The 144,179-nt window shown below is 35.8% G+C and overlaps 3 protein-coding genes across 5 annotated transcripts; all 3 read right to left on the bottom strand.

The window, feature by feature from the left end:
- Positions 1–34,571: 34,571 nt before the first annotated feature.
- On the bottom strand, positions 34,572–37,314 carry LOC149830301 (uncharacterized). Its single transcript, XM_090016425.1, has 2 exons — positions 36,519–37,314; positions 34,572–34,994 (listed from the first exon to the last, which is right to left on the bottom strand). Exons 1-2 carry the CDS (start codon positions 37,203–37,205, stop codon positions 34,836–34,838), a joined length of 846 nt encoding a protein of 281 aa, XP_089872551.1. The 5' UTR covers positions 37,206–37,314; the 3' UTR covers positions 34,572–34,835.
- A 17,624-nt stretch (positions 37,315–54,938) lies between these two features.
- Positions 54,939–78,391, bottom strand: LOC149830300 (Ribosomal protein S5 domain 2-like superfamily protein). The gene is made up of 9 exons (XM_090015777.1): positions 78,290–78,391; positions 75,701–75,851; positions 75,466–75,579; positions 75,278–75,378; positions 74,382–74,402; positions 73,295–73,367; positions 73,139–73,206; positions 64,890–65,022; positions 54,939–55,274 (listed from the first exon to the last, which is right to left on the bottom strand). Exons 2-9 carry the CDS (start codon positions 75,804–75,806, stop codon positions 55,156–55,158), a joined length of 735 nt encoding a protein of 244 aa, XP_089871903.1. The 5' UTR covers positions 75,807–75,851; positions 78,290–78,391; the 3' UTR covers positions 54,939–55,155.
- Positions 78,392–91,456: 13,065 nt separating this feature from the next.
- Positions 91,457–126,258, bottom strand: LOC149830299 (uncharacterized). Of its 3 annotated transcripts, XR_016433654.1 has the most exons (13): positions 126,009–126,253; positions 125,569–125,911; positions 122,275–122,464; positions 122,134–122,183; positions 120,923–121,015; positions 120,719–120,807; positions 109,631–109,709; positions 109,303–109,385; positions 102,782–102,860; positions 102,000–102,684; positions 94,797–95,406; positions 93,706–94,011; positions 91,457–91,682 (listed from the first exon to the last, which is right to left on the bottom strand). XR_016433654.1 is itself a non-coding variant. In XM_090015776.1 (12 exons), exons 1-12 carry the CDS (start codon positions 126,038–126,040, stop codon positions 91,658–91,660), a joined length of 2,358 nt encoding a protein of 785 aa, XP_089871902.1. In that variant the 5' UTR covers positions 126,041–126,253; the 3' UTR covers positions 91,457–91,657. The 3 variants fall into 3 exon arrangements, 2 of the variants coding, with proteins under 2 accessions (XP_089871902.1, XP_089871901.1); XM_090015776.1 differs by lacking the exon at positions 93,706–94,011; XM_090015775.1 differs by lacking the exon at positions 91,457–91,682 and having other exon boundaries at positions 93,479–94,011; positions 126,009–126,258.
- Between the last annotated feature and the right edge of the window lie 17,921 nt (positions 126,259–144,179).

Below are 144,179 nucleotides of genomic sequence, written 5' to 3'. Positions count from 1 at the left end.
ACACAAGTACAGTGTATGTGGTGAGGTTGGCTATAACAGATGAAAACACTCATAAAAATATGTATAAGTATTTTATGTTTTCGAAAAATATTTAGCTAGTAGTTTTTAATGAATTGCTTCTTTGTAATTTATATAGTGTATTGCTCCAATGTCTTATGTTTGCTGTGTATATCTTGTTAATCAAAATATTAGAGATATGGTATGATAACATTATTTATTCAATAATGTAATTATTTTTCTTTAGTACTTGTTAGGTTAAATGTGGTATTGTAGATTCATTTTTTTGCATGGGGGTTTGACAAATGAACTCGTAATCACTTTACACATGTTTGTTAACTCAATTTGTACATGTATATGTCCTTGACTTGGTATATAATTATGGATTATTTGTCATAATGTACATGCAATACTTAGGCTTAGGCAAAGAATTAAATTTTATACAAGTATATTATATATCATGTTTTATTTTGTTTTGTTTTTTATGTAAGTTATTGTTAGTTATTTACTAATAATAATTTGTCATAATGATGTATCTTACATGAAGCGTATGATAAAATTATATAAACATGAGAGGAAGAAGGTTCATGTGTAGTGGCTCAAAGAGAGAGTTGAGAGGGAGGAAGAGAAGGCATTGAATGATGAGGTGTCAGATGGCTAGGCGAAGTTAGTTGAACTCTAGACAATTCTAAGGAGCATACATTAATGGTTATGTATCTATTTTGATAATAAAAACATGGATGTAATTTTAATTGAATGAACAATAGCGCAGATGTTATTTAAACATAAAGTTCATTCATGGTTGTATTTAAAAACTTAGTTATAATTTTGCATGTTAGATTGACAGAATTTGTGGTTGTTCTATTATATTTATGGATGAATTTTAGTTGTAAATTTCAAAAGTTTTGTTTGATGTAAAATTTAAAGCAAAAATATTGCATATTTGATGAAATTTCACACATAAATATGAAATTCTCAAATTTTGAAGAAAATTCACATATATATGTGCGAATTTGCATAGGAAACTTTGTACATGAGGAAATTTGCTTATGTGCGAATTTGTATAAGAAATTCACATATTTAGTCAACAAATGCATATTTAGGGGAAAATTCACATGTTTCGTATACATGTAATATGTTTTATATATGTGTGAATTCAACATACTTTTATGAAATTCACATATATGGAGAAAATTCGCTTATTTTGAAAGAAACTTGAATGTATATGTGTGCATTTTTCATTATTTTGTGAATGTGAAGTTTCTCATACATTGCATTCATTTCATTCTTTCACAAAATAAAATTGCCCATACACTGCATTTATTTAATTCTTTCATAAAATAAATGTGTTCATACATTGCATTCATTCTATTCTTTTACAAAATAAAATCACTCATACATTGCATTCATGTCATTCTTTCACAAAATAAAGTCGCTTGTACATTGCATTTATTTCATTCTTTCACAAGAATGTTGTTTATCACTGCCTCTTTGATAGAAAGAAAATAGAGTATGTGCAGAGGCACTTTCATCTCTTAGGCCTCAAGAATAATGCATATTATCGCATCTTTGATGGAGAGAAAACACAATATACCATCATTGATTATACACACTGTTTTGTTTTTCTAATTCTTCCTATCTCGCCCATACCATGTGATCGAACACTAATTGTGAGATACATCAACTTTTTATTGATAGAGAGAAAATATACTATACCATCGATTCTATATCATCATCATCCAACATATCTATCTGGCTATCACAGTTCACTAAAACCACAAACTCCTCATCGATTCTATATCATCATTGTTCATGTTCTCTATAATGAGAACGAGTTTTCACATGATCAATTGCAATACTCATGAACAACTTGCATACTTTTCATTTCCTATCATGCCCTTACCATAAGATGCACTTACAGAAAAAACTCATTGTCAATGGTTTTTCACTGATGCTTGGCCCTGAGAAAATGACCATAATTTTTTAGTAGTTGGAGACCATAAAACCCTAGTTTATGTGAAACCTTAGATTTGCTTTTATACTATACTCGTATAAAAATGTCATTTTTAATGCTTGCGGAATTCTCAAGCTGAAAAAGAATTTTAGGAACTTCACAAATATTTCAGGAATTTTGCAACCATTAATGTGAAACTCTTGACGAAAATCGTACTCTAATCATCTATATATCTATATATATATTTGCATGCTAAAACAAAATTTTATATTGTTTAAAGTCAACAAGTGAAAGTTCATGAATATCACAATTTTTTTATGAATTTTGTATCAAAAGTAAACTTTCATAACAACCAACGTGAAACTCTTGACGAAATTCACACTATAATCGCCTATATATATATATATATATATATATATATATATATATATATATATATATATATATATATATATATATATATATATATATTTGCACGCTAAAATAGAATTTCACATCGCTATAAGTCAACAACAAGCAAAAGCCTATCAATTCTGCAAAGTTTTTATGAATTTCGCATCGAAAGACAAACTTTTGCAGCCACTAACCTGAAACTCTTGACGAAATTCGTAATGGATTTTTGCACAGTATCGTGATATTTGTACTATTTATATGAAATTCATGATTTCTATCAAAATATTGTGCAAATTTTATTTTTAGTGAGATTTAGCGAGATGGGAGAGCGTTGCAACGTAACACACAAAAATAGGGAGACATTCATGCATGTTAAGGGTAAATGATCCTAAAAAAGTTGAAAACCCACAAAATTGAGCATGGAAAAGATTTCAAAATTTGTGGGGCATTGGAAAAAACACATCAAATTTGTCATACACTACAATCATTTTTCGAATTTATTTTCTTACCCTTAAGCTTTAACAAGTGTATAGATCACAAAAGTTCACAAATTTCATTTTCAATACTTTCAGCAAGGGAAGAGGATATGTCAAAAAATTTGTACCATTTTCAAATATAAAAATAATAATAAAGGCCCATCAAGGTACCATGCATGGGAAGCAAGGTTCCAACGGTCAAACTAGATAACTTGCATCCTGCTAGGCTATTGGGTTGGATCTCTAAGACCCGCCAAGTTGTGCTTGGACTCGGGTTCCTTGTTCCCAACCAAGATCTAAATCTAAGTCTCACTTTTTTTTAGGCAAGCTGCAGCAGGACCCTTGTGTGATACAACCCTGAGACCCTCGGTCGGTTATGATAGTAGAACCTAATTATCCAGCTATCTCATTTGACCCTCGACTATTTTCTTATTTATTTTTTTACTAGGCCAGGAAAGACACTTAGGCGTTGGTAAAATCCTTGAGGCCTCTCTACCCATTGGGAAGTTTCCCTAGCTTTGACGTTGTAGCAAAGGATGCCTCTTGTGGGTTTCGAACAGTGGTTGTCATATGTTATGTGTTGCCCTTAGCTAGAAGGGCACAGCCCTATGGGAGCACAAAAAAAAGACTGGCATTCATTTGGGGATACCCTTGTTGGATCAGTATCCTGACTAGGATTGGTAACAACCACCTTTACTCATTCAACTCAGTAAGTGTTGCTGCAGTTTTATATGAATCTGGACCAAGCTGGAGTGATGGACTCGGTAAGAAATTGGCTTACATTTTTTTTTCTTTTTAATATGAAAGTAGGGTTTTTTATGTTTACTCGAAGAAACCGCTCCGCCCCTGCCCCCGGAACAGACCTAGCCGTGCTGGCTCTGCCTGCCATATTTACAGTCACAGGGGTTTAGCTCCCGTGAGATTCGAATCTGAGACCCATTCTACCATTCAGCTTACATGCATGTTTAAGTAAGAAAGCTCCCGCTTAATCACAAACAGGCAATACACAGAGAAAAGGGGGAGAGAAGAGAGAAAATCTAGACCACCAGACTTCCAATGTGGGACTATATCAATGGCTCATACCTACATGAATGACCCTCCTGTGGTATCCCATGTGGTGCGCGGGGTCTTGTGCCAAGCTGAAGACCCAGGTTCGAATCCCTCTGTCGCATGGAGCGTAAGATATATCTGGTAAGGGTCTGCACTAACCCCAGCTTGCCTTTCAAAAAAAACAAATAATGATTTACGCCCTCTCTTAATGCAAGAAAATAAATGCCTTTATGTTCTTTCTCTTAGACTTCTTTTGCAATAAAAACCTAATGCTATCATCTAATAATATAGTGACCGCTAGGATTAGAACCTTAGACCTTCTGGTCACTTTTAGCGTCCTCCTTCACACCCTCTTTTGCCGGGGCAGACGTTGATGCGCCACTGCTGTCGGCCGTAGCCACCGACTTTGGCAATGCACCACCACTGTCGGCCATAGCCACCGGCTTCGGTGTTGGTGCTGAAGGGACCCCGCTGTCAATGCAGCTCCCGCATTTGCTCTCCACCCACCCTTCGATATCGCTGCTTCCAGCCAAATGTCGGCCACCGCAAAACCGGGCGACGATTCCGGCGAGGACTCCAGCAATGGTGATAGCTGCCAAGACCACAACCATGGTCTCTATGGAGCCATTCACTGCATGGCTGGTGGTTGGTGCTGGTGGCGGAGATTGCACCACCTCTAGCAGTGGTGGTGCTTCTATAGTCTTCACTATACTAGCGAACATAGTAAAATCCAAAAGGTGAATGTTGGTAAAAAAGAAAATGAAGGGAGAGGGAAGGAATGAGCCTGTGTAGGAGAGAGGGGTGAAGAAAAATATACAACGACAATATGCTACCCTAGCTAGCCCTTTATTAATCATTATTTTCTAGTGTTTTTTTTTTTGGCAAATTGGTCCCTCCCTTGTAGCCGATTTACGAAATAGTCCATGCCTTATGCTATTTTGCAAATCAGTCAGTCATTGAAGTTAACCGACGTTAGTTTTCTACGGTCGTTTAATGGGCGGACAGATTGACAGTTTTGCCCATACATGAGGACCAATTTACAAAATGTATTAACAACTATTTGGTAAGGGCATTTTGGTCACCAGCTAAACATGGTCAAACTAACAACTATTTGAAAAAGGACCGATTTGCAATAAAGATGAGAAAGGTGAATACCCATTTGTAAAATGACAAAAGGCATGACTATTTTGCAAAAAGATTATAAGGCAGGGACCAATTTGAAAAAAAAAAAACTTATTATTTATTATGTGTTTTTACCATAGTTACCAAGAAACAAAAACGTATGAAAAAAGCCTGTTACAAAATTATTATGGATAAGGTTATGCATGTGAAAAAACGAGAAGACAACACAATATGAAGTGGGGTATAAGCAAATAAGAAGCAACGATATAAAACTGACATGCAAGTTTATTATAAAAATATTTTATTTTTTTAATATAAAACATAAAAAGGTGACAAAAAACAGAGAAATTAAAACGTTAAGGAAGCCAAAGGAAATCAGTTTGAGAAAAGAGAAAGAAGCGGGTTTCTCACCAAAGAGAATAAAGTTTTTCATATTTTGAAAGTGAGTTTTCCAAAGCTTTTCTTCTTTTGAGAAAGCGAGGAGTCGCTTCCCCCAACCAGCTTTCTTATATGTAGCAAGAAACTTCAGGCAACTGTGGTTTTTAATCTACAGTGACTGGTTATTTTTGTCTGGTGTTTACATATTTACCATCATTTGGATGATTGTGAGATTCTTCTTCTTCTTTTTTATATTACTGGTGGACCATTTAATCGGGTTTGAACCTTGCCTCATGGATGATGGTACGGATCTCTCCCTCGTTTTACGGTATCTTAACTTCGGTATTATCGTTTTGTGGTGTGTGGACTGACTCCTGTTTTGTCCGGTGCACCACCACATCGTCGTTATTGAGAGCGAGAGAATCTCTCCCCCCTCTTTTTCCCTTTCTGAAGGTCTAAGCTGTCAGCAGACTCAGCACAGTGTCGACAGTCACAACAGTACCTTGATTGATCATCTACCATTACTGCGTTCCAAAATATGAGTTTGTGTGATACTGGTCTTGCGTTCCGTCTTGCTTGTTAGCTACGTCTCATGGTACGTTGTAACGTCTGTTTTTAGTGAGAAATTACACAGAAATGCCGTGTATATCAGGTGCTTTTAGTTGTGGTCTTGTAACATAGAAAAAAGAAAAATTATACACTTATTTCATGTTTATAAAGTTTTATGAATAACTCACTCACCAATAGAGATCAAACTATTTTGTGGTCATATAGCTGGCGAGACGAGCCAACGAGCAGCTTGTTTAGTTTAAAATTTAAATGAGTCTAACCCCAATACATAACGTTTATCTTGGCTTGACTCATGAGTGCTCGTATAGATTATATATATGGAAAATGACAGTACTATATGGCAAAAATGGCGTGTTTTAAAAAATATCCCGTAATTTACCAAATCTGCATAATGGACAATCTCGCAAGTTATCAATTTTTTTTACGCTTTTATCCATTGTATGTGTGAATTTTCAATTTTCGCAAGTCATGATGTTAAAAGTTATGCTCCCACAAAACTCATCAACAAAATCACATTTAATTAAGGTTGTGATATTCCAAAAAGATTAAGAAATTTCAAAACACTTATAAAACACACAACGAATATCGTAAGACACATTGTGAAATTACTTTAAGCGTTGTGGAAGTTCTTACCTTGTGAAATTTTGAAAGAGTATTCCATAAAGTATTGTGCAATTCCTTTGGTTTGCAAAATTCTATCCCATATAAATAACGCTTTGTTTCTCAACATCTTTTTTGCATCTGAACGCCTTTTTTTGTAACCCTAGATTTTCTTATGGTCTTCAATCCTTTTAGCGATCTTCCAATGACATTTAGGTGAATATTTTGACAACCGACGACTTTGCAAAAATCTCTCATATTCGGCGATTCATCGTCAATGGTTCACAGGCGGTGGAAAACCTCGAATTTTGGTCCCCCTTTGACAAATATTATGGTGAATCGATTATGAATATTCTGATAAAAACCATCAACAATAAATTCATCAGCACCCCTCAACCGAGTTCTTTTCCGGTAAAGTTACAAGCAGCTAAATTTTTTAGTGAATAATTTTCTATTGTTTTTTCGATACAAACCTTTTTTTTAAATTGGTTATGTGTCAGTTATGCCCTCAGTTGACTTGTTTTTTCATGTATATTATCTAGTTTAATCAGTTTATTTCAAAAAAAAAATAGTGTGTAGAACATTGTATGAGTTTCCTCAATTTTTTTGGTTTTTGTAAGTATATTAATCAGTTTACTATTGTTATCGTAGGAATTTTTATTACGAGATGACACCAAGTAAGAAGAGAAAAAATACACATTTTACACCTACCATCATAAATAAGAAAATAAAAAGGCATAATGAGTCGATCGAGCTCCAAGGCTTTGACTGTTACATGGTGTTTTATGAGACTTATCTTGACATGTACAATAGGCTTGATACTCTCATAGAGAGAAATCCTCCCCCATAACAAAAAAATTGGCTATCAGATCTTGTCCACCAAAAATATAGCCTTCACGATTTTTAACGTAGAAATTTGCGCTCATCCAAGCACTTGTATGCACTTCCAGCATATCAGTTGTTAAAATTTTTACATTGGCCCACAAGTTCTACTAATTCTGCAAAGTTGATATTATGGTCAGATATGTATCTCTCATCCCAAAAGCATCAAAGGAGGGAGAGGGAGACTTATTGGTGAAGAAGTATAAGTCATTACCTCACAATGAGGTTGTTGCCAACCTCGATACATGGCATAAATAAGATGAAAAATGAGGCCACTTGCAGTGGTAGATGGAGGCAGATTTTCATGGTCTTTGAATTGAGTGAGAGTAGTCACCTAGATCTAGAGGAGAGTGGGGATGAGGTTAGGGCAATTGTGAAGGGTCCTCAAGCAAAAGATGTGAGGCAATTGTGAAGGGTCCTCAGGAAATTGTGGAGGGTCCTTAGGCAGAAGATAAGAGCAATGTTGGGGTACATATTGCACAGGAGGTTCTCCTCCCCCTCCTTTAATGAGAGTGCATGTTTTGAGTACGATGCTGTAATAGCAAACAATGTCTGGTGCCGATGGACAAGTACTTTTTTACATTTATTTTATATATAATTGTCACTTGATGTCAGATCATTCATTAAAAAAAATGAATTTTTATATTACATATACGTAAATCAACAGTATATCACCACAAGTTATAGTTGTTCAGTACCACAATAAACACACACACACACACACACACACACACATATATATATATATATATATGCATTCATGTGTTTATTTGTGTGTTTGTGTACTTGCATTTTAATCATTAAAAAAGTTATAATTACTGAATATCTATATATGAGTACAATAGCCACATTAGCCTCCACCACCCCGCATGCATCAGTTCTACTGATACAAAGCACACTCATGGTTTTTAGCACTAACGTAGTCCCGCAAGGATTTATTAGATCGATGAATACTAAAAAAAAATTGAAGATCACCCCATGGAACATCGATCATAATCTCATAGATTCTATTGTGCACTTTTGGAGTTCGTCTTCAAACACATTCATCTTTAGAGAACAATTGCATTGAAAGATATGACACAAATCATTAGATTGAAGTGTCATGAGAAGCCAGTGACTGAACATCGATGGGAAGAATCTAAGGATTTTGGTTGTGTCCTCATAGATGTGGATGATGAGGCATGGAATGGTGTTAGGGTCAAGTTATCATGGTTGAGGAACCACTATGACCCACATTGAGTTGTGGTGAGAAGTTGGTGTCGACTTTTGGAGGAAAGGAAGAAAAGAATATGCAAAATGACATTAGAGTATTCTTGCTCTATTTTCTGTTGTATACTTATTCATCGACTCATGTGGGAAGATGATCCATAGATCATACTTGAAATTATTGCAACTATTGACTTTCATTGATGAATATGCACAGGGAGATGTTCTTGCACACATGTATGCAAGTTTGTCTGAGTGCATGACTTGCAGCAGGCATTTTAGTTTTGTTAGAGGTATTCTTTCTTTCATGTTTCCTATTTGATATTTCTTTGCATTCATTATCTATAAATTATTATTTTGGTACTAATTCGTGTATTGATCCTTACAGGTTTGGATATGGGAGCACATATCCATCGAAAGACCCTTGAGATGTAATCATTTCTCTGAATTTTCATGTGTTGCAATGTAGAGACAAACACATGACATTGAGGATAAAAATGATCGAAAAGGGTTGGGTCCTAATATCAATACGACATCTTGCATAGAACAATTACAGAACATCTTTGAAGCACGTGTAAATTTATTCATTCTTTTATTGGAGGTGTTTATTCTTTTGTTGGAAGTATTCATGATGTTTGTTACATTTTAGGTAACATGGTGCCCTTACGTAAACATGGTAGATGAGGACCGTGAGGATATGGTTGTGCATAAGAGAGATCTCTCAAGGAGTGACATTTGGTTGCACAACATGAACAAAGTTGAGCAACAACTAGCAAACTGAGTGGTTCAACAGTTTGGCTTTGTTCAGCGAATACCTTGTTGCTTTTAAGTAGTTATTAAAACAATCTATGGCATAATGAAGAATAAGAAAAAGGATTACCCAACTTTGATTAAATATGAACTGAAAGACTGGTACGATAATGGGGAAGACATCAATAAGGAATTTATGGCAGATGTACATAGGGATGAAGAGGGAGATAAGGTCCACATCAAAGAGGAAGTTGAGGCTAAACAAGTGCTATTGGGGTGGATATAAAAATAGTCTGTTTAACGGAAGAAGTTGCCAAGCTGAAAGAGATGCTTAACTCTCGAGGTGTTCTTATCTCTAATTTGCAAAATTACATCAAGGAGTTTGTAAAGCGATGAATTTTGTGGTGTATATCATTAAACTTTATACATTATTGAAATTTGTTATGTACATTAATTGGACTTTGTATATTATTGAATTTTGTTATATACATTAATTAAACTTTGTGTGTGTGTGAGGTGATGAAGTTGTTTATGAATAAATTATGTATATAATAGGGAATAAAGTTATTTGACTCTTGTTTTTCGAAGAAGATGAATTGTGTATATAAAAGAGAATAAAGTTGGTGTGATTTTTGTTTTTTGTTTGATATGTATTGTTTATGTAACAATTAATTATTTTTTTTCAGTCACTTCAATTCTGTATATAACTAAGAATGAACTTGTGTTTGCAACTGATAACTTTTTGAACATGCGAAATTTTTTTCTTACTTAAATAGAATGAACAAAAATTTGCATGAACCTTATTGGAGGTATTCATTCTTTTGTTAGAAATTCAAATATACCTTATGAAATCCAACTAGGATTGGTTTAGAATGACATTTATTGCATGGGTGAATGACATGAAATCCTAGCATGATTGTATTAGATTGTCGTTCAATGCATAAATGAATGGCATCAGAGTGACCCCTAAAGGTAATCCATAAAGAGTACCCTTGACCTAAACTTGCACATGGTTGACAGGGCAATAAAATCAAATTGAAAATACCCTAGCCAACTACAATTCATTATATACACAGTTCATTCTCATAAACAAATCAATCACCTAATTACATATTCATAGTCAAATACATAATACCTAAATAGGTAAATACATAGTACCTTGTTCATATTCATAATCAATACATAATACTCTATCCATATTCATAGTCTAAAATCTACATAGCCAGCCAAGGTCCTTATTATATATACAACCATCAGTAAACAATACTTATGATTGCCTAGAACTCATGTCATCTCTCATTGCCATCCAACACCTCATTGTTCGATGTTGTCTCTACATCATCAAGCTCAAGGGCATCCTCTGACTTAGACTCTTCATCACCTTTCATTATCGTAAGCTCAACCCTCTTTTTCTTCTACTCCTCATGGACGATCTTTCTTTCACGTTTATAGAACTTTATCAATCGACGTCTAACGGTAGTTAAAACAGCCTAAAAAAAGGTTATTCAGTAAACGTGTGACAAATATTATAAAGAGAAAAATATATATGATTAGCAATATGGTGTACCTGTGTGAAATTTAATAGTTTGCCTAATCATATTGCATATACAAAAAAACATATATTCCACAATCATACCTATAACATTCATATATCAAGTGTACAAACATATACAAAATGAATTAATAAACATGTAGAAAAGTAATTATCAATTTGATTGCTTAAGAATGTATTGCACAATAGTGATCGACCATTTTGTATAAATATCGTAGTTAATCCATCCATTAAAAAAATAAACCTGTGACACAACATTAAACTAAATGTGTACTTGAACAAAAGAAGCACAATATTGAATATGTAATAACATTACGTATCATATCTACGATGTTACTATCATCAAGTTCTATAGTCCCCATTAAATTGTACAACTTTAACTCCTTCACTTTCATATTCAACTCCTAAGGAACTCAGTGATAATTGCCCCAATTAAAAAGAATTAAGATCTGCAATATAAATCAATTTTAAGGTAGTTATGTAGTTCAAATTTTATGTTATATAAGTATATACCTTATCACATTCACAGAATGGATATGACATACAATCAAGATTCAAGTATGTATATGACCCATCTTGATATAGGGGAGTTTCAAGCATTTGTTGTGAATTTCAATGTTTACTTAATTATTTTTATTAGAAAAAAGAAAACAAGAGAAATGTTGCTTTATAAACTCACAGAGAAGTATGAGGTCATATAAATGGTTTTTGGCATGTTGTGTCCTTCTGTCATTTTTTTGTTGTAAAAACTACTAAGTATGAATCTTTCTAGATGCATCATCAAATAAGTAAATACACTCATGTTATTTTTAAAAGAAGTCACATACTATCAGAATAAACAAACATACATAAACAAAACTTGTAGTATACTTATATTTTTTATAGTGAATGATATAAGGTTTTATCTATGGCATTGCTCCAACCGAACTAAGCACTAGGGATATCGTTTTGTGCAGAAGCACTAATGTATATTAGCACATTAGTACTAAGCTCGCAAAAGAAACAACCAAGACTAAGAACCCTTTATCAAAAATAGAAATACAACGAAAAACATTTATTTTGGTTTTGATTAGAATTTTGGGTGGATTACATGTACTTACAGCACAACATGAGATTGAATCTAATTCTCGGATTGAATATGAATCCAAAATGTAACAGAGACACTATAATTTATGAATCAACTTAATTCATTTATCAATCAAATAAATTATTTGTAAATAATTTCAAAACAATTAACAAGTCTTTATATTTAAGACTAATCTTGGATCTAGATAGTTGGTTCTTGGCACCACCCGCAGCATCCCACCATCGCTCCAACTTATCTACTCATTACCTAAATGGTTATGATATATGGGTGAGACTCATCGAGTCTCAGTAGAAACACAATAATAATGCAAGTATGCATAAAATCAAGCATACATGATAACATACATTCATTTAGAATATTTTTAATGCAATTATCATATCATAATGCATTCCAATGAACAACTATAATAATTAAATTCATGCAGTCAGCTAGACAAGTATAATAATCAAATCTATGCAGCATATTTTAAAACTTAAACATGTCCATGGTTAAGCATTCACATTATTAGGGCATGTTTTCAATACATGTTTAACACAAATAAATGTGCTCCAATGTAAGACTTTTGTTTCTCTTGCAATGTATCCCTGTGAATACTCACAGGATGAAGTGTCAAAACAGAGAACTCATTTAAGGGTTTATTATGCTATATATTTTAATGACCCGAGTGCTTCATTGAATTGGTCTCAATGTGGGTGATCTGTGATTGATAAAAAATCTCACTAGTAGCAGCAACATAAAACATGATGCATCCTAAACTTTTATAGAAGACATAAACCTACTACCTAGGACACATTAGTAGTCCAGCCCCCTAACTCTGAGGACTAGTGACCAAGTAAGACACCTAGCTCACACAAAAACAAACATAATAGTCAAACAAAGTTTTGTACCACTTACCCTATATAACGTAAGCTCGAGTTTAAATGGGTTATTAGGTATTTTCATTAAAGGCTTCATCGCATTTTATCACATATGTCATTTATCATTCAATACTTCATGGCTCAATAGACCAAGTACCGCTTCAGGATAACTTTCCACATTGTCTTTCATGACATGCGCATCATACTACTCATTCATGGTAGTTATAGATTTTTATTAGCACATTCATGTTGATAACTCATTTAGTATGCTCTGGTGCCTTTAAACCAGTCGAGCATTTATATCTAAGGTATGTTTATGTTATGTGTGCATATGTATTTTTTCATAGCTTGGTGCACCTTTATCATGTCATTGGTTCTTTTCAACCACTTGTTCGTTCATGAGCGATCCCGTATACATGCATATTTTTCATGCCTTATAGCACATTATCATCACATGCCACACAGCATATTCATACACTTATGACACCACAATGGTTCTTTTAAATCACGAGCTCATTCATGAGCATTTAAATGTGCATACATGTTTTTGATGTCTTATAATACATTATAACATCATGTTGCATATCAAAATATCATGTTGCATATCAAAATATCATGTTGCATACCAAAACATCATGTCACATATTATAACTTTATGACAGAAATTTACAGCATAATATTCAAAAGGTGTTAACAAATAATGACACATTCACACAACCTAAATAGGCTCACATACTATACATCAGTATATCATGTGTTCATCTGGTTCACTTTTGAAACCATGTCATGTTCATCTGGTTCACCTTTGGAACCATAACATGCATTCAAATACGATTCCCCAATTCGGTACTGTTAGCACAAAATTTATCTATCATTGTAAATTTTGTCATAAATCATCCAGAATAATTTAGGCTTTGGGATTTTCATAGAAGATTGTCATATATATTACATGCATACTGGAAAAAACTTATAACTTATCTCATTACCGAACAAGAATTAAAAATTTTATAATCACAAATTGTTTTTTGTTCATGGATAAGTCATGTCCAATTTTGTCTTTTCAATATAAAATCAGCCATAAATCATATAGAACGAATTAAATATTGGGGTTTTTATAGTAGGTGGCTTGATATATCTGATTCAAGCTCACAAAAACCCAAACTTAAATTTGATTCTGATAGAGAGCTACAAATTATGTAGTATTTGTTGTTTCTATTATGTGATAGAACAAGTTTCAAAAAATCATAGATTCTAGAGCAACTTCCCTACTTTTCATTTCCAAACTGTGAAGAATCAACCTCCAAGATTTCGACCATATGTTCTTTCATATGCAAACTAACATACCTTAAATCTCAGCTATAGATTCTGAGCATTCAGAGAGTTATAATTTTTATAAAGTTTTTTTGTCTCCAAAAAATCTATGTCAAGAAAGGATTCTTATGTCGACTTGCAGAGAGCATATCTCCTAAACCACGACTCATCTGAGACCGAGATTTGGATTGAGATTGCCTCCATATGTTTGGAATATTCTCATAATTTTATAAGATTTACGAGTTCATGATTTTAAAGAACCGAATTTATCTTTAGGACAGACGAGATCAAAATACATAAAACAACATACAGTTTTCAAGAAACAAACAAGAACTTCATGCTTTTCAACAAAAACATCAAAAACTACATTCAATGATTTTGATCCTTTAAGAACACATCAAATTCATGCATATAAACATTTAAGCATATTGTAAATACATGAATATAACACATCATGAATCAAATACAAAATTTACCATTTATATATAAGAGAACATGTTTTTCTCAAAATCGGCTTTTGAAAAAGAATTTTTGGTTTTTAAAACCTCCATACACAAAACCATATCAATATCTAGGTGAATCTAGGTTGATATATATGTTGATACTCATCCAAGGATCATCCTAAGGCATGCCCATGTATCTAGCCCTATATACATGTATAAAGTTATGATGTACCTACCTCAAAGCATCGAATCTATCAAAAAAGCTCTTCTGAATTTGTATTTTTCAATGGCTTTCTCTTGCGTATGTACCACCAATGTTGTAACCACACCAGCCTTCACAACAATCTTCTCCAAGGTGAGGCGTGAGGGAGTAAGAAAGAAGATGGAGAGAGAGAGAGAGAAGCAGAGGATATAAGAAATTAGAAAGCACAAAGGAAACTAGAGAGAGGGGCATATGGAAGGAGGGAGGTAACTTCTCTTTTTATAACTTCCATGTGAGGTTTCATAATGTTATAAGGCAACTCCACTAAGTCTTATCAACTTTGAATTTTATGTGAATTTTCATTTAAATTTGCATATCATTTTATGAATCCTATCTTGTTAGGATTCCTATATAATGAGACAAATACGCACATTAGCTAACTAGGTCTTTTAATGAATAAGAAAACTAATTAGCTAGGTTGACTTAGATTAAGTGGAGAATTTAGGAAAGTAGGATGGGATGTCCCCCCCCCACCCCCTCTTATGGGACAAGTTTCCATAATTTAATCCAAATTGACTCCAAATTAAATTCATATCGAAATTCACTCCAAATTGAAATTAAAACTCATATTGAAATTAAATCTCAAATTAAAATTTTAAATTGAAATTCAACTTAAAATTAAAATTAAATCCCAAAATAAAATTCAAACCCAAATCTAAATTCAAGTTAAATCCAAATTCAAACCAAATTTGAGACATAAAATTCCATCTTTATTCATTAAATAATTATAAAAAAAATTCAAGTGTTACATCTTTTTTCCTTAAAAAAATTTATTCTTGAAATTTGATACAAAGACTACTCGAACAAATTGAGGTATTTCTTCTTCATGCTAGCCTCAGGCTCCCATGTACACTTCTCGATACCATGATGTTACTAGCACACCTTGACAATAAAAATGATCTTCGATCTCAACATTTATTATTTTTTGTCCATAATCTTTACTAGCTTCTCCTCCTTAGTCAAGTCTTCCTGAATATCTACATCCTCATATTTAATGATATGAGACGGATTGTGGATATACTTTCTCAACATAAATACATGGAAGACAATGTAAATCAATGTAAATACATGAAACACTGATTCACCAATCTATTCCAAGATTTTAAAAGGACCGACAAATCTGAGACTTAATTTTTCCTTTTTTTCTAAATCAAAACACACTCTTAATAACATATACCTTGATAAAGACAAAATTTCCCACACAAAAGTGAGTTTTCTGCATCGTTGGTCCGCATAGATCTTCTATCGACTCTGAGTCGTATGCAGCCTATCCTGTATCATCTGCACCTATTGGGTATAATATTGCAGTACCATTCATGAATCCAGAGTTCACTCACTAATTTCATCCCAATACATGGGTGATTGACAAGGCCTTTCATATAGAGCCTCATAAGGAGCCATTTCAATGCTAGTGTGATAATTGGTATTATAAGCAAATTTGGCAAGTACCACGTGCATGTCCCAATCTCCCTTCCAATCCAAAACACATGCTTGTACCATATCCTCTAGAGTTTGTATTGTTTTTTTTTACTGGCCATCGATTTAAGGATGGAAGGTCATACTAAATTTCAAATTTGTACTCAAGGCTTGTTGCAATTGTCCCCAAAACTGAGAGGTAAAATGAGGATCACGGCCAGATATGATCAAGACTAGTACTTCATTCAGTCAAATTATCTTTCGAACATACCGGTCGTCTAGACTCTCAAAAAATTGACTGATCGTGGTTGACTAGACTCTCAAATAGGCTGGAAGTGTGTCAATTTTGTGAGTTTGTTGACTATAACCCAGATAGCATCATGTTGTTGATGGGTTTTGGATAAACCCATTATAAAATCTATGGTAATGTCCTCTCATTTTCATTGTGGGATCTCTATTTACTGCAACATTTTATCAAGACTCTGATGTTTAATCTTGATTTACTTGCAAGTTATGCATTTTGAGATATACCTCACGACTTTTTATTGCACATCAATCCACTAATACTTTTGTTGCAACTCCTTAAACATTTTAGTACTCTCTAGATGAGTAGTATACTTGGTCGTGTGAGCCTCATCTAGTAGTTCTTCCCTCAACTTAGGGTTATTAGGCACCCAAAGTTGCTCTTTCATCCAAATACTCTCATCCACTTTGAGCCGAAAAGAGATATTTATATGTTCAGTGAGTGCCTTTAGCTTCTCACACTGAGGGTCCTCCTTTTGTTCAGCTATTATCTTGGTAATGATTTCAGGTTAAACGGTCAAACTGGATAATCTGATAGCCCCATGCTCATCAACAAAGGGCTTCCAATCAATGAAATCTTTCAATAATTTTCATCATTTTCCCAATAGACTGGTCAAAGTACCATCAACCTTGTGGCTAAGAGCGTCCACTACCACATTAGTCTTATCTAGATGATAAGAAATGGTAAATTCATAGTTCTTTATAAATTCCAACTACCATCTTTACTGCATATTCAGCTCCTTTTGTGAGAGGTACTTTAGGCTCTTATGATCAATAAACACGTTGAATTGTTCTTCATACAAGTCGGCATATCTTCAGTGCAAACACCATTGCAGCCAATTTCAGGTCATGGGTCAGGTAATTTTGCTCATGAATCTTCAATTGTCAAGATGCATAGGTGATAACCTTACCATGTTGCATCAAGACACATCTCAGACCTATACTTAAGGTATCACAATAAACCACAAACCACCTCGATCAGATGGTAAAGCCAGTACAAGGGCAGTCATGGGCTTCTCCTTCAACATCTGAAAGTTTTTTTGCACTTATCATTCTACTCAAATTTGACTCCCTTCCTTAGGAGCTTAGTCATCGGCAAGACAATTCATGAAGTCATGTATGAATCATTGATCATAGTCTACCAGACTGAGGAAACTCTTAATGTCCTCAACATTCTTTGGTTGTTAATAATTCAACACAGCTTTCACCTTTGCAGGATCCACGGATACTCCATCCTTCAAGATCACATGACACAAAAATATGACCTCGAGTCAAAACTCATATTTTGAGAACTTAGCAAATAGTTGATGTTCTCTAAGAGATCCCAATACCATCTTCAAGTGACCCTGATGTTGCTCTATGCTCTTTGAATACACCAAGATGTCATCTATGAAGACAATCACAGATGAGTTCAGATATGGCTAGAATACATGGTTCTTCAAGTCTATAAACGTTGCTAGTGCATTAGTGAGTCTGAAATGCATCACTACGAACTCATAATACTCATATCTAGTTCGAATTACCATATTTGGGATGTCATGTTCCTTGATTATGTGTTAATGGTACTCAGATCTAAGGTCAATCTTTAAGAATACCTTAGCCTTCTAACGTTAATCAAGTGTATCTTTAATACGGAGCAAGAGTACTTATTCCTAATGGTGACCTGGTTGAGCATCCTATAATCGATGTACATTCTCATCAAACCATATTTCTTCTTCACAAACAATATCGACGCTCCCTAGGATACACTCGGTTGAATAAATCTTCACTCCATCAGTTCTTACAACTGCTTCTTTAGCTTATTGAGCTCCGTCAGTACCATACTATAGGGTGTCTTGTAAATGGGTGCAGTTTCAAGCATGAGTTTAATATCAAACTCCACTTCATAAAGTAGAGGGAGTCCAAACAAATCCTTTGAGAATACATCTAGGAATTCATGAATGATCTCCAACTCTTTAATCGGCATAGGCATAGGCTTGACATGGGTTATACTGACCAAAAAAATAGTGCATCCTTTCTTCAAACATTTCTAAGCCTTTAGTGCGAAAATGACTCTATCTCTGAGGACGGGTTTAGAAATCCTAAATTTCATCTTCGAAACACTTGATCGAGACAATACAACTTTTTCTTTCCGACACAAGACATCATCATAATGCTCAAATAACTATTCTATGCCCAATATGAGTGGATTTATATTTGTGCTTGTGCACATTGTACTCTCGGTTTCCACTTGTTTCATTACAATATGGACCCACACATCATTAAGGTCAGTTGAGTTGATACTAGTCTATGTTCCTCTTTCTCTTCACTTCTCATGTTGGTGTTCTTGTGTGTTCCTCTTACATTGGAATGCAATTCCTGTATAGGCTAAAAGATTTGATGGAGAAGTATGTTCTTTATCCACCTTTTATTGATTTTTCATGATCTTCTTAGTTCTCTTTTTAGGAAGTGTTTTTAGGGGACTGACTTGAACCCTAGACCGAAGATGGCATCTCTTTTTTCATGTAAATAACAAGAATGAAAAAATGATAAAAAAATAAGCAGATTGGCTCCCCCCCCCCCCCCACTTCCCTCTCTCTAAATAGATGGATGTCCCAACAAATGTGTTGGCTAAAACATTGACCCTTTATATCTCATTAAAAGTTTCTTTTTGTAAATAGATGGATGGCCCTGCAAATATATTGGCTGAAACGCTGACCCCTTATATTTTGTCAAAAGAATAACATATCTCCACTTAAGTGAAGTGTTCCACTCTTACTTTTGCTTTAAGCAGGCACCTATGATCTAAAGTAGGTAGGTACATTTCTACCAAGGTTATGCCAGACTTCTTTCTGTAAATAGATGGATATCCAAGTAAATATATTGGCTAAAACCATAGTCATAAATATCGTATATTGAATTTATTGTAAAAGAAATGTGATATTTTCTTTAAATGAATTTTTGTTGATATAAATGCATTATATTTATATCACCACTTGAATTGAAGATCTCGCATATTTATCACATTTTTTTAAATCCTGTTAAATACACTACCACAACTAAAAGACAAAAGCATAAAAACAAAACAAGAGAAAGGTTCTTTCCTTGCATTCTCTCTCTTTTTTTTTCAAGTCATAAATTAAATGCTAGTGTAGTGGAACATTCCCTTTGATATGGACCTAATTCCATTGAAATGGGAATGTGCCAAAGCCTCTCTTTTTCTCTTTCTTAAAATATACATTTTTTTTATTTTTCCAAAATTACAAAAAAAAAACTCATGTTTTGAAAATATCCCAAGATATTCCTTTGCCAAGAATATCCTGAGAATGAGATTTGTGACTTGCTAACACATTCCCTTATATTTTTTCTAAGTGAATTGTTCCACTCCTGCGCTTACTTTAAGCAGGTGCTAACTTTTCTGCCAAGGCTAATAATGTCTGACTACTACCTCATTAACATGGTTTTCACTTCATTCAAGATCTGTGATTATCTTATATTTAGAACAAATATGTGAATTCATTTGAAGTTAAAAATATTTTTGTTTTATCTAAAAAAATATTAAACAAGCCCTTTTCCAAAATTATGTTGTTTAAGGTATTTGTAATATTCTGACATCATTTTTGGTAGTTGCAGTTGGTTTTGTATGTTTGTCATTATGTCCTAGTTTAGTATTGTAGTATCCTATTTTTTGGCAGGACTTTGTCAATAATGAGGGGACTAGCAGTCTATCCATAGGCCATATGCAGATCATTTTTTTGTTTGAAAGGCAAGCTGGGGTTAGGCAGACCCCTACCAATTATTATTCAACATACCATTTGTTGGAATAAAAAATAGTATCATGATATAAATCAGATTTTCATATAACATGATATGCAAATAAAACATTTGATTCAAATCGTAACAGAGTTCAAGCATGTGATATTTGGTTTTAAACCAAAATCCACACGAAGGCAACAAATCAAACGTATGCACAAAAGAGAATAAGAACAATATCACAATCATGTAAATATTCTGTAGCAGGCTATAGCATATAAAAATACTCCCCTTAGAGAAGATTCGCCCCCACATACGGTGCAAAAAGGGTCTAACGTTCTTCCCCCAGGATACAATAGCCTCGGCGATCTGATTCGGTGCACTTTGATGATAGATCACCCTTCAAAGACAACCTCAGTGAACAATTGTTGCAGAACTCCTCTTTTCGGGAAACACCCACAGAGAAGCAAAAGCGAGTAGGGAGAGATAAAAACTCAGAGTCACTTGCGTCTGTATGTGTCTATGTAACCACAGCCCTCTAGTCACGTTTTATAACCTCTGAACGGGTACTAAAACGTGGAAGAGACCAATAACCAATTATGAAGTAACGTGACCCATTAACGAAACGATCTGTTATTCATTTCTCTTTTCTCATTATTTAATCCAAATAAAAACAATAAATGCGAGACAAAAAGAATATTGGACTTAGAATGGATATGGCCCTAAAGAGCCAATTACCCGAACCTGAGTCGGTCTCGAACTCGAACCCAAAATGCATGGCAGGGCAAGGCGGGTGAGGGCGCACGCCCGCGCGTGTGTGGTAGGCATCTCATCCCCTTATTCTTTGAAACAAGTGATAGAATCTCCATGTAGGTTATAAACCTCACAACCTTTTTGAGATTCTTCAATATGGGACTATTCCACATCATCAAAGTCCAAAAGTACTTCATAAAGAAGTAGTCCCCATGTTTTCTCCTTTGAATTAACTCCTTATCTCTTCTTACATTCAACATCCCCCACAAATTCAAAGAATGAAAACAGGAGGAGTAATCTGCAGTAGGACATATCATGCTTTCAGTAATGATACCTTCTGGTTTGAACCACTACCTTAGTTGGCTAACTTTACCCCCACAGGAACGAAGTGAACTAAAGTCTTGAACTTGAACCTTTGGTGTAGGAGTATCCATTAGCAACAACATGATAAAGGTTCTGGTTGTAATTTTTAAAGGTGGAGCGTTAATGGCCATGCGTCTGAATCTTGTTTCATGAGTCACTTTAAGAATAACTTAATTCCTTAAACTGCGGTCACACTCACATACGTGGGCTTTTCCAAAGATGCACTGCTAACATCTTGCCTAGAAGACTTTGAACCCATTCAGAGTTTTCACTCTTTCTTTACTGGAAACTACAGCACCTTTCCAGAGTAATCAAGAGAAAAGACACATATACATAGCATCACATTAAGAAGGTGCTATCCAATTCACCCTACGGCTTGTTATTACCACATTGAACCTACTTTATGGGATCTCCACTCAGATAGATTGGGTTGTCACTGTAGATGAACTACTGATGGGTTTTAGTCTCATCTCCTCTCTGGATTTCAGGACTAATGACTTATCTAGTCATTTCGTTTATGGATCAGTTGTGTTCTCTTTGGATCCAACATAGTCAACAGCAACCACTAACTGCGACACCAGTTTTCTTACAGATTTCATTCTGACTTGGATGTGTCTTCTCTATTTTTTATTATATTTTGTGCTTTTGATCTTTGTTATTATGGCCATATTATCACAATGCACAGATATTGCAGGAATTAGTTTGCTCATTAAAGGAAGTTTCTCTAGAAGTCTCATTAACCATTCAGTTTCCATTCCTGTAATATCTAAAGCACAGAGCTCAACATCAAAAGTAGATCGTGACAAGATGGTCTGCTTTACTGATCTCCAAGCGACTGCGCTGCCACCCAAGATAAATATATACCTATTACGGCATAACTCCCAGAGCTCATGGCTATTCAGCTCGCATCACTATATCTTTCAAGAATAGAAGGGAATCTCATATAACGCAAACTCAAGAAAATAGTTCCTTTCAGGTACCTAAGTACCCTGTCCAATGCCTTCCAATGAGTGTGATTTGGACAACTTGTGCATCTACTTAATTTTGTCATAGAGAACGAAATATCTGGTCTCGTGCAATTAATTTGCAAGATACATCAAACTTCCAATAATTTGATAATACCTTAATTGAGACACAGGAACACCAGTCGTATTTTTATAAAGAGGAGTAGAAGGGTCATATGGAGTTCTTATAGGTCTTTCTTTGTCATAGCCAAATGTTTGAAGTACTTTCTCAACAAAGTAAGATTGAAAAATAGTTATTTCATCACCTGAATGAGTCAGCTTTAAGCCTAAGATCACATTTGCAATTCTTATATCCTTCATATCAAATTTACTACTAAGAAACGACTTCATCTCATTTACAATTCCTATATTGGAACCAAACAATAGAATATCATATGCATACATGCATAAAATGATACATGCATCACTTTTAACTTTGTAATAAACACATTTAGCAGATTCATTGACAACAAAGTCAAATGATAAAATAACGTTATCAAATTTCTCATGTCATTGTTTAGGAGCTTGTTTTAATCCATATAATGACTTAACAAGTCTACAAACTTTATTTTCATTACCAAGAGCGACAAAACCCTCAGGTTGATCCATATAGATCTTTTCTTCAAGATCGCCATGCAAAAATACAGTCTTCACATACATTTGATGAACTGAGAGATCATAAATGGATGCCAGTGCAATAAGCACCCTAATTGTAGTCATCCATGTAACTGGAGAATAGGTGTCAAAATAATTTATTCCTTCCTTTTATTTGAACCCCTTGGCAACCAGTCTAACCTTATACTTATCAAAGGATTCATTTGGTTTTAACTTCTTAAAGATCCATTTGCACCCAATAGTGAAGCTACCACGAGAGAGGGCAACCAGTTCCCAAGTGTCATTAGAGACAATGGAGTCCATTTCACTCTTTATGGCTTCTTTTCAATGCCTTACTTTAAGTGAAGCCATTGCATCTCGAAAAGTGGGAGGATCATCCTTGATCAAGTAAGTGATATAATCACTTCTCAAATCCTTGGTTATTTGTGGTCTCTTGCTCCTTCTTGATTCAACCATTTCCTCAAACTCATTTGGTCTAAAGTGGGAACAAGATGGCTCAACCCCCACATCTTTCATCATTTCTACCTGTTCGAGAATGGAACCAGAAGTTGAAGGTACATTTAAAGAAGAAAGATTCTGAGGTACACCAACTTTCATGGAAAATACATCCTCAAAGAATCTAACTTCTCGAAGCTCAACAATAGAGTTTTCATCTATGCCAAATATCTCAGACTCAATTACTAAGAACTTATAGGCATAGTTGTTCTCTACATAACCCAGAAAGACAACATCTACGGTTTTAGGACCCAGCATTTTCATGTAGTGCTCTCGGACAAGTACCTTTGCAAGGCACCCCCACACTTTGAGGTATTTTATACTAGATTTCTTATTTCTTCAGAGTTCAAATGGGCTAATATTCTTATGCTTCTGAGAAACTCTATTCAGAATATGGCAGGCCGTATTTATAGCATCCTCCCACATATAGGTAGGTAATCCAGAACTCCCAAGTAGAAAATTTATCATGACAGTTAGTATTTTATTCATTCTTTCTGCATCCCATTAGATTGAGGAGAATATGGAGTGGTAAACTCATGAACTATGCCAACGGATTGACAATATTCATTAAGTTTGTCAAACGTATATTCTTCTCCTCTATCAGACCTCAATCTTTTAAGTTTTCTATCAGTTTGTGTTTCTACTTCATTCTTAAAAATAAAAAACTTATCAAAAGCTTCATCTTTTGATTTTAGTATATACATATAGCAGTATTTAGTGTCATCATCTATAAAAGTGATAAAGTACTTTTTATGATTTCTAATTAATACTCTATTAAACCCATAGATATTTGTGTGCACGAGATCCAATATTTTAGAATCTCTAACAATCGTATGGAATGGTTTCCTATATTGTTTTGCTTGCACACACATTTCACACTTTTTAGTTTTATCTATGGAATATTCAGGAATCATCTTTAAGTTCATCATGTGTTTTATAGAATTGAAATTCACATGACCCAATCTATTATGCCACAAATAAGATGATTTTGTATTATAAGCAACATTAGACAATGAATCAAAAGAAATATCATTCTTTAATTTATTATTGCAAACATATTCAACACGAGGTTTAAACAAACCATCATCTAAATACCCCTTGCCAATAAATATTCTAGAATATAAAATAACAACTTTATTACATTTAAAATTAAACTCATAACCCTCTCTAACTAGACATGAACCACTTAAAATATTCCTTCTAACTACATGCACATGGTGCACTCTATGTAAAGATAGAACTCGTCCTGAAAGAAACTTTAGGTCCACGCGTCCAATCTCCAATACCTTTGCAGCCGTGGAGTTGCCCATAGTCACGGATCTGCCTTCAACAGCCTGGTAGGAGACAAAAATAAACTTATCAGCACAAACATGCACATTAGCCCCAGTATCAACCAGCCACTCAGTTGGCTCATAAAGATGATAGATTTGAGGGTTAACAGAAACATACCAAGCACTGGTCCCAACGACCTCAGTCACCATATTGACTTGAGGTGTACCATTTGTGGTCTCATGAGCCTTGGCCTTCTTGGAAAGACATTCCTTGGCTCAGTGCCCAACCTGTCTACAGTTCCAGCAAGGTTTGTTCTTTGCCTTTTCCTAGATTTTGGCCTTAAGTTTAAATTGGTTTTTCATTGCAGGTTTCACTTTTTGGTTCTTGCCTTTAAAAGATATGGTCATCATATTCACTTTAGGCTGTTTAGTTGGCATCACAACCTGTTTTTTACTCTTATGCTCTTCCTCAATGGCTATGGCTACCATAAGATCATCCAGGGAGATCTTTTTTCTACGGTGCTTGAGAGACATGCCAAAGTCTACTCAAGAATTAAGAAATTTTTTTATGATGGTCATCACTTGAAACTTCTCAGAAAGTTTTATATCAGCCTCAGCCAAACTATGAAGCAATAATAGAAACTCATGTACTTGTTCAGTGACCGGCTTGCCCTCAATCATCTGATATTTTAAAAACTTGGCAACCGAGTACTTCTCAAGACCTTGGTCTTCGGTATTGTACTTTTTGTCAATTTGATTCTATAAGCCTTTAGCAGTGGTAGAAGATGAATTGTTTATATCAAACAAGGTGTTGGACAAAGCCAACAGAATACAACCACGACATATACCATCCTTTTTTTCTACTCTACAGCCGCATTAACAGCGGCGGGATCAGGATCAGGATCAGAATACGCAGGGCATTCAAACTCTAGAACAGATAACAAGCCTATAGTCGTGAACCAGATTTTCATGTGTTATTAGCAACGCTTGAAATTCTGACTGGCAAAATTTTCAGGCATATCAGACATGTCTACTTTCGATATAAAACTGGATGAAATCAACACACTCATAATCTTCTCTAAGATTGTTGGAATCAAAAACAGTATCTGGATATAAATTAGATTTTTATATAACATGATATGCAAATAAAACATTTGATTCAAATCATAACAGGTTTCAAGCATGTCATATTTAATTTTAAACAAAAATCCAGACGAAGGCAACAAATCAAACGAATGCACGAAACAGAATAAGAACAACAGCACAATCATGTTAGTATTCTGTAACAAGCTAAGGCATATAAAAATACTCTTCTTAAAAAAGATTCGCCCTCATATATGGTGCAAAAAGGGTCTGGCATCCTTCCCCTAGGATACAATAGCCTCGGTGATCTAAGTCGGTGCACTCCAATGATAGATTGGCCTTCGAAGACAACCTCAACGAACGACTGCTGCAGAACTCCCGTTTTCATGAAACACCCACAGAGAAGCAAAAGAGAGCAGGGAGAGAAAAAAAACCCAGTCACTTGCGTCTGTATGTGTCTATGTAACCGCAGCCTTCTAGCCACGTTTTATAACCCCTCAACGGGTACTAAAATGTAGAAGAGACATGTTACCATTTATGAAGTAACGTGACCCATTAACGGAATGATCTGTTATCCATTTCTCGTTTCTCATTATTTAATCCAAATAAAAACAATAAATGTGGGACAAAAAGAATATTGGACTTAGAATGGATATGGACCTAAAGGGCCAATTACCCGAACCTGAACTAGCACAGCGCGGCGCGGTGGGGCGGGTGTGCACGCGCGCGCGTGTGTGGTAGGCATCCCATTTTCTTGTTCTTTAGAACAAGTGATAGAATCTCCATGTAGGTTATAAACCCCACAACCTTTTTGAGGTTCTTCAATATGGGACTATTCCACATCATCAAAGTCCAAAAGTACTCCATAAAAGAGTGGTCCCCAAATTATTTTCTTCTTTGAATTAACTCCTCATCTCTTCTTACATCCAACACCATTTCTCCTACCGGTTATTATTCAACGTACCATATATATATATATATATATATATATATATATATATATATATATATATATATATATATATATATACCAATGCCCAAAAGAATGTTTTAACAAATGGAATACTCTTGGACGAGGTCATTTTGGTATTTTTGTGTTTGTGATTATTCTTCTATTAATGTATTGAGAATTGCTATCGGTTTTCAGGTTACAGTAGTCATTTTGAGCATCTTGTGTCTGCTGATTTTGTCATCAACTCATGGATTCATTGGCATCTGTATTGGGCTGACAATTCACTTGACCCTTCGAATGTTTGCTGGATTATGGAGGTTCATCAATACAACTCTCTCTCTCTCTATCTATCTATCTATATATATATATATATATATATAACAGTTCTTCAATCTTATGAAAGCAAATAAGCTTAAGAATATTAGTGACTTTGGTGTAGGATCGGGACATCAAGGGAACCTTGGAGCTTTTGGAGTTGATTGCCCTTTGTTCAAAATTGAAATTTGTATATGCAGTTACACATTGAGTAGTGATATAGCGACCAGCCTTGGAGCTTAAAATCAAGTCTGGATTGTTGTGTTGCCTCATGTTGGGGATTAACAAGATTAATGAAGCAGGCTTTTGGAGAAGAAAAGGAAAAAAAATAATAACAAAACAAAAGGCTGTGCTTCTTACCTGGATATAAATTCATAATTTTGGAGGATCCTTTGCGGTAAGTTGGCGGGAGGGTCATCCCTCTTACCCATAAGGTGGGGTTTGGTGTGTTAGCCCCGAGGCAAATATTTTTTAGGGTAGTTATATAATTTTACTCTAGACTCATTGTTGTATTCAGCAACACTAACAGACTCCATATAAAATTCGTAGACTCTTCATATTTAAGGAAGCATCCACCTCTGTATTATGTATCTCAATCAATAAAGAATAAGGCTCACGGCAATCGTGGGCATAGGTAATTCTCTCCGAACTACGGAAAATCTTTGCTTTCATGTGGCTGTTTTTTCTCCATTTGTTTTTTCGTGCTTGTTTCTTCGATCCACCATTGGTAGGTCGCCCCTGTATGGAGATCTTTTTTAAGCCTAGGATTGTGATTCTTACTGTTCAATGCAGCCACTACTAAATATTTTCCATTCAGAACCAGGAATTGGCTTGTGGAAACGCAAGGCAGACACTGCATTGCGGCATTGTAAGGTTTGCCATGAGAAATGCTGAATCTTTCTTGGTGATCTTCACTAACATGGATTTGATATACCAGAAAATGTTGCACACACTGGATGTCCAAATCTTTTTTTTTCAGTGTAGGAAATTAGCATGTTTCTCTCAGGGTCATCATGTGTAGCTTCTGGCTATGTACATTCTATTATTCTTGAATTATAGCCCAGCGGAAGTAATGTAATTGGGCATGGGATTGTTGTAATGAATTCGAACATGTTATTTGTTATGTCAGTTTCTACGACTTCAGCCTCAAATAGCCTAGAATCTTTGGCTTTTGAGAAAAGGGTTCAATATTTTTATCTTGAAATGACTTGTATCTTCCCAAATTATCCTAGTCTCACTAATGCTTCCTGCTGGAAGTAACCTCTGGTCTCATGTTTTCCAGAAATTCTCGAGAATTCAGTCTCATTTAGTAGTTTTGAGCGGCTAATGGAGTATTATTCCGGTCTCAAACTTTTTCATTCATATTTGTGATAAAAAATGATTAATTTGTACAATTAATGATGGGTTGAGCAAAAAATGATGTTACTAGTTTCTTGCAAGAAGCATTTTCATTTTGGCCATTTGATGTAATATAGTCCTTTTTCATGTATATCCTTTATCATTAGCATTAAAGCAAGCTATTCCTTAATAACTAAAAGGCTGCATAGCTCTTAAAAGCTTCTTTCTGTTTCCCAACTTGCCATGCTTTCTGCATGCAGACTGTTTAAGTCGTTTCTTGAGGAGACTCTTGAAGCAATTCTGGACTCCATTTTGGATTCACTGATTCTCGAACCGCCATCTGCATGTGAGACTGATACTTTCGCCGACGTCCATAGATTGATGCCCACTCCATACAAACTAACGGAAGATGAGATTGTGTGATTGAATGGCAGATTGTATACTGAAACATTGGTATGAAAATGCAATTCACGTGTTTCCTTCATCTACTTGAAATGTAAAAGTGCCCTTGGAAGGTGGCCAAGCATCAACCTCAGAACGATTTTTCTGTTTTTTTTTTCATGCATTTGGAGATAAGAGAATTCATGAATCTGTAACCTGTATTATCGATTTTGCCAACATAAATTCAAGTGGCACTCTTAAACGTGCTTCTTATGCTTTTTTTGCCTGCTCTATGGGGCGTGCAGGACGCCAGCAATGGCCAAATAAGAAAGTTTATCATTGGATTAGGTACTCTTTCAGCATCTAGGGCTGTCAATGTGTCGGGTTTGCACGGGATACCCGACCTAACACGAACCAGAATGTTTGGGTGTGGTAAAAAATACCTGACCTAACGCGAACCGAAAATCTCATTTAGCACCTATCATTTCCCACCTACCCACCACTCGGAGAGAAAAATAGGTAGGTGCAAAATTGATTCGTGCTATTTATATATAAAGAGAAAGAGAAAAAAAATGGGTCTGTGCTATAGCTGCACAAGCCTTAGGTGTGCAGCTACCAGCGGGATTCTGCTGGATGTCCATCACTAGCCTTGATGAATGGCCAGGGCCAAAACACACAAAACTGCAGTGGGCTTTTCTGAGAAAGTATGACGCCTTAAGCGAGTCATAACAGGTGACAGTTGGTCGCGTAAGGCCTAGAGAGATGAGAATAAATTAAGATTGTTCAGGATAAAGAGTTTGTTAGAGCTAGTGAAAGCGACAAACGATGATCTGATCATGATTAAATGCAGAGACCCTGTTCTAGGAACGAAAACAAGCTTGTTGTGTGGTAGTTCACAGCTTACGATCAAATAAATCGTCATGTTGCGTTTGACAGTTGCACTGCTTACTTGTTTTAATATTGTTTACCTGTTTAACTGCATATATGCTTTAAACTGCTTGGCATACTGAATTAAATGTACTTAATTCAGTTTTATGTAGTCTCTCTTGTGCACCTACTAGTTTTTCGCGAAACTAACTCATTCTATGAGTACAGGTGATGATTAGGTACACCACGGGCGATGGCTTCAAGATTTTCTCTTCCTGCTCTTAGCTCGCGTCTTTGATGTTTTGGGGTTTTGTAATGGATATTCTTTGGGATATTCGAATTTTGTACTATTTGAGAACTTCTTTTAATGAAAGTGGTTTTTCCAAGTATTTTGCAAGTAACATAGATTATGAGTTTTGGTTCTTTTAGCTAATGTGCCCAAAGTTGTCAGCTTGCCTTTCTAAATTTAACAAAAGAATAGTCTTCCGCTGATTTCACAAGCAAACTCTGAAAGGAAAGTGATTTTCTTCTAGTCTCTTGCCTGTTTTCTAAAAGGTTTGCAAGTTTGAAATTTTGGGCCGTTACAGATTGGTATGAGAGCCAGGTTCCTTGCGAGGTATCCATCTCCTTAGACGATGATGTATTGCCAAGCTCTTGACTTAACTCTTGTCGCAAGAGAGAGAGCGGTAAATGTCTTTGCATCCTCCACGAGGATACCTTTATAGCATGTGCAATGAGCGAAAACCTAAGCGTCATCTGCAATAGCAAGGCAGTAACAAAACATTTGCAAAAGCAAGAACCTGGGCGCAAAGCGCGACGGCAAAGTAAAGACTTGACAGAAAGTGAAGGACAAGGATCGCGAAACTGCGTCTTTGAGTTAAATGTGTACTCGTATAAATATATATTTGTATATATATTTATTTAATAATCCTTTTTAGTTAATTAAACTCAATTCAATTATCCAAGTCCTCTGTGCAATCTTCTCCTATCTTGGGGAGTTGCGAGCTTGCTGGTGTTTGCGGATGTAAGCGATGGATGGCTCGAGACGCGAAGCGCGAGCGAGATCCGTCATACGAGCTGCAAAAGCGACGATCTTAGCAAGCTAATACCAAAAACAGAAGGTTGGGGGCACTGCCACTAACCTAACGCGAAGGAAATAGAGGCTATGGCATTGTGCTCTTGCACACTTGTTATAGCACAAGAAGCAGGGGCAGGGGCTGCTGACCTGCTGTCAGCAAACTACGAGGAGGCAGGGGGCTGCACCCCAACCTGACGAAGGCAATGAGGGAGGCCGAGGCATCACCCTGCTTGCTAGAAGAGCAAAGAGACAAGGGACCAAGCCCCTACCCTTTAGCACAAAGGGGGAGGCAGGAGGCTTCGCCCCTGCCTGCCGAATACGCAAAGAGGCAGGGGCTTGGCCCCTACCTGTCGAACACTTAAACAAGCAGGGGGCGAAGCCCCTGCCTGACCCCTGAGAAGAGGGAGCAGGGAGGGGACTTGACCCCTCCCCTGAACAACGGTGGTGCAGGGAGAGGCTCGGCCCCCACCCCTGCCGTAAAAGAGAGCAAGGAGGGGCTCAGCCCCTCCTGCGTACTACAAAGGCAAGGAGCAGGGAGGGGAGCTAGACCCCCTCCCCTTCCAAAAAAGAAGCAGGGAGGGGTTGGGCCCCTCCCCTGCTAAAGGTGGTGCAGGGAGGAGGTTCAACCCCTCACCTGATCGCAGGGAGCACAGGGAGGGCTCGGCCCCTCCCTGTGCCAAAAGGGAGACGTAGGGAGGGGGACCGACCCCTCCCCCGCCAGATACGGCACGCAGGGAGGTGGCAGAAGCTCGACCCCTATCCACCTAATCGAGAAAAAGAGAGGGAGACGGCGAGAAGGGGTGCTCGGCACCACCCTCCTGGTAGACCCAGAGAGAGAGGCAAGGGGGGGGGGAGTCCCCTTGCCGACGAGAGGCGACGACTCCCCCTGTCGACCAGAAGCGACGATAGGGGCTCCCCCCCCCCCCCTGTCGATCGACCCCTCACGGAGAAGAAAAAGAGGAGGTAGAAAGAAAAGAAAAGGAGAAGTTGGTAAGTACCTGGAGGTCATCGGCGTTGATGACGGAGGGAACGAAGGCAGTCGACGGCAACGAAGGGGGTCTCCAGCGAGCCGACGAGAGAGAGTCGGGGGGCGAGAGCAGAGAGATGGGAGTCAGAGGAGGCTGAGAGAGCGAGAGGGGAAAAAAGGGGAGCGACGATGGTCGATGCGTGGGGGAGGGGCTCGTTAATTGTCCCTCCCCCTGCGTGTTTTATCTTTAAAACACGCAGGCGGTAGGCAGTGAGACGGTGCCCGACCGCCTCTCTTTTTGGATCTGGGTCGGGTCCAAATCTGGATCCGACCCTAGTCCAACAATAATTTTTTTTTTTCTTGAGGGTTTTACATCCTACCTTCCTTAAAAATAATTTTGTTCGCGAAATTTCTATTACATTCGTTGGTCAAAATATAAGTCAGGGTATTTAAAAAATCCATCATGAATCCCCACTATTCTGACCATTCGTCAGCAGAATCTTCGTTCGAGTTACTTACCGTCCTTGAAGTAACATAAAGAATACCAAAGATCAAAAATTTCATGAAGCTCAAGATAGAAGCCAAAAACATCCGTACTATTCATGTGTAACATGAGTAGTTTACAAAAACCCAGCAATGTTGGTACATAAGCGGAACGTGTCAAGTCATTTAGCTTAATGATGCAAAAATACAACGACAAAGCAAGAGAAAATGTATACTCACAACGCGATGCGAATACTCAATGGTCAAGAATCCTTTCTTCTCTTAGCTCGCATTTTTTACTTTTAATTGTTAAAGGTCTCAGCAAAAACTGGGTCCTTTAGTGACGATCAAAAACTTGTCCTAAAGGCTTAGTTTTCGCTGTGGCCTTTAGTGACAGTTTTTTTACATGCTAAAGCCAAAAAAGCATAAAACTGCATGTTTTTGCACATTTTTTCGAGTTTTCCTTTTGTGGCCCTCCATTACGACTGTGATGGAAGGCCAATATGGTTGCCAAGGCTGCTGCGAACCAAAAGGTTGTGCAGTCGCCATATATATATATATATATATATATATATATATATATATATATATATATATATATATATATATACTAAATGAAACATGCTAAATGGGTTTTTCAGCTCTTTTGATATTTTTTTCGCAGTTCCAGCCCCATAAATGTGTTGGGCATGGTCAATTTATGAGGAATTCACACCTGGATCATGTGTTTTCCATAAAAAAAATGAAATTTGGAGCTTTGAAAATTTACAAAGATTTTAGACCATTGATTTTTTGAACATTATAAAAACCCACCCATGTCAAAATCCAACACTTCAAGAGTTGATCCCTATAAAATCAAGTACATAGATCACAACTGCACGGTCAGAATTTAAAAATAAAACAAAAAAAAACCTGAAAAACTCATTTAGCTTTTATATATATATATATATATATATATATATATATATATATATATATATATATATATATATATATATATATATATATTGAAAATAAACCACTTGACTAACCAATGGGGGCTTTGCTTGTCTGGTAGGAGCAGCTAGTGCACAACCTTGTGTTGGGATGTTGCAAGTTCAAATCCCAATGGTATAGTTGTATAACTTGCAGGGGTCTACCTAACCCCAGCTTGCCTTTCAAGAAAAAAAGAAACCATTTGAATGATATAGATTCAGGTTTGAGATAGAACCCAAATCCATTAATTAGTGATTTGGGCAGGTTTGGGTACACCCTAATTCGTTGGATAGCTTTTACCGGGTGTGTGGTGCTTTTAACTAGTGGGCTCCATCAGGACTTGAGTGTTGGTGACACCGCCCAGGGTTTACCTAGAATGGGAGCGAGCTGGTTTAAGTGACCTGTTTTTTGACAAGGATTCTTCCTCATCAAAATCTCTCTCTAGGATGGCATTGGCCAACGTAGTTTACTTACAGTTCTTTGTATGCGTATGAATGCAATACGTTTTAAATTCTGAGGGTGCAAAACATAACTCTAATAACGTCTACATCTGTGATCACTGTTTGCTTCTAGTGTGCAAAATAAAAGGATAGTCACGTCCAGATAAGAACGATGGTCCTACCCATAACAGTTCAGATCGAGAAAAAAATACTTGAAAGTACATTTTTAGTGGGTTCCAACCCCCTTCTAAAAACGATAGTCTCGTCTACTTGAATTTATGTAATTTGATACATACACAATTATACCTCCACGAAACACCCCAGATTAAAAGCAATGATAAATGGTGTTTGAGGACCAACGGATAGTCACATACCGAGAAAGTGCACTTGCTGACCGACAAAACATTGTGCAAAATGAGACTAGGCCTAAGCACAAATGAACTCCAACAACTTCCCCCACACCACATATACAACACACTCAAGATCCTTCCTGCAAAATTTGACACAAAACTACAAACTAAAACAACAATTCCAAATACAAACCATGTACTTAAGAACATGGTGATTAACAACTGCCAAAGATTGCAAATTGAATGCGTTCATATCTCATGGCCATGGGTTTAGCTCATCCTTGAAATGTAATGATCCCAGGAAAAAAACTGACAGAACGATCAATAATGCACCTAGACCAGCAAAAGCCTAATAGACGACCAAAACATTTCCTAGTAATAGCTCTCTCTCAATACCTAATAAAAATTCCAGAGAACAAAAACCCTCGTCAATTTGACCAACATATTATATCTAATAGAAGACAAGATTTCAACTGCGAACTGTCTAAGTAGCAATTCAACAATTCAATACGAAAAGGCAGCATATATAAGCCACAATTTTGCCAGTTCAGAAAACCAGGATACATCACCATGATTCCCAAAGAAACCTTAAAACAAAATATAACAATAAAAGCATTATGAACCAGGGTTTATAGAAATACCAAAACTCGACACAAAAATAGTTCAAAAAGGAGAGGAAAAAGATTAAAGAAAAACTCAAGTTCTGTTCTTGGCAAGCATAGTTGTACTACTCATTTAAGCAAAAACCTTAACCTATAAGAACTTCAAGCAACATCCTTCTCGACATCCTCAAGAATGATTGCCTTGGTTGGCTTGGATAACAAGTCTGTGTACTCCTGGAATGGAGATTTTGTGAAGCGGGTCTCTCGCCAGAAATCAGGAGTGAGGAAGCCATATGTTTTCAATAGACAGTCAAAAGTTGCCTGCATAGCAATAAAGATGAATAATGAAAGTCCCAAAGCTCATAATTGCTAAGGTTGAAAAAACCAAAACTCAAAAAATAAAGGTGAAAAAATGAAAATATAGATGTTTCAAGATCTGCAGAACTCATGAAAAGTTCAAGCTAGATCTTCCCAGTAAAGAACCAACACACATCAAGCCTTTCTTTATCAAGAAAGAGGATTCATAAGAACGAAATTAAGACTCTGTTTGAGAGCCACAGTTGGGAGCGGTGACGGGATTCACCAAATCTCATGTGTCGCCATTGATTGGAGTCACTGTTTTGGGAAGGGAGACGGAGATGGGTGTGGCATTGGGAGGGGAGATGATGTTATAAATGGGTGGATTTCAAAAATATCCTCATGAGGATGTTGTTGCCAAATCCACCGATTTCGCTGTCATCACCGCTCCCAACAGCAGCTCCCAAACAGAGAGCCTAATTCATTTTATGTGCTCAACAACATTTCCTACCATTTAACCATATATACAAACTGTCACTTGGATAGCACAGAATGCAGAAGCAAGGATGTGAACAAGGCTATTCCACAAACCAGGTCATAATGGCTCGACTTTACTAGTTTATATAGGTGCAGCCGATCAAACATGAGAAATAGACAAGCAGAAGTCTCATTGATCAGTGATCACATATCACAATTGGCTGCATATCTTCAAATTTGTCATGCATGCATACCGCTTGCATGTTCATAACCAAGTAATCATAAAAATAAACCAAATATCACTAAAAAGAAAAACGAAAATATAATGATACCTCCCAGTCCGACACATTCCACAATGGTCTTAATACTAAACAAGCAGCAAAAGATTAGTTCTAACAAGACAAAGTATACTACATGCAACAAAATGCATAACCAACAAATGAAAAGAATAGAACCAAGTGGCACACTGTCACGTAGCGAAGATCCTTCTTTTCCAACAGAAAACACGTTTACATAACCAATCACGTCCAAAAAAAAGTGAGAAACAGCATAAATACAACACTATACATATGATAAAGCATGGGTTTTAAAGATACTTGATTGGGCTCAGAAAATTTTTCTTCTGTCTACAGACTATCTTTTAAGCTTAGATACCCAAATTAATACATAATTTATTGTCATAAACCAACAAGAAAGCAAAAGTATAATTACAGTCTGCTACCCATTAAACAGAAAAAAAAGACAACTATAAATTTTCACGCAGTAGACAAAAAGGCTACAATCAAAATAATAAAGCTAAAGAAAACGCCCTACAAACAGCTAACGCTCTATACAAAAACCTACGAAATTCCTTATATCCACGGATTATCTTTTAGTAAAAATAAAAAAATATACAATCATAAGACCGAAAAACATTGGAAAAAAAAGGCTCCTATCTCCTCCATTATAAAATAATGAAAACTAAAAAAGGAACCAAACTTCTAAGAATCGCTTCACAACAAACAACTGAATGCGATATATATTCAAGAGAAACGCGTAATTAAAGGGGAAACAAGAGCAAATCCTCGTTACCTTGACAAAGTTGCCGAGGGTCTTGGTGGAGCCGCGGGACGAGGTGAAGACGTCCTCGATCCCGGCGAACTGCAGCACTTTCTTGGGCACGCGGGCGGCGACGATCCCGGACCCCCTGGGTGCGGGCACAAGTCTGACGGTGACGGAGCCGCACTTGCCCGTGACCTTGCAGGGGACGGTGTGGGGCTTGCCGATCTTGTTCCCCCAATAGCCCCTGCGGACGGGGATGACGGAGAGCTTGGCGAGGATGATGGAGCCGCGGATGGCGGTGGCGACCTCCTTGCTGCACTTGACGCCAAGACCGACGTGGCCGTTGCCGTCGCCGACCACGACGAAGGCCTTGAAGCGGGTGCGCTGGCCGGCGCGGGTCTGCTTCTGGACGGGCATGATCTTCATGACCTCGTCCTTGAGCTGGGGGCCGAGGAGGGTCTCCACAATCTGGTGCTCCTTCACGGGGAGCGAATGCAGGTAGATCTGCTCCAGAGTCCGGATGCGCCCCTCCTTCACCAGCCGACCGAGCTTCGTCACCGGCACCCACTTCTCCTCCTCGTCGCGGCGCGGCCCGCGGCGTCCTCCGCCCCTTCCGCCGCGCCCGCGGTCGCCTCCACGCCCGCGGTCGCCGCCGCGCCCGCCGCCCCGGCCGAAGCCGCGACCGAACCCGCCCCTCTCGCCACCCCTCTCTGCCATCTCCGGCGTCGGATTCCCGTCGGTTGGCGCTAAGAAAAGAAAGCAAAGCAAGCAAGAAAGAAGAAGAGAGAGAATGAAAATGTATCAAAACCCTAGGGTTTCTCTCCTAAAAGGGATGGGGATGATTTGCTGCTTAAATAACGGATTTGCCCCCTCTCTCTCCCTTTGTGGTGCCGGTTTCTCATCTATTTCTACGGCTTTTTCGGGATAGACCTTCGGGTATGGACCCGTTGGCTTCGAGTGCAAATCGGGTCTTTTGTATATAACCGATTCCTGCGTTCTATTAAATCATAACGTATGTCACAAAAGATATGGATATTGAATTCAAAGAGTAGGGCGTAGCTGCCTACTTCGATTTCGTGCCCAAAAGTAGGGGTGGCAAAATCTGACACGACCCACCAACCCCCTTCTTAGCCGGGTTCGGGTTTGGCTTAAACGGGTTCATGTAGTAAATGGGTCGACCCACCTAACCCGTTTATTAAACGGGTCGGGTTCGTGTTAGGGGTATGCCAACCCGTTTAATAAACGGGTTAGGCGGGTGGGTCAACCCTTTTATACGAACCCGTCAACCTGCAACCCGTTTATATATATATATATATATATATATATATATATATATATATATATATATATATGTTATTAACTTATCTAACTCTAACTCCTAACTTTACAAGCTGCAGCTGCAGAGCCTGAGACCTCTCCCGTTGTTTTCGCTGAGCCCTGATTGAAGCCTGCTCCTCTTCCTCTCTCTCTCTCCTCACATTTCTCTCGTCTTCCTCTCCTCGAGATGGATGAGAACCAGTTGTCTCCTTCCTCAGAAAACCCTAACCCTAAGAAGTTCATTCATCGATCCCTCAGTGGGGGGAGAATCTTTTCTCGAATCTTTACCACATATGCAAAAATTTTGTCTACATTTATCACGATTTTCAATCAGCCTTATGCTTATTGATTTTGTTGGTTTCTCGCTCAATTTGAGATGGAATTAACCAAAGTTTTTGTGGTTTTGGGTGCCGATTGTTGATCAAAGATAGGGTTTTCTCTTGCAGTTGCTGATATCCTGTTATGGAAGTGACGAAACGTCTGCGTTGCGGTCCTCGTGGCGGCTTCGGCTTTCTGGCTGCTCTTTGACAGAGCCGCATACAGCTTCTTGTCATTCGTCGTGAACGTTCTGCTTCTTCTCGTTTCGATCCTCTTCTTCTGGGCGAAATATGTTGCACTTCTCAACAGGTGGAGGTTTTCTTCTTTTCTGTTTCTCTTTTTGGATTTGGATTTCTTCTTTTATTTTGAATGGGAATTGGACTCTTTGTTCTATCCAAACCCCTTATGCCTCTTCCGAAATTTGAATTATCGGAAGATCGGGTCTATGTTATCGGGTCGACCCGTTTAATAAACGGGTCGCTGTGTCGTGTAATTGGGTCGTGTCGACCTGACCCATTTATTAAACGGGTTAATCGTGTCTTGTCGGGTTACCCGTTTAATAAATGGGTCAGGTTCGTGTTTGCCACAGTCGGCCCGTTTAATAAATGGGTCAGGTTCTTGTTGAGATATGCTGACCCGCCAACCCGCATCTCAGGCGGGAGGCGGGTTCGGGTTGGGCTTAAACTAACCCGTTTAATAAACGGGTCGACCCACCTAACCCATTTATTAAACGGGTTGGGTTCGTGTTAGGGGTATGCCAACCCGCCAACCCGGCTGACCCGTTTAATAAACAGGTTAGGCGGGCAGGTCAACCCATCAACCCGACCCGCCAACCCGTTTATTAAATAGGTTGGCGGGTCGTGTCAGGTTACCCTTTTAATAAACGGGTCAGGTTCGTGTTGGCCACAGTCGACCCATTTAATAAACGGGTCGGGTTCGGGTTGAGGTATGCTGACCCACCAACCCGCTGGGTCGACCTGCCAAACCCGACCCGATTGCCACCCCTACTAACAACTCGCTTGCGGTAGCCCCCTATCTTTGGTAGGCACCTACTCCCCACTCTTGAATTCAACTGTGAATCTCATTCGGTAACTATGGGATGCCACACGTATATTAAGGCTGTGTTTGGGAGCAGGGCACTGGAGGAGGTGGGATGATGCTAGAGACATGAGTCCTAGGGGATTTGAAAGTTGTTTGGATGAAGGGATTGGAGGGAACCGTCAAGATCGGATATGAATCCGCCAACTCCAAATCCCTTGAAACCTCACATTTCAACTCCTCCTATACAGAGGAGGTATTTAGAAGGATTCCGGTAGGTCACCGAATTTTCGATGATTCAAAATATCACCTCAGTAATTCTTTTATTTATTACGTCTTCTCTCATCCGCAGTTTCCTCCATCTTTCTCCTCCAAAAGTCTTCTCAAGGTTATCGTCCTTTCTTTCTGAAACTGAAGAAAAGGAAAGAGATAACTTGTGAAAAGCTTGTTTTTGCTGCTGTTCGAGAAGAATCGTTATTTTTTTTATGCTCTTTGTGAATTTGTTTTTATGTTATTCTGGTGTGTGTCTGTAATTCTATAAGTGATTATTTTGTTGTTGTTTTCATGTTTTATTTTCATAATCATTAGGCCTTGACTGTTTATCGAGTTCAGATGGTGATGTCCTTTGTAACCCATTTGGGATCTTGTGAGGTGGTGAGTCCAAAATAGTGATGTCCATTGTAACCCATTTGGGATCTCGTGTGGTGGTAAATCATTCAATTTGCTTATTGTGAACCATAGTGACAAAAGTTTAAAACCGCAAAATCTTGGCAGTCTAAAAACTCGGGAGATTTTGAAAATTTTCATAAATCTCGCATTTTTTTGGCAAAATCTTGAGAATAAAAAATATAAAAAAATATTTTTTATAACAAAATATAAATAAAACATATTTAAAAATAAAATTCTTGTGGGTTTTCATGATAAATATCTTTTAAAAATATAAATATCATAATATTTGTCACAGTTTGAAAATCTCGTGAGAAATTGCCATTTTAAACTTTCAGGCAAGTTCTCGCGATATATTGGTGATGTTTTTAATAAATATCACGATATTTGTCATAGAGTTGTGAACATGACATTTTTGACATGAGTAAATCATTGTATGGATGTTCAAATATTATTGCCTACCATTGAAGGAGGAGGACCCAAGGAGATCTTATTGCCTACCATTCTTTTTTACTCGGTGACATGGCTTCAAAACCGTTCATTGGGTTGTAGACTTTTCCAAACATGATGAGGAATCAAGAAGAGTTGAAAACCTAATTCCTCGAAGGAGTTATTTATGCTTGCAATCGTATAGACAGTCTACAGCTCTTTTGAAATCTATTTCTATTGAAGTCTGGAATTTGTACTTAACTTACTAATTCCTCAAAACACTGGTTCCCAAACAAAGCCTAAAGCTCTCTTTCGGAGGTAGGTAAAGATGAAAGTGGAGATGGTATTTAATGGTGTAATTAATACTACCAACCTCCATAGTAGGGGTGGCAAAACCTGACAAGACCCGCCAACCCGCCTCTTAGGCGCCTTCGGGTTTGGAAAAAACGAACCCGTTTAATAAACGGGTCGACCTACCTAACCCGTTTATTAAACGGGTCGGGTTCGTGTTAGGGGTATGCCAACCCACCTGACCCGTTTAATAAACGGGTTAGGCTGGTGGGTCAACCCGCCAACCCGCAAACTTGTCTGCCAACCCGTCAACCCACCAACCCGACCCGTCAACCCACCAACCCGACCCGCCAACCTGACCCACGAACCTGAGAACCCGTTTACCCGACCCAACCCATTTATTAAATGAGTTGGCGGGTCGTGTTGGGTTACCCGTTTATTAAACGGGCCGGGTTCGTGTTTGCCACAGCTGACCCGTTTAATAAACGGGTCGGGTTCGGGTTGAGGTATGCTGACACGCCAACCCGCCAACCCGACCCGATTGCCACCCCTACTCCATAGGTATTTGGGAACCCTGTTTTGAGAGATGAGGCTGGTGTTGAAAGTGGAGAAGATTTATTTACAACTAACTACATTCTCACAAAGATGCTGACAACTCCAACCTCGTCTCCATTTTCATCACCACTCCTTGACCCTCTCTTTTTCTCACCAACACTAGCTCCCAATCATAAAGCATGTTTGGGAGTCTTGAAGTTAATAAGAAAAGATGGTTTCCATGTGTTGCCAACGCATGGCTTTGTGGAGGCCAACTCTGTGTTGTTTGGGGAGCTCATCCACAGGTGTCAAATGGTTTTAACATTTCCATGAATTGGTTTTGGCTCCCAAAGAAAATTGCTTTTTTAGAATCAAAGATGTAAACAAATTTAACTATTTTCCATGTCTTAAAAATGAAAAAAAAAATTGTTTCATTTTACACTCTTTAAAATGAGGTGCGGTGGAGAGTAAATATAACTGCCCACATTGGCTTCAATTATTTTTCAAACAATGTTTAGGAGTGTATAGCTTGTGAGTAAGCTCGACCTGAAATGAGGATTCGAAACAATTAAACCCAAACCGAACTGATTGTAGTATATACCATAGATCAGGTCGGATCCAAAACTTAGATCTGTTTAAAAAAAAAGCAAGCCGGTTTTCTTAGCATGAAAATTTGGGGTACGGTATGGCAAAATTGACATGTTTCTCATAATTTTTGAAATTCGCCCCATGCCCAAATTTGCAAATGTCTAACTTTTTTAGGACCTTTTACCCTTGGCACGAGTGAACATCCTGAGGTTTGCACGATATGTCGGTATGCTCTTCAGGTATCACAAACTCTCACTAAAATGTAGATTCACGCTTTTTTTGGTGGACCTCACGAAGTTCTCATAACCAAATCTGTGAACCTCACATAATTGAAACATGCATAACTTTGTCAGTGACATACTAAATTTGCATATATAGTACAACATTCGCAAGATACTGTGTGAACCTCCTTTAAGTAATTGATCATCAAGGAGATCCGCAAATATGTGATGATCTACGTATATAACATGTGAATTTATATAAAGTTTGCACTCTGAAACGACCATAACAAATAAGGTACTAAATTCGCATATATAGTACGATATTCATGAGACCGTATGAACCTCTTTTCAGTAATTGAACCTCAAGGAGATTCACTAATATGTGTGATTTGTGCATATAACAAATTTGTCTTATATGTTTGCAATATGTTTATAGAATAACCAATTTGAATATATACATTTATTAATTTGTCATACACACACATATGTGTATGTGTGTGTGAAATATATTTTTAGGATAACTAATTTAAATATTATAATTTATTGATTAGTTTGTCATGTATGTGCAAAACATATTTTTAGGATAACTAGATTGAATCTTGCAATGCACTTGTTAAAATGTTATATTTGTGTATGTAATTTAATAATTAATTTGATTAATTTCAACAAAATAAATTGTGATTGCAAGATCCACAATGAGAAAGATTCAGAGGATCCAACAAGCTGCACTGATTCTACTGGTTTCAAGCACACAAGTAGTTCCTAAAACTAATGGAAAAAGCGAAAGTATTGTTATAGGTATGTTTGTCATATTGTACATGCAGTACTTTGGCAGAAACACAAAATTAAACTTCACGCGAGTATATATTTATATGCGAAAAATAATCATATTGTACGACTAATTTGACATGTTTTCTTAAATGCCTCATAATTTTCGTTATTCTCCCCATGTCCAAAATTGCAAATATCTAGTTTTAAAAAGTCCTTCTTACCCTTCACACCTAAAAACTTCTTAAATATATGTAAATTTTCTCTTAAATATATGATTATTTTATGCAAAATAGTCTTTATTCTCAAATTTGCATTTCTCTAAACCAATGTTAAAAACTTACATTTTTATAGTCATTGAAAAGCTCATATTCAAGCCTATAACTTTTCTTTTTTGAGTCAGAACTGAAAACCCCTCTAAGGTTTTTGTTTCTTATTTCCAAAATTAGAATAGAAGCATACTTTGCATACTAGAACAAGTATGACTATGCCTTTTTTGTCTGTTCTATGCTATTTTTTTGCTACTTGCACTAAAAATCGAGAAAAATAGAAAAAATAAAAAAATAGATCAAGACGTTAGCTTTCCAATGCCACCAAGACCACCTTGATCTGATGAGCGATTGGGGAGAAACTTTATCTTGAAGATAGATTGTTCGGTTATTTCAGTCTGCAGAGCATGCTTCTATTCTGGTTTTAGAACTCAAAAATGGAAACCTTAGATAGGTTATCGGCTCTGACTCAAAACATAAAAATTATAGGCACATGTCTCAGCTTTCGATTATAAAAATGCAGGTTTTTGACATCAGATGAGAGAGATATGGATATGAGAACAGAGACTGTTCTACAAAAATATATATATGTGATTTTCCTATTATATATGCGATTTTTCTCCTAAATATATGTAATTTTCTTCCTATATATATGATTTTTCTCCAAAATCTATATGATTTTTCTATAAAATATATTTTATTTTCCTTCTAAATATGTGATTTTTCTCCTGAATATATGTGATTTTCCTCACATATATGCAATTTTCTCTTAAATATTTGCAGAATCCCTCCTATATATGTGATTTTCCTCCTAAACATGTGATTTCCTCTTAAATACATGCAATTTTTTTTAGGCATATACGAACTTAGTCAGATATTTGTGGAGTTTCAAGGTTTGAGTTTAACAGGATGTTCTCACTTATTTTTATGCAAGCTTCCTCATTTTATGCATATATTTTGTGTGAACTTTCTCATTCTCATGTATAATTTATACGGACTTCATTATCCTCGTATATATTTTATGTGAACTTCCCCATTATCACTGAAAATCAAAATAGAAGCATGCTCTGCATACAGAAACATGCACAATTGTGCTTTTTTGTCAATTTTATGCTATTTTCAGCTACATGTGTTGAAAATCGGTAAAAAAAAAAAATTATAGAAGGATGTTAGCTTTTCAATGCCACCAGGATCACCTTGATCTGATGAGCGGTTGGGGAGAAACTCCATCTGGAAGATATATTGTTAAATTGTTTCAGTCTACAGAGAATGCTTCTATTGTAGTTTTGGAGCTAAAAAATGAAAACCCTAGAGGGGGTTTTGGCTTTTACTTAAAATAGAAAAGTTATAGGCATATGTCTAAGCTTTCTAACAACTATAAAAATGCAAATTTTGATGTCAGAGCGAAGGGATACAGACCTGAGAACAGAGACTGTTCTTCAAAAAATATATATGTGATTTTTGCATATATTCTCTATAATTTTCTCTTAAATATATGCAGAGTTCCTCCTATATATATGTGAATTCCAACTAAATATATGACATTTCCTCTTATATATGTGATTTTTCTCCTAAACATGCGATTTTCTCATAAATATATATGATTTTTCAACTATATATCCGATTTTTCTCTTAAATATATGCAATTTTTTTGCCAAATATGTGATTTGTCTTCTAAATATATATGATTTTCATGAATTAAAAATCATATATATAGGAGAAACTCCACATAAATTTAGGAAAAAATCACATGTATATAAACAACTCCACATATATTTAAGAAAAATCATAAAAAATATATATGAAAATTACATGCTTAGGAGAAAATTCACATATATAGGACAAACTCTACATATATTTAAGAGAAAATCATATATACAATTTATGCAAAACAATCTATGTTCTCAGGTTGCTATCTCTCTATTATAACGTCAAAAATATATGTTTTTATAGTCGTTAGAAAGCTGAGACACAAGTCCATAACTTTTCTGTTTTGAGTTAAAGTCAAAAAACCCTCTAGTGTTCCTATTTTTGAGCTCCAAAACCAGAATAGAAGCATGTTCTGCATACTAGAACAACCAAGCAATTTATCTTTCAGATGACGTTTCTCCCTAACCGCTCATCAGTTCAAGATGATCTTGGTGGCGCTGAAAAGCTAATGTCCTGATCTATCTGACTTTTTTCTATTTTTTCTTCTTTCAACGCATATGGCTGAAAATAGCATAGAACAGACAAAAAATATGCAGTCGCGCCTGTTTCAGTCTGCAGAGAATGCTTCTATTTTGGTTTTGAAATACAGAAATGAAAACACTAGAGGGTTTTTCGGTTTTAACTCAAAACAAAAAAGTGGTAGGCCTATGCCTCAACTTTCGAACAAATATAAAAACACAAGTTTTCAACGTTGGATCATAGAGATACAAATCTGCAAACATATATAGTTTTATAAAAAATAGTTACATATTTGAGAGAAAATTTGCATATGTTTAGGAAATTATGTGTGGAGGGTAAAAAGAACTTTTTAAAACTAGATATTTAAGATTTTGGACATAGGGAGAATAGCAAAAATTATAAGGTATTTCTAAAATTGCATCATATTATCGTACAGTATGATTATTTTCTATATTTATATGTCCTGATTTATTATGTTTTTAGATGTAAATTATACTTGTCTGCTAATAACCATTTTTTCATAATGATGTAGTAGACTACAGGAATCGTATGATCAAATTCTATAATTGCACCAAAGAATACAACTTTAAAAGTTGTCAAATAGAAACCTGAAGAGCAGGCAAAGAACAAAAAAGGACTACAACATAACTCAAAAGGTCCAAAGGCCAAATAAAAGGTAGAGGATAAGGAAACATCAGACAATGAGGTGTTGAATGTCAAGATATCAGAAGCTGAGTTGTAGACAATTTTGAAATTATATGTTGATTACTATTGTAAAATATTAAATATACTTTAAATATTCAATGTAAACAATTTTGTAAATGTACTTTAAATATTCGATGTTCTAAAATATGTTTTGTAAGTTCTAGATATTCTTTTAACAAATTTTGTATGTTTCACTTCATTTCAGGTTTAATGTTCTATAATAAGGACATGAAAAAAATATTAAAAAAAATCAACATATTTAGAAAAAAAAATATAATTAAGAGAAAATCATATATTTAAATAAAAATCACATATTTAAGAGTAAAATCATATATTTATGAAAAAAAACACCTAATTAGGAGAAAAATGCATATTTGGAAGGAAAATCACATATTTATCGCAAAAGCATATATTTAAAAGCAACCTCACATATATTTAGGATGAAATCACATAATTAATAGAAAAATCACATATTTAAGAGAAAAATCACATATTTAGGATAGAATCATATATTTAAGAGAAAATTCATATATTGTGGATGAAATCACATATTTAAAAAGAACATCACATATTTAGGATAAAATCATATATTTGAAAGGAAAATCATAAATTTAAGAAAAAATCACATATTTAAGACAAAATCACATATTTAGGAGAGAAATAACATATAAAGGGGAAAAATTGCATATTTTGGATGAAATCACATATTAAGGAGAAACGTCATATTTATATGGTGAAATCCATATTTAAGAAGAAATCACATATTTTTGTTGAAATCGCATATTTAGAAGGAACTTCACATATTTAGGAGAGAATTGCATAATTAAGAAGAAATCACATATTTTTTGTTTGTGAAAGTCCCTATCTTTTGCATATATTGGTCATTGTTCGCAAAATTATTTTACGAACTTTCTCATCCTTGCAAATCTTGGTTATTTCTCGCATACCTCCTTGTGCAAAATTGGTTAACTTTAGCCATAGTGTGTGAAGTTAAGTGTAACATTCAAATTTACAGTGGGTAGCATTCACATTTATAGGTATATACATAATTTACCTGTAACATTCAAATTCACTTGTAATGTTCAAATTTTTATTGGGTAACATTCAAATTTATAGTATATACAAAATTCATGTGTAACATTCAAAGTTACATGTAATATTAACATTTGCATTAAGTAATATTAAAATTTATATTAAGTAATATTCAAATTTATAGGTATATACACAATTCACCTGTAACTTTTAAATTCACCTATAATATTAAAATTTTCATCGAGTAACATTCAAATTTACAATAGATACACAATTCACCTATAACATTTAAATTCACCTATAATATTCAAATTTACAGCATATACAAAAAGGTGAAAACTAATGATGAAATGTTAATTTACCTCTAACATTCAAATTCACCTATAATATTTAAATTTACTTCGAGTAACATTCAAATTTATAGTTATATACACAATTCATCTGTAACATAATTCACAAAACTATATACATTCATTAACAATTCAAAGTTAATATGTTATATTCAAACTAAGTATATACATTTCAAACTAATTAAACATACATTCAAACTAGTTAAACTATTAAACAAAAAGTCAATTATAATTGTATTTATAATTATTTATAAAACATTATTTACTTAATTATAATTATTTACAAAACATTGCTTACTTAATTACAATGATTTACAAAACAATAAAAAAATAGAAGTTACGGTTGTGGTTGTGTCAGGTGCACTCATAACTCCTCGATGATCTTATTATTTTTAGCGATAAGGTCAGCTTAAGTATGTATAATGGACTCCTTGGTTAAAACAATTCTTTTGGCATACAGTTTTCAGCCAATGCAAGAGTTTTTTAACCTTACACTCCACTTGCAGTCCTTCTATGCTTCATACTCTTTGCCCCAAGTTTCTTCTCCTCCTCAATGTCCCTCCTTGTGGAGAGACTACTTGCAAAATACAGGTTGTCAACAACTACATCCTTGTCATTGTAGGCATGACAAGTTGATGTCTTTGTCATTGTTGCACAAGTCTTCAAGTTTGGACTGAAACATCGTGAGGTAATCCTTCCTTCGATCATTTATTGTGCCTAAGATAGTTCTGCTAACTGTGTGAGGGCGACAAGGTGGTTGCTGAAAAAACTCAAATTGATGGACCACTCAGTTGGCCATTTGGTACTCAACTTCATTCAGTTGTTCAACCAAATGTCCTTCATCGCGATGTCCTTCACTTGCACAACCACATCCTCATTCTCTTCATTCTTTGTGTCTTCATGGGGGCACCACTTTACCTATATAATGAAGTTTCATTCATAGTTAATCCTATATTGTATTATTTATAAAAACATAGAAAATTGTTTCAAGAATACTTACATGTGTCTTGATCAGTCTGCACAATGATGCAGTGCAATGGACCCTTCCCATGTGAAGACCAAATGCTCTTCGATCATTCTTTTCCTCTTCGTTGCATGATTGACACTACATTGCAACACATGAAAATTTAGGAAGATAGTCATGTCTTATGAGTCTTTTAATAGATAGGTGCTCATATATCCAAACCTATAAGAATTAACACAGATTAATATATAGTATATTACATCAACAATGTTAAATAATGTTTGAATATAAATCAAAAGTTTAAGTACAATGAATGAATAAATAGTTTTAACAACACCATGTCGAAGATGTTTTTCTTCAACATCTCACGGTACTCAAACTTGAATATAGGTGTAGAAGTGAGGCTACTCATCATAAGTATTCATCGACGTGATCTAGGTCTTTCAACAGTTGAATAAATGATTCATGGATTGACTTTCCCCCAGTGTCAATGAATACACATGTAATAAAAAAGTAGAGCAAGAATTCTCTTACCTCGTCTACCCTAGTATCATCCTTCCCTTCAATACACAGTACCTTCCTTTTCATTATTTTCACCTTGCTGAGATCATAATAATTCTTCAACCATGATAACTTGAGCCTTTCACCTTTGAACATATCATCATTCACTTGTAAATAAACACCTAAAGTGCGCTTGAAATCTCCCCATCAATGTGCATTCACTAGCTGTCCATAGCACTTAAGTCTGGTGATTCCTGCCATGTCCTCCAATGTGATGGTCGTCTTAATATCTTTGAACTAGAATATGTTGGTTGTCAAATTTCAGACTATATAGCATCCTCTAAGAGACTGTGATTGATGTTCCATGGTGTAATCTTCAAGAATTTTCAAAAATATGTCTGCAATAATATGTACACGTATGAATTGAGTTAATAAACATATGTAATGTAATTACTCATTTTCTTGTTGAGAAATACCCTCCATCGAACATGTCATCCAATTAGCATAATTGTCGTAACCAAACCACCCTACAAAAAAATAAACTTGTAACACAACATTCAACCAACCGAGTATCAGAAAGCAATAAGCACATTATTGAATAAATAATATTATCGTATTAGTACTCTGATGTTCTTATCTGCATTTATTGTTGATCCCATGAAATTGTACAACTTGAACTCCCTCGTATTCATATTTATTTCTCAAACAACCTAGTGTTGGTTGCCCTAGTTGACAGAAATTAAAATATGTAGCATAAATCGATTTTAAGGTTGTTGCGCACATAAAAAATTATGTTCTGCAAGTATGTAAAGTTATCCAATGAATATTTTGTCAGATTTAAAGAAATGATACAACAATCTGTTAGCCTCAAAAACATCCACGAGCTCCATTGGCCATCCCTTTAGTTTTGATGATTTGTTGCTAACGGTTAATGTTTACCAGTTAGGTTTTATTAGTTGGTAGAAAACAACAGAAATATTGCTTTTGAAACTTATAGAGAAATACAGGATAAGGTAAATAGTTATAAAAAGTTTCTATCTTATTGCCATGTGTACTTGGAAGGCACTTTTTCTACTACAAGGTTGTCCAATGATTCATCACATGTATGTAAGCTTTCATACTTCTTGACTTGAAAGAATGTTATTCTGCACCTTTGTGCAATGGATCTTATAGAAGCAATCAACCATAGCCTATAGGTTTTTTCTCATGCACACTATAGCGACTATTATTACAGCTCTTCATAAATTTTGCTTTATAGTTATTCTTGATCATATGATCTTTCAAAAACTGAAGACAGTGCTAAAAATCATTAAACATTTTGCCAAAAATAATTTTTGTCTCGTTTGATCTTGTTGTTAGCCACTGAAAATGTTTATAATCATTCATTTTTTGTTACGCAAGTCGTCATACAACTGAGATGTCTCTGCTTCAATGATTTTCAATTGCTCTTCATTGTATGAGAATTCATTGGTTGAGAACAAATTCAACCACGTCTCATTTGTGTAAAAACGTAAAACAGTTATATTGCCCAACAAATGCTCATATAGTTTATACAACATACCAAGAGTTTGACTTCTCAATTGTTATTTGTGTATAATTTTAATCTGCCATTATTTATACCATGTCATCAGTGTTTTGGTCTTCTCATATCGTTTATGAATACGACTCAACAAATATGGTATAGTCATCATCATTGATATCATTTGATTGTCCACTATCTACATCATCGTTGATACCATTAATTGATTATTTTGTTGCACAAACTAAATCAAAATTTATCATATTTATTTCTTCTTTTATTTTTATGCATACAATATTCTTGCATTTTAAACTTTCAAGATTAACTATAAAAATACAAAGTCTAACTTGTACCTAGCTTTGTCATTTTACCCAGAAGGCTAGATGTCATCCACATTACTGTGATGAAAATCACTGGCACTAGTTTGTCCACGTGGTTCCACATCCTTCGCAGTGATCCTCTGATCATGTAAACATCATTTTTTTGTGAAAGTTTTTCATTGCATGCATGTCGAACATCTATATCCTTAGTTGGTTCAAGCACTGCAAGCCCTATACGTGCATGAACTTATTGTTTGGAACATCAATATCGTTCACTATTTGGGACAGTTAGATATTCGTCAAAAGACTGAGCTCGATCGATGATGCCTGAGATAGATGAATGTTCTCCATAGGATTTCTATCATTTCATTCATCAACAGATTCTTGACATCACTTTCAACTGTTTGTTTAACTTTGTAAGCAACAACTCCTTGTTCACCTTTGTGAGGAACTAAGTAAACGTTATCACTAAATAACATTGATTCTACATCATCATCGTTCAAGATATTTATCCATATATTTTGGTTATTTAATTTTGAAGAACTATACTAGAGGATTGTTGACTCTTTCAAATATCTGATTTTACAAGATATCAATACTATAAATTTATTATATTACTATTTTTTAAGACCACTATAGATTTTCAAGAAGGGTGATTATAGTTACAGTAGTATAGTTTAACCCTTTTAGATGTCATCATTAACTGCCTACACCAACCACACAATATATCATTCATTTAATGAAAAAAGCATAAGAAAAAAGGTCATTAATATACACTTCATACATTTAATTAATAAAATTATCTCTAACCAGTCTCAAAACCATCTACCCAGAATAAACCCTAAACCCAATTCAATGTTTATGTACAGTCACCCATATCCTCATTATACCAAAAAAAAACACTGAATATTAACTAAAGAAAAAGCAAGCAAATATGAATCATCTACAACACAAACAAATATATATATGAAAAAAACCTAAACATAGTAAACCCCAAATAGTAAATCCTATGGCAAATATTAAATATAACACAAAGAAACATACAAAAAGCATTCACAGCAACAACCAAATACAAATACACATGGTGCTATTAAATGCTCGTATCTATAAAAAAAAATATGCGCATATATATATATATAGTTTGTATGAAACTCACCTTTCGACCTAACCGGTGAAGTCGATGAGAAAGATACCACAATCTCATCGAAATACAGCAAAAAAATTCATGAGAATCACTACATGGGGAGAGGAAAAATGTTAAGGGTTTTAGAGAGAAAAGCAATGTTGTCAATATCGATGTGTATCGATTTGTATCAGGCGATACGTATCATATTGGTAGAAAATTGATATGATACTAACCTGAATTTTTTAATAAATGTAAAGAATTCTTATAATTAATTTGTTTTACTATTTTTTAATATTATTTTAATAGTTTTAACACGTGTCATGTTCTGATTAATACAAAATATTTTTTAATTATTTTTTAGCCAATTCGAAATGATTTACTTGAGAATAGGTATCAGCTGATTCACCTAAATTGTTGGTCAAACGATTCAGGGTCGATACCCGTACTGACAACATTAGAGAAAAAGGTTAGGGTTTTTTTCTAGAAAAAAAACAAAATAAAAAGAAACAAAATAAACAAAAATGACTTTATATATAATTCAACAAGCATGCAAATATACAAAAAATCATATGCCTAAAATTTGTACATATCACCACATATTTGTGAATTTTCTTGAAAATAAATCACTAAAAGGAGGTTCTTATAGTATCTCGCGAATGTCATACTATATGTGTGAATTTAGTAAGGTATTTGCAAAGTTACGCAAGTTTTAAGGTTCGCAAATTTGGTTATACGAACTTCGCTACATGTTTATATGCACAGATCGCCACATATTTGCATATCTCCTTGAAGATCAGTTACTGAAATAAAGTTTGCACGGTATCTCAATAATGTCATACCATACATGTGAATTTAGTAAGGTATTTGCAAAATTATGCATGTTTCATATGTAAAGTTCATAAATTTGGTTATACAAATTTTGTGAGGTTCGCAAAAAAATGTGTGAATCTACATTTTAGTGAGAGTTTGCAATACAAAGAGAGTATAGTGATATATCATGTGAACATCAAAAGGTTCACTCATGTGAAGGGTAAAAACATCCTAAAAAGTTGGACATTTGCAAATTTGGACAAGGGGCAGATTTCAAAAATTGTGGGGCATTTTACGAAAATGTGTCATTTTTGCTTTACTATACGATCACTTTCCATTTGAATTTTATGTATATATCAATGAAGGTGGATCATTACATTGCACATTTTACTGTGCCACAGAACCTGATCGACCCTCCAACTTTAGTTGGGTTCCACAACTGAAATAACCTGATCGACCCTCTGTCTTCCGTTGGGCCTCACAACTGAAAGGCTATACCTTGGAGATGGAGGGCAGTCAAGTGCAGCAGCATACTCAAAGTATGCAATGTGATTGCACTTGATCTGTCATTTATATCATATGGAAAGCAGGGCAGGTTTGGGCTGAATTATGCTCAAGCTCAAAAAATGTGGGGCCCAGTTTGCCATGAACAGGCCAAGTTTTAGCGTTGTAGGTAGGAGTAAAACTCCAATTCAGCACCAACCGGTGTTCCACGTGATTAGTGGGAGCTGTTAGTGCACGTCCCCTTGTGGGATGTTGCAGGTTCAAAACGCAATGGTACGTTGAATAACTAGCGGGGGTCTGCCTAACCCCTGCTTTCCAAAAAAAACTCCAATTCAGTAGAATCCAGCATGACCCATTTGCTAGTCAGGTTTAAAGGACCCTGACTGACCCATTTGGAACCCAACCTGATAAGACCCAGGCCAAGCTCAAACAAGCAAGTTGAGTCAAGCTTTTGGCGGGCTGAGCCTGAGTTGGGCTTGTTGGGTCCGTATGTGCCTCAGTTAGGACCGGTTGGACAAGCCCGATGTCCACCGCTATTGATGTCCATAATCAGAAACGTCAACAAGCCAGATTTGGGTCAGATATCCAATTGAATCTGAGTGGATCTGGTAAAGAAAACAGCATCCAATTAATAATCGGCTTCGCACTCAGTTCAGATTTTTGCATCTAGACCCTAATCTAATCACATGTAAAGTGATCCACTTGGGCTACAGTTCAGATTTTCACATCTACACCCTAATCTAACAAGTCAACTTTGGGCTGCATTATGCTCAAGCTCGAAAAATGTGGGGCCCAGCTTGGCCTGACCAGGCTAAGTTTTAGCGTTGTAGGCAGGAGTAAAACTCCAATTCAGTAGAATCCAGCATGGACCCATTTGCTAGTCAGGTTTAAAGGGCTCTACCTGACCCATTTGGAACCCAGCCTGATAATATTCGGGCCAAGCTCAAACAAGCTAGTTGAGTCAGGCTTTTGGCGGGCTGAGTCTGGGTTGGGTTTGTTGGGTCCTAATGTGCCTCAGTTAGGACCGGTTGGAGAAGCCCGATGTTCACCGCTATTGATGACCATAATCAGAAACGTCAACAAGTCAGATTTGGGTCAGATATCCAATTGAATATGAGTGGATCTGGTAAAGAAAACAGCATCCAATTAATAATCGGATTCGCACTCAGTTCAGATTTTTGCATCTAGACCCTAATCTAATCACATGTAAAGTGCATGTAGGTACAAATGCCTCCTTTTTTTAATTGTTTTTTGATGAAACTAACCTTACAGATGTGATCTACATGTTTTCTTAGTGAGAACCAACTTGTAGATCGTCTAATTAGGAATAGTAGGTAAGGTTTAGGTAAGGTTTTATAAGGCTTCAAAGTTCAGCAGCCTACAATGTAAAATATTTTCGCAGGTCATAAAATCATGTTTTTCATCGAAAAAAACACAATTGAAAAGCTGATTCCAACCATTCTGGTCATGCTGAATCCATCTATGAGGTTCGATTGCATCAAAACAACCTGCGCCATAATCCAGAGGCAAATGTACATACAAAAGTTTGTAATAATTCATTACCCTAAAATATAAATAGCTAATTGGGTCCGGATTTGTTAGCAACTATTTTCATCTTATCTAAATCACACTAGGTCATAAGGCCTGTAACTATACCAAATCCAACTCATTTACATCCCTACCCATAATATTTAGACCGTCAAGGATCTGGACCAATCCACACTAGTTTTTATTCAAGCCATTATGTAACTGACCTGATTTACATTTACCTTGAACCTGACCCACAATGCTTGACGCAAAATGTACCTGAGCCGATACAATACACATTCCGATAGTCGACTTGGATCTAAAACAAACAGTGGAGTCATAACTGACCAAATTTGGATCATATCAAGTTCAGTGTTGCACCTATTATTCAAACCCGATATAAAGACGGGTATGGTGAAATATGCACAATCCAGCCACTTATGATGATTATAACAGACCAAATTTGGATCCAGAAATGAATGGCTATAATAAGACCCACAAAGGCACTATAATATCATACTGTAAAACTTTTGAGCTCAAAGATTAACAGTATTGACAACTCTGTTTGTTGTTAGAGAAGGAGAAAGTGTGATTCATCAACACATAGTACACATCAAATCAATGACATTATCGTATTTATAAAGAATTGACCAACAAAATCCCAATAATTTTATGCACATCTATAACAACGTACCAGATTCTTAAGATGCTTTTGAAGGATCAGAAGGAATCTGCGATTGTTCCAAAGCCTTCCGCAAGAATTCTGAGATCTTGGAGGTTGCAGCTTGGCCTCTTTGTAGGCAGTTGAAATAATTCTCCACTACAATATTAAATTAAAGTCAAATGAGAACATGAATGAAAAAATAAGAACCATAAATGGAGTGAAGTGCAAACATGGTGATTGTCAATAAAGGATAGCTCCATGGAAGAGACCGATTCCAAACCTATGTAAAAAGAGATCCAAAGAGAAAAGTTGTTTTTACTTGACAGTTACTCTTGAAATGCAGGAGAAAATGACCAAAGCACTATAAGATCTTTTGAAGCCACCAAAATTTGAGAATGACAACTGCATGGTTTACCCATCCTACAGAGTATCGAATCTTACTATTTTCTATGACAATTGTATGGTTTGCCCATTATTGTACACGCAGGAGAATCAAATCTTGCTATTTCCTTTTCAAAGCTCTCAGTAGCATTGCCTCCCAGAAATGTGGGAAGATCTCCTTACCTCCAGTCATAATGGTTGTTAGCTTGGTAGAAACCTTTGTTTGCATTCAAAAGAATCTAGGCTTTTTTTCAGAACTAGAATTTCTGTCAAAACACTCAAACAAATTGCATACTTCTCAGTACCCACATCTGTGTACAGTTGGTCGAGAATGAAACTCAAGGCGAGTTATCTAGGTTTAACGAAATGGCACAACACTTCAGTTGGACAATGCAGATAACAGAGGACAACCAAGGTGTGGCAGTTCTAAACCAGTCTACACCACTTAGTGTCACTCTGTTGAAGATAATTATGGAGTGTATAGAAGATAATTTTTTGTCAGCGAGGATCTTTGTTTTTTTTTTTAACAGGAAACTTGGGTCAACAATGGATGGTGTGCCTTATGTAAATGGTGGTTAGAAGAATAGTATTTTCAAAATCATTTCTATAACCAGCTATGATCCATGCCAAGATACAATTTGATATGGCAGCATGTACAGAAGCAAAATGGCTGGATAAAAACCTTTCCTAGATGGGAATTTTTTTGTTATATAATGCAGATTGATTGCTTTGTAATTGGTGGTGACAACTTGTAACTCTTTCTGACTGTTTTGTCTTTAATAAAATTTCATTCACTTTCTTTCATATAAACAAACCATGAGCAGTAAGGGTAGGGATGTAAATGGGTCACAATTCTGGTTGTAGGTAGCCAATATGGTTGTTGGCTAAATGGATTTGGATTCTTGTTTCGATGGTGAAAAGTTTGTACCAGTGTTGAGAAAAGTGTGCCTCAAGGAGCAAAAGGCACGCCTCAAGGTGAGGCGTAGCCTTTTTTGCCTTGAAGCACGCTAACGAAGTGCAAGTGCCTATGAGACGTGCGCCTCATAGGCCTTGAGGTGCATGCCTCATGGTGAAGCGTACATAAAGGCCGATTGTTTAGGTCTCTCTCTCTCGCGCGCGCGCCTCTGCCAAAATGAAAAAGCAAAAGAAAGCCTCTCTTGTGCTCTCCCTCTCACCTTTGCCGAAAGGAAGAAGAAGGAACGCTCATTTGGTATGTAACCTCTCTCTCTCTCTCCTTCTTCTTCTATTTTTCTTATTCTTCTTCTCCTCCTCCTCCTCCTCCTCCTTCTTCTTCCTCTGCCAATCTTCTTCTGGTTTTCTTCTACCTTCAGTCGATCTTATTCTTCCTCTCCTCCTCCTCCTCCTCCTCCTCCTCCTCCTCCTCCTCCTTCCTTTTCTTCTCCTTCTTCCCCACTTCTTCTTCCCTTCCTTCGTTCTTCTTCTTCCCTCATTTTTCTTCATAGGCTCAGGTTAAAAAAAAAAAAGAGGGAGGTCCTATTGTTTAGGGCACTCCCTCTCTCTTTTTTCTTCTTCCTCTGCCAATCTTCTTCTATTTTTCTTCCCCTACTTGTTCTTCCGATATTCTTCTCCTTCTTCCCTCCTACCTCCTTTTCTTCTTCTCCTTCTTCTTCTTTCTTTCTTTTTGCCTTCTTATTTCTTTTTCTCCTTTCCTTCTCTTAGTCACTCCTCTATTTTTTTCCTTTCTTCTTTTCCTTTTCTCTTTCTTTCTTTCTTCCACCTCTCTGTTTTGCCCAGAATAGTTGCTCTATTAAAAAAATCATATTTATGTTTCTATAATTTTTGCCCATTTTATTTTCAATTTTTGGGATTTTCCTGATATATGCTGAGATTTATAAAAAATTCTGTAAATTTGAGTGTGGTAGTTGCATATCATAATTGGATCACTTGTTGCCATGCTACAATCTTACGATTCTTTGCCTATGCATTTTTCCCACTATTGTGCACACGGTGGCCTTATGATTTGCATTAGATGTTTCTTTTTCTATGTATCAAACCATGTATTTGCTTGATTTTTGAGATAGGGATGTCGATTGGGCAGTATAAAAAATTTGCTAAAATCTGCTCTATAAGTAATTGCTGTGTATTTAAAAGTGTATTTGCATGTGCTTTATAATTTTGTGTGTGTATGTGTGTATTGTGGATTCAAGGATGTATTTTCATGTGCTTAGTGATTTTATTACCTATTCTTTGGTAGAAATCGAATGCTCATATTTTATTTTGTTAGATACTTAAATAGATCAAGTTATTACCTTGGTGTTATTGCTAGATATTGGTTTTGGACCTTTCTACATTTATTTTGAATTCTCTATTTTCTTATTTTTGTTTTTGTTTTTCAAGTTTTTTTAAAAAAAATTATAAGTTTTTAATTATTTATTTGTGAGGCTTACGCTTTACACCTCGCTTCATGTTTGGGTGGTACGCCTCGCTATGCCTCAACACTTTTCACAACATTGGTTCATACCAAATCCTATTTTTCACATGTAATCAGATTCAGATAAGAAGGGCAGTTGGCCCAGATGGTATACCTATCGAGGCTTGGAAATGCTTGGGTGAAAAAGGTTTAGAATGGTTGACAAATCTTTTTAACAAGATTTGGGGATGCCTAATGAGTGGAGGAAGAGTACTTTGGTGCCTCTATACAAGAATAAGGGTGATATACAAGATTGCACAAACTATCGTGGTATAAAACTCATGCGTCATACTATGAAACTTTGGGAGAGGGTGATTGAGTATAGGTTGAGGAAGGTTGTCATGATATCGGAGAATCAATTTGGTTTTATGCCTAAAAGATCAACTATGGAAGCTATACATCTTCTTAGACAACTTATTGAGAGATATAGAGAGAGGAACAAAGATTTGTATATGGTTTTTATTGATTTGGAGAAGGCATACGATAGACTACCTAGGGATGTTCTCTGGTGGACAATGATGAAGAAAGGTGTTTCTCTCAAGTACATTAGTATAATTAAAGATATGTACGAAGGAGTAGTAACCAATGTCCGCACTTGTGGAGGGGTGACAACCAATTTTCTATAACGGTTGGGTTACATCAAGGATTTGCATTAAGCCCTTTCCTATTTGCTACAGTGATGGATGAGCTTACGAGATCAATTCAAGAAAATGTGTCGTGGTGTATGTTGTTTGCTGATGATATTGTTTTGATTGATGAGTCTAGAGCTAGGGTTAATGCTAAGTTAGAATTATAGAGACAGACATTGGAAGCAAAAGGTTTTAAGTTGAGTAAGAGTAAGACAGAATATATGGAATGTCGGTTTAGTAAGCAACGAAGTAGTGATGGGAGTGTAGTGAAGCTTGGTGAGCAAGAAATACCGGTGGATGACTGTTTCAAATATTTGGGATCTATCATTCAAAAGTATAGAGAAATTGATGGAGATGTAAATCATAGGATAAAGGTTGGGTGGATGAAATGGAAAAGTGCAACTGGAGTGTTGTGCGATCGTAGAATGCCATTGCGGTTGAAGGAAAAGTTTTATAGGACGACTATTAGACCCGCTTTACTATATGGTACGGATTGTTGGGCTGCCAAGAGACATCATATTCAAAAAATGAGTATAGCTGAGATGCGTATGCTTAGATGGGTGTGTGGAAATACAATAAAAGATAAGATTCGGAACGAGGAAATACGTAAGAAGGTAGGCGTTTCACCCATTAAAAATAAGATGAGAGAGAATCGTTTACGGTGGTTTGGACATATTCGGTGAAGGCCTAATGATGCTTCAGTTAGAAGGATGGAGAAATGAGAAAATATATTAGTTAAAAGAGGTCGGGGTAGGCCTAGGAAGACTTGGATGGAGATGATAGGAAAGGATATGAATGCTTTGAACCTCATCGAGGACATGGCATTGGATAGAAATGATTGGAGGAGAAGGATTCATGTGGAAGACCCAGAATAATTTTCTTTTTTGGTTCATATCGCCGACCGCAATTGTTTTGGGATGAAGGCGTAGTTGTTGTTGTTGTTGTTGTTGTTGAATCAGATTCAGATATCCATTAAAAATCCAGATATGCATCGGATTTTGTGACAAAAGGTCTAAAATCATATCAACCTCCGATTATAATCGGATGACTTACCAAATCAGCTTCAGTCGGATACCAGATAAAATCTGATCCGTTGACATCCCTAAGTAAGGGTACTGCAATCCCCACACATTATTCAATCTCCTAAAGAAGTCCAATACAAGGGTTTCAAACCATGACATCACCTGTTAAGTCAAGCAAGTTCAAGAAATCCCCCAAATTTTATGTGGTTTCATGATCATTATCCCAACTTCTGCTTTACAATTTTTGTCTTTTCATTTTCTACTTATTAAGAGATAAAACTTGCATCACCTGAAACCTCTTGATATCTCATAGTTGCCTTCAAGTCTTCAATAGTTTCCTTCTTTTCCTAATTATTTCCGCTTGTGAACCATCACTTTTCATACCAGTGTTATGACATATCTACATGCAACACAAGCAAACATCTTAGAAACTTTTTTTGCTTTCTTTTTTATTGAAAATATTCTTCAATGCCCTATAATGTATGTATTCATAATCTTCTATTTCTTTGTTACATCAAATGTCTACTTTAACATACCCATCAGCCATATGCACTCGGTCTTCAATGTGATTATTGTTAACATATATATATACATATATATATATATTCCTGTTTATTCCAAAATACCCGATAGGGGTATTTTGGTCTTTTCACTGTGTAATATAAGTTGTATACAACTTTTTAGGTTCTTTTTTATTTTTATTATTTTCTATTTTTTCTTTTTGTTTTCTTTTATTTTGGGACCATTGGGGGGCCCACTTAAATCGACGTTGGGGCTCCCCAACGTCTATTAGTGGGAGCCCCAATGGCCCCCCTCTTTCTCTCTTTTCCTTTTTGTATATAAAAGGGTCTTCTCCCTCATTCTATGTATGTTTTTCTCACACCTTCTCTCTTTAATAATATGCTTCTTTGCATTTTGGCATTCACCCCATAGTGGGTTTGTGTATTTTGCACTGTGTGCTTGTAATATTTGGTTCTTTATTGAACCCTATTGCGTTATCATTTGTAATTTGTATTTCCGCATATCTCATTACATGGTATCAGAGTCAATTGGGTTGTTTGTGATCTTGGAAGACTCCTCTTAGGATCTATTGTAAGTTCTTTCTCTTCTTATCTCTACCTTCTTCTTCATTATGGAGCACAACTCAAGAGCAACGGTTCAAATTATTTGATGTGGGTATTGGCTATTGAGAACCATCTTCATGGAAAGAAACTATGGGGCTTCGTGATGGAGACCAGTCTTGAACCAACATTGAACCTCACCAGGATCGAAGGTGGTGTTGAAAAAGCTCTTGATGTTGAGGACCGTATTAAAGCGATTAATGAGCACCAAACAAAGGTAGAGGATTGAGAAAGTAACCACTTCATGAACAATGTTAACATAAAGATTTATGCCAACATTGTTAAGTTTAGAAGAGCTAATGAAACTTAGTTCTTCCTCAAGGGTATGTATACCCAAAAGGATTTAGCTAGACAATTTTTTTGTCAAGAAAAGATTAGATCCACTAAACAAGGAGACATGAGTATCCGAAATTATTTTAGTGTCTTGTCTCCCCTTTGGAATGAACTTGCTCTTCTTGAGCCCAAGTGGGTAGCTTCGGAAGATATTCAAATGAGAAGAGAACAAATCGAAAAAGAACATTTCTTTCAATTTCTTCACGGTTAGACCGGATTTTGAACAAGTAAGAACATCCCTTCCTCATAGAAGCAAGGCCTTACCTATTGAAGATGCCCTTGCTGAAGTATACTAAGAGGAAACTCGTCTTGGAATGACTCATAAAAGTGATGAAATCTTGGTCGTTCCTAGGCCGGGATCCAATGTTAAGCCTTATAGGCCTCCTCACTTTGCCAAAAATAATGGGTTTAGAAAGGGTATTATTTGTCACTATTGTAATAAACCGGGACATATTAAACCGGTTTGTCTTAAGCAGCGTTGTGAAAAGCGTTGAGGCGTAGCAAGGAGCTCCACCAAAATCTGAGAAGAGGCGTAAAGCGTAAGCCTCAAAAAAAAAATTAATTAAAAAAAAAACTATAAAAAATATTTATAATTATAAATAAATAAAAATTGCTTTATTGATAAAACAACCATCGTAAAATCAGTAATTTCACTGGTAACAAAATAATATACATGAAAAACATGATGCATCTTTCCTGCACTAACACTCGTACCAAACCCTATAGGGTCAAGGTATGGTGATAAACAAGGAGGTCCGATTAGAACCTGGGTCAAATTCAAAAGCACTGACTAATATATGGAGTTGGGTATGGTTTATAAAATTTCATGGGGCCCGACCCCAGTTTTGACTAAGATCCACAACTTTTCAATGTAAAAAATATAAATGATATTATTTTATTGGTTATGGTTAGAGTTTGGTTATGCAATTCCTATATGGTTCGACTATGAATTCTCGTGGTAGGTCTCACTGAACCAGAATCCGGACCCGGTACCAGTATCATAAATCAAATTTGGGTTTGAACACACTTGAATCCAACGAAACCCGACCTCTTGACACCCTTAATTCTGGCTCAGATGATTCAAGTTGAGTTTGAGCTAAGCTAGTGCTAGATCATTTAGTTTAAATAACTGAATTTTTTAAAGGTCCGTGATGAGAATGGAACCATGACCCATTGGCTACAAGAATACCGACCAACTAATTGAGCCAACATATTATTTTTTGCATCACGTATGCTCATTTAGACAATCCTAAATAAGTTTGAGTCAAGTCGAACAGTGGGTGTTCGACTAGGCTCATACTACATGAGCTGCTCAATCCTGTTTGCCGAGCTCACTTAGCAGTTGGTTTGCCAACTCTCTTCAAAGAAGGTTGCCGTATCGTATCGGCAGAAAATAGATACCTTTTACCCTGAATTGGTTATTTTTAATAAATATAAAAATACTTAAAATTATTATTTGAATATTAATTTAATAAATTTAACATGTGTCACGTTTTGACCTTTGTGTTCTTTCATTTTCACATCCCACTTTTAATCATTTTGGCACGACCCCTCAACCTCAACCCCTTTCCCTCTTCACCTGGGTTGTTTTCAGAGAGAGAGAGATGAACAACGCGTTCAATGCGTTCAAGGCGAGGGTGGGTATCGAGTGGAGCCCCCACCTGTACATAACGCTGGTGAGAGGGCTGCCAGGGACCCGAAAGCTCCACCGGCTGACCCTCGAGGCCCTCCGCCTCATGCGATGAAACACCCCCACCGTCCGCGGCATGCTCCAGCAGGTCTTTCTCTCCCTCTGATGAATGGATGAATAAATAAGATTAAAAGTGAGAGGCGTATACGCCTCACCTTGAGGCGCGCCTTGCCCCAAGGTGTGCGCCTCAAGGCGTATGAGGCGCACGCCTTGGGGCATTTGCGCTTTATGCTTGTGCCTCAAGGCACAAAGGCCCTCGCCTTGAGGCTAGGCGCGCTTTTTACGCCTTGAGGCGTGCTTTTTACGCCTTGAGGCGCGCTTTTAATAACACTGGTCCTAAGCTTAAAGGAAAGGTGGCTTCGGTTGGTGAAAATGTGCCAAAGAAAGAAGAAGTGAACAACAATAGAGGAGACATTAAAGATACTCTAAATCAAATTTCGGAGGCACATCAACACCTTCTTAAGTCTTCTTCTACTTCGGGTGTCGTCTTCGTGTCTTCCTCATCTCCTCTAGGTATGTGGATTCTGGACTTCGGTGCTTCTTTTCATATAACACCACATAAAAACATCATTTCTGATGTATATTTCAACCCCATATCGTCTTATGTTTCAATGGCCAAAGGGACTTATTTAAAAATTGAAAACATTGGAACGCTTGATTTAAAATATTCTCAAGATTTTTTTATTCCAAAAATAAAGGTGGTTCCAAAAATCAATTTAAACTTATTTTCGGTCTCCCAAATTACTGATTATGATTGCAAGGTCTCTTTTTCACCTAAAGATTGCACCGTGCAGGATCTCCAGTCAGGGAAGCTGATTGGACAAGGCCATAGGAGGGGTAATCTATATTTTATGGATTTTTTGACTCTACTATTCAAGTCATTTTATAATTTTGTAAATGTCAAAAGTATTGAACTTTGGCACAAGAGACTTGGTCACCTGAATTTTTCAAAGATGTCGCTTTTCTCCTTTTTGGGAAATACTTGTAATGAAAAAGTCATGACTTGTAAATATTGCATATTTGGTAAATTAAAAGCTATTCTATTTCCTCAACGAAGTTTTGTCTCCACACGGCCGTTTGAATTGGTTTATTCCGATGTATGGGGTCCCTCTCCTGTCATATCTAAGGGAGGTTTTTCATATTATATAATTTTTGTGGATGATTTCACTAGATACACATGGATTTACATTCTAAATTGAAAATCTGATGTGTTTTCCTTCTTTAAAGAATTTCATGCAATAGTTAAGAATCAATTTTTAAGTAATCTATCTATTATAAGATCGGATTCAGGAGGAGAATATATGTCAAATGAATTTCAAACTTATTTATGACAAAATGGGATTTGCCATTAAAGATCTTGTCTCAACACTCTGCAACAAAATGGCCTAGTGGAAAAAAAAAAGACATAATAGAAACAACTAGGACTCTTTTAATTTCCAAAAATATTCCAAAATCTAATTAATAGAACTCCTTCATCATCTTTAAACAATGTTTCTCCTTTTGAAAAACTTTATAACATGTCTTCGAATTTCAAAAGACTAAGAATTTTTTGTTGCAAATGTTATGTTTTTACTCACAAGAATGATAAGCTTTCTCCAAAGGCTATTGAGTGTGTCTTCTTAGGATATGGTGAAAAACAAAAAGGATACCGATATTTTGACTTATTAAATAATAAACTTTGTATTTCAAAAGATGTTACCTTTATTGAAGAAGAAAATGGTTTTGCAAATGATGAACCAAAAAAGAACATTGATTACTCTTTCTTATTTGATTTACTACCCCGAAAAGATAAATCGAATCCTATTGAGACTTTTGAGTCTCTCAATGATGTCAGAAATCATAATGAACAATCTTTTAACAATGAAAGAAATGATTCACATGAAAATGTAGATGAAATAACAAATAATACACAAGTTTATAATAGAAGAAATGAAAGCATTCATCCATGTGCCTTTGACAAATTTTCTCAAAATACATCTTTAGAAGAATCTTTACAAGGTCAAATCGTATCTAAGGGGTTGGGGTTGCAGCAGTAATTACAGACTATTTTCTTTCAGATAGATCCACATCCATAAACAAGCAATGAAGAAAAAAACTCAAAGAACAAAACATGCACAACCACCTTCCAAGAGAAATCAACCTAAAAAGGAAAGCAAGGAAATACCTGACATCGACCCGTGTGTGACAGAAGTAATTATTCCATGATCTACAGGTTCATTTTCAACTAGCAAATGACCACTATGCAAAACCAATCTAGGTGAGTTGGGAAAAACCAAAGAAACTGATGCCTGCAATTCCTGCCATACGACACAAGAAACATATCAGCAACTTTTTTCTTCTTCTTCTCATAAGTAAACATAATTAAAGGAAAGATACAAGGCAAACTTAAAACATGTCAAAAACACCTGCTCATCTAGTGTTCCTGATAGTCACACGACAAAGTAAAAACTGAAAAAGGATTCAACCAAACTCATCCAATCTTATGTCACTTTTCAATTACATGTCATCTCATTGTGCCTAATAAATATTCCTGCATTTTCTCTTTAAATTACAAAAATTTTCTTTGATGTTATTTATCTATTGACAAATTTTATCTTCTTGCTTTGCAGTTTCATGGGGCAAGACTTTTCATTTGGATACCAAGACAATCACTATGAGAGCAACATGCACATGTTGACAAGTCATTGGAGACAACACATCAAGATTAGCTCAAATATTTTGAAAATATTGCACAATAATTTCTCTGATATTTTCAATAATATCCTGAGAATATACCAAGTATTTGAAACACTGTATTTGAATTTATCTAAAATTTGCTAAGATCTTCCCAAGTTTTTTCTCAGCGAAAGAGACTTCATAGCCTTCCATAATAGCCCTCTATTCCTCAGGTGAGAATAGCATTTTTGACGAGGTTGAAGACTTGATTTTAGAAGGCAACTTATATAGTATCTTTAGGAGACTCAAGACTTGATTTTAGAAGGCATGCTATCAGATAGGACACTTTTTCCATACATTCTGAAGTAAACAATGATTTAGGATAAGATGGTCAGATAACTGATGGCTCAATTTCCAATATGAGTAATTTGATCCTTTTCTATCTGCGACAAGTGGCTTTTCCGACAGATATATCCATATTGATCAAGTCAGCAGTTTGCATAGCCAGTTATTCGCAGGGTTGTCATTTGCTGAAAGGTTAGGTAGCCAACCATCTTACATGATCCACCTATAAGACACCTTAAGGTGAATCTCCTCTCTTTCTTTCCTGAAAAGATCAAATTGCAGTTTTGGCTACTGCTTTATACAGCAACTATCTGAAGTTTCTCAGGACCAGAAACTTAATTTTCAAACTTAATGAAGTTACACATCACAACTGAATTTGTAAATAGTAGACTGTGACAAAATGGAAACATATTTTTCTGCAAAAGGAGACATGTTTCCTTCAAAGAAAATTGTATTGGAAATATATAATGTATAAGATGTAAATTGTTTAAAAGAGGTGGAAATTTCAATTTGTTAAGATAGCAGTTCATGTTGGAAATAATAATAATAATAATAATTGGCAGCTGTTATGGATGAAGTAGAACATAGTATTGCAACATCAACTATAGTTAACATTGATACTGATAGTAAGTAGGATTTTAAATATACTATAGTAATTAGGTGGCTATGGCAAAAAAATGAGAAAAGAATATCAAGCATATTTCACATGGACACTTCACTCAGTGTGGTCCCTTGTCAAGATGATGCCAGAAACATCATGACACTTTATGGACATAGTTGAACATATGCTGGACATGGTGAATACTGTGTCCCTATCTTCATCTATTTCTTTTGATGATCTTGATCCTCGATTTTGTAGTCGCTCATGTTAGAATTCGCCATTGTGTTGAGAGGTCATTTTTGTCCATATTCTGGTTGACCAGGTTTGGCCTCAGGTTTGATCAGACCTAATATGTAAAAATGTCTCGTTCACAGTTTAGCATTTGTCCAAAATCTTGTAACTTGTATATTAATGAAAGAGAAAAGAGACAAAAAAATAGAAACCCGCTCATTCACTCCGTAAAAGTCTAAAACCCTATGTCCTTTTCCATATTGCGCTTCTTTCTCTTTATTTTGCTCTAACAGCTTGCAGTCATCAAGGAGAGAAGGCTCAAGGGTGCTAAACACAAGGATTATATTTAGTTTTAATTCTCAACTTGGATGTATTATTTAATGTTTACTAATTATAATGGCCTAGAATGAATGTTCAAGAATTTGCACTTCGGAAGATCTTGATGTTTTACTGTTTTAGATTAAGGATTTTGAACACACATAATCAGTCACACGCACACACATACATACAAACATGTGTGTGCAAGCGCGTAAAGCAATGTCCCATGTCCTAGTTGTTAAAATGCATGATAGATATGTATAAAGTTATATATACATATTTATATGTGTGTGTATATATGTATTGGTACATGCATATCTACATATATGTCCATATATGTATTTTTTATTGCATGTAATAGGTCATGCCCATTAGGGGCATTTTTGTAAAATATTTCTGATTTTTTAATTATTTTGGGCTTGCTAGCCGTTGGTACTAGCCCATGGCTCTCTATAAATAGGAGAGCTTTTCCATTGTAATGTCATGCTTTCTCAAGCATATTTGAGATAATTAAATTATTTATTTTTTATATTTTTTAGCCCCTTGGCGGCTTGTGTTTGTGTGACTCTTTGTGAATTTGTATCTTGCCCCATAAGTGGCATATTGTTCTTGGCACTCTTGTGTACTCTTGTATCCCTTAGAGGCATCCATTTTTGTACCTTTTCTTGTTTCATTACATGGTATAAGAGCATTGAGGTATGGGAGCTTGCGGATTCGTGATTGTGCTAGTGTTGGAGGTTCGTGGGCTTGTGTGAAAGCTTATTGGTGGAGTCTCCATCAACTATTCATACTTCATCCTCTTTTCTCGTTATCTTATTTTTTTTTTCTTCTCATTCCAATGGCTGACAAAGAAGTCGTCACCGTTGTTCATAAATGAAATTTAAGGAATTGAATCTACAATTGTAAGCAAGGAGACAAGTCGGTTAGAGAGTACTACAACACTCTTAAAAGACTTTAGGACCACATGGCCAAGTTGGAGCCCATTTGGGAGACTCCAAATGATGCCCTTCAAAGGAAGAAGCAAATCCTTGAGAAACAACTTTTCCAAATCTTGAGGGGCCTTAGATCCAAATTTCACCATGTCCGGATAAATATTATTCATAGGGAAAAAACCTTTCCCTTACATGAAGTATTAGCCGAAGTTTGCATGGAAGAGACTAAGTTGAAGTCTATGTCTAAATCCAAAGAGACAAAAGCCAAAGACCCAGAACCATCATAAATGCTTAAAAGCCTCCTCACTTCTCTAAGACCCATATTGGGAAACCACCATGACACTTCTTATTTCAAACCATGTTTCCAAAAGAATTTTGGGCTGAAGACTCCCTAACCGATGTATATCTTATAAATAGACTCCCTTTTACCAAACTTCAAAACATCTCTCCTCTTGAAAAACTTTTCAAAAACTCTCCTAATTATTCAAGATTAAGGGTTTTTGTTCCCACCAACAAAAATGATAAACTTTCACCAAAAGTCATACTATGTGTATTGCTTGGGTACGGTGAAAACCAAAAGGGATTCAGATGTTATGATTTCAAAAATGAAAATCTTTATATCTCAAGAAATGCCTATTTTATAGAAAATAAAAAAAATTTAATCAAAATGTGCCTAAGAAAGTTATTGAATACTCTTTTTTGTTAGAATTGTTGCCTAAGAGTAATGATGATTGTGTATTTGATGATATTGTTAATGAAGAACCACAACTCGATATCCAAGATGGTGAAAACTTTTACCAAAGTGAACCCACAGTAATCCAATATAGCAGGCGTGAAAATGATAGACAGACTAGTTGTAATACCCGTAATTTTTAATATAAATTTTTGGGATTTATTACGTAAGACTTGTTTAAGTTTGGACCGGGTGTGATCAATACCAGAAGATCCAGTTTAAATCAGGAGACGGAGCAGTACGAGCACCAAATTATCGATTCAAACTAGGTTTGGATCGTCATCGATTTTAGAAAAACACGTTTAATGAAGCGGGTCGTGTTCATTGTGGGTCGGATAAATATCCACAAACCCCGAAGCCCAAAGGGGGTGAATACGAATAGTAATAAATGTGGAGTCACCAAGTGGTCTCTCTCTCTCTCTCTCTCTCTCTCTCTCTCTCTCTCTCTCTCTCTCTCTCTCTCTCTCTCTCTCTCTCCATTTACACGAGCCGACCTCCCTCCTTTATAAAAGAAAAAAGAAAACCCCACAACGAACACTCTCCCTCTCTTCGCACACCCTCTCACACGACCACCACTATCGTGCCCCCCCTCCTGCCAGAGGACATCACCCCATCAGCCGACCGCCACCAGTCACCCAACACCTCCGACCATCTTCGAATCCTCCCTGCGCTAGCCGGGATTTTTGTTTGTCGGACCTCCTTCACCATCACCAACTGCAGATCCCCCATTTGCTTGTCGTCGGCCACCTCCGACCTCCTCCTCACCAGACCACCATCACCACCACTGTCGGTTGTAGCCGACCTTCGAACACTCCCAACTGCAGTCGCCGGCTCTGTTCGCCGGCCACGGACAAACGAACGTCGGTCACTTGCCAGCGACCCTTAGCCGATCACCCCAGTTGAGCCTATGTCGTCGGCTGCCCTAGTAGATCAGAGTCTCTATCTGCCAGCCGGAAACCCCATGTTCGTCGAGATTCCCTACCGACCAAGACCCCTTGTTGTCTGACAACCACAAATTGCAGGAGCCCTTGTCGTCGACCACCTCCGTTGGGATCCTCGGTTCGCCGAAAGCCACCGTGGGCTTACTCCTTCAACCAGCCGAAAACCCCTTGCATGTTGGGGTTCCCTGCTAGCCAGTTGCCACCCACTGCCTGTCGAAATTCATATTCATTGGAACCATTGCCGATTGGGGTTCCTTGCTAGCCGACCCATTCTTTTCCCCTATTTCTGTTGGTGGAAGAGCTTCACCTGCCGGCAGACGAACCACCCTTGCCGATTGGTGTTCCTCGCCAGCAGGTTATTGCCCTGTGTGCAACCACCTTGGATCCGTGTGCACTGTCTCAAGAAGCGTGCCACTGCCGCTTACGTGCAGGATTGCCTCATAATCTACACTCGCCTTGTAATTGCCATTGACCGCTCGCATGGTCAAAACGCCACTGAAGTTCGTGCTAAGTTCAAAAGAATCCCTGAAGTGAAGGACACGACTAGAGAGGTATGGTCCTTCAGTTCTTTGCCTCATTTGTAGGATACTCGCACAAAAATTTGGGAATCCTTGCCCTGACCTCCGACAAGATATGTAAACCCTGAACGATGCTTTTTGGGGTTCATAATATATATATTTTCTGAACTAACTGAAGTTGAGGAATTAGCGAACGAAATTTTATAATTGAAGAACCGGGGTAATCCAGAACTTTATGAAGTGTTTTGTTTTGCAGGATGAATGTTAAATCTAAAAGATAAAAATGGAATATAAAACCCCATGTTTTGCAAGAAAGAATATTAAAAGTGTATGTTGATGTGTGTGTGTGTGCACGTGTATCGAGGCAAAGTGTGTACTAACGCATTTTTCACATCAATATATGACATATACGTATGAAATCGAGCATATATGTGAATACTCATGTAATGATGTTTACACGTATGCAATTGAGCATACTTGCGGATGTTTGTATTTTTAATTATGTCCATGTGTCGGAACAACACACAAATGATTGTTTGCTTGTGTGCATAAATGCATATGCAATAGTGGCATACACCTGAATTTTTTTTTATGTGACACTTGTGTATGTATCTGACATGCATAAGTATGAATGTGATATGTATACGATGTGGATTTCATGGGATAGAATATATTACATGCATTAAAAATTTAATTGCATAGAATGTATTCTTGCATTAGAATTTAACTGCAAAGGATGCATGGCATGCATTAGATGATAAGAATTGCATAGAAATGGGTGGATGTATATTTATGAATGGATTGTGACTTATGTTGTGAAATCAGGGGTATTGACCCCATCTGATCCCTATGAAGGCAAAGATTTGCCATTCGTGATTGACATTTGCGAATGTGGCAAATGGTGTATCATAAATGAGATAAGTGTATGTTTGTGTCCTTTCAATTGTAAAAGTGACGAGCATTTCTTGAATATGAAGGTTCACTATTGTCAAAGGTTGGGTCATTTATCAAATGGATGTAAAGAATGCATTTTTAAATAGAAAATTAAAAGAAGTTTATATCAATTCACCTTCTGGATATGAGATTCCATCTAGAAAGAATCTTCATTTAAGAAAAACTTTATACGAGTTAGAATAGGCTCCTATGGCCCGGTATGATAGATTTAGCATTGTAATGATTACACTTGGGTTTAAATCTTGTTATTCTGATACTGTTATGTTTATTAAGAAATCTAATATAGGTATCATTATTATGCTTCTTTATGTCGATGATATGATCTTTACTGGTGAAGTTCAGGGACTTCAACATATTAAAAATTTACTTAAGAAACATTTTGAAATGATTGATCTTAGATTTCATAGATTTTTTTCTAGAAATTGAGGTGGCCTATTCTCCACGAGGATACTTACTAACTCAAACCAAGTTTAATACTGAAATTATTGACAGGTTAGGGATTACTGATGAGGAGAGGGGGGGATACTCCATAAGTAATCAATGCTAAAATGAGAAAAGATGATGAATCACCCCTGGAAGATCCCACTCTGTATCGCCAGATGGTTGGATCATTGACTAACTTGACCATCACCAAACTTGATATAGCTAATGCAATCTATACTACAAGCAAGTTTCAGCACTCTCCTATCATCGTTCACATGAGTGTTGTGATGAGAATCATTAGATATCAAGAAATTTTGCTTCTAGGAGACTTTTGTTGTCTTCATTCTTCTCACTTAAATTAATTGCTTACTTTTATTCGGATTGGGGAGAAGATCCTAATGACAGACGCTCAAGTACTGGTTTCTATATATTTTTAGGTGACTCTCTGGTGTCTTGAAAGTGCAAAAAGCAATATAAGGTATCCTTGTCATCTACTAAAGTTGAATATCGTCCTATACTTCAGATATCGTATGGTTGAAAAGGTTACTTGAAGACATGAAGGTTTACTTGCTAGACAAACTTTCGGTGATCACATCGTAAGTTTGAGGGGGAGTGTTAATTTGTATGACAGATATATAGCTATATATATACATATCTATATATGTGTATGTATATATGGGGTAACTAAAATATATTTACCAACCAAATATGTTTACTCGTATGAACCAAGATTTTCATAGTTTTCTTTTTACTTTTTTTCAAAAAATTCACCGTAATGATGTGATCTAGATGCTTGGTTTTATAGAAATAGACTCTTGGATCATCCAATTACGATGTATAAGAAGGATCTTTTAAGGGATGAAAATCAACGGCTTAGAATTTTCATAAATATTCAAGCATAAAAAATCGCATTTCTTGATCCGATTACGATGATCCAATAGTCAATTCCTAGCAAATGGACCACGGGGAATGTATCTGCAGGGTTAGATTTGCAAGAAAAGCCTATGAAAATCTTGATTCATACCAGCAAACATATTTGGTTGGTAAACATATTCCAGTTTTCCTATATATATAGATATATATATATAAGTACATACATATGTACATATATGTATTTTTTAATGCATGTAATAGGTCATGCCCATTAAGCGCATTTTTGTAAAACATTTTTCTATATGTACATATATGTATTTTTTAATGCATGTAATAGGTCACGCCCATGACTCTCTACTTTGCTCTATAAACAGGAGAGCTTTCCCATTCTAATGTCATGTTTTCTCAAGCATATTTGACATAAATAAATTATTTATTTTTTATATTGTTTAGCCCCTTGGTGGCTTGCGCTTGTGTCTCTTTGTGAATTTGTATCTTGCCCATAAGTGGCATATTGTTCGTTTCATTACACTAGCTACGCAAAATTCATGGGTCCTACCAAGTATATCCATGTCATATCCCTTACCCATGTCTATGTCAACATGACATAGATTCGAACCCAAAAACAACAAAAGGGTAAACATGCATACAGTAACATCACTCAGTTTTTCTCTATTAATGCACATAACAGAAACAGTGCAAAAAGAACTGCCTAAGAACACACAATTGAGGCACAAAGCAACTTCACATAACACTTGGGTGATCAATACTATGCACGTAACAAACAGTTTTCCTCCTTTTCAGCATATTGAGAAAAGACTACAGCTATCATCAAAAGGAAAATATGCTATAAAAAGTACACATTAAGCAGATCCAGTAGATTAGACACCTGTTCTTCAAGCTTGGTAGGGTCAAACACTACAGATCCTTCATTTGTTACAGCGCAACAAACTGCAACTGTACATGTGCCAGCAGAAATCAAACAATATGACATGAAAAAAATGTATGAATATAAAACTGCAAAATCTTAGTAATCACAGCTCACCAGCAAGAAATTTTAAAGGTATACCCGCATCAACAAGAGCAGCACACGCTGCATTTATGGCACATGGAAGCAACTAACAAGCTTTGGTCAAGGAAATTTCTTTTAGAAATTTAAGCATTTAGTACATAAAATGTTCATTATATTAGACAAAAAGTATATAAACATAATAATTTAAAATCAAAAAATAAACTCCTCCTGTCTTTGGCTAAAAAAAAAGATGGAAATCCAATAGACCATTCAACATTAAAAGTTGTAACCTCAAGGATGATGCCACCAAGAATTAGGGGTGGGCATCGGGCCGGGCCGGGCCGATAATGGACCGGGCCAACCAGGCCAACCGAGCCAACCGGCAGCCCGAGCCTGGCCCACGTATATAATGGGCCGGGTTTTGGCCCGGTACCTAATGGGCCTGGGCCTAAAATCATGGCCCAAACCCAGCCCATGAAGGGGCAGGTCGGCTTGGCCCATCGGGCCGCCCAGCTCATTGCCCACCCCTACCAAGAATGAATTATGTAGTCCTCTGCAAACTAATTTATTGAAAAAAATGATGATGGACAAAATTGAATTTTCTAAGCAAATGTGTAAAGCTGTCATTAACAGCAGAAAATGGAAGGATGATTGGGCCTTGGATAAATGGATATTAATTGAGTGAATCAGTTGCTGCCAATGGAAATCGCAATGCCAACAATATGGAGAAAAAAATCAAAGAAAGATACAAAGATGTGCTGAAAAGAGAAGCTAAATTATCCATGGTATAGTAATATTTAAAAGAATTTGTCCATCACTTTGCTTTTTATTCTCTTCTACAATAAATACATAATGGGGTAACTGAAGAGAACAATTACAACTAAATAATGCTTACTACATACATTGTAATAAGCAATTACAAGATGGTGCACTAAGCATAAGACTTAACCAAAGAGTTTGAACATTTACATCTAAGATTCTAACATATGAAGAACATGCACTTGATGTAAAAGGTAAGAAGCTATAGCATTATCTGTAAGATGGAATACATTTTATAGCTTTGTGATATATGGGAAACACAAACTACGTAAATAACATGAATAATTTCCATGAAAGATACAGCTCCATCATCATTGACAACCTGCAGAAAAAGGAAAAATAACATTTCTTAGATCCTTAGAGATATATAAGAATATGATCATGATGGTAACACCAATTAAGTTACAAAAAGAACCATACAAAAACTAAGCAGAATAAAGTCAAAAAGCAGTGGTCAAATGTAAGGCAGCTCCATAGTAGATAGTGGTAATAAAAATGATTTTAATTAAAAAAATGACCTATTTAACTCAGGGGTGTAACTGGCTCATGTAAAAGTCATATTGTTATTTATGGGGCTCCTGATAACATTCTTCTTATAAAGATCCTTATTATAGCTTGCCACCAAATCCTACCCCCTCAGGCAGATCCATAGCTTGCCGGCCCTACCTGAGTATCTGCAGGACCAGGCTCAAGCTAGGTTTGACCGAGCTTGACCAAAAAATTCAAGCTATGCAGAGCAGAGATTTAAATAGATAAGAATATTTTTCATTTAAATTTAAATAAAAGAGAGGATGGGAACTGAATCCATCGCCTTCCATTTGAAAGAGAAGCATAGTAGCCATTATAGCATATGTTTTATTTGTATAAAGCTAAGACAATACATATAATGCATACATATAAATACATTTGCATCCTATTAAATGGGCTTAAGCATGGTCTCATTCTCAGCTTGTTCAAGTAAAGGTGCCTAAAACTGAGCTCAAGCTTGCAGAAATTCTACTGAGCCAAGCCCCTTAATTGCTCATCCTAGATGAACACACACATACAGGTGCACACTCATGCCACTTTTTTTTTACATTAACTTTGATAAAATAACGCAACCAATCAAAATTGTCAATAACAAGCGCAAGTTTGAGAAGGAAATGTTTATATAACATAACAAAGCCATTACAATATCAATAAAAATGTGTTAAATACCTGAACAATTACTGATGTTGTCGTATTTGGATGCACATTCAGAAGGAAAATGCTTTGCAGAGTCCTCATCAATATCATTTCGCACTCCTTCTCTGCTTTTCCTGGACAAAATCCAAACGTTCAACACAATAAAAAAGAAGGCAGAACACAAGCCCATTTTCTTAAAGAATAAGAAAAGCCTCGGTTACCAATTTGGCCAGATTTTGGTTTCCATATGACCTCAATCGAAGCCTTCTCGGGGCTCTCGTTCTTCTTTGCCCCAGCTTTTGGCCCATAAACTGCAGCTAAAATTATTGTATCCCCTACAAAGCAAATGTAACCCTAAATGAATTGCAGGAGAGGAAATAAATCCTAGGGAAGCCCTAAACTCAAAGAACTTAGCCAGAAGTAAGCAAAGAAACCAATGGGAAGTAGTCCTCTCACCTTGAGACCAACGGGCAGAGCCGTGAGCTCGATGAAGCACATTATATGAGCATGCGAGTGGCCTTAATTGATTTGGGGAACGACCATCCGCTCTAGCAGGCTCCATCCTGGCTTCTATACCACCAAATCACCTAAATTTTGTGTTGACTTTCTACAGAACAACATGAATGACTCATTTAGGCGTCTTGGGGATTGCCTAAACGCTATGCATGAGTCACTGACAAGAGAACAAAATGTAATTTCTTGATGCGAAATAGACAACTTCAGCTTAAGTTTCTACCACATAATTGTGATGACAGTCATAAAACAAAGGGAAGGGAGACATAAAGCATATCTTTCCCCAGCTCATTTTGGAATTCGACCATGTTAGTCCTTGGACTTTAAGCTAGATTGACTTCAGAAAAGGGCTGATTGAAGAATTATATTCAAAGTAGAGCCCTAGTCCAGAGACTCCAGACCTTAATCAAATCAAAGCTTTAGGTCATACAATCTCTCCAATTGGACTAGGGTGCAAATGCAATGGATTCAGGCTAGATCTAGGTATATCGGACTCCAAATTCTTATTTCCTGGACAGGATATGTATCTGAATTTGAATGCCACTTGATCCAATCGGAAATTTATGGACCGCAGTGTGGTTGACTTCACCTAACCCAAAGGAAGTTGTGTCCAAGTGTCACACCCGCCTGCAACGCGGGTGTGGTGCCCTGTTAGAAGAGTCCGTGTGACATAGGTGAATAGTCAAACCACCTCAATAAAATATAGATATATCAAATACTAAAACAAATCAGCAAAAACACAAAAAAAAAATCTAAAAACATAATAAAAATAAAAAATAGAACCATGATTATTGCTATTTGAAAAACACAAACAAACCCCCCATCCTAATAGAAATCAAACATAGAATGATGATTATTACTAATTAAAATGCTAACTAAAAAGAAAAGCACATAAAGTCCCTAAATCCCTAATTTAATCATTCATGTCATTTGAAATGACGCAAATCAAAAACCTAAATCCTAACAAAAATCATAGATAATGCTAAATGATAAAATAACAAACAAAACCCTGAATATTTTAAGTTATAACCAAAATCAAGTACTCATTTTTTATGGATTCATGATTAATGATAATTGAAAAGAAAAACACATAAACCACAAAATCATAATTCAACATTCACGCCATTTTGAAAAACACCAAATCAAAACCCTAATTCATACAAACATCAAAATTTATGCATTTAGGCTAATTGATAAAAAAAAACATAAAATTTTAACCAAAACCAAGCATTCATTATTCATTATTCATTATTCAAGGATTCATGCCTGATCGTAATTAAAAATATATAAAAAAAAATCATAACTAAACATTTATGCCATTTTACAAAAAACTAAATCAGAACCTTAAATCTTAACAAACATCATTCATATATAGCCTAATTAATAAAAAGAAACCTAAAATTATAACTAATATCAAGCATGTAGAATCATGTTTAATGTTGATTAAAAAACATAGAAATACCTAATTAAATATTCACCTCTTTTAAAAAATCTAAATCATAATTAGAAGAAAATACAAAAAATCCTAAAACCTAATTAAATAGTCCATGGTATTTTATAAGACTAAATAAAAAAACTTCAAGACTAGCAAGCAGCATTCTTATAGACGCTAATTTAAAAAAAAAAAAAAAAAAAACCCTAAAGTTCTATCTAAAATTAAGTATGTGGAATCATGTTTAATGTTGAAAAACACAGAAATACCTAATTAAATATTCATTTCATTTAAAAACCAAAATAAAAACCTAAATGCTAACTGAAAACAAATACAAAAAATCCTAAAACCTAATTAAATTTTCATGCTATTTAAAAAAATAAATAACCTCAATCCTAACAAACATATAGAGGCTAATTGAAAAAAAAAAGAAACCCGAAAAAATCTAACTAAAAACAAGCATGTAGAATCATGTTTAATATAAATTGCAAAAAAGTAGAAATACCTAAGGAAATATTGATCTTATTAAAAAAACAAAATCAAAGACCTAAATGCTAATTGGTAAAAACACAAAAAACCCTAAAACCTAATTAATTATTCATGCTATTTAAAGATTAATCAAAAACCTAAATACTAATTCCCGACAAACATCATTCATATATATGATAATTTAAAAAACAAAACCTTAAAATTTTAAGTTTCTAATTAAAATCAAGCATGTGGAATTATGTCTAATGTTGACTGAAAAGAAAGAAACACGTACATACCTAATTAAACATCCACCTCATTTAAAAAAACCATAATCAAAACCTAAATGCTAATTGAAGAAAAAACACAAAAAACTCTAAACCCTTAAAAAAACACAAGAAGAAAAGACCAACAGTTGCATGCCGCCTTGCCGGGGAAGCCCTTGGACGGCCTACGGCTGGATGCATGGTCCAGGCGGCAAACCTGAGACCCTGACCCGGGTATAGAGAGAGAGAGAAGACCTTCGGGGGGTGCACCAGAGACTGCCAACGAATGGCGAATGTTCGGAGACACTGATCGGAGCTGCCGCAGGCCAGAGGATCAGAGAGAGAAGAGAGAGAGAGAGAGAGGACCTGCGAGGGGTGCGCGGCGTGCGTCGGAGGCCGCCTCCAGTCGGTGAAAGGCCGGACCGCCGGAAGTGCAGCCGTGCAAGTCCGGTGGCGTTTTGGGGAGAGCGAGGGAGTCGAGAGTGAGAGTGAGAGTGAGAGGTGGGCTCGAGGTCGGGAGCGGGGAAGCAAAGAGAGTCGTCGGAGAGGTAGGGACCGTAGGGTGTGCCTCTGGGTCGGGTCCGGGTTGTGCCCACCTTAACCCGGCCTCTATTGCCAATTCCGGATCAGGGTGGCCATCGCGACCTGACACCCTATTAGTGGATTTTTCGGGTCGTGCCCACCCTGGACCTAACGTAGCTCCGAGCAGCACAACTCAAGTGCACGTATCTTGGTTTTGTCATATTTTTTGTTAGTATATGTAAGTGCACATATCTTGGTTTTATCATTTGTTTTATTTCATGTATTATGGATTAGTACAAACTGATTGGATTTGGTGGGACCTCTGATCTGAATCCAACGCCTGTTTTTTCATAAGCGATATTCTTAAAGCAAGATCCGAAAGTGCATTCGCATCAGATTCAGATGTATCCATTCAGATTTGGATCAACATTTTAAGCAGGTCTATGTTCAAATTTGGATCTGATCTGATTAGTTTGCACATTTTACATGCAAGAACCTTGACCTTGGTCTTCTTTTACCAGACCCACTATTACCACACATATTTTGGATCAAGATTCAACTCTAAGTCATCGGATCTTATTCAGATCCAGACTCAGATTCCAAATCTAGTTACAAAGTTCAGATTCGGATTTAGATCAGGTAGGATTCAGTTCATATACGATCCGTTTACAGCCCTAATAGTTCAATTCCATAACAAAGTTGGAAATGCCAGAAACAATGTTTGGAGATATTTCACGGCATGCCCATTTATCGTTGGCACACCAAAATCCCAAGACCAAGTAGGACTAGAAGCAAAACAGTAAGAAAAACAAAAAAGAACAATTTCTGTAATTTAGTGGAAGCCTACGTCCATGGTGAGAGAGAGAGAGAGGGGCTCGATGATGTGCTATAAACGGGTGGTGAAGTCTAGTTCTTGCCATTTGGAGAACACGCAATCCAAAATGCCAACATTTTAAGATTTGTGCTATAAAATGCATACAAGTCACAAATTGTGGGGGCTAAATACAGATCCATTTCTATAATTTCATAATGAAAATAAGACTGGTCATCATCACAACCATCTTCATTGATGATAGTGCTAGCATTTTTTTTTGGTTCATGCAAGGGTGGTAAATGGATCACCCAATGATCTGAATCAGATAGATCTATTTGTTCTTTCTTTGACATGAGGGAAGAGTAGATTCTACAAGAAATTATCAGCAAAATGATACGTTTCACGAAATGCAAAGCAACTTTGAAATTTGCTCCATGTCCAAATTGACAAATTTATGACTTCTTTAGGACCTTTCTATCCTTCGCACGAGCGAACCTTCCGAGGAGATAGCAAACTCTCACTAAAGTATAGATTCACGTGTTTTTTTTTGTGAAAATCATGTTACCAAATTTGTGAACCTCACGTAACTGTAACTGAAACCTGCATAACTTAACAAATATAGTACTAAATTCGCATATGTAGTATGACATTCATGAGATATCATGTGAACCTCATTTTAGTAATTGATCCTTAAGGAGGTCCATAAATATGTGATGATCTACGCATATAACATGTGAATTTCTGTGAAGTTTGCACTCTTAAACTAATCGCAAATAAGGCATGGGCATGCAAATTTTCATAAATTTGCATGCTTGTTGAATCATATATAGTGTTTTTTGTTTATTTTATTTTTTTTCTTTGTCTTTGGAAAGAACTCTAACCATTTTTTTTAGAACCCTTAGCATTTTCTCTCTCCCCTTGCAGCAATTACATAAATTTTTTTTGTTACATTCTGACAAGGTTGTAGTATCCTTTTAATCGACTTTCCCAATTAGGCCGAAAGGTGAGTTTCATACATATACATATTGTTTTATTTATTATGATCTTTTTTTTTAGATATAAGCATTTAATAACCCCATGTGTATTTGTTTTTTGTTATTGTTGTAGATGTTTCTTGTATGTTTTTCTATATTTTATTTAATATCTTTTACCAAATTTATAGTTTAAGGTTTACTATATTTAGGTCATTTTCATAGCTATATATTTGTTTGTTTAGTAGATGATTTTTGTTTGTTTGCTTATCGTTTAGTTAATATGTGGTGTTCTATATTGGTGTAATGGGACTAGGGTTGACTATGCACAAACATTGAATAGGGGTTATTTTGGGTTGTTGGTTATATATAATTTTACTAATTAAATGTATAAATTGTATATGGATGGTTTTTTCTCATATGTTATTTTTATTAGATGTATAATATGTTGTATAGTTGGTGTACACATTTAATGATGGCCTCTAAAATGATTAAAATATACTATCACAACACTAATCACCTTAATTGAAGACCTATATATAGTGGCTTCAAAAAACAGTAGCTATAAGGAATTTATAACTTTGATATTTCATAAATTCAGCTATGCAAAAGAGTCAATGATCCTCCAGTATAGTTGTTCTCCAAAATTAGATGGCCAATATATAGAGATAGATATCTTGAACGATGATAATTTTGAATCGATATTATTTAGTGACAATATTTACTTAGTTGCTCGCAAAGTTAAAGAAAAAGTTGTTGCTTTTAAAGTTAAACAAGAAGCATTTGAAAGTTATACAGAAAAAGCAGTTGATGAATGAAATAATAAGAATCATGTGGAGAATATGCATCTATTTTAGGCACCATCTATCGAACTTGGTCTTTTGGTGAACATCCAACTGCTTTAAACATTGAACAATATTGATGTCCCAAACATTGAGCTCAAGCACGTGGATGACATGTAGTTACCCAAACCAATTAGTGATATTGGTGTTCGATGTGCAGACAATAAAGAACCTTTACAAATAATTGATATTGTGCATGATCAGATGATAATTATAGAGGATGTGGAACCACATGAGCAAATAACTATCAGTGATCTTCATCACAACAATGTGGATGACATTTAGCCTTCAAAGGCTTATGATAAAGCTAGGTACAAGTTGTTGGACTTTATAATTTATACTTGAAATATAAGTGTGATGATGGATTTTATATTTTGTGGTTAATCTTAAAAGTTGGATGCATGAAAGTAAAAAAATAATAGATAAAATGAATTTTGGTTTAGTTTGTGCACCAGAACAGTCAACTAGTAGTACCAACGATGATGTAGATATTAAAAAATTAGATGATATCGATAATGATGACTATACCATGTCTGCTGAGCAGGAATAAAAAATGATAGGAGAGGACAATGACACCGATGACTTGAGACAAATAATGGCGAGTAAAAATGATGCACAAAAGATAATTGGAAAGTCAAACCCTTAGTGTGTTGCATAAATCGTATGAGCATTTGTTGTGCGATAAAACTAATTTATGTTTTTACACTAATGAGACAATTGAAGAGGTTCTCATTTAATGGATTCTCACACAATGAAGAGCAACTGAAATTTATTAAAGTAGGGGCATCTCAGTTGTATGATGACTTATATAATGAAAAACTTAATTATTGCGAACATTTTTAGTGGCTAACAATATGCTCAAATGATTAAAAAAATGCTTTTAAAAAATGGTTTAATGATCTTCAGCATTGACACAAGTTTTTGAAAGATCATATGATTAGGAATAACTATACGCAAAAATTTTAAAGAGTTACAATAACAGAGTCAATGTCTTATGCATGATAAAGAACCCACAAATTATAGTTGACTGCCCCTTAAAAAATTTATTGCTCAAATGTGCATGGAACAACGTTCTTTCAAGTGAAGAAGTATGCAAGTGAGCATACATGAGGTGAATCATTGGGCAACCTTGTAGTAGAAAAAGTGTCTTTCAAGTAGATTTCATGTGTTATTCACAAACATATGCACGATAACCCAAAGAGGACTAAAGAGAAATCATGAATGACATTAGTCACGATAAAGTTGTGAGGTTACTTAGAAACAAACATGGTGTGGACGAGAACGGATAAGAGAAGGACTATATAGTTAATTCGATGAATCCTTTAGAATGTTTCTCACCTATTTGGATCATTTGATGCATGTTAACCGAGGATTGTTAGGGTACATTTAGATCAATTCAAGTACTTGTCCATATATCAATGGATTTTGAAAGGATGTCATTTAGTTCTTATATTATATGTCACATTCTTTAAAGAAATATATATATATATATATATATATATATATATTGTTATCAACTCTTAGTATTAATCCTTGTGATGTGATGTTTCTAATAGCATTTGCAGTTATAAATAAAAAGTCAAAGGATTCATGAGCATGTGAAAGGAGAACTCACTGTTTTCGATAAATTTAAACAATTTTTATAATTTATAGTTATTTCATATAGGCATGAACGTATAAAGTATGACATCCCGCACACATGGCCTACATGTCATATTAGATATTACATGAAGCACTTGACAATGAACTTTAAAAAAAAAAATTTATGTTCACCACTTAATCTACTTTGGTAGAGTGAAACTCGAGCAGCCACGAGACAACAATGCCCTTTGGATAATGTGTCATACAAGTGCAGTATATGTGGCGAGGTTGGCCACAACAGGCAAAAGCACAAATAACAGTTTGTTTAAGTACCTATGCTTTAAAAAATGTGTATTTATTAAGAATTGTTTAATGAATTATTTTTTTGTATTTATCTATTATTTTTTATTGAACTATTATAATATCTTATGTTTTCTCTTTATATATTAGTTATTTCGCATTGAATACTTATACATACAAAAAAAAACATAGCAACAGAAAGAGAACCAAATTCTCACTCCCACCACCAAGCAAGGACCCAATTGCATCACTTAATATATAATGAATATCTCGAGTCATGTGTGTATACAACTAGTAGTACTGACATATATGTATTAATATTTATTTTAAATTTGTGATGATAATAGGTTAATGAGAAAGAAAAAGATGCGCATCAACTAAAAGATTCGAAAGAACATGAATTTTACGAAGATATATTGGCAAGTGATGTAAGTGTTATTTTTGCACATTAGTTTATTTGTTCATTTGTTATGTTTATATATAGACTTATTTGAATCTAATATAAATGTATCATATATTTTAATTATCTAGCATATAGCAAAATTCATAAAAATACTTCAAGCATCCCACACCCAGGACATGACAACAAGAGTAGAGCTGCCAAGGACCGTTTACCTTAATATGAATTTGTAAAGTTCATGATTTTTTTGGATTTTTCTAAAATAATAAGGGATTATCCTGATATTTTTCTGAATAATTGATTAACAATTAATTATCGATGAGATTATTGAAGTTTTATAAAGTTATTTAAGATTTACGAGCTTTTTAAATATCTTTGGATTTGGATCTTGACGAGGGATCCACAAGGATCGACCCCAATAAAACCCAGTTCAAAATGTGCATTTAGGATGCCTAAGATCCACTAGATCTCATAGTTAAATGGGTTTGGAACTAGAGAGATCCAAATTTGTAAAACAATATAATAAGGACTCAGATCCATTCGAGGGACCCAACTGAAGTTAAGAATTGGTTTGAGTTGGATCTAGAAAGGGATCCAAGTTATTCAAACCATAAGTCTGAGATTTGGATCCATTAGGTGGATCCAATCCCATAACAAGTTGGATCCAAAGGAGATCCAAATTGTTAAACACTTCGAGTCTAGAATTGGGTCCAAATAAATGGACCAATTCTCAACATACTAATATATATATATATATATATATATATATATATATATATATATATATATATATATAAAACTAATTGTAGATCCTTACTAAGGATCTTGTAATTGGATTGGATCCATTAGATGAACCCAATCTACATTAAATTAGAAATCAATAAGATATACATGTATAAGTATATATATATATATATATATATATATGGATATGCATATGCATATGTATATATTTGTATCAAAGATCCAAATAAGATCCAATGTGGGTCTCATTTAAAATAACATAGGAGTTGAGTCCATTTGGACCCAACCCAACTAATAAGACCTATTACTAACAGAATGGGTTGGATCCACATTACCCCCTGTTTCTTCTAACACACATCGGGTTGGATCAACTAGGATCCAACCCTATTCAATGCCAAACCCCCTTTAAAAGAAATTGGTTTGGGGTGGATCCATAAGGATCCAACCCAATTCTGTTGAGCCACCTCAGCCTCCAACCCCAGCCTTCACCCTCTCTCTGCGTGTCTCTGTTGAGCCACCTCAGGTGAGGCTCCTTTTTCCTCTTCTTCTTTCCTTTATTTTTCTGGCGAGCCAAAGCCCGTCGGTGGTGCCCCCTGCTGGAGCTCCCCGCCTCATCCTCTCTTGCTCATGGCGGCACAACCAACGTCGACGCCTTCTTCTTCCTTCCTTCTGCTCTCCGGCTAACCCACGGCAGCAGCAGCGGCAACTGCTGTTGCTCCCTGCCGAGCCCACCTTGCTGCTCGGGTAGCCTCCGAACCTCGGTGGGGACTGGGCTCGACTCAATCGAGCCGTCCAGTCCCTCCTTCGCTCCCCTTGTTGGAGCTCAGCTCGAGCTCAACTGAGCTCACCTCGGTTGAAACCCAGCCGAGCCTTGCTCCCCTCTGATTTTTTTATGTCAGTCAGCGCGACTCAACCGAACTGCGCTCGGCTAAACCGAGTCCGGCTGGGTTGAGCCCATGCCTAACCCCTTTTTTATTGCCGCTCAGTTCGGCTTATCGGAACTGAACCGAGCCCCAACCAAGCCTGCTGTTTTTTTTCGGCTCAATCGAGTCAAGCTCGACTCGGTTCAACTCAAGCCGATCTTGGATCAGTTCATACTCTAACTGAGCCTAGCTCAGTTCAAAACTTGATCGCAGCCGAGCCGAGCCCAAGCTCCGTTCATTTCTAACCAAGCCACCTCGAAACCAACTGAGCCAAGCTCGGATCAATATCAATTAAGCCAACTCGGTTTAACCAAAATCGATCTCAGTTGGGCTCAACCCAACTGAGCCCGGCTGATTTCTGCCTAACCGAGCCCAGTACGATCCTGTCAACTCAAACTCGGTTCGGGTTCGACCCAACTGAGCTCGGCTGAGTTCTGCCTAATCGAGCCCAGCACAGTCCTGTCAACTCAAACTGAGCCCAGTTGAGTTCTGCCTAACCGAGCCCAGCACGATCCTGCTGTTTTTCTTTTGGCTTAACCGAGTCAAGCTCGGTTCGTTCTTAACCGAGCCTGACTCGGTTCAACTCAATCCAAGCTTGGCTCAGTTCAAACTCTAACTGATGAGCTAGCTCGACTCAGCTCAACCAAGCTGAGCCCAAGCTCCGTTCATTTCTAACCAAGCCACCTCGAAATCAACTGAGCCAAGCTCGGTTCAATATCAATTAAGCCAACTCAATTTAACCAAAATTGAGCTCAGCTTGGCTCAACCCAACTGAGCCTGAGTGAGTTCTGCCTAACCGGTTCGAGCCCAGTGCCACTATAGTCGCTACCTCTACCAAATATATATATATATATATATTTATACACATCCAACCTTTGACACGAATATTGAGGCACAGGCAAGCTGTCACCTATGCTTGGATTCACCAAAGGGTCACATTTTTTGAGGTAGAGAAAATACATGTGACGACTACATTTGTATTATCCAAATATATTTATTACATATATATAAATATGTATATATATACATATATTTGTATGATTTATTTATGTATGTAGTTTTGTGTGCGCTAGCTTTATTTAAATTATGTGTTCATTTATTTATGATGGTATTTATATGCACGTTATTTTATTTACATTATGTATGCATCTATCTACTTATGTAGTTTTATATAAGCTTGCTTTATTTAGATTACACGTGCAAACATTTATGCAGATGTTTTATTTAAATTATGCTTGCATCTACTTACATATGCAGTTTTGTATATGCTAGCTTTATTAAATTATGCAAGATTTACTTATATATGCATACTTTAATTTGTAAAGGCGTACTTTAATTCACTTTTCAAAAATCACATGTGTGAGATTTTATGCTTGCATGCATCGAACATTTTCAAATGTTTGACTTTACGAAACAATAACCCTATATAGTTTAAACTTTAAAAGTTGTTCAAAAAGAATAAGTGTGATATGTTTCAAAAATACACAACTGGATCTATTTTTGAATGGGCGAATGCGGTACTTTGATTATGTAGATTTCGGTCGCATGTATATCAACTTTTTCGATATGCATTTGGGAACGACCTGGATTGACCTCGACTTAAGGTTTGAAAAATCATTTTCGACAACAATAATTTTCTAGAATACCCATGTTGGTTTTTAAATACAAAAGTGCAATCTTTTTAAAAATTGGTTTGATTATCATCATTATTATACTATAAGATATGTGAGACATGATAGTACAATGACAAATGAGTTGAGGTTTATGGCAAATCTTGCAGTGCAATAATGCAACATACTATGAATGAGTTGAGATTTATGGCAAACCTCAAGATGCAACATTGCATCGTACAATAGGAAAATCACATGCACGTCAAAATCTGGGATGACAACAAGATGCTTGATCAATTTCAAATATCAGGGCATAGTGAATGAGTTATAATAGTAACAAACATGAGAATCTATGTAGAACGGGTAGATGATGTCTATCTGTGTGAGGCATATAAAAATATGATAAATCTCTTTAATAATATAAGACTCAATAACTCATTCACACATAATGCTTATCCATAGAGAATAGGAGGTACAAATTTTGATAGACAAGTTGTTAACAACTATGCTCTATGAGTAGCAATGATTCAGAATCCTCAGTCATCAGAGTTAGGAGACAACGCTATCAATTATTGTCCTAAGTGGTAGATCTTACAACTTCTACAGAAGTTAGGATGCATCCTCGTTCATCTCAACCTCTGGGGAATTCTCTCTTAGTAGCTATACTGTTTCTTTTGGAGTAGATTCAGCTAGTCATTGAGGGCATCAAGTTACATGAAATAATAAATCCCTTAATGATCTTGGTCTATCTCTATAAATTCATATTATGAGTACCCACATGTTCGGTAGTATAAAAAAAAATCTTGATATTCACATTGTTAATTGGAATGGAAACGATGCCCTTCTTATAAATTTGCAGAAAGTTAAGTTTCATGTGTTCGATATTATTGATTATGACTAATATATACGAATGAGTATTTGTCATATGTATATTAGTTTTGTACAACTATTGAACATTGTTATATCTACCATGCTTTCATGAGTCTGGCCCTTTTTATGGGATCCAAGCGATGAGTAAACAACTACTACAGTCGATGGTGCAATGATGCGGTGATGTCAAGAATCTACTCTCTCTGATTGTTCACTCCAATGCATATTTTAGTGTTTTGTATATGGACTTTTTGTATAAAACTATTTCAATCTAAATCTTTGGTTTTAATCATTATGGGTTTGAATAATTGTGTAGAAATGTGAGACATTTGGGGACATAATCCATTTGCTGGATATTTCGCCTGTAACTTGCCCAAGGTTCACTAACTTGACCTTTTCAAACAAATATTCTGATATACTATTGTTTTAACTCCGAAAAGGGATTAACTACAAAAATTTTAAAATTTTTCTAAATTTTATAAGTTCAAATTTTTGGGGCATTACAATATTTGTCTGTGAGTCTCAAAAGCAATGTTTCTTTTGTTTTTCTATTGACTAATAAAAACTAACTGGTAAACATTAACTATTTACAACAAATGGTTGAAACTATATTAATGCAATATGGTGCTCATAGATGTTTGGAGATTGGCAAATTCTTGCATCCTTTATTTAAATTCGTAAAGTATCTGTTGGATAACTTTACATACTTTATTTATGTTGCAGATTTTAATTTCTGTCAACTGAGGCAACCAACACTGGGTTCTTGGATAAATGAATATGAAGGATTTCAGCTTGTACAATTCTACGGGGTACACAATTAATGTAGATAAGAACATCAAAGAAATAGTATGATAACATAACTTAATCAATAATATGCTTATTTTTCTCTCGTACTCGATAGATTTAATGTTGTATTGCAAGTTCATTCTTTTGCAGAGTGGTTTGGCTATGACTATTATATTGATTAGATGGCATGTCTCATAGAAGATATTCCTCAACAAAAAATTTGGTAATTACATGTGTATATCTTTGTTAACTCAATTTGTACATGTATATATGCTTGACTTTGTATATGATTGTTATAGGTGTGATTATGATATATTTATCCTATTATACATACAATACTTGAGCAGAAACACAATTAAACTTCACGCAGGTACATGTTTATATGTCTTATTTTGTTGTATTTTAGGGTTGTAATCTATAGTTAGTCGATTGTTAATTACCCTTTTTTCATTATGACATAACATACTACAAGAAGTGTATGATTAAATTCTATAAACGCATTTAGGAGAAGGCAACTTTAGAGGGTGCAAAAAAAAGAATAAGGAGGAGACAAAGAGTAAAAAAGGACTGCAACACAATAAAAATGTCCAAAGTGCAAATAAATGGGAGAGGATAAGGAGACATTAGATAATGAGGTGTCGGATGGCAAGACATTAGACAATGAAGTGTCAAATGGCAAGACATCAGAAGCTAAGTTGTGGACAATTCTGGGGAGTATACGTTGATTACTATGACGACACCAAACTGACCTTTATATTTATTAAATTTAAAATAAGTAAAGATTTTATGAGATATTACAATTACTATTGTAATACATTGGATTTAAATTTGATAGAATTTTCAAATATTGGATGTAAATTTGATAGAATTGTTTTGCAAATTATGAGTTTAAATTTTAAATGTTCTTTAAATATCTGATGTTTTGTAAATTATTTTTTGTAAGTTCTAGATGTTCTTTAAGAGTACGTTTGATGGCTAATCCCGCATATCGCACGGGACAAAAAAGACATTGAGAACAGTGTTTTTTAACAAACATTGGACGCAGTGAATGCGTAGAACATCGTCTGTCGTGTCCATATATGTATGTTATTTATGTTTCACCCCCCTCCCCTTGCATTACAAAAAGAACAGGGATGAGGGAATAAAGTAAAAAGAAATGCCTCGATGAGGGTGCCCTCACCATGTTTGGGCTAGACTCTGGAACGAGAATTTCTCGTTAGAAGAGGAAGAGTATCAAGCGAAACAGGAAGATGAACAAGTGCTAGGTTAGGAAAACCAATCAAACAAAAGAAGAATAAGAAGAAAGAGAGCGAGAGAAAGAGGGGGTCAGAAAGAAAGGAGAGAAAATGACAGGCTCACCGGGTAAGAGAGAAAATTGATTTCGACACCCAGATTCTATTAGAAAAGGATGTTGAGATCGTCTCCATTTTTACTTTTATGATTCTCCACCCCAACCACTTATTTCTCTCTTCCTTGATGCATTTTCTTTGTTTACTTGCTCGTCTCTCATTGTCTCTCTCCCAATTCGTCGATGCCTTCATTTTCTTCAAGTCATTTGGCTAACTTTTTTTTTTGCCCTCTCTCTTTCTTGAAAAGTACTTCTTTTGCATATTTTGAATGTCCAGTTGTATCTGGTTAGGGTTGTAGTTTTCTTTTATGCTCGTTTCGCAGATTTTTGTGTTTATCTATAAGCCAGGGTTTCTCGAAAACACGTCTTATTTATTTTTTTGGTTTTTGGTTTTTGGTTTTTGGTTTTTGGTTTTTGGTTTTTGGTTTTTGGTTTTTGGTTTTTGGTTTTTGGTTTTTGGTTTTTGGTTTTTGGTTTTTGGTTTTATGAATATGAATTCTTGCATTTTGCGTTTTAATATAAAAATATGATATGATTTTTTTTTTTACATTTTTGGTTTTTCGTTTGTATATAAATTGAATATGAATATGCATTTTAGAGTTTTCAGTGTGTATATAAAAATATATGATTTTTTATCAAATTGCCTAAAATTTAAACATTTTTTTTCGTACTTGAGTCCAGTTTGAGATCTATAATGAGAGCTAAAATCCATAATTTTTTTATAGACTTTCACAATTAGATCTAATAAGACATTGATTAAAGTATTTATATAAAAAAAATCCAATCTTATTTTTCTTAAATTACCCAAATTTTAAACATTTTTTACTTTTTAGATCCGATCCAATGTCTATAATTGGCATTAAAATCCATAATAACATGTTAAAACACACATATGGTTGGGTGGATCAGGTCATATGATCCAAAATGAAGTAATCTGACCCATTATCCATGACTATCTAAGTTTTCCGCATATCGTCATCAAACAATGGAGATTTGAAACACAACATCTAAGTACGATCCAAACAAATGTTTGACTTGGTATGGATGTTACGGAACGAACAAAACTAATGTTTTGTCCCGTCTTTGTTGTTCATTTCATCTAATCCTGGACAAGGCATCAAACTTGCCCTAAGTAGGCAGAAGTTCTACAAATTTCGTATGTTTAACTTTATTCCAAGTTTAATATTCTATAACAATGACATTAGCAAAATGTAGAAAATAAGCATATTTAGGAGAAAAAACACATATTTAGGTAAGGAAAAATCACATATTTAAGAAGAAAAGTGCATATTTAAAAGGTAAATTGCATATTTAGGAGAAAATAACATATTTAGAAAGAAATCTTATATTAAGGAGGAAAATCATATATTTAAGAGGAGCACTGCTTGCAAACTGAAGTTCCTCCTCCTTAATGCCCCTTTTTGCGGAGACACTGCTTGCAAACTTAAGGTTGTCAACACCTACATCATTGTCCTTGCAGGAATGTATCATAGATGATAAGTTGATATCTTAGTTACCTTTACGCCAATCTTTAAGTTTAGAGAAACATCATGGGGGTAATCCTTTTGATCTTTCATTGTGGATGAAATGATTTTGTTAACTGTGTGTGGTTGACAGGGTGATTGTTGAACAAATGCAAACTACCGGACCACTCGATTGGGCATTTGGCATTCAACTTCATTTATGTTGTGCAACCAAATGTCTCTCATTGTGATGTTCTTCGCTTGTACAACCACAACCTGATTCTCCTCCTCTGCTTTTCATAGGGACATTATGTTACTTACAGACCAAAGTTTCATTCATGGTTAGTCCTATATCATATTATTTATAAAAATATAGAAAATTATTTCAATAATACTTATATGTGTCATGGTCAACCCGCACAACGATGCAATACAATGAACCCTTCTCATGTAAGGACTCAATGTTCTTCGATCATTCTCTTTCTCTTTGTTGTGTGACCAACTCCGCATTACAACACGTGAAAATTTAGGAAGACATTTTTGTCTCAAGGGCCTTTCAATTAACATGTGTTCTCATATCCAAACCTGTAAGGATCAATGCAAGAATTAACATAGTATAATACATCAACAATGTTAAATAATATTGAGTATAAATCAAAAGTTTAGATACAATAAATGAATAAATACATCCAACAACACGAACATGTCGGCGATATTTTTTTGCTTTCACATCTCAGTCTACTTAGACTTGCATATAGGTGTGTAAGTGAGGTTATTTCACATGCTTATTCATTGGCGTGATTCAAGTCTTGCAGTAGTTGAATATGTGATCCATGGATCAACTTTCTACTAGTGTCGATGAATATGCATGTGCCAAAGAAGTACAACAAAAATATTGTCAACTCATTTTTTACCTTATAATCGACATTCCTTCCAACACACGATCGTTTTTCCTTCATCCTCCTCACCCTGATAGGATCATAGTGTTTTCTTAACCATGATAACTTGAGTCTTTTACCTTCAAACACAACGTCATCCACTTGTAGATAAACACCTAAAGTGTGTTTGAAATCTTTTCATTGATATGCACTCACTGACTTTCTATCACACTTAAATATGGTAATTCATACTACGTCCTCCAATATAATGGTCATATGAATATTTTTGTGAATTGGAATGTGATAGTTATCAAATTTTAGAATTGCATAACGACTTCTAAGAGATTGTGATCAATGTTTCATGGTGTAATCTTCAACATGAGCCTTGATGAATGGCTAACCACCCTTTTGGTGTTAAAAGTACAAAAGACCTAGAGTGTAAGCATTGTTGCTCGAACATGATTGGTGCTGACCACACTAGGTGCTACCATGGTAGCAAGAGAGGCCAGGCTATGATAGGAAGAACTTGATGTTTTGATGGCATATCTCCTCAATCCGTTTTACAAGGTGTGAGAATGCAGATAGGTAATAGAATCATTTTCTCAAGTTGGGTCATTTTCCCTGCTATATAAATGGCATTCATCGAATTCTTCCTTTTCACTCCCTCAAGTAATGAAGCAAAACTACAAGAAAATCATCCCTAGAGTAATTGTTGTGTAGGCTATGCTATTGGATTTTCTATAAAGCTTAGGCCCACGGGCATCGCAAAGTGTTTAGCCTTTGGGTTTACTTCAAAGCCACCTCCTCTTCCATGGACAAAAGAGGAACAACCACAACCACTATTAAGGCTAAGGCAAACGGGAAGTATCAGCTTATAGAGCTTCTTTCCCTATGCTAAAGCAAAGAAGATCCATTTTGGGTTGAACCAATCACCATCTTGCGTAATAACTACGAATGCAGATAGCAAGTCTTTGGTCATACTTGAAGCTGATCGATCACAAATAAGAAAATTGGGTATGAGCAAAGCAATCTCTGTCATACTCCATTTTGTCCTTAGTGATTCAACTTTTTTTCATTTTCTTAATAAATAATTAATAATCTGTCAAAACTTTTTGGTCTACCCTCTATTCTGCCACCAATCGTGGTTGGCAGGTATTGTGATGAAAAATGACAATAAAACCCCTGGTATTGTAACCGCATTTGAAGACATGAAAAGGAATGTTTTCATGTTAGCAAAAAATGCCCAAGGCATTGTTGATCTTGCATTGATCAGCAACAGCGTGGATTTTGTGTGAATCAATAATTCTACTTCACATTATGGTTCAAATGAGAAATAATGCAAAGTAACCTAAGCAAATGGAAGTAATTCATAATCTTTCTCTGTCAACATGGGGGCAATTTAAAAAGTTCCGATTATTCATCTGTTTGCATTTAGAGATCAAGAAAGGTGAAGGCAACTCAGATCGCCATTTGATCCTGCTTTCCAAGAAAATGTCAGCCATGTTTGGAACCATAGTATATTAAGCCTGAATTTCCACATCAAATAACTAACAGAGTTGATATTCCTTCCTTTCTTTTGTTCTTATTAATTTCCTTGGCTTTAAGATCAGTGACCTGTTCATATTGCAAGCTAGGAGAGCTAAAAGCCTGATGAAGAATGGAAAAATATATTGAAACAACTGAAACAACAGAAGCCCAACCATGCGCAGGCCCATCTTCAGACGACCCACCTAATATACAAACAAGAGCCAGCTATGAATCATTCTGCCACCATCGGAGACCTTGAACAGCACCCACTGCTAAGAAACTGTATTTGGATGCTCAAGTTCACAAGTGCAGTTGACTCTTTCAAATTCATTTGAGATGCCCTTTCTCAATCTGAAGACATCATCAGTCACTTTTTTGCTAGCTTCTGTTTCTGAGGAATGAACCGGACCCTTTGCTTACCAAATTCCAAGGTCACATTCCTTCCATCATCCAGAGATACTGAAAGAGCCGATGTTCCACGAACAGTGCCAATCACCACTCCTCTGTGCCTATATGTGCAAGCATGTGGGTCATTTGAGAATGAACAAGAGTAATGCATAAAATTGACTAGTTAGGAAACAAAATGTATATCCACAGTTGAATGGGTTAGGTTGGAGTGTTCTCATTGACTCAAAAGATACGTTGGAAAGAACATGATCAGACTTGGCCTCGTTGGTTGGTTTCCCATTCCCAGCTCCAATTTTTGTTTATTTAAATGGTATCATGATGATCCAGCAAAATTAGCATGCAGTGCGTATCTGCAGACAAATTACATGATTCCAAGAAGGTGCTTTCGTGCAAATGTCGATGTGCAGTGCCAAATCTGCTAGCACAAGCCATGATACATAAAAAGCAATATATAATCTATGATGAAATTGAACAGATTGAAAGATATGAAAAACCATATAGCTAAAGGTTGAAAAAAATATAGTAGAAAAAGTTGCCATCCAGAAAAGTATGACACATCAGCATTGATAATGGTATTTTGATAGAAGACAAAAATGTAATGGAAAATGTACAGGAAGCAGGAATCTGCTAACATTGAGCTCGAGAAAGGCATAAAGATATGGAGATTCTAATGCCACAGTTTCCAGTAGTTTCTAAAAAATGTTAGAACCAAATATTAAAAAAAAGTGGGAGAATCGGTTGAATCAATTTTCAATGGCAGCCCACAATATCCAAAGGGAACAAAAGATTAGATGATGTCAATTGTAACAGTGACATTCATGTGCAACATTCAAGTGCATGACTAATGAAAGACAAGAAACCAAACAGGGGCTCCAAGGCACCTTACCAGGAATTCTCCAATGCTTGATGAACTTCAACTCTTTTTCCTATTGCATCCTTGCCCAACTTCTTAAGTATCCTGGCATCCATTTCTTGGTCCACTGGATTGTCTTGACGTGATAATACATTACTATTCTGGTTCTCTGTTGCCACTCCTTTCTCCACCATAGGCGATGGTCTTTTCCTCTTCGATCTCTGGCCTTTAATGAAGTTCTTTGCATCTTCTTGGTCCTGAGAAACCCAAGAACTACGGTTTTCAAGAGAAAGGGTTTTGAATTTCACCTTCAGCAAAGGTTTTGTTGAAGTCACAGGATCAGGAGATGACACATTCTCATTGTTTCCGCTAGCACCAGTACTTCTTGTGTGTTTCCTCAATAGAACTGTCTCATTCCTTAAGGCAGTGCCAGATTCAACTGCCATCGAGCTTTCCATAGTACTCCTTTCCTCGTATTTGATTGTATCCATTAGCTTGGATTCAGATTCATCTATAGTTTTTTCTCCATCCACTTTGTGGTTAGATAGGTCAAAATCAGATTCGACCTTACCCTTGAACAAGCTGCTTTCTTTGTTTCTCTGTATTAACCTTTTTGATGGAGATGTAGCATCAAATCCAGAACCTGCTCAAATTAAAACATTGACAGATTTCAATGTCTTTTCTAGAACTACACATAGATAACGTACAAGAGCCTCCTTCATAATCAGTAAAGACATCAAGCAACCAGAAAATAGAAAATTTTGAGGCAGGGATTAGCAGTAAGATTTTATGAATAAAATTAATTTCGTAATTTAAGAATCAACACATCATGTCAAATCCTGAGGGAATCATCTAGACATGAATACCCTGCTTATCTTCAAGCCTGACCACTGGACCATGTAATTCAGATGGATCGGTGACCCATGAATTAGGTATTTGCTGGCTAGTCCCTTCACTTCCTGGGTATGGACAGTTAGGATCATATTCAGCTATACAGCTCATTGCATATCAGAAATCAAAGTGTTAATGTATACATATACACGTGAACCCCAGTACGTAGCACGACAACCTCGATCCCAAATTTTTTGACATGTGCCTAAACTAGCATAGACTGCAACTCTGCAACTTATCCAACAAACTGAAAAGATGAAAAATACCTGTAGGCACGAAAAGGTAGCATCCAAGGCAAAGTGAAACACCAATTGAGATATTAGACATGCATGGAGTAAAAGGAAACTTATATATATATATATATATATATATATATAAAACTGAAATACCCATCAGGGGTATTTCAGTCATTTCCTATATGTAATAGTGTGAGCCTAGTAGAGGCTGACTTTCTTTTATTTCTTGCTTTATTTCTTTCTTTTTATTGTTATTTTCATATGACTGTTGGGGCAGCAGCCCAACTAGCAGTTGGGCTGCTACCAACAGTCATAAATATGACCATTTGGGGTTAGCCCAACAGCTAATTGGGTTGCCCCCATTATCTCTTGATTGTATTAGGCTATCCCCATTATCTTTTGGCTGTATTAGGTTTCTCCCATTATCTCTTGGCTGTATTTATAAATAGGGGCTTCTCCCTTTGTATCTTTCAATGCTTTTCAAGCATTTCTCAATACAAAGACATTTATTTTGTGTTGTGTGTGCCCATTTGTGGCTCTTGTGTGCACATATTGTGCCTTTGTATTTGTTCTCACCTGTATGTTGTATTGTTCTATAGTGGACTATTGCTTGTGCAATCTCTATTGTTTCCTTAAGTCCCTTAGTGGGCTTTCTATTTGTATTTTTGTTTGTTTCATTACATAGTATCAAAGCCTACGGCTCTTGGGTAAAGCTTTTTCAAAGATCGTAATTGCAAAGAAAGTATCTCCCATAAGCTTTGCTTCTCTCACATCAAGATGGGCGAAAAATAACCCATGATGGTGATTGCGTTCAAGCTAAACAATTTCAATTATTTGATGTGGGTCGCCACTATGGAGCATCATATTAAAGACAAAAAGTTATGGGGGTATGTGAGTGATACTAAATATGAACCACAACTCATACTTACCAAAATGGATGGTGACCAAGTTAAAGCCCTTAGTCATGACGAAAGAGAGAAAGCACTCCAAGAATACTACATCAAGGTGGAAGATTGGAAAGCTGGCAATGCCCAAATTCTCTCCTGCTTCCTTAATAACATGGAACTCAAGATTGCAGCAAGCATAATTAAGTTCAAAAAATCATGTGAGGCTTGAACTTACCTCAAAAACATGTTTGTGCAAAAAGATTTGGCAAAAAAATATTTTCTTCAAGAGAAAATTAGACTCATCAAACAGGGGTATAAGAGTGTAAGAGATTACTACGGTACACTCTCACCTCTTTGGGATGAGTTAGAGTTGCTTGAGCCCAAGTGGGAAGGCCCTATTGAAATGAGGCAAAAGCAACTTGCCGAGAAACATTTATTTTTTTTCTTATTCAAATTGAGACTCAAATTTGAACAAGTGAGGTTCACCATCTTACATAGGACCACCACCACCTCTATTGATGATGCTCTTGGATACAAAGCTGAGACCTGACTTGGCATGTCTAAAGAAAGTGAGGAGGTTCTTGCAGTGTTAAGACCCGACAACAATGTTAAAGCGTATAAACTTTCTCATTTTTGAAAAAATAACAATAGAGGAAACTATAACAAAGGAGGAGTGAGAAAAATTATGCCATTTTTTCCAAGAACCGAGACACATCAAACCAGTGTCCCGAGCTTTATAAGAATGTAGCAACCGTTCAAAACTCGCAAAAAGAGTGATAAAGCTATCATGAAAGGATGAGATCTTAAGGATTCTATTCACCATCTAACGGAAGCATTACAATTATTCCTTAAGACTTCTACAACTACTCCCTCTCCTCCAGATAAGCTTTCTTGAATTCTTGACTCTGACGTCTCCTTTCACATGACTTCTCTATAATCCCTCTTATTTGAATGCATAAAATCTTTTTACAATCCTTGTGTCTCTGCGGCCGATAGAACTAATTTAGAAATTAAAAGTGTTGAAACTTTTTCAAATATTTCAAAAAAAATCAAATTGCTAAAATTAGAGTTGTTCCAAAACTCAATTTAAATTTATTATTCGTTTCTCAAATTTCGGATTATGGGTGTGAGATTTCCTTCTCGTTGAAAAAATGTTGGGTGGAGGATCGCCAATCAAGGACGCTGATTGGGGAAGGACATAGGAGGAAAAATCTCTACTTCGTGGATTTTCTTCATTTCCTAAAGAATCATTTTGTAATTTTGTTAAGGAAAAATATAATTTTGTATGGCATCAAAGATTAGAGTATCCTAATGTTTCTAAGTTAGCTATTTTTGGCTTCTGATGAATTTATACATGTTGATAATGATGTTGATGATATGCGTATTGATGACTCTGGGATTCCCGTGGAGGATACCCAAAATTATGATATTCAAAGCTATTCTAGAAGAATTGTTGAACACCCTCCATGTGCAGTTGATAGATATTTACAAAACCAAAATCTAGGAGAAACTAGTGTTAGGAAATCTAGTAGAACCTCTAGACTTCCTGAAAGATTTGTGCCATATGAAAACTTTTCACCTAGATTTAGAGTTTGTCTTATATCTATTCACTTTTTTTTTATGAACCTTCAACCTACAATGAGGCTAAAGATATTGATGAATGGATTGACGCCAAAAAACTATAATTAAGAGCCCTAGAGAAGGCCAAAACCTGGGAAATTCAACCATTACCTATAGGAAAAAGACTATAGGAATTAGGTGTGTATATAAAGTCAAAACCAAAGGAGATGGATGATTAGAAAGGTATAAGGCTAGGTTAGTGGCCAAAGGATATTCTCAAAAATATGGGATAGACTATGAAGAGACGTTTATTCTTATTGCTCGCATGACTAGTGTTAGAACCTATGTCACATGGGTGCGGGTGCGGGTGTGGGGATTCGGCACTTCCAAAAAACCCGGGTGCGGGGGTGCGGCAGGGGCAAAAATGTAAATATATATAAGTGGGTCGGGGGGTTCCCCCGACGCGGGTTTTTTCAAATTTCATTTTATATACAGCTGCAGGCACCCATCTCATCAGGAGAATAGTGAATACTAATAGCCAACAAGGCTACCACCATCATTATCATTTATTATGGAGAGAGAAAATCCTTTACGAAAAAGAAGGATTAGGAGCAGCAGTTGTCTATCATTTATTATGGAGAGAGAAAATCCTTTACGGAAAAAGAAGGATTAGGAGCAGCAGCTGCTGTCAGCAGATTTTTTTTTTTAAATTTCGCAACCCATTTCATAGGGATTTTTTTTTTTAAAAAATCTAAAAAAAAAATGGACCTAAATGATCCTGGGTGCGGTCAACGCACCCAAGATCGGGTTGACCGCACCCGGTGCCGCACCCGCGTCGAGTCACGTCGACGCGGGTGCGGCACCCTGCTAGCCGAATCCCTGTGACATAGGTTAGAACATTAAAATGACCTATTTACCAACTTGATGTTAAGAATGTTTTTTTGAATGGGGACCTAAATGACATAGTGTACATGTATCCTCCTCCCGGTTTTGAGATCAAGAGGAAAAGTTCTTCGATTAAGAAAAGTTTGTATGAGCGTAAGCAAGCCCCCAAAGCTTGGTATGATAGGTTCAGCAATATTATGTTAAATTTGGGTTATAAGCTATGTCACATGGGTACAGTTGCGGGTGCGGGGCTGCGGCACTTTCAAAAACCTTGGGTGCAGAGGTGTGGCAGGGGAAAAAATGTAATATATATATAGAAGGGGGCTCTTGTGTGCACATCTTGTTCCTTTGTATTTTTTCTCACTTGTATGTTGTATTGTCCCATAATGGACTATTGCTTGTACAATCTCTATTGTTTCTTGTAGTCCCTTAGTAGGCTTTCTATTTGTATTTGCGCTTGTTTCATTACAATAATAACAGAGGCATGAACAATGATCGAAAAGGGTTCTTTTGGAGTTATCTTTATGAAATCTGATTGTACAGATGTGATCGATGTGTTTTCCTTTATAGGAATCAACTCTTGGATTGTTGACACAGAAAGGTTTTTATAAGGTTTGAAAATCAACAGCCAAAATTTTATAAATATTTGAGGCTTGTATTTTTTTGTCAAAAAAACACGATCCAAATGTTGATTCCTAGCAAATGGACCATGTCGAACACATTTGAAGTCAGATTTGCGAAAAACAGACTGGACGTGCCCTGTCCGGTGATTATTAGCACCTTTGCCTAGTCTATGTGTCTTCTTAAATGCAAATTCTTGAATGACAATTCTAATCCATTATAATGAGTACATGGTTTGCAAACTCCATGACTTGGCTCAGTCATCATATTGGCCTCTAACCGAGTCAAAAAATAGGATGATTTGGTTAAGGACCAAACTCGGCCAAGGCAGCCGAGTCTCATCTCCCCTTTTTTAATTTGAGAGAGAGAGAGAGAGAGAGAGAGAGAGAGAGAAAGATTATAACACTTATAGATAATTATGAGATTGGGAGGTTAAATATTAAATACAAATTGAAGAAATTACACTTGACTGGGCATGAGAGACTGTGCCTAGATTTTCCATTTGAAATTAGCTTAGTTAGTCCTAATTAGAAATTAAAACCTTCGGGAAAGCCTGAACTACATGCAGCCCAATAATTAAGTCAACAAATTCATACTAATTTTAGGTGCATCATTAAATGCGTAATTAAAAGATAATACACTTATTGAGTGTGAGACAATAATACAGTTATTTATGTGTATATATATACGCACATATATATGAGAAATCTATATTTCCAATAAATATACTCTTTAAAAAGTTTTTGCATATATAAAATATATATTTATTGTTTATTCTTAATAAAGTAAATTAAAAATTTTGAACCCTCCTGAGTCACCGAGTCGTCAAGCATGGCAGAACCTACACCAAGTCCCCAAAATGCCAACCATGAATTAGTAAACACTAAATAATACTTCCAAGTTAAGAATTCAAATTAAATACAATCAATGACAAATTTTAAAAGGAAAAACATAAGAGTAACTACAAGGTGAAGGATCAAGATCATCAAAAGAATAGATGATGATAGGGACACAATGTTGGCCATGTCCAACACAGGTTTGACTATGTCCATAAAGATTATCATGTCTCTGGTGTCATCGTGACAAATGATGCACAAGCTAAGTGTCTATGTGAGACACACACATATATTATATTATATTATACTATATTATATTATATTATATTATATTATATTATATTATATTATATTATGTTATATTATATATGTATATATGTATATATATGTGTGTGTATAGATATATAGAGAGAGAGATGTATTCTAAACTAGCCTAAACAGCTTCAAAGGGACAGTTTCAGGTGCTTGATTAATCCAAACTAGAGTTGCCAAAATTGACTATACATACAATTCAGTTGAGATCTCACAATGGAAGTTGTTTTGACTTATATACATACATATATATATACATATACATATATATATATATATGTATATGTATGTATATATATATATATATATGTATATGTATGTATGTGTGTGTGTGTAGAGTTGTTACAATCGACTATACCTATAAGTTAGTTGGTATCTCAAAATTTAAGTCATTTTGGCTCAACTTAACCTTGTATACATACATATATGTGTGTAAAGAGTTGCTACCATCGACTATACCTACAGTTTAGTTGGGATCTCACAATGCAAGTCGTTTTGACTCTATCTAACCTCGTATATGTGTGTGTGTGTGTCAGGTCAGGTTGCCCAAGATGACAAACAGGGACAAAATTACAGACGCACAAATGAAGGCTGAAAGACCCACAAGTTTGTTTTGGTCAGCTCTACTATGTTTATGTCAGAACATTCATCTTGGCATGCATATGAGGTATAAAAATATGCCCACGTTTTCTCTTCCACAGTTGATGTTCACAGTTAATAAGAAATAAGCTTGTTGGATTATCATATCATTAAACAAAATAAAGAGGAAGAACTAGCACCCTTTGAAAGTTTAAGACTATGTGCACTATAATTTTGATGCACTCGTTTATGTAACAAAATTATCATAAAACATCCTATTTACAGCAATAGCAAAATAAAAATAAAAGGTCATGGACTAAGTTGAGAAAACAAAACAAAATAAGAAAAGGATAAAAAAAATAAAGTCAAAGCAATTATCTGAAAGTTAGAGAAAGTACTATTGAAATAATACAGAATAGCATATATTACCAAGGGAAGCTGTAGAATCTTCTCCTCTGTGACAACTTGAGGTCTCCAATTTTGGAACTTCAACTAAAGTCTTGTTTCTTGAACCAAGATGTATGACCAATTTTTTTCCTTTTCCAGTTTCAGTCTTGCCAACAAGCTTTTGGTTAACTTCTTCACAAGCCAAACCATTTGATCTAGTATGCCTAATTTTGATGGCTTTGGGGGCCTTCTTGTCATAATTTACTACATTTTCTTGAATAAAAGTTGTGTTTGTGACCAGTTGATTAGTACCAGAAGGTAGAAAAACGTCTGTTCTCTCGGAACTCATATTCTCGGCCTTTCCATACATCATGCCATTCTCCAGTGATTGTCCTCCAGATAACAGTTCACAGTTTTCATTCATATAAGCTGTTCCGTTGGGCTGCAACTGTGTGTCTTTCTTCTTTGTATACTTGTATGTTTTTAAGTTCTTTGAGACTTTCTTTCCTTGCTCCTTCAAATTAGATAACCCCTTAAAAGAAAACTTCAGTGGTTTCCCATCATTCTTTGGCATAGTTATATGGCATTCTTCATCATCAGAATAAGGTGAAACTGAAACCATGTCCTGGGTCAGTCCTGCTGCTGCCCTCAGACTAGCAATTTGAGCATGATTGGCCATATCTCTCCTCCTCCAAAGCTCTTGAACAGCATCATCAAGGTCTTTGGCCTGATCATCATAAAGAATATCTCCTGTAATCACAACTGAAGTTGCAAAAGAGACATACAATGCAACAACAAAAAGAAAGACATTCAGCTCCACATACTCGGTAACAGTTCCCCCGGCATGCTGCACATTTATAATATAGGTTACTATCTGCTTGGAACTGCCGGTACTTCTCATCACTGCAAGACTTTGCATTAGTGAGACGTAAAGAAATTAACCAGAAAATCAAATTCCAGGAAAGAAAGAAGAACTCAATACAAAAGAGGTTCTGCAAGTTGAACTCCTCTGCAGGAAACAAATAGCAAAACACAACCAATACACTGATTTAGGTGATTATTCTATAAAACATACACGAGTCCAGAGTCTGAGAAATTACCATAATTAATGATAAATGACAAAGACCACCAATGATAAAAAAATACCATAACATATTTCATACTTTTAACCACTGAAAATATCTCAACAAAACCAAATAAAAAAACAATAAGGTACCAGTCAGAAGCACATGAAAGGATGTAAGGTAGGCAAGTTTCAGTATTCTTCACATAATGTGTCTTAATAAGCCAAAATAATGGTTTTCCGTCAAAAGCATGAGCAGTCTACTTGAATAGAAAAACAATACATGCTGGATATTTTTTGTATAGGCTATCACTAGGCACTTTAGTTGGTAGACCCTAGCAGTTTGCATTTGAAAATCAGTTGGTCTGTCTAGGGGTTCTCAAAACTAAATCCTCCAGTAAGGCATGGAAAGATTAGAAATTTAAGCTCGTTTGGAAACCATAGTCAGTCAGTGTTGCAAACCGATAATCCCAATTCCCATTAGGCTGGATTCAGCTATGTTAGGCATAAACCTGTTAAAATATACGTACATATATACATATATTATATTATAAACTGTTTCTAATAATGCCCTTCAGGGGCATTTTTGTCTTTTTCCTTCATTGCAATAAGTAATGTCCGCTGGGGACAGTTTTATACTTTTCCTTTTTTTTACATTTTTGTCTTTTTGTATCAAGCAAGGAGCACTTTGGTCCTTTGAACCAAAGAGCTGTTGGGAGTCCCAACAGTCATATTTATGACCGTTGGGAGCTCCCAACAGCTCTATTTGGGAGCTCCCTTCTCTCTTGTCTTTTATAAATATGGAACTTCTTGTTCCTATTTATTAATGCTTTTCTTAAGCATTTTAGCGCAATAAAAGATATATTTTTATGCTGATTGTGTTGAGCTTCTTGACTCTTTGAAGTTTTGTATGCACTTTGTGCTTGTGTAGTGCCTTAGTGTTTTGCGTATTATCCCATATTGGGCTTGTAATAGTGCATGTGCACTTTGTTTTGTATTTCCGCATACTTCATTATATAGTATCAAAGCCATAGTGCTCTTGGACTTGTGGAGAGTGGCCATCAAGTGCTTGTGTACTCATGGTAATAGAGGTATTCTTTCATATTTACTTTTTTATCTCTCTTCCTTCTCACATTCAAAATGAAACATGATTCTCTCTTCCTTCTCACATTCAAAATGAAACATGATTCAAAGATAGATCTTTCCTTCAAACTAAATGGCACAAACTATATGATGTGCTACTCATGACCTAGAGTTGGCGGCAATGGTCTTTGCATTGAAGATTTGGAGGCATTACTTATATGGTGAGAAGTTTAAGGTTTTCACAGACCATAAGATCCTCAAGTACCTCTTTGTGTAGAAAGAGTTAAAGATGAGATAGAGGAGGTGGCTTGAGTTCATCAAGGATTATGAGTTCACGATCGCTTACCATCCAAGGAAGGCGAACGTCGTAGCGAATGCTCTTAGCCACGAATAATTTTAAATGAAAGAAGCTTTGGGGATATGTGATGGGCACTATTCCCAAACCTCAACTTTTGCTCACCAAGAAAGAAGGGGAACAAATTATAATTCTTGAACGAGATATCCTGCCAAAACCAATAGTGAGTATCAATCCAAAGTGGAGGATTGGGAAAGCAACCATGCAAAAAAAATTGCATGGTTTATGAACAATGTTGACATAAAAATATGTGTCAATATTGCTAAGTTTAGAAAAGCCAATGAAGCATGATCATTTATGAAGGGTATGTATACCCAAAGCAATATTTTTTTGCAAGAAAAGATAAGAACTACCAAGCAAGAGGACATGAGTAGGGGTATCAACGGGTCGGGTTTACCCAGACCCGACACAGACCAAACTCTATAGGGTGGTCCGGGTATGGTGATAAATAAGAAGACCCATATTTTCTTTTCTTTCCCACCCCTCTAACCTTTCATTGAACTTTGAAAGAGAGAGGTGTCATGTGGACTTATCATTTTTGTTCCCTTTTCTCCTTTTTATACTCGGGCTTGACCCAGTCAGGTTCAAACCTAAGATCCCTCGACTAGGGGGTCAATTAACACAATATTTGTGTGTGGTGCCCACGCATAGAGAGAGAGAGAGGGAGGGAGAGGGTCCATTAATGCCCATGGATTTTCATGATCATTAGCCTTTGACAAAATTAGAAAGTTATGATTAACGGATAAACCAAGGGCATTTTTGTAAGTTAATGCAATAAAAGATTCATTTCACTCTTGAAATACAACTAATAAATGGCTTAACTCTTTACAAACTTAAACAAATGCCACAGCATTACTATTAACCAATGTTATTAAAAGCGCGCCTCGAGGCGAGGCGCTGCCTTTGGTGCCTTGAGGCGCATTGAAAAAGCGTGAATGCCATGAGGCGTGTGCCTCATAGGATATGAGGTGTATGCCTCAGGCTAAGGCATGTGCCTCATTGAGTTTGGGTCAAAGCCCCCATTTGACCCAAATTAGGGAAGGCCCTGACTGATTAGGGCACTCCTCTCTCTCTCTCTCATTGTCTCCCTATCTCTCCCTCTCATTGTCTCCCTCTCTCTCTCTCTCTCTCTCTGACTCTCCCTCTCGATGTCCCCCTTTCTTTTTATGTCTCTTCCTCTCGTTGTCTCTCTCTCTCATCTCTCATCTTTGTCTCTCCCTCTCGTTGTCGCTCTCGTCTCTCGTGTCTCTCTCTCTTTGAAAGGAGGAAGAAGGTATTCTTGTCTCTCTCGAACAATCAGGTTTGTTAATCAGAAAATTATTTTGTTCTTGTTAATTAATTATATATATATATTGATTTAGTAATTCATTGATTTGTTGCTTATTTGTGCTTTATACGAGCGGCATGCTATTTGTATTATGTAATTGTGTTTACTATGTGTGGTGTATAGCATTATGTTGTCCTTTACACAAATATGTAGAGTGGTTCTTGCTTGTTATTGTGATTTTCTTTAAAAAAATTATTAAAATATTGTACTATTTGAAATTAAAAAATGTGTGCACAAACACAATGTCACTAAAGGGCTCAAAAGTGCACAAACACAAAAAGGGCCACTAATGGACCAATTACAATCTCACAAAGGAGATAATCACCAAACACAAATCACAAGAAAACACAATTTAAAAATAATATGTATTAAATCATAAAAATGCTTAGAAAAACATTAAGGAATACAAGGGGAAAACCCCTACTTATAACCACACAAAAGAGAGAGTGGGGACAACACAACTAGTCATTGGGCTAGGCCACAACGGTCATATTTATGACAGTTGGGAGCAGCCCAACGACTAGTTGGGCTGCCCCAACAGCCATATTACAAAAAAGAAGAAAAGAAAACCATCCGCTACTAGCTTGACCCCTATTACAATGTGAAATGACTAAAATGTCCCTAACAATTATTTCGGTTTACATGCAACGAATAAATATATATGTATAATATATCCAAACAACATATTTTAACACTATTTTTTTGATAATTTGTTTTTTTTCTCATATGGATATTGAATATATATCTCCAATAACTTAAACCTTGTAAATTTTGTTGCACTTTCAATTTGTAAAAGTGCATTAATTGTTATGTTGTAGAGTCGTTCTTGCTGGTTATTGTGATTTTCTTCAAAGATTGTTTATTAAATTTGATATATTTTTAATTTGATGTTTTTTCAGTTCGTTGTTGGATCAGTTAAATTATTGTGTTGTAGTCATTGCTTGGAATTCACTTTAAAATTTAGTTTAGATTCTCCAATTAATATCCAATTATTTATTAATAGTACATAAATGATGCATTTTTATTTTTGTTTTCTTACTTGGTCAATTTTTTAATATTTTTTGTGAAGCTTATGCCTTACGTCTCGAGGCTTATGCCTCGCTTCATGGGCAGGTCATGCACCTTGCTATGCCTCAATGCTATTCAAAACATTGGTATCAGTGTTATCAAAAACGTGCCTTGAAGCGCAAAAGGCGTGCCTCGCCTTAAGGTGCGGCCCTCTGTGCCTCAAGGCGCAAGCCTGAGGCGCAAAAAAAAAATTACAACAAGATTTATGAGACATAATCAACAAAGTTTTTGTAGGTTAATCTCATATATTTTCTAGTTATTTAAGTTATGTAATAAGTTTCTTAGTATATTAATATATTTTAACTTTTGTTGGTTAATCTCGTATATTTTCAGTTACTTCAGTCATGTAATTAGTTTTTTTAATATATTTTAACTTTTATTGGTTAATCTCATGTATTTTTCAGTTATGTAATCAGTTTTTTAGTTACTTTTACATGTTAATCTCATATTTTTTAAAATAATTTCATATGTTTTAACTTTTGTAGGTTAATCTCATATATTTTTCAGTTATTTCAGTTATGTAATCAGTTTCTTAGTATATTTTAACTTTTGTTGGTTAATCTCATATATTTTCCAGTTATGTAATCAGTTTTTAGTTACTTTTATATGTTAATCTCACATTTTTTTAGAATAATCTCATATATTTTAATTTTTGTAGGTTAATCTTATATATTTTCCAGTTATTTCAGTTATGTAATCAGTTTCTTAGTATATTTTAACTTTTTTTGGTTAATCTCATATATTTTCCAGTTATGTAATCCGTTTTTTAGTCACTTTTATATGTTAATCTCATATTTTTTAGAATAATCTCATATATTTTTACTTTTGTTGGTTAATCTCATATATTTTCAGTTATGTAATCAGTTTCTTAGTATATTTTATCTTTTGTTGGTTAATCTCATATATTTTTCAGTTACGTAATCATTTTTTTAGTTACATTTATATGTTAATCTCATATTTTTTAGAATAATCTCATATATTTTAACTTTTGTAGGTTAATCTCATATATTTTCCAGTTATTTCAGTTATGTAATCAGTTTCTTAGTATATTTAACTTTTTTTGGTTAATCTCATATATTTTCCAGTTATATAATCAGTTTTTAGTTACTTTTATATGTTAATCTCATATTTTTTAGTACTTATTTGAGATTTTCTATTTCTTATTGGTTGTTATTTCATCAATAAAGCATTTCTTTATTTATTTGTATTTTTAGATATTTTTTTATAATTTTTTTAAAGTTTTCAAAAAAAAAATTGAGGCTTACACTTTACACCTCGCCTCGGTTTTTGGTGGAGCGCCTCGCTACGCCTCAACGTTTTTCACAACACTGAGTGGTATTAACTATTAACATATGTAAATAGCATGGTGATTTCAAATTTGTCAGAGCAAAAAATGCGGTGACTTAGCAACACCTATTACATGCATACATGTGTTTGTGTTTGTATACATATACATATACGCATACATGTGTGCACTCACCTATGAACATAAGTAAATCAAGCAATTAAAGTCTGATAAGTGTTAGCATCCATACCATCTAATACATGCAATGATGTATTAGCATCTAAACCATCTAATAGATGTGATAAAATCATAATACATTTAGTCATGAACGCCTATTAACACATTTCAAATTGCACCCATGTGTCCCTCTATGCTGTTCTTAATAGAAAACTATAAAAGAATGGCATGTCCTTGTGACAAAGATTCTGGGAAGAACTTCACCAACAACTCATAAGTTACCTAGAAAAAGTGCTCGAGGCAAGAGAGGAGAGTGGGAATTAAGATATTTCAATAGTTTTATAGAAGTCAAGATACATAAATAATGTTAGATAGATCAAATGACAGCATACATGAAATAGTTTCTCTTCTACAAGTAATAATATGCAGACAACCTTTCTGAGATCTTCAGATGATTTAATTAAAATATGCAGTTTACGGGAACATAAGTTTTCATGGACAAGCCACCCATTTCAATCATATGGCCATCAAAATCATGGTAAATACAAACACAGGCTCTACAACAAATAAACTATACTAAATTTTGCAATATCTAAAGCACAATCACTAATATCAAAGTTTTTACAATTTCGAAATGAGGTGATTTATTAGAAGAATTTCAAAATATTCATTTTTTTGGCAAAGACTCGGAATATATTGGAAATTCTAAAAGGAAAAACTGAAAAAGAAAAAAAGAAAAAAGGGCATAATCATGTTTTTTTGCAATAATATAAATAAGTAGAAAATACTTAACTTGGAAAACAAAAAGATTTTGGATAATAACAATACACTGAAATTCATTACCATGTTCAAAACCGGAGCAGAGTACCTTTAGTATTGCTTCATGAAAATCTCATAGGAGATATTTGTCAATATGATCTAAATCTAAAATAATGCAACCGTGACAATTACCTAATTGGGTAAACATATAGCAAGATATTCACAAACCTGATGTCATCACACCCGCAATGCACCCAACGCTGGCAAACATCACAACATACCATGGGTGTTGATTCAGAATCTCTGTAAACCTGCAAAATAGGTCCAATTAATTTGCCACAAAAACACAACCATGGAAAAAACAAATATATGAATTTGTGCATGTAAATGTGTATCAGAAGCTGACAATTGTAAGATCTTAATGAAACTCCATATAGAAATCTAGGTTTGAATAGCTGCAGAAATTTCCACCCTGAAATTGCATTGGAAAAACTAAAAGGTGCCACATATCATGTAAAAATGTTCAAGCAACAGTGCTTCAAACATAAAAGAATACCTTCAAACAAACTGGGCAATAGTTTCCCTTCACGAACAACCTCCCGCATGCATCACAGCAAGTATAGCTCAAAAACCATCTGTCAATGTCATAAGCAGGATAGAAGTCAGGAAAGTCGTATCACTATAAAAGGAAAGGGATCCAGAAAACCAACATAACATTGAGTTGGAGAATATAACACAACTTCCTCATCGCACTTTAAACACCCAATTGCTAAGAAACCTGATACATAAAGTAATTCAATTTGAAGAGCAGGCCTCCAGCAGATTACTGGGATCTCAGAACTACTCATCGCACTGGATGCATCCAAAAAGTACGCTGGGATCCCAGAAATTGGTCATGGATCGGCCAAGCTTGACTGGATGTTAGCATCCTTATTTGCATATGCATGCCTTCTTTTTTTAGGTTCTAGTTATGCACAGTAACTCCCATTGTTTGCATATACATGCCTGCTTATTTTTTTCAGGTTTTGATTATGCATGATTAACATCTTGTATAACAATTATGAAGATAAAGGTGGAGTTATATTGTACATGAATTTATTCTCACTCATAGCTCTTCTAAATGTTAATGTTTGCTGTTTTAAATTCATTATATTTTTTCACATTGAAAATCTTTATCATGTTATTAAATCCACCATTTTACACTGTTTTCATCTTGTCATAGTTTGATTTTGGAATTGGATAGTTTATGCATAGTAGTTATTAGTTGATTGTAGATGCTTGATATACTAGCCTAACTGTTTGTAGATATGATGAAACTATATTTTCAATGATGCATTTTTTATACTTATTTACCAGCTACATAACTTAATGTACCTTAAGTTTTTACTTAAATGTTAACTTTTTTAAATTGTCATATTTCTATGACCACAAAATTTTATATTTCTATTATTTTTATTTATAAAATAAAAGCTAAGAAAATTCAACCAAGCCATTCACCGAGTCATGCCACTTGGTTCTTAAACAATGGTTGGATTGACAACCATAATGAGATGAGAAGCCATGTTCCCACATATTATCTACTTGAAAGACACATTTTTGTATTATATATAACATAAAAACAAAGTTAACATCTCAACAAAAATCAAGATTACACACTTACACTTAAGCCAAGAGTTTGATGTGAAAACTCAGACGACCTTAAGTGAAAGATTTTATGATATTTTGCATCATATAGTAGCCAAGACAGATAAATGCAAAGTGATGTGCAGACATATAACCAAATAATAATTAATCTCCCTTAAGTACGTTAACTTTGGACTTATAGGTGCATAAGTACATCCCACAAATATACAAAGATTTTGAATTATACGTTATAAACTAACTAGCAAAAAAGGATATAAAAATAATGTAATAATGTGTAGTAATAATATAATAATGCTTAATCTTCTTTAAGTACATTAGTTTTGGCATATATAGAAAAATTGGTAAACTTGCAACAGGTTTTGGTGTCACCTGGCTGAACCATACAATCTAATGATCAGATGGTCTAGAAACCCCACAGATGTGATCTACAATAATACATGGTTTGTTTAGTAATAAACAGGTTTGGAACATGTGATTACGATTTAAAAGAAGGATTTTCAAGGATTTAAAAAAACAGTGGCCCACAATGTATCAAAATTGTATGACAAAACAATTATAACTTTGAAAAACACGATGAAAGGCATGATCTTAAGTAAACAAGCCATGTTGGGTCAGACTGAGAGAGAAAGGTTGTTGACTTGGTAAAAAATGAGTTCACAAGAGAGAGAGACATGCACCAATTAAAATGTACACTCTTTATCTTTACCGGGTGCACATCTTAACTCTCTCCCTCTCTCGAGATATATATATATATAGTAATGCGCTGGTGCTGCCCCTTTTCTCGTTCTGCCCCATTAGGCCCCTTCAAAAATCGTAGTTTTTTGCATTTTTTCTCACGTCTAACACCATAGATGTGATCTATAGGTTGTGTTCAGTGGGAACCGGCTTTTGGATCACCGGAATCTGACTTTTATACAGGGTTTTTCGGTGATCCAAAATCAATGGCTATGAAGGCATCAAATTTTCCTGGCTCATAAAAATACATTTTTTCATCGAAAAAACATGATCCAAGAGTTGATTCCCACTAAATCGAGCATGCTAAACACATCTAACGGTTCAGATCTATCATAAAATACTTCAAACTATGGGGCCTAATGGGGCAGAACTAGAAAAGGGAGCCTAATATGTTCAGTTCTCACATTATATATATATATATATATATATATATATGTTTGAAGTGTTAGCAAACATTAGGGCCACACTAGCAATGTTTTTTCACATTGTCATTCTCTCTGTTAACATCCTGAAATGACACCTTTAAGCAACCACGACATATATCAAAAATCAACAACTTTCTTTTCTCATCACTTTCTTGTACACACGTTTCTGTGATTACTTTACCATCAACTTTCACTAACACAATCCTTTTTGGCACAGACATTGCTCCCTCTGCCTACTGAAACTTGCCAACATATGCAGTTCCAGCAGACTACCAAGCTAATAGTTCTGGGCAATAGCCGCGGTTTTAGGATGACTTTTTTTTTCATTTTCGTTTTAATAACTGAAGCTAATCATGTTCTTCCTTTGTCTTCACACCCCATTTAATCTTTCCCAGACCTGATACATCATTCTTGCCTAAACAAAATCCAATACACAGAGATGAGTCTGTGACTCTGTCTATTTCTTTCTGCAAAATCTAATCCAGTTAATTCATACAATCCACAGGTCCAAACTGTTAAAATATATATATATATATATATATATACTATTCTGTGTTTGTATACCAAAATATCCGATAGGGGTATTTTGGTCATTTCTCTTCGTACTTTTTAAATCTTTTTGTTTCTTCTTTTTGTTTTTATTTTTTGTAATTCTTTAATGTAAGGGACCATTGGGGGCCCCACTCAAATAGACGTTGGGGCTCCCCAACGTCTATTGTGGGAGCCCCAATGGCCCCCTCTTTTGGCGTGTTCCCTTCTTGTATATAAAGGGGTATCCCCCCCAAGTATGTAACGAGTTCTCTCACTTTTCTCTCTGAAATAATATTCTTTTTGCCTTTTGCCATTCACCCCATAGTGGGTTTGTGTAATTTGCGCATTAAGTGCTTGTGTTATTCGGTTCATTATTGATTCGCATATCTCATTACATGGTTTCAGAGCTAGGTTGGGTTTTTTGTAATCTTGGGAGTCTCTTTAAGATCCTTGTAAGTTCTTTCTCATCTCTACCTTCTTCTTCATCATTGAGCACGAATCAAGAGTAGAGCTATCCTTCAAGCTCAACGGTTCAAATTATTTGATGTGGGCGTCGGCTATGGAGAATCATCTTCGTGGAAAAAAACTAAAGGGCTTCGTGATGGGGACCACTCTTGAACCAACATTGAAGCTCACCAAGATCAAAGGTGGTGTTGAAAAGGCTCTTGATGGTGAAGATCGCATTAAAGCTATCAATGAATATCAAACTAAGGTAGAAGATTGATAAAGTAACCACACCAAAATTTTGGTGTGGTTCATGAACAATGTTGACATAAATATTTGTGCCAACATTGCTAAGTTTAGAAGAGCCAATGAAGCTTGGTTCTTTCTTAAGGGTATGTATACCCAAAAGGATCTAGATAGACAATTTTTTTGTCAAGAAAAGATTAGATCCACTAAACAAGGAGACATGAGTGTCCGAAATTATTTTAATGCTTTGGGATGAACTTGCTCTTCTTGAGCCCAAGTGGGTGGCTCCGAAAGATATTGAATTAAGAATGGAACAAATTGAAAAGGAACATTTCTTTCAATTTCTTCACGGTCTTAGACCGGAGTTTGAACAAGGGCATCCCTTCTTCGTATAAGCAAGGCCTTACCTATTGAAGATGCTCATGCCGAAGTATGCCAAGAGGAAACTCGTATTGGTATGACTCATAAAAGTGATGAGATCTTGGTCGTTACTAGGTCGGGATTCAATGTTAAGCCTTATAGGCCTCCCCACTTTGCCAAAAATAATAGTTTTAGAAAGGGTATTATTTGTCACTATTATAATGAACCGGACATATCAAACCGGTTTGCCCTAAGCTTAAAGGAAAGGTGGTCGCGGTTGGTGAAAATGTCCAAAATAAAGAAGTGAGCAATAATGGAGGAGACATTAAAGATATTCTAAATCAAATCTCGGAAGCACTTCAACATCTTCTTAAGTGTTCATCTACTTCGGGTGCCGCCATCGCAACCTCCTCATCTCTTCCAGTTACGTGGATTTTGGACTCCGGCGCTTCTTTTCATATGACACCACATAAAAACATCATTTATAATGTTTATTCCACCCCTACAACATCTTATGTTTCAACAACCGACCGGACTTCTTTGAAAATTGAAAACATTGAAACACAACAACATTCTAAAGATTTTTTTTTTTCAAAATAAGAGTGGTTCAAAAAATCAATTTAAACTTATTTTCGGTCTCTCAAATTACCGATCACGGTTGCAAAGTATCTTTCTTACCTAAAGATTGCACCGTGCAGGATCTCCGATCATGAAAGCTGATTAGGCAAGGCCATAAGAGGGGCAATTTGTATTTTATGAATTTTTTGTCTCTACCATCCAAGTCTTTTTGTAATTTTGTAAATATCAAAAGTATAAAAGTTTGGCACAAGAGACTTAGCCATATGAATTTTTCAAAGATTTGTCTTTTTTCTTTTTTGGGAAATTCTTGCAATGAAAAAGTTATGACTTATAAAGATTGCATCCTTGGTAAATTAAAAGCCATTTCATTTCCTCAACGAAGTTTTGTCTCTACACGGATGTTTGAATTGGTTCATTCTGATAAAAGGGGTCCTTCTTATATCATGTGTAAGAAAGGTTTTTCATATTATGTAATTTTTGTGGGCGATTTCACTAGATACACATGGATCTTCTTTCTAAATCGAAAATCCAATGTGTTTTCCATCTTTAAAGATTTTCATGCAATGATTAAGAATAAATTTCTAAGTAATTTATCTATTCTAAGATCGGATTCAGGAGTGGAATATATGTCAAATAAATTTCAAACTTATTTACGACAAAATGAAATTTGTCATCAAAGATTTTGCCCTAACACACTGCAACAAAATGGTTTTGCGGAAAGAAAACATAGGCATATTATAGAAACAACTAGAACTCTCTTAATTTCTAAAAATATTCCAAAGTCATTTTGGGCCAAAATCGCTTTAACTTCAACATATCTTATCAATAGAACTCCTTTGTCATCTTTAAAAAATGTTTCTCCTTTTGAAAAACTTTATAATGTCTTCGGATTTCAAAAGGCTATAAATTTTTTGTTGTAAATGTCATGTTCTTGCTCACAAAAATGATAAGTTTTCTCCAAAGGCTATTGAATGTGTTTTCTTAGGATATGGTGAAAAACAAAAAGGATACCGATGCTTTGACTTATCAAATAATAAACTTTATATCTCAAAAGATGTTATTTTTCTTAAAGAAGAAAACGGCTTTGCAAATGATGAACCAAAAGAAAATATTGACTATTCTTTCTTATTTGATTTACTACCCCGAAAAGATGAATCAAATCCGATTGAGACTCTTGAGTCTTTCAATGATATTGAAAATCAAAATGAAAAAGCTTTTAACAATGAAAGAAATGACTCTCATGAAAGTCTAGATGAACATGTAACAAATAATACTCAAGTTTATACTAGAAGAAGTGAAAATCCTCATCCATGTGCTTTTGACAAATTTTATCAAAATATGTCATTAGAAGAATCATCTCAAAAAAGGTCAAATCGTATCTCTAAAGAACCAAATAGATTTGTGTCTTATGAGTCTTTTTCACCACATTTTAGAGCATGTTTATTAGCCATCCACTCCTTTTATGAACCATCTCATTACAATGACAATATGCACATTGAAATGAAGCTATGAAACATGAACTTAATGCAAAAGCTCAAACTTAAGAAATTGTTAATCCTCCTCAAAGAAAGAAACTCATTGGATGTAGATGAGCTTTTAAGGTAAAAACGAAAAATGATGGTTCCTTAGAAAGATATAAGGCTAGATTGGTAGCCAAAAGATATGCAAAAGAGTATGGAATAGATTATGATGAGACATTTGCGTCGGTAGCTCGAAAGACAAGTGTTTGGGCTCTTATTGCAATTGCTTCTATAAAAAAATAGCATATTTATCAACTTGATGTTAAAAATGCTTTTTTAAATAGAGATCTTAATGAAGAGGTTTATATGGATCCTCCTCCTGGCATGAATTTAAATAAGAAAGTTTTGAAACTAAAGAAAGCATTATATGGTCTTAAACAAGCTCTCAAGGCTTGGTATGACAAATTTAGTAATGTATTAATTAATGTGAGTTTTGTCTCATGTTATACTAACACTGCGCTCTTTGTTAAGAAGGCAGGTGATTTTATTGTAATTCTTCTCCTTTATGTTGATGATATGATCATCACATGAAGTGACAAAGAGGGAGTAAATGACATTGAGTCTATGTTAAAGAAAACTTTTGATATGTCTGACTTGGGTTTTCTGAGGTATTTTTTATGTATTGAGGTAGCTTATTCACAGAGAAGATATATTTTATCCCAAATGAAGTTGGCTGCGGATATTTGTGCTAAGTCGGGGATTTCAGATGATAAAAAAGTAGAAACTCTTGAAGTTATAAATGTCAAATTAAGACTTGAAGATGGTGTTCTACTTGATGATCCTACTCCTTATCGACAATTAATTGGATCTCTTACTTATTTGTCCAGCACCCGACCGGATATCGCTCAAGTTGTTCATTCAGTAAGCCAGTTTCAGCATGCCCCTAAGACAGTTCATATGACAGTTGTCATGAGAATTGTGCGATACACCAAAAATATCATCTCAAAAGGGTTTTTCTTATCCTCTTCTTCATCTTTTGATTTAACTGTTTATATTGATGCAGATTGGGGAGGTAATCCCAATTATCAAATCTCAACTACTGGTTTTTGTATTTTCTTAGGGGATTCGATTATTTCTTAGAGGTGCAAGAAATAGCAAAAAGTATCATTGTCATCAACTGAAGCTGAATATCGTGTCATGGCGACTACAACCATGGAGATTGTATGGCTTAGAAGTCGTCTTTGTGATATGGGGGTCATTATCTCAATTCCTTCAAAGATGTGTTGCGACAACAAAAGTGTGATCTACATTACAAGCAATTGTACCTTCCATGAACGCACCAAGCATATTGAAATGGACTGTCATTATGTTCGAGATGAATACCTAAGAGAAACGATTAGGTTGCCTTATGTCACATCAGAATATCAGTTGGCTGACTTCTTCACCAAAGCGCTTCCAACTCCTCGCTTTTTGTTTATCCTTAACAAACTTTCGGTTTTTTCCCCGTAAAGTTTGAGGAGGGGTGTTAATATATATATATATATATATATATATATATATATATATATATATATATATATATATATATATATATATACTATTTTGTGTTTGTATACCAAAATACCTGATAGGGGTATTTTGGTCATTTTACTTTGTACCTTTTAATCTTTTTGTTTTTTGTTTTTATTTTTATTTTTTGTAATTCTTTATGTAAGGGACCATTGGGGGCCCCACTCAAATAGACGTTGGGGTCCCCAACGGTCATATTTATGACTGTTGGGGCTCCCCAAAGTCTATTGAGGGAGCCCCAATGGCCCCCTCTTTGGCGTGTTTCCTTCTTGTATATAAAGGGGTATCCCCCCCCCCTCAAGTATGTAATGAGTTCTCTCACTTTTCTCTCTTGAATAATATTCTTTTTGCCTTTTGGCATTCACCCCATAGTGGGTTTGTGTAATTTGCACATTAAGTGTTTGTGTAATTTGCACATTAAGTGCTTGTGTTATTCGGTTCATTATTGAACCTTTTGTATTTTCGCATATCTCATTACACAAACATCAAGTCAAATGTATATGACAAGGCAAGAGAAGCTTAACCGTTTATACAAAGAAAGAACATATGGTTAGGGCTGGTAAACGAACCAAACAAGCCCAACCCAGCTTGTTCAAGCTCGGCTCATTTACCATTTAACTTAGCTCGAACTCGGCTCATGCTCGTAACTAGACAAGCCGAGCTTTAGTCATCTGAGCGAAGCCACAAGCTGGCTTGTGTAAAAAATATTATATGAAATTTGATGCTGTCAACCATGGGATTTGAACTACAAACTTTCTTCTAACATGCCATGTACTCTAGAGTCTAGACAGATGTATAAAACTACCTTTTATGCTAAATGTTGCACTTAAATCTTATATATTATATTCTTATGAGCTTACACGAACCGAGCCAAGACGAGCTCCCTTCATTCGTACTCTACTCATTTTTGGTTGATGAGCTGCTCACAGCTTGGGTCGCCAGCTACATGACCGAGTTCATGGCAAGCCAAACCAAGCTGAACCACAAGCTGCTCAGCTTGTTTCCCAGCCCTACATATGGTGATATAACAGTGAAGACTGAAATATTACTTTTTCTGATAGAGATAAGCACACTATATGAAGACTCACTGATGCCATTAATGCAACAGCTTTACACTTAAAGCACAGAGAAACTGAGTTATTTTTAACTGGAAATACAAGAACTGAGTCCTTGACTTCAAAATGCTATTTGTTTTATGAATTCAAATTAGTGATAACTACAATTGTTGAGAATGCAGCCTAAGGTACCATTTGGATGACACCCAAAACCCAGTTTTCAACTGGGATTTAGGTGTTAATTGGGTTTTCAGCCCAAAACTTGGTTTTGGTGTGTTTGAGTGACACACTAAAACCTGGTTGAAAATCTAGGGAGGGCCCTAACCTGGCTAAGTGAAAAAAAGAGACCCCCCCCCCACCTCACACCCTCAATTTCTCTCTCCCCTCCCCCACCTCTCTACACAGTACACACCAGTGTGAGTCCAACCATTTTCTGTCTGGTCGGAAACGCTTTTTTGTGTTTTTCAGCATTGATGGTGGCTGGCCACACCCTTTTTTTAACATTTTTTTTTAAATAGGGCTGGCCAGTCACCAGCGAGGAAATGACTGGCTTGGGGTCGCCCATGCCGAGTGACCCCAGGCTAGCCATTTCCCAGCTGGTGGCTGGCCGGAAAAATGGCTGGACAGCCATTTCAGCCATTTTCTAACCAGCCACCAGTCAGGAAATTGTGTGGCCGGTGTTGCCCGACAAGGGAAACACTGGCCAGGCCATTTTCCAGCCGGTAGATTGCCGGAAAATGGCCTGCTTTTTTTCTTTTTTGTGACCAAAAACCTGAAAAACTAGGCTTTTGGTCACCCAAGCAGCCCAATAAGGATGGTTTTTGGCAAACTAGGTTTGCCAAAAAACTGGATTGAGGCAAAACCTAGGTTGGTGAAAACCCAGTTTTTGGCCCATCATCCAAACGACCCCTAAATGTCCCTTGCAGATAGCTATGCATGGTATTATTTAGAGTTGTCTGCAGAAAAGGCTTTCTAGGACATTATAAAAGCAGAGGTATCATGAACAGTCGTATCTTAATTAATTAAAACCAAACTAAGTATATTTAAAATTTGACCTGTAATACTAGATATAACATGAATATAGGCATCTTATAAAAGCCAAGATTCCTACATTGCCATCATATCTAAAAGAAAGAAAAGATGTAACTGTCTATCTTTTTCAATTGGTTTTTGTTCCTAAGTAGTGGGTCCTGGGTCATGACCAAGAGTAGAGAACAAAGTAGCCAAAACCAAGAGTAGAGAATAAAATAGCCATAGAAATTTTATGAAAAAATAAAAAGTAAATATTTAAGAAGTCACCAAATCTGGTGCAAATATAAAGACATTTAATGTAGCAAAATCTTTAGCAAGAATTTTAGTTTCCAAAGAATGCTTATGAAAACCACAAACGATCTGTTGCCAAGAATCAAATATCACTAAGATGTGCCGCAGATCACGTTGAGCATATAACACAATGGCACCTATGGTGGCACAGCTCTCAGAAAAATTAAGGAAAGATGGAACAATAATGGATGTCCGTATGTATAACATTCTCATCAGTAATCTTGATCATCTCAGTCAACAAGATTACATTATTCACTGATCGTGCATGTTGCAGAAAATAACTATTATGGTGTAAGCAGTTATCACTAGTTTTAATTCAGGGATATGATTTTTTGCAGCAGAGGTAGAAACAGGCTTCTTTGGGACCTTTTTGTATAGAAGGGACTTAGATTTGACCATTTTGCAGAAAAGGTTGTTTGACTTCCCATTTGATGTAAGATTGGCTTTCTGCAACCACTATTAGTGTAAAAGGACCAAAATACATATTTAAAGTGAAGATAATAGCAAATAAGAGTCCACGACAAATCCCTAAAGGAGCATCCACATTAGGGAAGGGATCTCTACAATTTACCCCGATGCAGCACTCATCATCTTCACTGATTCAGTGTTATCCATTAAAGGTCCCCCTCTCTCTATGGCTTGAACATGTGTTGGGTCTAGTTAAAATTTAAAAGAAAAGATGACACTGGCTTCCTTCTCCTATAATGGATATTTATGTCTTTTTATACTAAAAATGGTGGCAGAAGATACCTCTTCTGTAAAATGGTGAAACTTGGGGTCCATCTATGCAAAAAGGTTGAAGGAGTCCTTTGTGAAACTTACATATTATTAGGTTTTCTGCTGCCAAAATCCCTTAAAAATATGGTTACAAAACATGAGGTGAAAACTACGAGGGACGTTCAAGGACTGGTCTGAAATGTACCCAACAGTGTATTATAGCTGTCACCACTTGAGTAAAGGAGTCCTTTCATATGATCAAAACATACTCTCATTTAGATCTGTTCAACAAAGTTTTTTATGTAAATGATGCTCTGGCAATTGAAAAGTATAAGATGCTCCTTGGCGGTTTAGAAAGATGACAAAATTCAGAGAAAATAAAATAGTAACAGACAGTTTATAGTAAATTAGAATTCTACTATGTGAAAGTTTGCTCATGTTAGTCTTCTTTTCTTTCTGTTTCTGTTAACAAGAGGCACACAAATAGGTAGATCAGGTTGAACAGAAGGCAAAATGTAGGAAACACAAACATTAACCTGGAATATAATAAGCTTACCTTGTACTGGGACCATTTCCAGGTACAGTAGATCCACAGCTATGACAGCTAGTATGATTTGGGCACAAATACGGACCAGAAGTAACATTCTGTAGAAAAAGAAAATTATAAAAAGAGGCACTATCTTCATAATGTACAGCATAGAATACATAAATGTGCAATCAGTATAGAGCTCCGGTTGAAAGGTATTCAAAGACGGCTCACTTTATGTGGGGGATGCTGACAGTACGAATGGTAAGCACCATCACACCTCTTGCAGCACATAAACTTAGTGGGATCTCCAGTTTTTCTACAAGCCTGAGGAAAAACTCACACAACTGTTACTTTATTTGGTAAAATTACTGGTAAAGTATAATGAAAAGTTGAAGATGCACCGAATCTCAATATCAAACTCCTGCTGGAATCTTCACGAGTACTTACAACAAATGCAGATCTTAACAACATATTGTCATGAAATGTATGCATGCAGTAATCTCTGATGATCACTTATGCAGAACACCCATGCAATGCGGTAAATTACATATCATAACTTGTAATTTAATTTCCAAATAATGGCATTGCAATGGAACATATAATAAAAATCATAAATTTATGCAGCAAAAACTGAAAAAATAAAAAATAAAAATCACATAATGGTTGATTGAGTACAGCTAACGCAGTAAATAAACAACATATTAGAGTAAACAAACAAATATACAACAATGAACAACCAATTTGAACATATAAATTAGTAAAAGAATTGCAATTATAAATAACTAAAACACAGTGTTAACCTTCAAGTCAATCTAAAAGGCATAGTTCATGAAAAATAAAGCACATTAGGGAGATAAACAAAAAGGACAAATATTACATAACAATCAAGCCAATCTAAAAAGATGTAACCTAATATCTGGTTTTCAAAAAGATTCAGAGGATTGGCCGAATCAGGCATGAATACAATCAGGCTGAACCACTTGATTTAATTACGTTAATTCAACATCATTAAAAGTTAAAAAAAATACAAGAAAACAATTTTTAAAAAGGCCAATTCAACCAGAACTGAGATCAAATCGGGCCAATTCAGACCATTTTGGCCACTTCGGGATTGAATCTGCTGATCTTTGAATATGGGCCGATTTGGCCCTAAAGCAAATAGATTTGGGGCCAATTTTATTTGATTCTGACTACATTGGTATAGATATTTAAGAAAAAACATATATCTTAATCATTCATGACAAAAGTGAGGATCTAGCAGGTATATAGGAACAGAAAAGTATTCATCATTTTATGTTAATATGAAGAAGAAATTATCAAGCATTAACATCTCATAGCTACCAATTATTACCAAAAAAGGAAGCAATGCATTTTCAGAAGAATGCGCTAAATGATAAACATTAAAATACCACAGAGAAAACCATTGTGACTACAAGCCTAACCTCACAAATGCGGCAGGATGGACAAACCCAAGAGTTCCAGTCAAACAAATCTGCAAGCATAAATCAAAAAAAAATATAATTAACATAAGAGTCTGCAAACTAAATCTCCATTTTACTATATATCTTGCAAACTGAGTCAACCTCTATGTCGTGCCCAGCTTTTCAAGCAATTTCTGTGGTACTTCTTATTGCAACTTTTGCATGAAAGCATCCTTGCAGCCTTATCACTTCCTTCATTTTCACCAGAAAAGCATAATCTACATATTACTTTGATGGTGTTTAGACTCTGACTATCTCCTATTTGATCCTTCACAACTTCTCCAGAAATTTCCTGCATTCCCAAGATAAATTGAAATGAGCAGATTAAGAACCAGCAAGACTGAACGCAAAATTATGCATCAATATCATAGAGTAGAGACTAAATAGCGTCAATGTCTCCAGCCTCTAGGGAACTGAAGGCAATTAGAATTTTGTTCTTCCAATTGATATAATGTGGAACAGTCAAAGATGTCTAAATGTGTCTTAATCTTACACAAAGATGTCACGAACAAAGATTAAGAAATAAAGATTCATAATATGAGATAAAAGTGGAAAAGGACATTATCACAAGTTTGAAGAGAATCTATGGCAAAACAGAAAGGAATATCCAAGACAGAACATGGGTAACTCAGACTTACTGCCAGAGGTAGATGGTTACAGTATCCCGAGGCACCTGTGTCACTTGCATACTCCATTTTGGTCCCCATATCATGTCCCCTAATATACTATTCATGCTGAAATCATCATAAATTGGTTGTATCTGAATATCCGCAGACGTATCTTTGTGACATGGTGAGGCACCATTACAAAGAGACTCCAGAACAAAATAGCAAGCTAATTCCTACTCAAACTTGATCTCCATATTTCCATGATGCATTAATAGAAGCTTTATCCCATGAAAGGGTATAAATATTTGATGATGGTTTTCACACTAAGTTATTCACAAGTTGCCCCTTAGACATATTTATCGAGAGAAGAGAAGTCTCACACAAGTCAAAAGTTTAGATGTCCAACTGCAAACTCACTATATTAGTAAATCCACTGGGACAGCAAGCTTTTGGAGGCAAAAATGAGAAAGATTAGCCCAAGTATAGCAGGATTGATCTGCAATGTTCACAAGCATACATAGTTTTATCACTATAAAATGCCTTGAATGTTAGGCAAGGTCTTAAGTTTGCACTTCACCAAAGCTCAACACTGCACATTAACATTTAAGGCTGGAGAGTCCACTGATATTTACAGTCATTCTTAGCTTCTACAGTTCTACTGAAATATCTTTTAAAATGCTCACAAAAATTAGAACGGATGAGGTGATCCAAAATCAATAAAAACTCTCACACTGGTCCACATGGACAAGCCATCCATTTGTGTCAATGGAAACTTCCGATGTGTAATTATAACTACATTGATTTTGGCACAACAAGAAATGCAGACACTTAATAGTCATTAAGCACTAACCAGCATGCAGCAATAACAAGAATCCAAAATCTTAAACCGGCTCTCATGCGTTTATTTGAACAATTTTCTTATTATAGGGATAAGCATGACCAGCACTTCATCCTCCAACAGTATTAGGCAAAAAATTTAAAAAATGAAACAAAACAGAATAAAATCACCACACTGAATGTTTGCAGAACACCGGAAACCAAAGTGTCAATGGGAAGATTAGACACCTATTTTCTGACAACTAGTCTTAGTTGTCAAAAGCAGTGCCTAGCCATAGGGCCACCGCCTAGGCTTATGGGTCTAGGCGGTATGGCCCTGTTTTTCCACCTATGCTGACTAGGCGATGCCTGCAGGGACATGGTTTTAATTCTTTTTGTCTCCTTCCTTGCTTTCTTTTTTTTTCGTTTTCTTCTTCATCCCATCCCAAAAGCTTTTTTTTGTTCTCTCATTTTTCTTCTTCTTTTGCTTTTTTTTTTCTTCCTCCTTTCACCCCTCTGCCTTCTCTTTTTCTTCCTCTTCTTCCTTTATCCCTCTTTTTCTTTTTTCCTTCTTATTCTTTTTCTTCTTCTTCCTCCCCTCATGCCCCCCCCCCCCACACACACACACACTTGAACTCGCTTCTTTCTTTTTCCCTTTTTTCTTCTTTTTTCTTTTTAATTTTTGTGTTTACATGTATGTGACTATGCGTGCATTTTTTACACAAACACACACATAAAAATCTGTTTTTTTAGTTATCTATCTATCTAATAGTTTTAAAACCCAATGGCTCTGCCGGGTCATGTTAACTATATAAAATATGTAATATATGTATATATTATGTATATTTTATAGTATATTATTAATATATTGTATATAATATGCATTATATGATATATTATAATATTTAATGTATACTTTTATTAATATATGTATTTATGTATAATATACATAATATTTATATTATATTTCATATAATATATGTAATTATATACAATATATATGACTCAGTTGAGTCATGAGCATGAGTCAAGTCATTAACCGAGTCATGCTAAAACTCGGCCGAGTCAGCCCATGACTCGGCCAAGTTGTGTTGATTTCAGGTCATTCACTGGTTTGACCCAATAAGTGACCGAGTCACTGGGTTTACTCACGAGTTTTTAAACCTCTCTCTCTCTCTCTCTCTCTCTCTCTCTCTCTCTCTCTCTCTCTCTATATATATATATATATATATATATATATATATATATATAGGGGGGGGGTCCTCTTGTCCCCTTTTTATTTATATCACCGTTAATACCCTCCAAATATCAAAGTTTTAGGTGTTTTATGCCCAATTTGAACCATTAGATGTGTTTACCAATACTTATTTATTGAAAACAAACTTTGTTTCAAATTGATTTGATATAAAAATGTGAACATTTTACCATGAAATTTTAATATGAAATCAACTGGTAATTTTTTTACCTCTTTAAAATAAACATTTGGGCATGAAGATGCATAATTATTTACATGTTCTCTGTTCAGCAAAAATCATAAAAACATCTAAAAACTATGAATTTTTTAGGGTCCTAACTGTGACCTAAGGAAACAAAGGCAGGATACTCTCTCTCTCTCTCTCTCTCTCTCTCTCTCTCTCTCTCTCTCTCTCTCTCTCTATATATATATATATATATATATATATATATATATATATATATATATAGTAGTCGGATAGTGTGTCTCAAGATTTGGTATATGTTCAATATTGTGCAATTTCATAAATTTTGCTATATGCTACACTGAATTACAATTCATCCATAGTTACAATCATATGTTTGTTACTAAATTTAACTATTTATTATCCCAACCAAAGCTGAGTAACAGATCAAAAGATACAAGAAATCTCATAGCAAAATAGAACAAACCAATCAAATAATCTCAAAAGACAGAATACCAACCAAAAGGATCCCACCAAAAAACTGAACCACTTACTGCAAGTTCCCCGGCCTCGAGGCGGCGGGCATAGTCCTCGGCAGCCAACGAATCCGCAATCGCCTTCCTCTGCATCGCAGCCCGCTTCATCTGAATCGAAAGCGCCTCCTCCCCTGCCGCGGCCGCGGCATGATCAGCGATCCCAGGGTCGGCTAGCCGCCCGGCGCCACCAAACTGGATCCTGGGGACAGGTACCTGGATGGTCCGGCGGCCTCCCGCGCGGAGGAACCACGGATCCAAGAGCAGCTCCTCGAGTCTCCGGACGTCATCGAGGAAATCCCTTCTCCCATCTTCGGTCCGCAGAGAATCGGGAAACCCTAGCGTGCAGAAACAGATGCGCCGGCTGCAATACCACCACCAACGCAGAGAAAGAGAAGGTGGGGAGACAATCAATTATCAAGTCACGCAATAAGAAACCAGAGAGAGAGAGAGAGAGAGACCATGTAATGGGGCAAGCAACATGAAATGCCATCGGAGACGTTGGAGTTTAAAAGGGGTGGATTTGATGTGAGTTTTAGCGGCAACCCCCGCTACTGGTAATCTGTTTCAAAGTTTATTTTAGAATTTGGGGAGAGAGAGAGAAGGGGGGGGGGGGAGGTGTAGAGAGAGAAGGGGGTAGTGAGAGAGGAAGGGGGAAGGGAAAGAAGGGGGCGCGTTTGTGTTCGGGGGTATAACAAAATCGAAACAAGCAAAGCAAATACGAAGAAACGTGTCGGAGGAAAGATTATGGGGACGTATATGTCATAAGCATCGGCTTAGTATATATATGTGGTAAAAATTGGGGACGTATATGTCATAAGCGTCGGCTTAGTATACATACGTGGTAAAAATTGGCTACTAATGAAGGTAAGGAACTAATCGGTAGAAATCACTTTCTTTTAAAATAAAATTATTTTTTTTATGTCAAATGTTACAGTGATCTACATGATTTATTTAGTAGGAAACCTGTTTTGAATCATGTGATTAGGATAAGTCATTAGGTTTTTAAAGGAATTCCAAAATCAATGGCTTACTATGTACCCATATTTTATAACTCAAAAAATCATGTCTTTACATAAGAAAAGCACGATCCAAGGCTTGATCCATAGCGAACACAACATGATGAACAAATCTGTGTGTTTAGATTGAGTTGATGCAACTTTTACTTATGATTTCTAGCTCATTAGTTCTTACCTTCATTAGTAGCAAATAACGTTTCATATATATAGTAGGGTGTATCATATGATTTTGAGACAAAAGCGCATTGTTAATTGCTCGCGCAATCAATGGTGCATTTTTTTATGTTTTTTTGCACTTTTGGTAACTGTCAAGATCACCATTAAAAGTGTAATACACTTAAAAAGAATACGATCGACGCCCAACATGTCTAATGTTACACTCAATCGTGTGTGTATGTATATGTGTATACAAAAAACGATAGTACTAGATGGCAAACATGATGTGTTCCCCTAAAAATCCTATAATTTGCTCAAACTTGCTTGATATCCAATTTTGCAAGTTCCTGACTTTTTTAGGACCTTTTTACCCTTAGCATTCGCTGATCTCTCAATTTTTGAGCATTACATCACAACACTCTACTGATTTCACTAGATCTCACTAAAACAGAAATTTGCACAGTATTTTTGCAACAATCATGAATTTCGTACAATACACGCTGCAAAAATGGCTACTATACATCTCAATATACAATGCAAATTTTGTAGAGAGTTTCCTGTTAGTGGTTGCAAAAGTCTACATTCTGATGCATAATGAATAAAAAGTTTGCATAATTCACAGACTTTCGCATGCAAATTTACTTGTATATATAGGCCATTAGAGTGTGAATTTCGTCAAGAGTTTCACAATGGTGGTTGCAAAAGTTTACGTTTAATGCAGAATTCATGGACTTTCACATGGTGTCGACTTTAAGTGATGCAAGCTTTTGTTTTAATGTTTGAACTTACTTGTATATATATAGGTATTTAGAGTATGAATTTTTTCAAGAGTTTTACGTTGGTGGTTGCGAAATTCCTGAAATGTTTGCAAAATTCCTAAAAGGTTTACGAAAATCGTAAAGTTTTGCATGAGGTGATGCGAAATTACTTTCTGAAATAACGGATTTCGTTCGAGCATAGTATAAAAGTAAAGATAGGGTTTCACATAAACTAAGGTTTTTGTGATTTTCAACAAATAAAAAATTATGGTCATTTTTTAAGGCCAAGAATCATTGGTGAGAAGATCAACAACACTTCATTGACAGGAAATCATTGATGGTGAGTTTTTTTGGTAAGCACATCTTATGGTATGGGTGAGATAAAAAATCAAAAGTCCACAAGTTATTCATGAGTAATGTAGTTGATAATTTGAAAACTTGCTCTTATCATAGAGAATGTAGACGATGATGATGTAGAATCAACAAGGGGGCTCCGCTTTAGCGAACTATGATAGTTGGACAGATGTGTCGGATGATAATGATGTATCTCTCCATTAACATAGAGTCGATGTATCTCACAGTTAGCGCTCGATCACATAGTATGTGTGGTATATGAAAAATAAGGAGAATAACACAGTGTATAATCAACGATGGTATCACTATAAGGATGAGGGTCAATAGCGACGTCGTTCCTCATCGCTATTGGTCTATTTATCGCTGCTATAGGTCTATAACCACGATAAATAATAGCTGCCAAATTTTTTGCCTTAGTTGAGTAATAACGATGATATTTATATCATTGTTAATGTGTGACCCAACACCAATGACAAATCTCATCGAAACTGGGAACACCACTAGCAGTGACCCACCCTATAACGATGGCATATCTACAATGATGATATTTTTGTGCCATTGATTTAGGTTGTAACAAGAAGAACAAACTCAATAATATAGTCTATAACGGCGAAAAGTAAGTCATCATTTTAGGCTATGATGATGACAATTATGTCGGCATTACAGGTTGTAATGGAGACATAGTGTTAATGCTTCTAACGATGACACAAATGTCATCATTATAGGCCTTAAACCTGCAAAAATAAATTTTATACTAGTTTTGTTTTTTTACATTACATTAAAAAAAATCAGAAATACAATTCAAATCTACACTTCAAACATCCTAAAACACACATTCATTCAAATATAAACATAACTTCTAACTCCTCAAACATTCAACTTCAAACATATATTCAAATATAAACATACACTTCAAAAATACACATTTCTTCAACCTTCTCAAACATTTAACTTCGAACATACATTCAAATATAAAAATACACTTCAAAAAACAAACTCACTTCTCTAACTTCCTCAAACATTCATCCGCTCTAACTCCCTTAAACATTCAAATATAAATATACACTTAAAAAAAATATACATCATCTTCAAACCTTTCTCTTACATCTTCTCAAAACATGCAACAAACACACTTCAAGAATGACTATCATCTGACAATTCAATTATGACAATGTTAATAATAATGATAGCAGTATAAGAATTCAGTTTGATCACTTACAAATATTTTAATGACATTACGATTAAAGGCTCGATAATGCTTTTGCCTTTTCTTGCACTTATATAAGAATATGAAAAAGCATAAAAATAACATTAACAAGACATCTTTTCACATTTAAAAGGATATTAACTTAAATTTAATATATAGAGAGAGATATGTATTAGTTTATATATATTTAAAACCAGTTTATATATATAATAAGTTTTACATTAACTACAACAGAAACAAAATTCATACAAGTCAAACAGAAAAAATAAGCTATAAAAAGACATGCCCTTAAAAATAACGTGACATAAAAAACTACAACATGTTCATCTAACAAATATACACCTGACGGTCTTATCTAAGAGAAAATAAGAGAGATCTAGGATGGGGGTCTATCTGAGAGAATCTATGAAAGTCTGCATCTACTCTCTAAACTTCTTATTTTCTTCTCTTTCTTGCTCTAGGTCTTTTTTCTCTTGCTCCAATTGTTCTCCTATTTATTCGATCTTTGACTGTGTTGCCTTCAATTGAGAAGATAGATTTGAAACATGGGTTTTTCCTTTGGATGAAATGGCAAATATACTCATCACTTTAAAATATCCATACCACACCCTAAGGACTTTGTCAAAGACGTATCCCTGCGACATCAATAGGCCTCCTTGTGAAGAACAAGTTTCATTACTTTCAATCGCCAGAGAGTGCAATCTATTATGCATGGCATTAGTATTTGGTTATCAGCAACTAATGATAATGTATAAAATAGAATGAATAAATGTGGATTTTGCTTTGCTGCTACAAAATGTTACTTATAAATGTGTATTCTGATTCATTGCAGATGAATGTCGTGCAATCTGAATGGGTGTGCATCTCTTTGTAGAATGTACTCACTTTCGATTCTTGCCCATCTATTTCAGTCTGCAAATAACAAATTTAGAATTCATTAAATCAAACATATTTAACAATATACTACTATATGAAAAAATTAAAGTTAGGGAATAAGAAACCCTCGTATGAAATCTATGGATCTACGAAGACGAACTATTGGTATGTTGGATCGTCTGTTTTTCTCTATTCACAAAAAAATTCTCTGATGTCTGATGTTTACCAAAGGAAGATCAATTAGTTAACAAAAATCTAAAAATTTGAATATTTATTTACTTATGATTATATATTCAATATTTATCGTCCAATAGTCTTCAGTGAAAAAGTTGTAAATCCTTTTCCACACTTCAGAGTTGACTCTCTCAGGAGGATGTTTTGATGCTTCATCATGGTTTTCAAACCTCATGTAATGCTTATAAAAACATTCTTGCACCCTTGAGTATGACAACTGAAGGTGCTTATCCATGGTAGCACAATGTTCAGCTATATCCATATTTAAATCAAACTTCACCTGCACCAAATTATCATAATATAGTTAGTAACACTTTTTTATGGATTAATGTTTATCAAGACATAGTTAGGTAATATACTTACATAAACTGCCTCATGCAACACCATCTCCTTGTCCTTTGGAACCTTTATGCATAACTTATGAGTCATATTAGCTCGCTTCCTAACGATGCACGAAAGCCTCCTAGAGAATATGAAGGCACCCTCACCCACGACTTCTTGCGTTTGAGGCTTGATAATTACTAAAGTCTTTTGTTACTTGATTTGCTTTTGGTGGGCTACACATTTGTTCTTTTCACGTTTGTGCTGAGAAAATTCTAAAGTTGCTAATTTGTTGTAAGAAATAAATATATATTAATAAGAATGCCAATAATAAATTTTTAATTGTACAAAAAAAATACTGGATTTATATTTACATAAGGTCATCGTGGTCGACTTTGTAGCTACAATGGCATGTGGTGTTCGAGGGGCATCTCTTTCTCCCTTAAAGTATCACACACATGTAATATGAAGTGGATTTGGTTTAGGTGTTCACTTTGGTTGGTGGGTGATGAATTGTTCTATAGGGAGGAAGAATGCATACATTGTTGTTGTGAACGATTATATATGGATAGTTTTAAATTTCATCCAAACAATATTAGATATACTACACTGTACAAAATTGAATCATAAAAGAATATTCACTATCATACATATATATTATCAAGAACCGATATATATTTTTTAACTCATTTTTAATAGAGAAAAAGAAGATAAAGGCAGAAGACATAGCAAAAACACATACTTATAATACACTTCCTTTGTGACTCTAGATGTTTTGTTAATGCTTCAATAGGTAGATGTTCAACTACATTTATACTAAATTCTGAGTCTAGCCATTAGTCCACCAACCAATTAGGACTTTTCGACAACACAGGGTCTTCCTTCTCCGCTTGTGATGCAGACATGATGCAATAACCGATATACATTTAGGTGGTCAAGGTTTCATTATCACAAATATTTTATTTTTACTCAAATTTATTCTAAATTTTAATTTCTCATGTGCTTCTTAACAACCATCTATGAAAGGAGAAATTAATTGTTGGATGACAAACTCCAATACTTGTCAAGAGAATTTAGTGTGTATTATATTTCCAAATAGGATCCTTAAAAACAATGGCTTTTCATATCTATAATTGTTTAGTTGTTTGCACATTAAGGCAATTGTAATTTTACAAATTTATTTCATGATAAAGTTTGTTGTTGGATACTGGTTTAAAAGATGTCTTTCTTTCATGTTTTCTATTTTTTGGTTTGTGTTGCAATATTGTGCTCACACAAGTTGTGTAGCAATGTAACAATGTTCTTACTAAGCAGATCACATTTGCAGGCACTATATTATGAGAGTACGGCCATAGAAGGATGAATACAAACACATTGACTAACATTTAAAATGAGAAAGCTGCATGTGCATGTTTCACAACATTCTATATCAATACAAAGTGAAATAAATTCACAAAAATGAAAATCTAACAAATGGCTAACAATGAGGCCATTAAGGTTTTCTTTAGAACCCACTAACTGGAAGTACAACACAACTAAAGGACTAAATTAAGAGATCTCACTATCTCAGTATTACAAATAATTATTCAATTGTTAGAAGGATTTATTTGTATCTAAAGGTGATTCTAACAATTTTCAAACCCTTTCTTTTCATTAAATATCATCTCATTGTTCATAATATCTAGTCATTCTTTTAGTCCAAGAGGACTCATAACTGTAAAAGAGTTCCATAGATCATCAAACTTTTCAAGGAAGAGATATTGATCTATTCTACAATTAAACAAAAACAATAATTGTTTAAGTAAAATTGATCATGACCATGTTGAGTCTTCTAGGATTATAGAAGGATAACTTTCAGTGACTGAAGTCACAAGTTCTCTAAGATATTCTATAAAGTCAACATCTCTACTTTCTGCCTAACATTTATTCTAATAGTAGAACTTACAAACTTTTGATGCCTTTGACTAACCTACGAAGATACACCTAAGACTTTTAATATCTAATGACTTCTCAGCCAGAACAATAATCAACTTCTACAATGAGTAGTAAAGATGACCCACCATTAATCAAAAAAGAATAAGGGATATTCCTTTTCTATGCATGCCACAATTAATGTCATGATATAATTGATGAAAAGTATAAATCAAAAGTTCTAGGCAAAAGCAGAGGACACTAGAAACTAAGTTGACATATGAGAGAGAGAAGATCTAGAATCCGAGTAAAAAAGCCAACACAAAAGCCTAATAATGGTTGATTTACCTACAAGTGCACACCCTCATTAATAAATAAGTAAAGTTATGGGGATAATGATATTACAAATAAACAAAAGAGAGAGAGGGATGAGCATTTTGTAAATCAAATGTAACGGATGTGATCTACATGGTTTGTAAAAAACTTGATTTGAATCATGTGATTATGACAAGTAATTAGGTTTTTAAATGAGTCAAAAAATCAATGGCCCACAATGTGCCAAAAATTTATACATCAAATGATCACATTTTCACATTAGAAAAGCATGATAAAAGGCTTGATCCTTATCAAACAAACCATGTTTAACACATCTATGTGATAAGACTAAGTTGATACAACTTGCACTATGGGTTCTAGCTCGATAGTTCCTTACCTTGTTTAGTATCAAATATTTTTCATTATATATATATATATATATATATATAAAGAAGGGAGGACTCACCAATCAACAAAAGGTCTTAAATCTACAACACATGGTAATTGATGGTGTTCCTTCTCTAACGATCGAGTTTTCCATTGATCAAACTTTAAATATTGAATTTTTATCATTCATTTAATGAGTGACATGTTTTGGGTTGTGAATTTTTCATGTTTATATGTGTTTTTAAAGTGCTAAAAAATCAACAACCCATAATACTTTGTATTGTAATTTGTAAAGTTTTAAATGCATTGTGAACCATTGATTTTTTACATTTCAAAAAACATGTCTATATGTCGTAAAGTCTTCATGTAAAGTATATTTTTTACTAAATAAATTATAAAGAAGTATATGAGGTTCAATAGATGAGATGCACAAGCATTGGAGAAGGAGAGTCGTTTGATCGTAATTGGTTGTAGATTTTGGACCTTCCTTTGGCTGTATGGTCCTCCTTCCCTCTCTCTATATATATAGAGAGAGAGAAAAAAGGTTGATAGTTGCCTAACAACCATTATGTCGACCGAAAATGCAACTCTGTTGGCCATTGGATCTAAATGAGATCCAGTGGCCAACATAAGGAGTATTTTAACCTTCATATGTCCCATTGGATGCCTGACTCTTTCATTTTCAAGCATTGTCGGAGGCCAAGCACTGTGAAGCATGTAACACCCCAAAATTTTGAACCCTTTATTATTGTAATTATTTGATAAACACAAGCTTTTTATTGAGATTGGTGTGTTATTTAGATGAGTTATCGATTCATCGTGAGGTTTGATCTTCGTTTGGTCAAATTTGGGTTTAGATCAGGCCTATTGTGATTTGGGGGCATAGTCATCTAGGAAGATAACAACTTTTTGGGCAAGGGACATGTACAAAATTTAGGAAGAAGATAGGAATGTTTTTGACTTTGGGATATAAATGTATTTATTAAAAAGTGGTTGGTTCTAATGGAATGGCAATGGAAAATGCATGTTTGGTATTAGAATTAGTTGCAAGGGTATTCTTGGTATTTTGCATAGATAGCTGACCTTTGAGGGTGCTAAGTGGCCCCCACCCTTTTTCTTGTTTAACCATGTTAACCTTCTAATCATGATCTTGATGGGGTTTTATTTTCCCTTAATCTTCCTCTCTCCCCATATTTCTTGCACTCCCCCCTCAATCTCTCTCTCTCCCTATTCACACCTTCTTTCCCTCTCCCCTCCCTTTTCTCTCGTAAGCTCTCTAACTTCACCCTTCCCTTTCTTTTTTGTTGTTGGAGGCATCTTGGAGGAGCACTAAATTGTGGACGTTCTTTGGCATCTAGGGGTGGCTTCGACTGATTTTTGGGAATTTCGAGTTATGATCCTAACCCTCCACTGTTCTTGAATTCGCAGAGAACATGTGAGTATAAGTATGCATTAAATTTCGAGAAAATCATGTGAGAGTGTTTTGATTTTGGGAGAATTGCATGTATGAAATGAATTTCATGAATTTCAAGTTAGTTGGAGTCTTGGCTTCATGATTTCTGTATTTTGTGCAACATGTATGCAAATTTATGCATGAGGTTCTGAGGATTCATGTTTAAGATGAGTTATTGAGGAAGAATATAATGATTAATCATGATTGTCATGCTTTATTTCATGAGTTTTAGCATGATGTGTGATGATATGATTATCCTACTTGTTTTAGAGTTTCTTTAATCATAATTCTTAAGGAATATCCATGCTTGGTTTTGTGATTAAAGTGTGATGAGTTATGATTCAAGGCCTTTATGTGGTGGTTTTAGCCTTAATGTGCTTGTTATTCGCGTGGGTTTTGTTGTGTCCATGTGTGGGATGTGATTTCAAGTGATGTTTGATTTTATGGATTTTAAAATATTGTGAAAAATATTGGGAAAATATGTTGAATCATTTTAAGACACCCCTAGGAATGTTGGGGAAGGATTTCAAATGATTTGGGTGCGTAGAACCGTGGATTTTTTCAGTTTCGATATGAGAAAATTGAATGCAGTGTTGTTAGGGATCAACTCTTGAAGTTCATAAGTCAACACCCTGCTATTTGTTCTGTTCTGGTTTGCCCCGAGGGTCGACCCCTGCATGTTGTCAAGGTCGACCTGTTAGAGAGAGTAGACTCTTGCATGTGTGGGTCAACCTCTGCCAAGTGTGGATCGACTCTTGCAGTGCCTCAATCGACCCCTCAGTGGTCTCGGTTGACTCCAGTGCTTGTGGAAAGGTTTCTTTTGTTAGCTTGGGTGAATGTTAATGCTTTTAAGCTTGGGATCCGAGGGATCCAACCTGACGTTAGTGTGGAGTGGGTCTATGGGACCCTACTTTGTTGGTGTTTAGTATGAGGGACCAATCCTAGCTATGTATCGTAATCTTGATACATATAATCCTGGATTTAAAGTTGGAGTTATCCAAGAGGGACTTGGTACGTGAGCCACATTTGGAGTTGTGCTTGGTTCAGAGGGGACCTGGTTGGTACGAAAGCATACCACTAGCACAAGAGTATGGTTGATTGAGTTGTAGTGTATGATAGGATGCATAGATAGTTTAATGTTGGTATGACTAGTGTGAATAAAGAAAGTTAGAGATACAGTGATAGTTTGGATGTTCCATATATCAACTTGCAAGAATGATAAGGCATGCCAGAGTTGTATGGCATTTTGATATTGCATAATTGGTTTGTTATCTGCAAGGCGATGAAGACAATGATACATGATAATATATGAAATACATAAAGCGTGTGCTCTGCAAAAGTTTGATGATAGGGTAATGACCCTAGTTGTTGTTTTGCCTTACGATTTGTTGGGTGTTGACTCGTATATGTTTTGTGTTGGGTGTTGATCTATGGTACCGAACATGTATCTTGAGTTGGCCTTTTTATTGAGTGTCATTGTGTGTGCCACATCTTGACTTAGACCCTGGTACTGAGAAGATACTTTTGTGGTGTTTTGTTGTTTGTACTTGAGAGTACATGGACGTTGTTATTATGACTCGTACTTGAGGGGTATTGTGAGCTTTGGCCTAGGGTGCCAGTATCGAGAGGGTACAATATTTTGTTGGTTGTATGCCATTTTCCATGGTGGTAGTTGTGTCTTGGCTAAGATGTCGGTACCATGATGATATGATACATGAAGCGTTAGGTCGGGTTGCCTTATCCACGAGAATATGATGCATGGATGTATGTTATGCTATAGTTGTGAGCTTATGGAAATTGGATTGCACCACCATATACTAGTGAGGCTTAGTTGGATCATCTTACCCTGGATTGAGATGATTTGTACTCACCTATATATGGCTTGAGTTTGAAAGTCTAGGTTGAGATTATCCTGGAGTGTAGGGTTGACTCCTCATAATTTTGATGTTGTGGTTTATTCTCAGTTGAGGATCGTCCCTCGAGCTAAGAGGGTAGACTCCTCTATAATCAACATGTGGGTGGATGCTTTCTGAGGGTTGACCTCCGGTGAGTGTGGGTCGACTAGTCCTTTGCTATATAGGGGAATTTTTGTACCTTGGTGAGGGTCGACTCCTAGGAGGATAGGGTTGACACCTCTTGTGATCTTTTTAATCTGTTATGGTTGTTTGAGGGTTGACACCTGTGAGTGAAGGGTCAACTCTTCTTGTGTTAGGATTTGAGTTTTGGCCATAATGGGTATTTGTGTTCAATGGTTGGATCATACTGAGACACATGTAGTATCACTATACTACTTGAATTGTTTTCATGAGCTCAGTAGCAAGTGGGTGAATGGTACAACACAGAGGACTCGAGGGCATCTGCAGTACTGGTTCTGGGATTGCTTCTGGGGATTGTTTTTTGTTTTTATACTATGTAGTGTACATATGATATATTTTGTAAACTTTTACACTAAGATATAAATGAAAGCAATTTGTGCTAGGATTTGTGCATGATTAGAAAAACTGGTTTGGGTTTTTAACCTAGTGCCAGAATGGTACATTAGGACTGGCTCAAGGTTGGTGCTGAAATGGTACGTGTGAACATAGTAATGTTGGCCTATAGCCGGTGTTGTAATGGTATGAAAAAAATGATAATTTTGCAAAGATGCACAAAGTTTTTAAATAATTGAGGTCTTGTTTAGAACCCGTGTTTCGAAAGAAAAAAGGTTTTAGAAATAAAAAAAGTCTTCCATTGTGCTTGCCTTTAAAAAAAACTAAAATGTTTTCGAAAAAGGGAAAAAATTGTGTCATAGAGCAGCCTCAGAGGTTGAGCACGCCAAAGCTCCTCTCTCTCTGTCAAATCGAGCAACCTGATCTATGTCGGAGGTCGATGCCCCCTGGTCTACCCTTTTCCCACTCTCTGCAACTTGATCTCTCTTTCTCTCTCTCAATTAATCGAGCTTGCCTCAGTGTGCAACTCTGGGGTCTTGCCTCAAGTTGGTGAGGTGGTGGGCTTGCCTTAGGCTGAAGATGAGGCTTGTCAAGGAAGAGGCTCACAACCTCTCTCTATTTCTCTCCTTACTAAGGTTGTGGGTCCCTAAAGTTTTGAAAAAAAAAGGATTTCTATGAAAAATATTTTTGAAATGAGTTCAAAATCTGATCAGAATTTGAGAGTGTTGTGGGGCCAGTTCTGCAATGTTGCATGCCTTTTTTGCTCTATTGAGCAAGGATCAATCGAACTAGGAACCCTTGATCTTCCATTTTGGAGCGGTGGCTTGTGTGTAGAGCTACCTCGTACATGAATCCTAAAAAAAGGTGACATTGGTGGTTGAAGCCACCAAAACTTAAAAAACAAACAAACAAAATATATGAACTTTAGGACTTTAAATACTTATAATAATTCAATAAAATGAACAAAAAAATAAAAATAAGATAAATTGAATCTCACCTTGGACTTTAGTAGTGTGGGGAGCATAAGCGACACTTTAGCTTGGTGTAGGCTAAAAAAATGGGTGTGAGATAGGGGATCTAGTCCTAGACTAGACTTGATAATGGTGTGCTAGGCTAGGTCATATAGGGATTTCAACAGAGTTAGGCTAGATCTAAAAGTGAGGAGACCAAATAAATTTTTAAATCATGAAACAAGGGGTGGTTCCCTATTTATAGTTTTCATATCAGATCTGGATATGTTTCCTACATATATGGGATATGTCTCTCTAGATTTAGTCCAAATTGTGATTGATGACTCTTGATAGGCAATTTTTTAATATAAGGTTGAGATTCGTACAAGGCATGTTGCCTTAGATAGGTTTTTTTTTTTTTTATTTTGTACAAGGGTTTCATATTCATAATATTTCGTTTCAAGTTTAGGAGGGTAGGGTGGTTTCTACCAAATAACACATAAAAAAGGCAACTAACGAAAAAAGGTGATGATGGCAAATGTTGTTGACGACAATTCTTGCTAATGACAATTCATTGTTTTTAGACCCCCCTGATGATGCATTCTAAAACCGCTAACGACAATAAAAAATACTAACAACATATTGATTGTCGTCAACATTTTTTAACAACTGCTAATGACAAATTTAATGTTAGCGAAAAATGAGTAAAATAGTCTCGACAGGTTTTGTCGTGACCCAATCCCCAAAGGGGTCAATTCTGTAGTTATGGCTTGCGAAACACGGATCAAGGCTCTGTAAGGGACCAAACCTACTCGGCTAAGTGGATGAGCGTGGGCCAACAACTAGCGAGTACATTGCAACAACAAGGAGGACACAACAACAACAGGGGTGCGATAGTTGCAGGCAAGGCCATGGCAGCAGCAGGGGGTCTGGGTAGGAGGCAAACACGTGGCAAGTGTGTAGGGAACAACTGACTTGTGTCACTAGAAGAACACAGTCACAACATGCAGACATGAAGCAAGGTGAGTCACAGGCAGGGACACGACAAGGGCGACACGCTGAGTGTGAGGATGGAGCGGGCGTGTCCGACAGCAACTAAGGACATGTTGCAACCTACATATGACACAATGAGGAGCAATAGAGGAGAGGCAAGGTTGTGTCTCAAAACCGGGGACACGACCAAGGGAAATCAGTAGGGGAGAGGGAAACATTTCAACTTGTGGGTTCAAAATCTGAGGTAGATGCTGAAGGGCACTGCTAGAAAGAGAAAACACATTCCCAACTGGCTGACAATGACAAATGGGTGAGGGAGAAGAATTGTTCCCTCATAAGCAATATTGAGATGAACACTAGCAAAGAAAAGAAAAATCACTCAATAATCTTCATTAAAGAATAAACTAAGTTACAATATATCTATATATAGGAGAACATAAGGGCAAAAGAGTAATCAATATAACTACACTCTTGATGGAATTCTAGGGGGCATCCCACCATATTCCCAACCTTAATAGAACTCCAGTCTAGTCTGATTTTCCTCGAGTGGATCTTGGTGCTGAGACAACTCATGCATAATGGATCTTGATTGACGTGGATCTAGGGCTGGTGATGGATCCTCTAGGTCGAACCTGGAGCAGAAAAGGTTCCCTAATAAGTTTTAGCCATAACTTTCTATCCAAATATCAGTTTGATTTTTTTTTTTTTTTGTGTTGGGAAGATATCATCCTTGACTTGAATTCATATTTTAAGTAAAAAACCAAATTCGATGGTTTGGTGGTAAAAAATATGCTCAAAGTGGGCCCTACTTGAAAATAGGATTTTTATTAAACAACTCACCTTGTTTTGGTCATAACTTTCTACTATGATATTGTATTGACATGTTTTTTGGATACAGATTTTGATGTACCCCTGTGTTTATTTGTATAGATTGGTCTAATCAAATGATGGAATGGTCAAACAAACTCCATAAATGTAATATATATGAATTTAGCGACGTGACTATAAAGTTGCTGGTACAATCCTTCGACTCTTAGAGACACACAAAAAGTCTTGGGAAACATGAAAACAACTTGAATCCTTGGGACTCAGGGGGAGATCAATGTTGAGTCTAATCTAGCTCCACACGTGGTAAAGAATCTGACATAACGTAACAAGATATTATTTTGAAAATAAATATAAGTGTTGAATCATACTTATACAAAAACCGTAAAGGGTGTGGGCCCTTGTTGCGATGTTATGAGCAATAGATGGATGACATGGTCCCCAGGATCACTGCACAGAAACTGAGAAGGCTACATCGGTCTGAAGGAGGATGCTCTGATACCAAATGTCAATACCTGATTCCCAAAGGAGGACAACCTTGCGGTTATGGCTTGCAGATTATGGGTTAAGGCTCTGGAAAAGACCACACATGCTTGACTAAGGGCTCGGGCGCAAACCAACAACTATCAGGTACACTGCAACAACATGGAGGACACAACGATAGCAGTAGGGGCACAATAGTAGTAAGTAAGGCGACGGGGAGAGGCAGACACACGACTGGTGCACAGGAAGCAGTCGATGCGTGCTGCTAAGGGGAGGACACAATCACAACAGGCATACGTGAAGCAACACATGTCAGAAGTAGGGACAAGACATGGGTGGCACACTAGGGGTGAGGTCGAAGAAAGCATGTTCGACAGTAGTACGAGACATGTAGTATACACGGTAGCAAAAAGCAATGGGGGGAGAGGCATGGTTGTGTCCTTGGGCAGGGGACACGACCAAGTAAAAGCGATAGTGGAGAGTGAGACATCTCGTATTTGGGTTGAGGAAATGAGGCTAATGGCAAAAGATGTGGTTGGAAGGGATAAACACGTTTCTGACTTGTGAGAGATGGCAGATGGGTGAGGGAGGAGAATCATTCTCTCACAAGCAACACTCACACTAACACAAACAAAAAACAAAGGAATCACTCAATAATCTTTATTAACGAATAAACTAAGCTATAATATATCCATATATAGGAGAACATGAGGGCAAAAGAGTAATCAGCTGTATCACCCAATATAGGATTCTAAGGGGGCATCCCATTAAAGTCCCAACCTCAATAGAAATCCATGATGTGCGGGTTTTCTTGTAGTGGATCCTGGAGCTAGGATGACTCATGTCGATTGGATCCTGACTGGGGTGGATCGAGGGTTGGGGGCAGATCCTCTGGATCATACCTGTAACAAAAAGGGTCTCTAACAGGTTTTGGTCATAACTTCCTATTTGGTTGTTGGTTTGAGTTTTTTTTGCCATTGGGAAGTTAACAACTTTAACTTATTTTATAATTTAAGTAAAAATCAAATTCTCGTTAGTGGTCAAAAATATGCTCAAAGTGGGCCCCACTTAAAAATAGTTTTTATTAAACAAATCACCTTGTTTTGATCATAACTTTATAATCCGACATCGTTTTGACATATTTTTTTGGCTCTAGGTTTTGGTGTGCCCTATCTGTTTGCCAGCCTGATTGTATAATCAAATGATAAAATGGTCAAACAAACTCCATAAATATGATATACATGAATTTAGTTTGTTCAACATATCTTTGATTTTTATGTTTTAATGGTTTTGAATGTACAAAAATTTTACAACTATAAATTAATTATTTTAGTCCATAAAACTATGATGTAAACATGTGATCCTCAGCGGGCAAGCCATGCTTAAGACATCCAAAGTGCAGACCTTGGACAATGCACATCTACCAATATATATATATATATATATATATATATATATATATATATATAGAGAGAGAGAGAGAGAGAGAGAGAGAGAACAATGGCTAAACACATTCACGCGTCTTAAATGATAATAGTCAGCAGGGATAAGGAACGATTATTGTTCAAAAATCACAATATTACTCATCTTCATTGAATGAAAATCGCAAAACGAATCTGTGATTTATGCGGTTAACAATTGCTTGTTTGCTGCTCAGAAATCACTCATTTACTGATCGTCCGTAAATGCAAATCGCATAATAGTTTTGCGATTCATGCAGTGAAGAAAGGCTTCTAATATTCGCTCATCGAAACACATTTAGTTACAAAGAGTATTTAGTTATAATACATAATGACCAATGGTTTATCTTAGATACAATACCTTAACATCATCATCAACAACATCAACCGACGTCCATATATTGATGTGCTTCAAAACAGACATCATCAACATTATCATCATCATCAGCAACAACAACAGTTTATTGGCTCTCGTATATGAAAACTGAAGTTATTTGTTTGATTACTGGCTGCCTGTGAAAAGACATTGTCGTCATATAAGAATGACACGTCGCACAAGTACTGGATGGTGTGATTATCTTCTTCTTCGTGAACAAGCAACAGACAAACCGACGGTTCCTTTATAAACCTCGAGTTTGTCAGTCGAACATGTAAATAGCCACATAGCAAATTGTGGTCGTTGAGGCAGACGAAGACAGCTACACAACCAACGATGGTGAATGAGGCGTATATTGTCTACACATCGTCTCCATTTTCATCAAAATCTGGCTCTTTTATGTCGTTTATGCGATTTGTGTTATGTACTGTGTAATGTAATTTTAATATCGTTGATTGAAAATTCTGCTCATTTCAGTACAATATCCACCGAAGAAGTTGGGCGAAAACTCAGTCAATCACTCCTGGAGGACATCAAATGGATGCACGATGAATTCGCACAATGCAACATGATCAGTAATTTTGTTTATATGAAACTAGTAGGAGTTATCTATATACGTAAGTCATGTGTACGTACGTTAACAACATCATATTTGCTGCAAACAGACTATATCTGATTTCATCAGTTATATTAAAAGCAACGCAACAAGCAAAACTATAAGCATCGTCAACCCTTATTTCATGGTATATCGGTTCTATTTTATGTTTTTTTGGTTATTGATTTACTCCAGTTGATTCTTATTTTAACATTGTTGTTAACAGTGTTTCGGTTTACAAACTGTCGTACGTCGTTTGTCATACTTCAGTGGATTTCAAGATGACCTACCTTACTGGGTTAACGGTAATCATTGCAGAGACCTTTTGTCAAGTGAAAAAGTAAGTAAACGAACCTCGAGTGCAAGGTTACAACGTAACAGTGCTAACAGCATTTGTACAATCCATTTGCATATATTGATTCCTACACTCTGGCAATCTGAAAAGCATTGGGTCTTATATGTGATGGATTTACATGAAAAACAACTATGGTGTTACAATTCGTTGGATGTTGACAATGGTTTACGGCTTGACATTTCCCATCTCGTAAGATTCCATCTATAGGAGTATCGTGTCATGTACTAGGGTCATGAATTTACTTTTGTTCGCATTATTCTCAGATCAGTTTCGTCAAAGGCATTTTGGGAGTCGACGTTAGTGAGTGGATCTATCGCACGGTAGACCATGCTCCTTTACAAAATAATGGCATTGATTATGGCGTATTTGTAACGAAGTACATTGAAGCGATATACAATGGTGCAAAACCTCGTTTAGACGTTGTATGCCATTTCTTGCCCTCTGTTATTGGGGATTCAAAGCATGTCTATTGGTGCCACATTACAGATTTTTTTGCAGGTTGATATACCTGGATTCCGCGAAGAACTCTGCGAAAAATTGACGACCTTCCTAATTGCAGAAGAGAAAATAACTCAACCGACACGAGGATTTAAAAGGCAACGGACAACGGGACCCACCACGCCAGAGTAATTTCATGTTCGTCTATTTCAAGTAAATTTTATAGACGGTACCACCAACTTGTGTGTAATCAATCCTATTTCGACTGAATATTACAAGCCGTTGTTGACCGCATGAATCACAATCCTATTTCGCGGTTTGCATTTAAAGTGTCTCAGCAAAAAAAAAAACGATTTCTGAGCAACAAACATATATTACCGCTTTTGACCTTTATCATTTAAGACGGCTGAACAATAACACTCTTTGTTGACCACACATCCCAAATCTAATTCTGCGATTTTCAACCACGAAGGCTAAGCAATACCACGATTTCTGAACAACACACATCTTTTAGCAATTAAAATATTTGAATACATTCCTTTGCTGACCGCATAAATTGCATATATGTTTTGCGATTTACATTCAATGAAGACGAGGAAAATTGTGATTTCTGAACGACAAACGTACATTATCGATGTTGACTATTATCATTCAAGGGGTAACATTACCATATTTTTTTGACAACATACATCACAAATTTATTTTCCGATTTTTAAACCAGGAGGGAGAGAGTTACA

This window comes from Nuphar pumila, chromosome 8 (genome assembly GCF_984573655.1).
Source record: "Nuphar pumila chromosome 8, dmNupPumi1.hap1.1, whole genome shotgun sequence".
Lineage (NCBI taxonomy): Eukaryota > Viridiplantae > Streptophyta > Magnoliopsida > Nymphaeales > Nymphaeaceae > Nuphar > Nuphar pumila.
The sequence above is the reverse complement of the archived record's forward strand: the minus strand, read 5'-3'. Positions and strand labels throughout refer to the sequence as shown.

Coding starts and splice junctions, on each gene's coding strand:
- LOC149830301 (XM_090016425.1), bottom strand. CDS start 37,205: ATGGCAGAGAGGGGTGGCGAGAGGGGCGGGTTCGGTCGCGGCTTCGGC. Junction 34,995..36,518: donor CCCTCGGCAACTTTGTCAAG/GTAACGAGGATT, acceptor ATTGCTATGCAG/GCAACTTTTGACTGTCTATT.
- LOC149830300 (XM_090015777.1), bottom strand. CDS start 75,806: ATGGAGCCTGCTAGAGCGGATGGTCGTTCCCCAAATCAATTAAGGCCA. Junction 74,403..75,277: donor CAACATCAGTAATTGTTCAG/GTATTTAACACA, acceptor CTTTTTCTGCAG/GTTGTCAATGATGATGGAGC. Junction 55,275..64,889: donor CACACACGGGTCGATGTCAG/GTATTTCCTTGC, acceptor TTAATATTGTAG/TGGAGAATTATTTCAACTGC.
- LOC149830299 (XM_090015775.1), bottom strand. CDS start 126,040: ATGGCATTTCATGTTGCTTGCCCCATTACATG. Junction 122,465..125,568: donor TCGAGGCCGGGGAACTTGCA/GTAAGTGGTTCA, acceptor TTGGGAATGCAG/GAAATTTCTGGAGAAGTTGT. Junction 95,407..101,999: donor AGATTCTACAGCTTCCCTTG/GTAATATATGCT, acceptor TAATTTGAGCAG/GTTCTGGATTTGATGCTACA.